The sequence below is a fragment of the Denticeps clupeoides genome, chromosome 4, assembly GCF_900700375.1.
Source record: "Denticeps clupeoides chromosome 4, fDenClu1.1, whole genome shotgun sequence".
Classification (NCBI taxonomy): domain Eukaryota; kingdom Metazoa; phylum Chordata; class Actinopteri; order Clupeiformes; family Denticipitidae; genus Denticeps; species Denticeps clupeoides.
The window spans coordinates 20,374,427-20,482,372 of NC_041710.1; the positions used below are offsets into that span (position 1 = coordinate 20,374,427).

At 41.0% G+C, this 107,946-nt stretch overlaps 2 protein-coding genes across 12 annotated transcripts; one reads left to right on the plus strand and one right to left on the minus strand.

Annotated features, from left to right (window-relative positions):
* Positions 1-29,996: 29,996 nt before the first annotated feature.
* Positions 29,997-83,634, minus strand: gpm6ab (glycoprotein M6Ab). 3 transcript variants are annotated; one of them, XM_028976965.1, is made up of 7 exons: positions 83,504-83,634; positions 37,131-37,323; positions 35,384-35,540; positions 35,131-35,284; positions 34,897-34,973; positions 34,323-34,388; positions 29,997-32,381 (listed from the first exon to the last, which is right to left on the minus strand). In XM_028976965.1, the coding sequence occupies exons 1-7, from the start codon at positions 83,505-83,507 to the stop codon at positions 32,229-32,231; spliced, it is 804 nt and encodes a 267-aa protein (XP_028832798.1). In that variant the 5' UTR covers positions 83,508-83,634; the 3' UTR covers positions 29,997-32,228. The 3 variants fall into 3 exon arrangements, with proteins under 3 accessions (XP_028832798.1, XP_028832797.1, XP_028832799.1); XM_028976964.1 differs by lacking the exon at positions 83,504-83,634 and adding an exon at positions 61,745-62,137; XM_028976966.1 differs by lacking the exons at positions 29,997-32,381; positions 83,504-83,634 and adding exons at positions 32,388-32,811; positions 61,745-62,146.
* A 1,279-nt stretch (positions 83,635-84,913) lies between these two features.
* wdr17 (WD repeat domain 17) lies at positions 84,914-106,335 on the plus strand. Of its 9 annotated transcripts, XM_028977928.1 has the most exons (30): positions 89,638-89,870; positions 90,629-90,757; positions 90,840-91,023; positions 91,123-91,353; positions 91,518-91,769; positions 92,270-92,392; positions 92,474-92,664; positions 93,600-93,768; positions 93,850-93,941; positions 94,029-94,111; positions 94,224-94,310; positions 94,509-94,673; positions 94,880-95,082; positions 95,684-95,833; positions 95,936-96,066; positions 96,161-96,286; positions 96,399-96,554; positions 96,712-96,776; positions 96,867-96,999; positions 97,088-97,179; positions 97,253-97,352; positions 97,722-97,861; positions 98,206-98,226; positions 98,399-98,510; positions 99,717-99,858; positions 100,000-100,102; positions 103,240-103,341; positions 103,441-103,539; positions 103,962-104,145; positions 104,290-106,335. In XM_028977928.1, the coding sequence occupies exons 1-30, from the start codon at positions 89,826-89,828 to the stop codon at positions 104,407-104,409; spliced, it is 3,930 nt and encodes a 1,309-aa protein (XP_028833761.1). In that variant the 5' UTR covers positions 89,638-89,825; the 3' UTR covers positions 104,410-106,335. The 9 variants fall into 9 exon arrangements, 7 of the variants coding, with proteins under 7 accessions (XP_028833760.1, XP_028833761.1, XP_028833757.1 ...); XM_028977927.1 differs by lacking the exon at positions 89,638-89,870 and adding an exon at positions 84,914-85,010 and having other exon boundaries at positions 93,850-94,111; XM_028977924.1 differs by having other exon boundaries at positions 93,850-94,111.
* The last annotated feature ends 1,611 nt before the right edge of the window (positions 106,336-107,946 follow it).

Consider the following 107,946-nt stretch of genomic DNA (forward strand, 5'->3'; position numbering starts at 1 on the left):
ACTTCCGGCATTTATGGGGCGTCAGGATTAAAGTCAGGTGTGGAGGCCAGCTGCAGGCAATCCTGACACAGTGATTTGAAGAACAATTTTTATGCATTCCCTTTGGGCCAAGATACTTTCTTTACTTATATTGTTAATATTTGCAGTAAGTAAGTAAAGTTTATTTATAAAGCACCTTTCACAGACAATAAGTAACAAGGCATTGTACCACATCAAAACAAAACTAAATACAAACAGATTCAATATTTTATTTATCACATGCATAGTTATATCTGTAAAACAGATGAACACTTATAATTAAATTAAGTTAAGAAAGAGAAAGGTTTATAACCAATATAACCAATAAGAACTCTTAAGGCCTGTGGACTTAAGGCATGTATGTGGAATGTCTAAGAGACCCTGCTGCCCAGATTTAAGTGTCCAACGTGTGCCAAATTATGTTTTAAGAATTCAGCAAGGTAATCTGTGGCTTGTCCATGCAAGGTCCTCTAAATCAGCACCAAGATCTGGTGATCCACAGTTTCAAAATATGTGCTGAAATTAAGTAATGTGAGCACTCCTCTGGATGTGCAACCACCAGAAGGTCATTGAAGACTTTGAGAGAAGGTGTTTTATTTGAAAGGTGTTTTCTGAATCCTAAAAATCCAAAAGTTTCTGCTTTGCAATTGATGCAACTTTTTTTTTACAGTTTTGACATTGGCCTGTAATGGCTTAATATATAATCAACTTTGAATTCTTCAACAGTGGTTGACTTGCAACATATTGGGATCATTGACACCATTTAAAACCTATTGTTTCTTCTTAACTAAGAATACATTACAATATCTAAACAACTGTGATGTTATGATTGGTTATTAATTGGTCTTTGGAAGAAACAGGAAGCATGAGGCCTAGCTGGCATGGAATGGGGATTATTTGTATTTTTTTTTTCCATTTCTTGCATTCTGCCACTGACAGTGACGTGCCTTTTCATGGTATCTTTTACTTTACTTCACTTTATTTTGCAGACGCTTTTATCCCAAGCGACTTACAAGAGGAAAACACCAGCAATTCTTGTTCGATTTCTATAGATTTTGAGTTTACAAAACTAAGAGCCCTGATATGGCCTAACTTGTCAGAAAAAGAACATGCTCGGAAATTGTTAAGAAGTAAAAATTTTGTGCAGTGTGTACGCATGTGCGTGTGTAAGTGTTAGATTTACTTTTTGAATAAGTGGGTATTCAACTGATTCTTAAAGGTGGTGATAGTCTCGGCTAGTCGAATGGAGCAGAGCAAGTTGTTCCACCAGCCAGAGACAACAAAGGAGAACAGAGATGATCGGAATCGGAGACCCCGTGAATTTTCAGTCTCATTTCATTTGCTGATCTGAGAGAGCGTGCAGGAGTGTAGCTAGGTAGTATTGTATTGATGTAGGAGGGTGCAGTTCGATTTACAGCCCTGTAGGCAGCATCAAGGATTTGAACTCAATGCGAGCAGCTACCGGGAGCCAGTGGAGAGAGGTGAGAAGAGGTGTAACATGGGTGTATTTTGGCTGATTGAAGATGAGACGGGCTGCCATATTTTGGTGACTGCAGAGGCTCCAGACAGGAGAGAGTTACAGTAGTCGAGTTTCGAGATGACCATTGCCTGGACGAGGAGTTGCGTAGCCTGTTGTGAAAGAAAAGGCCAAATTTTTTAAACATTCAGTTCTTGAACAATATGTGCCAACCTAGAGCTTGTGTCTTTAGCATTAAAAAAAAAATACCTCATAGTTTTTTACCCACCAAACTCTTCTTTCCTCTTTCCCTTTCTTGCCACTGTTCTCCTGTGCCAAATAATTTTCCAGATCCTTCCAAAGAGATACCCGTTTTTCCATGGAATTTCAGATGAGCACTTCCCCCATGATGACCCACATCTCGCTCCTGGAAATAATTCAATCAAATAATATTGTGTGATTGATGCATCAAGATTCATTGACTGTATACATCATATATGTATACATTTAACCTAATGCTTGACTGTAACAAACAAAAGAATCGGTTTGGTTTGGTACTGCGAAAGTAAATACAAGGTCAGCTGACATCAGCTGTGAGATTTCTTACCTAGTTTTATTCAGCTCTCATGTGACATTTGTTCCAGCTCATTAGGATAGGATGCACCAGAATCATAAATCTATTCTTCAGAAATCAGAAACCTTTCTTGTACCAAAAAAAATTTTGTTTGCTGTTGTGATTATGATCAGGTTGCAATTACTGGACAATTACTGGAAAGAGAAGAAAGGCCAAGAAGTGAAGACCATGTGTGAATTCCACTGTGCAATTATTAAGGCAATTATGCCTCTTGAATTTGAAGCTGAGGGAGAAAGATCAAGAGCGTGGTGCAGTGAGTGAAGATGACATACCATGAATAAATTAGCTCAAGAGGGAGGAACCATTAAAGAGTGCCTGCTTTCTTGTCTGAAGTGCTTGTCTGAGAAATGTAGGGGAACAGTGAAAGCGCTGCCCGTCCCACGTGTGCACGCAGATATGGAAATGCGGGCCAGTGCATCGAGCTAATCTCAGTCTCACTGGGGAAAAAAGGCTTTTGAGTATCAGTGAGCACACCTGACCTAGGAAACATGAGTCAACAAAGGCAGAAACACATTCACTCACGCCGCACTGGAATCCAGAGGGTGAATGAGTGCCCATATACCCTGACATGGTGCCAGACTAGACGACTCATGACACAGATGGGTGATGTTTTTAAGGGAAATTCAGATAGTATTTGAACCCTGGTAGTAACTGAACCTGTAAATTCTGGTTAACCCACCAATTCAATTTTCAGCAGGCAACACCTCAATGAAAATATTTGGCCTCCTTAAAGTATTCCTGCTGTTTAGGAAGCAGACACCGTAAGCTGTTTAGTGGCACGTTGCGTGAGAGCCGCTTTGCCAAGCCCTTTAACAGCCTGACATATTGGTGGCATCTCTTTCCCCAAGCAGACTGCGCCAATCAGCGGCGTGTGAAAAGGAAAAATATCGGGGTTTGTGTGAGAGACAAGGGCTTTTGTCTGCCAGCAGGAATAGGATTAGCAGTCAACTGTGCCCTCGCTACCAACAATGCGCAAGCTTACTCGCAGGGAGGAAGAACTGATGGAAATAGGTGTGAGAGATTTTCCTTGCCTTGAGTGTGTTTTTGTGTGTATACTATAAATGGCTGCAGAGGCAGGAGGTTTAATAGTGAGACGTCTGAAACACTCAGAGCACTGCCCTGGGGCCAGTATGCTCTAAACAAAGAGGACAGACAGGTCAAGAAACAAAATGACAGAAGTGGAGCTTTAGTTCAACAACAGCATTGGTGGGGACCTGTGTCTGTTGTGTTCTGAGGTAGCAGGGGTCAGTGCAGAAATCACGTCCTGCCAGGACAATTTGCAGCATCTCTGATTACCAGCATCAGCGCCACACTCATCCCAGCACTGACAATCAGAGGTTACCAGAGGCGCGCCCTTCACCTGAATCCCAATCAGCTTCTGTCCAGGAAAGGCAGCGAGAGCAAGGGAGGCCGGCCCATGTGCGGTGCAGGCAGCAGTGGGGAGGTGGAGGAGCTTGAGCAGAAGTCGTCATTTCAGAGCAAGCTTTTTAAATCAGACTTCACAGTCTGTACCTCACAGGTCTTGACGTGGCACATAACCTACTGGAAAAGCACACGAGTTGCGCACTCCAGCTGACTACCAATAATAGCAGGAATTCATGCTGAAGACACTTTCCTCCTCCTTTTTCCATCAAATGATACTTTGTTTAAATGGAGCTCATGTCTGCAGGGAAGAAAGGGATGCAGTTTGATCTGTGTGAGTGTGTGTTTACAGCCACCTGCTGCAGACACAGTAACATCGGTGCAATGCTTCACTGAATCAGACTAACAAACAGGCATCTGTGTTTTGGTGGCAGGCAACAGGAGAATTAATCTCACTCAGCCAGAACAAGGAGGTTGGGTTTAGTATCAATCATCAGGAACCTTGCTCCAGTGTGTCCCCTGAATAAGTCATCATGCTGACTGTAAGCACATGAAGATAAATGAGCATGTCCCTGTTTTATTATTATTATTTTTTTTTATTAAATTGAACCATTTATAAATCCATTAGCATATTCTGTGTCTGTGTTCTTTACATTTACAGCAGTAAACCCTTATCCAGAGCGACTTACAATCAGTAGTTACAGGGACAGTCCCCCCTGGAGCAACTTAGGGTTAAGTGTCTTGCTCAGGGACACAATGGTAGTAAGTGAGATTTGAACCTGGGTCTTCTGGTTCATAGGCGAGTGTGTTACCCACAAGGCTACTACCCCTCCTTTTATGGTTAATTACAGCTCAAATAAATCTAGCATACACATAGATCTGGTATAGATCAGTACCAGCATGGCTAAGTGTAAAGTACTGAAGGAAGGGCTGTTTGTATTACGTTTTCAGTATGCAGAGTAGGGTCTTGACCTCAGCTTATCCTGCCTGAGTAAATGCACTGGCCGCCTATGAGTAAACTACTGGCTGAGAACAGGATCAGCCTCATGATAGATAAGAAGTGCTGACAGGAACTAATGTGCTGACATCATGTACAACAGCTCCCCTAACATCATCCACACACCCAGAGCATTACTCTACCACATCTGTTCCATGCGTGGGGTACACAAGGTATATGTGTACTATTTGGAGGTGAGGTATTCAAGTTTTTGTATTAACATTTCAAACGGTAGCATAGATGAAGTGAGGTATTTCGTTATGTTAAAAAAAAAACAATTAAAGTAAAGTTATTGTCTGAACAGCACACGGTGCACACAGTGAAATGTGTCCTCTGCATTTAACCCATCAGCCTTGGTGAGCAGTGGGCAGCCATGACAGGCGCCCGGGGAGCAGCTTTGCTCAGTGGCACCCCAGTTGCACCTTGGCGAGTTGGGATTTGAACCGGCGACCTTCGGATTAAAGGACCACTTCCTTAACCGCTAGGCCACCACTGCCCCTGCTAGGCCTTGTGGTCATCACTTGTTCTAGGGTTATTAGTTCTACAGTGGCCAGATGGACTTGCACTTAATAAAAATGTATAATAATGTGTTTATCAAAAGTTTTCACGATAGCAGCGCATATAACAAAAAAATGAAGGCATGTGACTCCACGGGGCCATCATAGCAGGTGCAGATATACCTGATTATGGGGTCCATCCCATTTGACACCAATTAGGCTGAATGGATCAGGACTCCATAAAACTTAAGAAGCAACACTCAAACATTGCTGCCACATTGAAGTGGACTCTAGCACTTGCCTTAGCGTTTATGTTAGTTCCTGTCGCCTCAGGCACAGAATTGTTTTTTTTCTCCCTTGTTTCCACAGTTTTTTGCCCTTGTGCCATGTTCTGTTGTGTGTTCATTAAAAATCCTTTCTTAATCCTTCAGCCCTCAGGTGTGACAAGGCAAAATTTTACTGTGGAACAAGTCAGAATTTCTGTATGTGATACTCTCAGTGGATTATGTATAGCAGACCAGAATTAAACTAAGACTCTCTCATCTGTAAATTTGATTGCTTATGCATTATTTTCTGCATGCAAGTTTAAATTTGCACTTGGTTTTGTGCTGTAGCATTTTTTCCAGGAGGTACATATGCCAGGGGACAATCTGGAATTACTGATAATCAGATAATGGAAAGTTGGCATGCAAATCTATACATCCAGATTTATCAGATCAGGCGACATGCTTTTTCACATAAATGCAACAACTTTTATTATATGAGGGACCCCTTATTCTGTAGAATGGATCTAAATGCAAACCTAAGCCACAGAATCATCTCTCAGGTGTGTATTTATTGCTCAGGATGTCTGTTTATTGCTCAAGTGCTAATGTGCTTACGGCAAAATTTGATAAGGCAACAAGAAAAATGCTCTGGAGCAATCAGCAGGAGATGGCTGACCCCCAGCTAGTGTTCCACCAGTCAATGGAGCTTGCTAGAGAGAGAACTCAAAATTAACCTCACTTCCTCAAAAAGGTCCTTTCCATGAATCTGTTTGTCTGACGTATCTACAATTATCGTTCATTTCCAGGAAGTGATGAACCGACAGGGCCGGACTTTTAGTCTTTGATGGTAAGATGTTAGTAAAAATGTGATTTCCTTCAAATGAGTCTCCAGCAGAGTTCAGAGTCTGAGTAAATGGAGCAATGCATAGATCAGAACGGAGCACTGACCGTGAGAGACAGTGGCTGTCTCTTTAGGCTCTAAATGTGACCTCGGTGAAACCAGAGTAAAAGCTCACGAAAGCACCATGGCTGTTCGCCTTGGCTAAAACTCTGCCTTTCTGAGAAGTGGCTCTGTTTATGAACATACTTCTGTTATTTCTGTTGATGCTAGTGCATCATAGACATCCACTGATCTGATTCCTGACCCAAATTTTCAACCTTTCACCTTCAATTCCTTTTCTCTGACTGCCCACACACATTTTGGTGTTTTTGTGAGAGTCTAGGGTAATAAATATGTGATTAATGTATGAACTCTAATTTAGATCTATCGTGCTCCAGAATGTAATCTTTGTAATAAAAGGTAATTATTTCAATACATGTCTGTATTAATTCTGTAATTTCTAACATCCTTTGAAATGCACATACAGTATTTACATTTATGGCACTTATCCAGAGCAACTTATCAGTAGTAAGTACAGTACTCCTGGAGTAATTTAGGCTTAAGTGTCTTGCTGGGGGATACAATGGTAGTAAGTGGGGTTTGAACCTGGGTTTTCTGGTTCAGAGGTGAGTGTGCCTACTACCACCCAGTCTACCACAAAAAAGGTTGGTTCAGCAAATTGGAGCCTAACTGGTCCTAGAAGGTTGAAATGGTTTACAGGTATAGCCTTTGTCTTCCAGTGTGTATCAGACAGAGGATAAGTTGTCATGAAATGTGGTAACATTAAAGGGTCAAGAATGACCATAGCTTGATGGTGGAATCGTTAGCAGTCTCTTCACTCTTTCTAATGCCATGTCCATGTGATATTTAACTCTGCAACTCCTTATTTGTGAGCCAGATGCATTAAGGATTTCATGCCTTGATTTGATGAGGTCATATATTCAGACCCTTGGTATTCTCTCTGTTCTCATCATATTATGAGACAGGCCTTTTTCATCATTTGCTCATGCTGAAAATAGTCCAGCACCTTATGAAACCTTTGTCATGCAGACATAAACTTATTTCAGGTGAGCCTTTTTAATCCAGGCTTGTTGGTTGCAAATGTGGGAAGCCTGGTGCAAAGAGAAACTATTACTGACATTTAATGACTTTTCAGTGTATATGCTGGGCATGCACAAACAAGCACCAAGAGAAAGCAAGCACAAAAATATTGCAACAAACCTTTCATCAAGAATAATAAGACATAAGACATCATAAGACAAGAGGAATAGCAAAACTGAGCAAATATGAAAAAACTGGGTTTTTATAATTCTAATGATCTCAGCTGTCGTGTGTGGTGAAACATGAGGTACTGAAGCAGAACATCTTGCAATAAGGAGTCTTTTAATAAACTAAAAGAAACAATGGCCAAACGCACATACAACTGAAACAGAAATACTGTACACGGCAATAATGCAGTAGACAGGGGTGTTGGGGAAATTAACACTTACAGGGTCCTAATTACCCCTTATAGATATAAAGACTAGATTCAGCCTCTCACAATACATCAGTACCGCTGCCATATTTGGATGGGGTTCCAAACTCATTCAACCACACTTGTCTGATTCTACAAACGAAGATACTGGACTTTTGCGCTGCATACAGATGTAATAATGAGCATACAAAGAAGACAAAGGATCAATGAAGAACATTTCATAGGTAAGCTTTGATTTTGTTTTCATGTATGTTACAAAGTTTTGTGTTTGACAAATAACATTGTTCATGTTAAAGACCACAGGAAAGACATCGCTTCTGTTCTTAGAGCTGTATATATTTTACTTCTTGACAACTATACAAGATGCCTCTGTGTATGGCTAGCCCAATGTCACCTAGGCATCACATCAGCCTGACTGCTTCTTGCACATCGAGGAGATCTCTGGAGCCTTACAAATGTATGTTGTAGAGGAAGGATGGAATCCATTGATTTACTCCTGAGCAGAGGTCAATAAAGCTTTCAAGTAATTGCCTTCTGAATTTCATAAAGGTGGGAAGGAAAATGTGATTGAGATGAAGCGACATTTGCCTCACTTCCATATATTTCTCTAAATAAGATAAATCATCTGTCAGTGTAGGACTTTCCACAAAGGATGTAAACATTGCTGATAGATATTTTTCCTCAATTTACTGTGTTGTTGTTCTGCATGGGCTAGTTTTTATGAACTTCTCCAACACATAACTTCTCAAGCAGAACTTGTCATTCTAACACAATCATGGACTGAATATTTTCCCTGCCACTTCAGAGTGTAGAGGAACTCCTGCGTGAGCCCCTCCCCCATAGACACCTACAGCATCTGCTTGGCCTGTTAGGAGTCACATAAGTAATTTAATGCAGCACCATAGCAGAAACACAGCTCTCGCATTTACAGGGATGTGGTTTTCCAAACACAAGACATGCTTCTTTTCTTTCAAATGCAATACGACAAGGGCATAAAACAAGAGGTACACAAAAATTCACTTAGGTGTTGTGACAAATACTTGCACATTGTCACAACCATCACAACCACTTTTTGAGGCTGGGTGAGAGCAGACAATGAACAATGGAATTTTCTGTGAGTAAATGTCAGTTAATGTTCAGTCAGTTAGATGTTTTTTCATATCGCACATTGTTTTACGTGGTGGTAAGGTGCATTGGTGTAATATATAAGCTTTCAGGCAAGTACACCATAGAAGCAGGTTAGCTTTATTATGGGTTTACCTTTAAATATACACAATCCCTGTCTTACATTGGTGCATAGATACAGAGATGCACTGGTAATATTATACTGTATATGAAGTGGTATCTACAGGTAAATTTTGTCCACATGCAAAAAGCTATGTTTTACCCTCAAGTAAAACTCAAAATGAAGCATGTCTTTGAGTCCTCAGTCCAACATGAGGGTTTAAAGAAATCTTGCAAGAAGTTATGTTAAATTCTGTGATGAGTGCTCGCAGTTCAATTTCTCATATTCATCCCTGTGTGAAGAATTTTATTATGCCCTTTCTCAGCTTTTTTATCATGGGTCACTGCAAGATTCACTGAAGTATAAAAGAGCCATTTTACAATCCTTGTGGATGGTGCTCCTCTCCTGCTGTGGTCAAGCTGGGTCAGATGCTTTCACACAGCGTTATGAAACAGGAGAGCTGGGGTGCCCTTGGAGACCAGGCAGCCTCTCTAACCTGGAACATTAAACAGCTGCCACACACACCTCAGCTCTCCAGTACTCTTGTCACACAGTGCACCTTTCATGTTTTGTCATTTACCACCCTTCTCTGGCCTTTACTACATGACAAAACATGCAATGGCACAGTGAAAAAAACAGCATGTGTACTCAGCATTCTGACTTTAATGTCAGAAAGAATAAAAACAGACAAGGCATTTGAAGCAGAGGGCTGACTAGTCACTTTACAAAAATGTGGCCCACCATAGGTAGGTGTCAAAAAGTTTCTTGTGCAAATTAATAGCATTTTTTTAGATGTTACTTGATAGAAGACAGTAGGCCTTCTCATCCAGCATCAGTGCCTGTATTTCTATTTTTTATTGTTGTACTGCTTTTTAATTTTCTATTCGTTATTTTGGAATTTTGCACTGAGGGGTGGTGGGCAGGACCACAATCTTGTTGTACTAATATGATTGTGCAAAGACAATAAAACCTTTAAACCTTAACCCTCACAAATGCTCTTCTGCAAGAAAGGACAAAACTCCCATAAACATATCCCTAAAAAGATGTCCAAGAACAGTTTGGTAAATATAGTGCATTCATATATACAGATATAAATGTATTAAAAATGCAAATACAATACATGTATATGCTAAATAATGTAGCAACTGAGATATTTATATTCAATAATTCTGTATGAGCACTTAACATGGAGATGGGGCCTTCTGAATGGCTCTAAATGCAGTTTTCTGTGTGTTTTCAATTCACAGGCATACAAATTACTTTATTTGTATTAGTAAAATAATGTTCATCTTTGCAAGAAAAAGATCAGCTCACAGTGAAAGCATCATATATTTATTCATTTTCTATTTCAAAGGATGGTAAAATGGTTAACAGAGACAAAGCTTTTAATTTAAATGATTATGTCATGTACCAAAGGTTATCAAATAGAAATGTAAAACCATGGTTTCCATCATGGTTTCAAGTTTTAAGCTTTTGGCATGTAAAAAATATTTTTTATTCACTGAAAAAAGCATGTATAGCTAAACAACTCATAAGAACCCTTGGATTGATGTACAGATGTTTGTATAAGATGCACTCTAGAGCTTTAAACAGTCTAGTTTCCCTTCTTTTCTTGAGAAATCGTTGTAAAGAAAGGTGTCCTGCCAACCAAATTTCTCCACTGCAAACTGACAAAAGGAAGCAAAAGGAAAAAGACACAAGGCAGTAACATCAAGTTTATCTAATGTCATGCATTTATTGCATATCCAATTAAACCAAATACCAGTCATGTCTTAAAAATAGATGTTTTTTTCTGCTCAATTCAAAAGGGATAACAGCTCATTGTCATAATGCATGCAATGTATTTTAGTTCTACAGTTACACTCATTAAATTTGTAAGCTGTCTGCAGAAGAAGATTGCTATGCTTGGATTCTTGAAAGCCTGCCTGTATGCTTTCAAAGTAAAAAGAAAGTGACAGCACATGTTTGTAGAATTTTTTTTTGTTTGTTTCCTCTAAGATAGCAGAGCCCTGGAGGAAAACAAATGTTGGTGTCTTCTTGCACTTGTTAAAATTAAGTTATGTACAAGAGAAAATGTTCAAAGTATGGAACAGGAAGAGAAAAGGCAAAAAAATGCTTATATATAAGCATATGCCTTGTGGTGGGCTGGCGCCCCATCCTGGGTGAGGCCACGAGCTGAGACGCTGCTTAGGAATAAACAATTACGGAAATGAGTGAGCGAGTGAGAATGAGTAAACATTCAATAGCAATCGATTGTATGTAAAAGCTATCCATTCTCTCCTTGAACAAAATAAACTTAAAATATATTACAATTGCTATTACAAAAGCTTATTCCTGAAGCAAATTACATTTTTTTGCAATGCCTGTATATCAGGAGGATTACTGCATGTCCTTATGATGAGCAGGGCATACAAGTATGAGTGCATTGCTGCAGTCAGTGAAATGGACAGAGATGGAAAGGCTGTTGCATCATAACACCCCAGGGTCAATAGATGAATTCTCTGTTAAAATGGCATGCAACATTTGGTGTGTGTGTGTGTGTGTGTGTGTGTGTGTGTGTTTGGGTGTACATGGCCTTTATACATCAAAGAGTTGGACTGCGGATGTAGGGTAACCCTGATTTCTAAACTACATAAAAACACTTATGTAGGGCCACAAAGGCTATGAAAGCAGCGATTTATAAAATACTGCAACAGTTGTGGTCAACAAACTAATTTACATTTGCTGTAAATAAGTTAATCTAATCACTGTTAACCCATCCCTACTGGCTAATTTCAATCGGGTTGAACAAGTTGGTTGGACCACACTCTCTGTCATGGTCTTCATCTGAGTGAGTTGCTCTAACCGAGACCCAGCAGGACTGATTAGCGCCTTTGTGTCATTTCTAAATAAAAGCTGATTGTATTAAGACCCAAATCCCCCCTTTACCGCCCTCCTCCATCTCACCCTGACCTGCTGCTCTCATGTATCCTCTTAGGCTTTCTCTGATCATGCCGTTCTGACAGGGACTTAAAACTGCAGTGTCATGACATCTTAAGCTCCCTTTTCAACTGCCTCTGAAGTGTGCCATTTACGGGACCCTGTAGACCCATTTGTAGATCTCCACTGCTCAGTGCTGTCCAATATTGATCCCTTTTCGGAAATTAGGGGAGACGTATGGGTTCTTTACTCTGAGCAAAAAATATGTGCCAGATTATACTGACCTGCAGACAGTTCCTGAGACAGTGTCAGTAAATGAGAAAATATAACAGAAAATATTCTTCCTGTACTAAGAGCCACAAAAAGTAGGGAGAAATGGGGGATTTGAGCTACCATCTATGCTGAAATGCTTTGACAGTAAAAATGGAAAAAAGGCTAAAAATGGCCACCATCTAAACAGATGTGATTTGCGCTGCTTCGAGAATAGTTAAGATGAGAGATGAGGCCTGATTTCACGAATAGACTTGAAGAGATGATTACAATGCTGGAGGCGATGAAAGGCGACATGGGTGAATGTGTGGCAAGAGTAGCGTGAGCTGAACAGAGAATCTCGGTTATTGAAGGTGAGATTAAAACTCTACAACGCGAAGTATGTGTGATGAAAGAGGAAAAAGGAACACTGAAGGAGAAGCTGGCAGAATGAGCCAGAAAAAGAATCTGTTCCAAGAACCAGCAAAAAAAAAAAATTCTACAATGATCTGGCCACCGGGATCTACAATCAAGAAAGGAATTAGAACAGGTCGGACAAGCGCTGAAACATGGGAATTCGAAATGGAATCGCTGCACCAGCAAATTGCTGCTCACTTACAAACTTCCACGTGCCAGCAGAAGTGGAAAGCTTCATCGAGAAGATTAAAGGAGAAGAATAGGCTGACATGAGAATAGCTGAAGTTGCTAAGTAGTGGAATCTCACTAGACTGTTTAATGTCAAACTGTTTAATGTTTGGTTTTTGGATGATTGAAGTGTATAATGGACCATATCTCGGACAGCAGATGGACAATTTTTAATAAATTAATGTTTTTTGTTTGATTAATGTTACTTTTGTACATTTCAGTGAGAGAGGGTAGGGCTGATCTTCACAAGGTGCGGAACAGTCAGTGGTGATTCTGGTACCCATCAAACCTATTCACGTATAGATTACTTCCGAGTTTCCCCGAAAATCCAGCCTTAATAATATTATATCATTACAATATCTGACCATTCACTATGCTTCTTTGTATATATGGATGTCACGGCCAACATACCACCTCCGGATCAGCCAGGGAGACAGTGACCCTTCAGAAAGGTTGAATAGATTTAACAAAAATATTTCTGTTGGTTGTTATGAGTGTATGTCGAAAGGAACCCTGTATTATTGTGCTTGGAGTGTAAAAAATGTTTTCTGCAGTCTGCAGTCTGTGATGAAGAAGATGATCTATAAACCAGTCCCATTGGATCAGGTTTTGTATATAATAAGAGAAAGCATATAATGAAAGTGAGTAGAATCTGATGGACCTCAGTCTGTTAAATGCAATAAGATGTATAGCAATGTTTTAGAAGAGGACCAGTGTGCCTAAAATCGCTCTGGACAATACAAATGTTATCAAGCATTCCAATGGAATTTTTTTTTAAAAGGGAAACAAGATGTCTTTGAAAAATACGGAAACCATTTATGGAATTCATCCAAAATATAGATATGTCTGAAGAGAATTAGAATAACTGAGTGTATGAACAGCTAGTCTGCATTTATGATGTATGGTTTTTGCTGTGTGTTTTTTCTGTTTTATTAAATTACTATATATTTCTTATGTCTTTATCCTATAATGTTGTTGTTGCATGTTACGTGTTTTTATCTTAACTTGTAAAAACATTAAAGATATTTTTTAAATGGAAGAGAGACAGCTAAGTGAGAAGAGGATAATACCTAAACATGAGGAGGTCATTACATTTCTCTGATCTTCCCCATGTTCCAGTGGCATGATGAACCTGTAGCCTGAATGTCAATTGATTAATGTATTGCAATTATATAATCAGATGAATCATTGATGGATGATATGAGATTTGCTGTGGTATATATATTCAAGATCTTATTGGCTCTCTATTAGTTTACTCAAGTCAAAGCAGCTCAAGCTGTCTCTCTCTCTGTCTATCACTATGAAGGCCTGTTTGATTAAAACCCTGTATCCTGTTACGGTCAGATATACAGCCCACCAAAAGGTTTTTGGACAATTAATTAGAGATATCTAGTCTCCAGGTTTATTCCCTGGTATTTACAGCTACATATGTTAAACTATATAATACATAACACATTTTAAAAAACGTGTTTTTCAGGTGAGCAAAACAATTGGAACAGAACAAATGAAATTCAAAATACTTACTATTTAGTTGCATATAGCCTTCCCTCAAAAAACCTGCAACCTATAGACTCTACCAGATTCCTCATTTCTTCTTCTGTTATGCTTTGAACATCATTCAGTTTTCTCTTCATGCATGCTCAGCTGGGTTAAGAACTGATGTTTGACACAAAGTAAATTAACTGGCTATATGCTATTTACTGTCCACAAATCCTAAAACAGATGTTTGAGTGCTGAACTGAAGTGGCATAGGTATTATAGTGAATCTTTGGCTAAATATGCAATATTTACAACTTCTAATAGACCCATAGCACATGAAATGATTGTTGCTTACTCATGAGAATTCACATTTTAATATGATGATTAACTGGGATGTGGGGGCAGATAATATCTGTCTCCACATTAGAAGGAAAACAGTTTGTTGCTGCTCAATTTCAGAGATACCTTGACCCCTAGCTAAAAGTGCTAATCCTACTGCCTGCACATCTGCTGAGCATTCAGTGTTGATGTGGTTCCACTGTACGACAGCAGGGAGCATTGCCTGTGGACTTTGTGATTCATCCCTTGTCATTTGTCATTAAAGGGCGTTATATTTGTTCTCAAGATCACGGCTGAAGGGAAGTTTTGGGGGTGTGTGTTGTTTTTAAAGCCAAACAGTGCAACACAACCCCCTCTACGAATTCAATATTTTACCTTTGCATTTTTTGCTTTTGAACATTTTAGTATTTTGAGGATAATATGCATATTATACAAGTGTTACTATCTCTATTTAACATGTAGGGCATTTGCTTACATTTGGTAATGAATTTATTGTGATTCTTAAGACTAACAGAAAGTGTGGAGATTTGTGCTTTGACAGTCATGTGGGTCAATTTGAAAATAACATAAATGCTCACACATATGATGAATCATCTGAATTGGCTCTAAATCTCCTTCACTCTTTCCTTCTGCCCAGTTATTGCCAGCAATCATTCTTCTGTTACTATAGTTCAAAGGCATACAAATGTGCGTGTTGGGCGGGCTAAAACCTTTGTGTCACATAGTTATATTTGGGTTTTAACCCAGTCTTACACAAATTCCATTTCAGTAGCAGGGAGTGTGAAGCCAAGCGAGTGTACATTTCTTTTAAAGAGTCTTCGATGATGCAGGCTTGAGCCATACTGCAACACTGCCTGCAGACACAACACAAATGAGGCCGACGCCAGCACCGCACATGTTAGCCACAGTGGAGTACATTAGCCTTGTGTTGTCTCCGAGACACGACATGAAACAAAAACCTCTTCCAATTCATTACAGATCCTAAAGGCTTAAATCATTATATATTCATTTAATTGCATCCATTTTAAAATGTCCTTGTGCCAAGAATGATTGTGTATCTGTTTGAAAACAAGTCGCTCTTGTGCCAACAGACTTTTTATTTTTTGAAAACCCTACTAGAAATTGTCCTTCCATTTAACATCTCATGTCAATGGAACCAGTGCAATAACTGTATTTACTAATGATATTTCATAGGTTAAACATATTAAAAGAGTGGTACTACGAATAGAGCACTTGTGTTATCATTTTTAGACATTTCTTGTTTTTTCAATCCAAAACAAACTTAAATGAACAGTTTTTCTTATTTATGTCTATAAAACTCCCCCACCAAAAATCTGAATATTTTGCATAAGATGTAGATTTTTGAAACACAAATAAATTTCTTTAATCTGGTGGAAGATTAATGGCCTTACAGGTCTACTGCAGACCTTCGCTCGATACCCATCATCTAGGCCCAATGTGATGGAGGGCAGTTCACAAACAACCTGCCACTAAATTACCGGATGCTTACCGTTGTCCCTGGTAAATCAATGTTTTTTTTTCACCTTTTGAAATGGACAGGCAGTTACTTGTTTGTTTTTATCAGTACACACTCAGGCATTTTATTTTATTTACTCGTCTTATATATTTAACTGTGCCCAATCAAAAGGTTTTTCCTTCAAGAGCAAAAGTGTAGTCTGCCTTTGAACAGACAGACTACACAGTTGCCTTGAACAGATGATTCTTATTAATCTTAAAATGATTGATCGGGTTCGTTGGTGTCACTTTATTTAAACATGGATTTAATATGTCCATTCTTTACTCATGTTCCTGAAATGTATGTAATTATCAACAGTCAGTTTAAATGTTTTTTTGTTTTTTTTTTATGTTTTTTTTATGGCTGAACCTCATGAGAAGAAGGATGATGCAGGTTGTGCTAATTGGCTGTTGGAGCTTCATCAGTATGCCGATTATGAAGACTGGGTACACATTAGCTTCAGCTGCACACCCTGCCAGTGGCATTCTGTCACCCACTACACTCATAAAACACGCTGGCTTCATTACGACCAGACAACACCTTCATTATATAAATTGTGCTCATCGTCAGTGAAATGCTAATTGCATTGTGTCTGCCCATGAATTCATTTAGCTGTGGGCTTAGTTTGCCACATTTCACACATCCAGAAACAAAATTGAGTTATCGTGGACTTGAGCACAAACTCAATCTGCTAAATCCGATGTGCCCTGGCAGTACTTAGGGGGCTGTTATTTATAGACTGTGGCATTACCTGAGAATTTTTCCGAATGCCAGCATGAGGCCTGCTCATTCAACCTACTGTTGAGCATAAGGGCCAAACACAGCTGAAGAAATCTCTCCCTGTGACTCGGACAGGTTCATGACCCATGCAGAATATTGTCAGTGCCAAAAATTAAGATGACATTTTTGAAAGGGTCCATTTCTTACGCTTCACACGTTGTCTTAGTTGCTTTGGGATGTTTTGATCCATCATTAGCATATTTTAACATTTACCCTTGATCTTTCATGATAGCTATTTCAGTTTTCATTTTACTCTCTAAATCACCCATGGTATGATGAAATGAATCTGATGATTTTATTATATCTATCACTCCTACCATGTACATATGTTAACAGGAGTGTGGATGAGGAATCCAGCTCAAGTGGTCGGGTCAAAAAATGGTTTCAAATAAATCTTCAAATATGGACTTACACTAAAGTATCAAGAATTACCAGCAATTGACAATCCGTCCAGTGATTTAGTCTCTTTAGGAAATTTTTATAAAAAAAGCAATATGCACATAATGAGGCCGTCTCCAGATTTATTCGTTATTTGCCACAGTTCCAGTTCCTGTGCAGGGTGCAGATGGATGCCCGTGAGGCTGACCACCCAGAAACACATAATGAAGAGGTCGGCTTCCTCTATAAATACTCGGCGGCCATCTTGTCTCCTTGCCTGCTCATCATGGTGAATTTGTTCCTATTGTTGCCTTTCTTCTGACTGACACATTGTCATTGCCTGCCCGTTGTCTACTTCCTGATGGTTCTGACCCTTTGCCTCCCCCTAACCTGCCCTCCTGCTCTCCCTCGCCTGCAGCCCTCCCATGTCAGCTCCAGGGCTCACACATCTTCTGGCATGTCTGCTAATGCCCCCATGGCCCATCCCCTGTCAACATCTTAATTAAGAGCAGGAAAAAGACCTTACTTAAATGCACTCATAAGAAATGCCTTTTTGCTGTTTCATTCGCACTCTCCCCAATTACGTACCTCCCCAATTTATTAACATCTCTCAGTCACATCTTCCCCTCCCCTGGAACTAAGTGAAAGACCATGCGCCGTAATTCAAAGATTGCCTGAGAGTAGGAACACTCACACGCACACACAAGCCACTGGCACGTGGGGTGGCCACTCGGTCTACGTACATCGTGCAAAGTTATCTGTAACACCATTCTGCTCATACATGTTTTAACCTGATATCTAGTACCCTCTTATCATTATTCTGATATCATGATTAGGTGTGAATGTGGGGAATAAAACCTTTTCATATATGTTTCTATGTTTTATGTGGTTTGTGGTAGCAATAGATCTGTCTAGATCACACCAGCTCTATATTAAGATCTTCTGTAACTGAATAATACTGGGGACGCCCTCTTTATTCACACATTACTGAGATCAGTATATTATTAAAATTAACCATAAAACAAGTGGAATTATTAATAAATTACTGAAATTTGCGTAATTAATTCATATCCGTGCGTTTGGGCTTAATTTACCCTACAATAAGTAGTATAGTGGTATGATGATCTTTACCCTTAACTAAATATCAGGTTCAAACTTCAAGCAGGATGGTGTCACTGGAAACTTTGAGCACCCTGATGCAAACTCTGGGTTAAGGCTGACAGAGGAGATGCAGCAAATTAGAGAGCAGTTATCAGCATATCTCTGGATATCAAGGGACTTAATATCCATGCTGCATGGAGGGCTCTTTTTGTGAGGCGGTCATCAGTGTCGCCTTGTTGTTTAGCAGCAGGTTGTGGCTGTCGGCACGGTTCAGCTGGCTTCGCATGTTTCCGTTTATGCTTGGGTCTTTCGTTGTGGTGCTGCTCTGCACCTCGCCCCGTGGCAGATGATTGGCTATAAACTCATGCTGTGCGTGACGAGTTGAGTTGAAGTTGAGCCACAGATATCTGAGCTGCAATATCCGATCGGAGGCAGGTCAAGCGCTGAATCAGGAGCGACTGATCGGGAATCAGGAGGATGGAAGAATTATGACTGAAGATACGTAAGACAAAGGACTTGGGTGTGTCAGTTCCTTTTATCTTTAGCATTGGTCACTGCATTTGGGCATGTGCTGGACCAATGGTGACATGTTTTGGAAGTTTGAATCATTTTGGCTACAGTCCATTTGCTGCGGAGTACCTCATTTTATTTTGCTGAGTGATCCTGGAGTTATCCTGCATCAACCATCTAGCTCAAAGGCTAGTATGTGTGTATGTGAAAGAGAATAATGATGTAGTTCTCAAGACCAATTATTTGTGGTCTTAGTCTTGTCTCGATCTCTCCTTCTACAACTGCATGCAGCCTTGGAGTAACTATAGACAACCATCTTCTCCTTCTCAACTCAACTTCCAAGACACCCATCTAGACTCTTCTCTGTCTTGGCCCCTAGGTGGTGGAATGAACTTTCCCTCAAGATCAGATCAGCACAGTCACTGATCCTCTTTCGAGTATACTCTGAATTGTCTGACTTGAGCAAGGAAAATAGAGTAAACAAAATGATTTGTATTCATGGTTTGAGTCTCGGTCTCAGTGGGATGAGAGAAAAAAAAGAGAAAACAGCACATCCTCACAGAACAGTATCATTATTTTATTTAAATGCATCTATTTTTAAAACTTTGCATTGTAACATTTTCTCAACAGACACTGCCAGTGCGTCACGGTCCAAACACATCGCATCATAGCGAATCAGCAAAGAAATGCCGGGAAATGTCTGCAAAGTCGTTTTTTGTTTTGGGCAGCATGATGGACATTAGCAAAATAATTAATTTTTATTTTATCTCTTTTTGCATGCATGCATGCATGCGATTTTCTATGATCCGTTTGCGCTTGGCTGTCGTTTTTGTGGAACCACCTTGACAGAGACAGCTGGGACAACGTCTGCATTCCCCAGGCATTTAGAGAGAAAGCACCATGAAAAGTAAGATAACTAGTTACAAGGTTGTTGACCAGCTCTGTGATTCTTGTCATCAAACTATGAAGAAAATCTCCAAAATCTGACAAAGAATGTGGTGCATGCATAATACAGTCATTTGTTCAGGGGGAGATTTTTTGCAAGCAACTAGATGACTACTACAGATGACTTTTAAGTACCATGAAATGCAAATAAATGATCCTGTGTTACTGAAAGTGATGTAATTGTCATTGTGATACATTGCAATGCAGCACATGGTGCCCACAAAGAAATTTGACCTCTGCTTTTAACCCATCACCCTTAGTGAGCAGTGGGCAGCCATGACAGGAGCCAGTGGAGCAGTGTATACTTTGCTCAGTGTGTGTTAGGCCACCTTTGCCAACTTTCTCAACCTCCAGGTGGGTTCTCAACCACCAGATTTCTTGCAGCTCCATGTTGAGCAAACATTATGTGAACATCCATCTATAACCATTGTTCCTAGATGAAGTCAATAACACAATGAATAAGTTGATTAGCTGAGTCCTCTCCATCATGAGTTTTAGAGATGTCATGAATTTAGAGTAAATTAGTTTAAATAGCTTTTTAAATAGCAGTTCATGGTATCTTATGGGCTCTGTACACTACCCTTCGTTAGGTCAGTGATGTACTGATGTACTGTAGGAGACTTAATATGAACATCTTTCTGGTACATCCCATCTCTGTCCCTTGACGAGGTCTGATAAAATGGTTATAGGAGAGGATTGCTGAGAATTTAGTTTTCCATCAGGCCTTGTAACAATAACAAATAAATGAGATACAAATGGACAATATAATTGAAAAGATAACATTTTAAAATGTTTAAAATTACAAAATATTTGATTTAAATAATGATATTTTACAGCAATACTTTTTTCTCTAAATATGATCTGAGTAATGTGATGTCCATTCTAGTCCTAGTCTTGGTCTTGCTACAGTCTAGTCTCGGCACTGTCTAGTCTACGCATCACGTTCGATCTTGCATCCACTGCCTCGCATCATGATTTCTCACTGACTGCCTGTCTCCTTCTGATTTTTTATTACTTTTCTCCCTCCAGCATTCTGAAGGTTATGTGGCATGTGATTTCCTTTGGCGCTTTCTTATCCAATGCTGTCAAAATTATTGAACAGAAATTTAAAATACTTTCATCGGTTTGCACAAGTGGAAGTAATGTGCCCCTGTCTGTTTTCTAACATCTAAATGCAGATTTGGCAATTTTTACAAATTTGACCTTTAAAAACACAGTCATTGACATTTACATGGTTGTGCAGTCACCCTGATGCAGAACGGTGTCTCTTGTGAAATAATGATTAAAAATGTCTTAGAGTGCTTGTATAACATGCGCCCTCTTTACACACATTGTTACATTTTGTTCAATTAAATTTAGGAAAAAAATTTAGGGATCACTAGCTGGTCAAACAAAAGAATTCTGCTGTCTGTCTCTCTGTATTTTCCTGTGTTACTTGCATCTTTTCATCAATAATTTTTGAACATTAGTTGATACTGATCAACAATTTGTAATGAATTTCCTAAATCCTAAAATGTGATATTAGAAAGACAAGCACGATTTATCCAGTTTGTTAAAAAATGAAAGAATACATCATTGTGCACGTCATCTCATTAGTATGTATACAGATCAAGAAGGTTAAGAATGCTGAATCCAAAAGAGCCTACAAAACTATAGAATTCCCATCATGAGGCATTATGAGTACTATGAATGACAAAGGAATCAAGAGTCTTATGTTAAATATGTAGTTATAACACGTTCGATAGAACTGACTCACCCTGAAAAATCCACTGTGCAAAACAAAGTATGACAAATTCAGACTTAAAGGGTCTGGAATACTGTCGAAGAAACATGCAAAAAAAGATGGTCTGAAACACACAGGCTGGTGCATTCTAATTAGGGCTGAAATCTAATCCATATGGTAAGTTAATTAAGTTTGCCTTCGGGGCTGCAGTATGTGCAGTGAACTCAAATAAATATGACAATAGAAAAGAAAGATTGTTTAATGTGTTTTGACACATTGTACACTGTCAAAGAACTCACGTGTGTCTACAGTCAAGTCAAAATTCACAACAGGCCATGTAGGAGTTCAGATAGCCCACAATTCTGCTGATGTAGCTAATTACTGATTCATTACACATTCAAAACATTTAGAAAGAGCGCGCGTATGCTCTTCAGATATGCTCTGTGTAATGGGGAAAAAAATCCCAATAAAACTTCAAAGGGAATATTTTATGGGACAGCACGGAGCTCTAACAGATATTCTAGATATACCACAACCTGCAGCATATACACTGCCCATAAGCAATTTTGTGTGTGTGTGTGCATGTGCTTGCATGTGCATGCCTGTGAACGCTTTCTTAAGGATGCAAAAATAAGCTGAAATTAGCCAGATATGTTATTTTTTGTTTTTTTATTCTTTAAGTGAAGTCTTTTTTTACATGTTATATATGCTACAATACAGTGATCCTTTCTTTATAATATACTTTTATTCATCATTATGATCCAGACAAGATTTAGTTTTGTTGCATTTCTTTGATGTCTAATTTTAGATGCTCTAAGCAGGTCACCTTGTTTTTTTTTTATAGAAATATTAAGCCCCACTTGTTTACTTTGGTGGTGACATATTGATTTTACATGCTGGTTACAGCTCGTCACCAGACCACGCCTTTCCCTTGGTCTCATTCATTCTTGCAGTGTGTGCTTTTGAAATGTATTCTGTTTAAGTGTAGCTTCAGTTGACAGATGATTGCTGTGCCAAGGTGCACGCACGTAGAGCCTGTCAGCTTGTGTAATATTCAGACACATTGGCCTAGATCCTCTATTAGCATCTCTGTCACGTCACCACAAGTGCTCTTCACCTTGTGCAAACTCCATCTCCGGTGAGTTCCCTCACTGGGGGATTCTTGCTGCTACTTACTGCTAAATTTCTGTTACTATTGGCCAATGATGCTTTCCAGTTTAGACCACATCTGGACACCCAGCTGTCTTGCATCCTCAGGGCAGCTCCCAAGTCAAGTCATGCACAACATTAACATTTTTTCATTGGTATTGCATGTCATTTTAATCCTTTAGTTCTTCTCAAATATCATGACAGAATATGTTTGGATGTTCTGTAGAGGTGACATTTTGGAATGTTTATTGAAAATAAGGAAACCTGGTCAACCTGTTTGAGTTGAACAAGATGTAGTTGGCGAGGTTTCCCTGGAAAGGTTAATGCATCATATATCTGGGGCATGTTGTCTTTTTCAATTACGACACACTTGTTTGCTTGCTTTGTGTGATGTAGCACTTGCATAAGTAGCCCAGGGATAAAGCAGGTTTTTATGTAGCCCAGAAGTCAAATTCTTTCAACCATATCTAGCCACCCTCTCCAGGAACATAATAGGTCTGATGCTTGGGAAGTACTATAGGATTGAAGTGATGTTGATAACAAGTTGCAAAAAAGCCAAAAAAACAACAACCTATATGCCTACCGTTCATGTGATTTTGTGGCACGAGTTGAGAACCATAGCTAACAGTATTGACTTTACTGTTGTTTCTGTTCCACTGATCACATATAGTGTTCTGTGTTTTTTCATTCGGATCCACCTCTATCACACACACTCATGCACTCTTACTACATATCTGTGTATGTGTGTGTTTAAAAGCAGTGGCTGGTGGTAAATCCCCATAATGAGACAGCACAGCCAAGTCAATTCTTCTTAATGTCACTTCAGGGGATGTGCGGCTCTCTCCCCAGAAGTGTGCAAAAACTCCTGTCACATGTAATAAACGGTCTCGTCTCAACAGCAGCTGCAACCGGTGCGGAAACACAGGATCAGCAGAGCTTCTGCATGTCTCTTGTCCTCTCTTCATGCAGTCCTTTATTGTGGAACCAAAAAAAACAAGCCATTATATCTCTAATTTGACTATCTTAACATCTACTGAATCCGTCAACTCCAATATTACAGAATATATTCCAGCTAGTGAAATGTATTTTATTTTTATTTAACATTTAGCATTTAAAATGTTTTATATATATATATATATATATATGTGTGTGTGTGTGTGTGTGTGTGTGTGTGTGTGTATATATATATATGTATGTATGTATGTGTGTATAGCACATGAAGACTGTTTCTTTCAGAATGTGAGATGGGTGTAGCCTATCCACGATATGAAGCCTAATTTGGCTGTTTTACTAATAAAGCCTGCACATTTTTTAAGCATTGGTAAACAATACAACTGAACCCAACAGATTAGTGGAGTTTTCCAATCTCCACTAATGGAGATCCATGTTGATGGATGTTAACATAATTTATTTGTGTTATCTGAGCTATTGTTCATGTGCACTAAACAGCCCAACTCTTGCTTTCTTCCTTAGGATGAGAGTTCAGTTTCTGTTCAGTTTCTCAGTTCAGGAGTTGTAACCCAGTTCATAGTTGCAACCAAGGATGAAAGGACACAGGACCATCAAACAGCCTAAATCTCATGTGACTCATAAAACTGACAGTGATGTCATTTTTGTTCATACTAAGAAGGAAGTTAAAAAGAAAATATAAGGCACAATGGTCCATAATTTGCTCTTCCGTGGGTCTGGCAGGACGACCCTAGCAACACAAGGAATCCAGCCTGGAAACCACATTCCTCCAAGATGCACAGTGAAAATATCTTAGGGTTTTGAAAATAACATAACCCCACCCCACCCCCTCCATAGCATACCAGCATAATCCTTATACTGTCAAAGTGAGAAGGATTTGGACTTTAAAATGTGCTGGTTCTGAGAGGGGGAGCTCTCTGGTGAAGGATAAGTGTACTTGAAGCAGGAGAGAGGCCAGAAATTCAGCTGGAAATCAGCTTCAGCTCTCTCTCTTTCTCTCTCCCTTGCTCTCTCTGTATATTCCACTAGGCCCTTGGGTCTGGGCAGAGAGGACTTTTCCCACCGAAAGACAATTATCTTGGAAAATGAAAAACTGGATTCATATTCTCTTATGTTTTATGCATGATAAACCTGAGGCCACTGAAGCAAAAAATATTACAGCCACTGGAATTTTACATTGGATGCCTGACAGCAGTTTTGTTAGTTATATATACATATTTATGAAGGCATAAGCAGGCGTGCTCCACTGATAAACACTGACTGCTGTTTTTAGTTTTTCTAAATATGGGTATGATGTCTTGAATAATTCAAGTATGAATGGATAAAATCAGTTCTTTGCTTGTAATGATTTGTCAACAGCATATAAGACATATATATTATATTTATTGGACATTTTTTTCCTGTAGGATCTGCACAATTTAGCAGGTGAGTGCAATATCAGCCAAAAATACAGAGGCCAAAGTTTTTCACAAAGACACATTCTTGACGTCTCTGTGACAAAATTATGTAACATTCCAGAAGGTTGTTGTGTGTTGCACAGACAGATTCTGAGAATACTTCAAATGGGACATCACTGAATGTCAAGCAGCCCAAACCCTATAGCACTGTGGGATGTAAACCAGGAGGAAAGCCCTATCCAATTAGTTATGCACTTTACACATTTACATTTACATTTATGGCATTTATCAGATGCCCTTATCCAGAGTGACTTACAATCAGTAGTTACAGAGACAGTCTCCCTGGAGCAACTTAGGGTTAAGTGTCTTGCTCAGGGACACGATGGTAGTAAGTGGGATTCGAACCCGGGTCTTCTGGTTCATAGGCATGTGTGTTACCCACTAGGCTACTACCACACCACTAGGCTACTATCCCATCCTCCCCAATCCATCTGTGTCCTCCATATGTCACAGGGATGAGGGCAAAGTGTGCTTTTCAGTTATTGACAATACCTCATGGTCAATCTGACAGCCTGTAAGCAGTGGAAATGCCCTATATTCACTATAGAGCAGATTGCTGGGATGGACCGCCGGGCCTTGATGTCTGAAAGCTCTTCATTTCTGCTTGATGCATACATAGAGCGACTCACCTTTCACTGCACCAGGAATGCCCCAGAGGCCAAATTAATTCTGTGTGGGTGGAATTCTGAAATCATTCATCTTAGCAAGGTACACTGAGCATCTTAATAAGGACATCAACACTTCATCCATGCTAATAAAAGTCTCCTTAGCCAGCCTATTCAAATGCAAGGTATTACATTCTCCTTTTGAAAATGTTCTGCTCTCCAAGGAAAGGAAGCTGAGTGAGTGACCAGTGGCACTACTAAAGACACTCTCAGACAGCCATCATTGCAGTCTTCTGGTCTTGCTGGTCTCTCGATAGCTTGTGACAGTGCACCCCTCATCCACCAAAAATGACACAATGAGAATTAAAACAAATGTGTCATTCATGTCTCCATCTTCACTTCAGACTCAAGCTGTTGATTGGTGACGGCAGAGAAAAACATATATACTCAAGATACTCTCAACTTTACTGAAACGGATGGTTAACGCAGTTAATGCTCTGTCGCTATGAATGCTAATTAGCATTGAGCTGAGAGGTTTGGCTGAGTGCAACGGAAATTTGGAATTTAGATGACAAACACTTGATGTGAGTGGCTGAGTGGCCCGAGGTGGCTGTTTTTATCGGTTTTCTGTGTATGACTCGCCAGTATTCATTTCAGTCAATGAAGTGTAGAGTTTATGTAGCTGTCTGGCTGTACAGCTGAATATGCTAGCGGCCACACAGTGCCCTCCCTCTCTCTGTATCTCTTGCTCTCTCTCGCTCTTATCAAGGTCATATTTTACCTTTTTATTTCTGTGCTTACTGCTCTAGGGAGGTTATTACCTAAACACATTGACTGCCTCAAATCGCCTCTATATTGGGTGGAGTGAAGTATCATTTTCCCTGGAATGGCCTTTCTGTCGCAATGCCAGTCGGATGACGAGCTCTGTGGGAGGTAAAGGAATCAGGGGTCTCAAAACGCCAATGGTTATTTGCACTGGCGAGATCAATGGACCCATTTAGAGACGTTGATGTTCCTCATTGTCAGCAGGAGGGGAAAAGCACCATGCTCTGTACTCATAAGGCCAGATCACGACAAAACAGAAATGAACATTCCAGTGGCAGCAGGACCTTTTTGAGTTTTATGTCACAAATACAGCAGAAAAAAATATATTATTACAACCATGTGATCACTTAGAATTAGGTACGAACTGAGACATCTTCTGCAGCTAGATGATGGCACCATTTTGGCCTTGTGCTTGCAAATGTTGCACATACATTTGTCATGGTACCAGCACGGGACCAGAACGTGAGCGCGTGTTTGAAGAAACGAGAAACCCAGGAGGCAGTTAAGTTTCCTCTGGTTTAATATGCGAATGTGAGCCACAACACCACACGGATGTTGTCGTTTGCGGTTTAGGTTGAATTGGGGAAGAAACAGGCTGAGAAAGAAGAGTTGATAGGTGAGAAGACAAGTAGGATAATTCTTTCGGTTAAGGTGGAGAAAGAACCGAGTCAAATTGACGAATGCCAATCAATGACTGAACAGCTGACAGTGGCCATCTTGCCAATTTATAGGAGTCACGTTACCTCATCTCTGTGTTGCTCCTGGTCACATGGATGGAAAATAAATGATGATGTAAAATTTATCAGTAGTCTTTCAGCCAAGACAAAGCAAGACATTACTCCATAATTCTCACCTTTTCTCCCAACAAATTAAGAGCTCCAAACTTTCTATAACAATGCCATTCACAGTATCAACAAAGCAAAAAACCGGGCTGGTAAGCCAAAGGCAAAATAATTATTACAATCACTCAACAGGTAACCCAGACTATGCATTCATCTTCTGAACCCAGACTATGCATTCTGTTGCCCCTTACTAATAGAACACTTTAATATAACACATATGCAAATTATGTTTTTCAATGCTAACATTCACATTGTTTTCAGTTACTGAACTGTACTGTTTTGTTTCTGCAATTTGCATCGCTGGAGTGATTATGAAGAAACCAGGGTTTTCTGATGCTGCTGCAGAAACAATATTATTGATATTTTACATAAAAGGGAGCATAATACATATCCTGAAAGGTCAGAGAGATTTATCCTCTGCTCAGTGCTCAATGGAAATTATGTGAATGTCATCACTCCAATGGATTCCCATTCCAGAACCTCAACACCCCCACACCGTGGAGTCTGGCCATTTATTAAAGTTTATTGAGTTCCGTCGAAGCCTCTCTCAGCTGGGCCAGCAGGCAGGGAACCTCATCTATGGATTGCCTGTGCCAAAGGTAGTCTCTGAGAATCAATGCTAAATTGAGAGTGAGAGTGGATGAATTCTTTAATTTTGTAAAATTGTGTGGAGGGGTCCATTTACCCCCAGGGGCTTTAAAGATGGGTTTCTATATTTCCGCTGAAGTTCAGCTAAGCTGTCCTGTGCAATAAACAAAGCACAAATTATGATAAAACCAGTATTATGACTGTAGTTAAACCATCACCGAGCATGTACCTGAGTCTGAGACCATGGGTAGAGTTTCTAATGTCCAAATGAAGAGTGAGAACATCCCTATTCAGTCCACTCTGAGTTCTAATGAACTGGTGAGAACAAACTGGTAGACTGGAGAGGCCACAGTCCAAAAATAGGGAAAGGGAAAGCAGCATTGGTTGCAGTTTCACAGTAATTTGGAACGCTGTACATTGCATTGCATTGTGAGTAAAACCCCTTAGATTGATATTTGATTAATTTAATAAATAGGTACACATACACAAATCCAAAATATTACACATATTGGAGGGCACTTGTCTGCAACATTTTGATATATAAGAGCCATGAAGCTGATTTTGTCCTCCATTCTGTCGACTGCATGGGTCTGGCATTGCATGAGGTACATGCTCAAGCACGTAAGTGGGGACATGGGCAAAGTAGACAGAGGGACGATGCAACACAGAGCTTTGTATTTAGACTGACTTATGGGGCAGCTGATTTGGCAGAGACATTTATGACAGCATCTATTATTTCCTGGCCATGTGCTTTATCTACACACCACCAGAAATAGATCGGCTTGTCATGTCAAGGCCTGATCAGAGCAAGAGAGAGAATGTTGTAAAATTTATTGGTATTCCATTAGAAATGGAGATGCATACCCTCTCATTCATGTTGGTGTTGGTATATTTTACCCTTAACCTCTTTGACAAGGTCACAAAGAAAAAACAGTGTCTGAAAGGTCAGCAGTGCTATAGGGGAAAATTTGTTTATTTATAAATTAATTAGGAGGAGTCGAGTATATTGTCTGATTTCTATTGGCTGGTACATTTCACAAAACACAACAAATCCATCTTCTACCCCTCTCTCATCAAGCGCAATTCTGGAAAAACCAAACCAATCTCACGAGGTCAACTACTCTGAGATTGAAAATATTACCACCAAAGGTATGAAACACAGCCATATCACAAATAAATAAAAAAAATCCCTACCCATATATGGTAATGAAAAGAAGGACCGTTTAAGATAGTAAATCGTGATGTTGTGACTATCCACACAGTCTAGGCGTCTGTACAATATGCAACAATATGCATATGACCAAGGCAGGTCTGGCTCTCAGGTGTCAGGTAGCATGTATTTGTCATGCCTCACATTAGTGCATGTTGCGTCTCCTTTGTAAGTGAAAACATGTTCCTGATTGCTGACTGTTTGCTGCCACACCCTGGCAGACAGGTGAACAGCATGTTTGCATTTGAAAGGGTGATTAATGGTCTGGTCACATTATGCTGTATAGCTGATGTAACATGCAGTATAGTGACAACATGAGCAATTTTTAAATATCTATCTGTCTGTCTGTCTGTCTATAAATAGAGAACCTATACATCACTAAGCCAGTTGCTCCTTTTTAATGCCCCCAGTAAAGTGTACACAATATCTAATGTCAAATATCATATGAAATAATCTATTTACCACGGTTTTCCGATTAGTGGGCTTGTTTGTTTTGAATAGTTTTTTTGTGGCTTTGAACAATAAGACAGGCTGTTTTCTCTTATGTCAAAACCGAATCAACAGACTCTACATTGCCACATCTACATTGAAACATGAGCATGCTTTATTTGGACTGAGATGAAGAGCTGGCCTAAATAGATGATATCAGGTTAATTTGAATATTCTAAATTCCTTCCAGTGCAACTATTCTTGGTTAAAATGACGTCATCTATTACCGTTGGACAATGTTGCAGGCAACATTTGCTTGTTGCAGTAACATGTTCTTTTCCAGCTTCTCAGGAATGCCACAATGCTGAAATATGCCTGTGCTTGTTCTGCATGAGTAGTACTACAGTGTTTTACACCAGTATTTAAAAAAATTTGTTTGCTTGGGTGGTCGATGTATGAATCAAGAGCTGAATAAATTTGGTACACAATGTGGTACAGAAAGTAAATGAGGCAAACACACAAATACTTATTAACAAGTACACAAGTGTATTTATTTACGCAAGCTATTTTGTTCCTACATTTGAAAAAAAGGAAAAAAAGAAAGCAAAAAGCCATTATCTAGATGTTGGCACATTTATGTACAAAACAGATTCATATAATAATTTTACAGCCTTCTACAAAGCATTCATAGTGAAAATACAAAAAGACTAGAACATAAAGAAAGCCAAAAGCATTGTTATTAATACTGAATATGCAACATCATAACAAGTATCAGTTTAAGACATGTTTTGAAAATCATGTAGCAACTATAGTAGGACACAAATCAATCACTACAACCTAATATATTTAGCTTTCAATACCGTTAGCGCAGGAACTGTTATACTGCACATATAAGAAAACAGTTGACCCAGCAAGACAGTCATTGTGTAAAAAAATCTGCAACAAAAGAAAGGAGCAGAATACTTATTGAATCAGTTAAACTATTACCATTAAATGCATAACCATGCCACAAAGAACAACTAGATTCACGGTCTGGTACCTAATACAAGGTAATTTTTTTTAATAAACAATGCTGAATGAGTTTGACAAGGATTTAGTTCTGAATCAAAATGCACTTACAATGATGAAGAGCTTGCAATGGTCAATAAGTGCCAAAAATAGCTTTTGCTTTATTCTATTTGTTTTTCTTTGTTTTCTACTTCATTTTTTTAAAAACACTGGGGTTAATTAATAATTTTTTCATGCAAAATGGCAATTTCCTAGGAAATTACTCAACTGAACTGAGTCCACTGACAAAACTGGTCTTGTCAAGTGATAGAACCAAGAGACGCTGCACTGCAGACTTAAGAGCAGTGGCCTAGAATAGGTAAGACAGGTCCAAAATCATTATATTGTTTTTAATTGTTTTATTAATCATTCATTTCTCTGTTTTGTTTTTGTTGACATTTAATGCCTTTCAATAGCTTTAGCTTAGCAAAAGTAAAGTCAGCAAGCAAATAGATAACTGAAATTTAATCACATTTGCAAGGGCCAAACTTGGTTTTGTTACTATAAGAATTATTGGAAGTTTCTGAACTGGACATGGTCAAAACATTGACCAGTGAAATCTGCCTTCAAGAGATGAACTGAAGCTGCAGTGTGTGGTATAATATATTTATGTAGAGATATATACAGTGCTGAATGGTAACATAATCAGTCTCTAGCCTGTCAGGCTAAAAGCATTTGAAAGCTTCACTGAAGTGAAAATACTGTAATAAAAAAATGTTATTTGCATGTGATATTATGGCTTGCAATGGATGGATGAGAAAAAAAAGATCTACGGAGTCTCTCCAAGGCAAATCCTAAAAGGCCAGTCTATCTGGAAGCGTTGCGGCTCCCCCGTCACCTTCACCATCTTCTTCGTCCACCCGATGTTTTACCACAGTTTAGCAAACACTGTTACTGACAAAGTACCAAGGCCAAAAGTTAGCATAGCTAATGTACATTTCTGATAGGTAGGCCAAGCTACAATATAGCAGGAAGTAAAAAGTCACTTTATGGTCCTTTTTTAAAATCCCTGGCACTCCAAAACAATAAAGAATTTGTTGGAAAAGAATCTGTACAATACTTTTTTCATGATTATTGAAGCTCACTGCACCTTTTTTTTATTTTTACTGTAAATCATACAAGTTTGGTCACATTTTGGTCTATTAAGTAAAAAAAAGGAGCTTAGAAATCATTTGAGAAAAAAATAAGGAGAAATTGTGCTGTAAACCCTTCGGCTTTGCTGAAGCCCTCCTTCACATGAACGTAATAATCATTAATACTGAATGAAGCTATGACACTGTTGGTATGAAGCAATGACCTAATGACACTGGGTGAGTCACTTTTTGTGCTATTAGAAAAGATGTGCCACCTCTGGAAACATCAAAAGATGGAACTTGGGACAGAGGTAGAGAAAGAAAGAGAAAGAGAAAAGATTGCACAGCATAAGACAACACACAAGTAGAAAAAGGAAATCTTAATCCCAAGAAAGTGTTGGGTAGTCAGATTGGTCATCGAGGAGCTTGTCCTGGACTAACATTCTCTGTCACACCCGCAATCTTAATTAAGTGACCTAAATTTGCCCAACCCACCCCGACCAGCCCTGACTCCCCACCAAACAATAACAACTGGTACAATAGCACTCTCTGTGTGTGAATATGTGTGCATGTTTTCATATGTTGGTGTGTGTGTTCTCTATAGCTTTCTGTGAGTGGCATGAGCATGTGTTTTGTGCACTTTATGTGTAGGCGTTCAGTCGTTCTTTCGAGCGGGTGGAGTGGATGTCATGCAGCTCCTGCTCCTCTTTGGACTTGATGTCTTCATACTTCTGCATCCGACACGCATCCTTCACGTACGCCCAATTAGCAGACAGAACCATTAGGTAGTGGACCTGGGAGAGGACGGCAGTTAAGAGGGGAGTGTTAGTGTTTGAAAATGGGAGGAAGCACGTTGCAGACCATTTATTAAAGCAGTGAGAAATTAAAACCGACAACAGGGAATGCAAACAAACACTCCACACCATTAGATGCATTAGTCATTTAGAAATATTACAGTCATCTCTGGTAAGGGTGAATGTGGAAATTTGGAGTAAAGGAAAAAAAAAAAGATTAAGCCATTTTTAAGGTAATTTAGTTAATTTCACTGATATTGGGTATATTTTAATGGTAGTGGGCTGCATCACTTTTATTTAGCGCATTGGGTTGGGTTCATAGTGAAACAATCTCCCACTGAAGGTCCTCTCAGAATCTTGTGCAGTACTTCCCCAAACTTTGGGAGGTCAGAGTCACATAGTTTCGGACAAGGGCTGAAATTCCTGCCGCCTGTCAATTACACATACACAATGCAAATGTAAGCAGATTTTGCATCAAACTATCACAGCAAGCCATAAACTAAGAAAGCTCACTCAGCATGTGTAATGGCAAGGATAGGCCACCAAGTGACGCTACTGTGCAAAGTCAAGCCCTGCATGTTCTGTGGGGCTAAAGAAACATCTATGGAACAGAATGATGTAATTAAATAAATATTTTTGGAAGAGTCTTTGTCCAAGTTTTTGACACTAATTACGTTTTAATGCCTGAACTTGATAAAATATAAATAGAAAATAGAAATAATTTCATATTCATTAACGTTTAGCTCCTTATGTTGTTAAAAATGTTTCTAGCTGGTCATTGACAAAAATAAATACATAAAGACCGTCGAAAAATAATGATCACTGCAAATATTTTTGTCTTTTTTCCATTACGTAAACCAATATCGCACTGTGGAAACCAGCCAGCTAATTCACGCCCATCTCCACTTTCCAAATGTGACAAACAGGTGGCGCTAGATTCACAACAGCAATAGAAATCTCTGCAGTCATTTCTCAGCAATTTCTTTTTGAATGCTATCATTGTGCTGTTGTGTAATCAGGTTTGATTTGTAGAGAAAAACAGGCAATGGCAGCTACTGACCACAAACGCTAAAATTTTAATTAGGACAAACACCATGAAGATTATTATATTCTTTTGAACACTGCTCTTAATTTAATGCTCTTTAAATGCTAGTCATCACACTGCCACATTTTCATAAGGCACAAAATTCAAATTGCAATAGAGTTAATAGTTGAGGCCATTTAGCCATCACTTCGTTTAGCATAATTATTTGTCATTTTTAAATAATTTAACATATTTTTACATATTTAACAACTTCATTCTCAGGGAGTTTCTGTTTATTTGTGCTAATTATCCTCTCGACATGTCTGCCTAAGTACTCCATAAATCTTGAAGTTGCTGCGTTTGACAACAAGCTGCCTCAGACCACTCTGGTTCATCAGCATTGGCGAGCTCAGCTCTCAACAAAGTCCTTTCTTCATTCCCAGTTTCTATGGCAACAGCTCCCTGTGCATTTTGAATGCTGAGCCTCACCCCCTCCATCCATGTCTACCCTCTCTTCTTTCCCTTTCTCTTTTCATCAACTGCTGCATTTATATGGTCATCTTTATGTATTTATGACAAAATCTAATGTGCAAATATTAAAGTGCTAAATAGACTACTTCAAGGAAACATTTTAGCACTTCCTGTTAACATTGTATTCTTTTTCATGAATTACCATACTTAATGTTTATGTGGTGAATAAATGTGTTTACGGGTGTATTAAACATTATGCTGCGCTGCTCAGATCTAATCTTGCACTCTGACTCTCTGCTCTGCCTGAGATGTCTCTCAGTTCTTTCTGAGGCCACGAAATGTGGTGGCAGTAGGGTGTGTCGATGTTATCGGAGGTGCTGATGGGCAAGAGTTGGGCTCAACAGTATTCTGCCATCAAGAAAGTGAGATAAAAAAGCAGTCCTCACCATGGCGATAACAGCTGCTCCAGCCCCGGCGAGAGCACAGATGAAAAGGTGGAATGTCATGTCCAGCTATGTGGGAAAGCCAACATATAAATTATAAGCTACAATATAACAATAAAACGACTGTAAAACAGAGAAATGATCATTTATTTTATGAAAGGGATTAAAAATAGAGTTCGCTGGGATGATATGAATGGTAACCACAGCTGTACTTTTAACAAATAATTGGAAATCCACTACAGTCTCTAATTTCTAGCATTATGATTTGTACAATTGAGTGTAATTTCTAATGAATATAGTAATTTCTTTTCAAAAATATGGTTTTGTCAAACTAATTTTTAGCCATTTCTCTATTTTCCCTTTTCCTCTCTCTTCTTTGGTTTATCTGATATTTTCACTCTTTTTGTGATGCAACATGTTATTTAGGCTCCTCTACTCTGGAGATGAGAATTAACAGCTGAGCCAAGGCCTTCAGCACATGAATAATGCTCTTCCCCCCGATCTGTGGCACTCAGGAGTCTGCCTGAAGTCAGATGAAGGCTGATCTGTCACAGGGCACAGTGCTGCACTCACTCACCTCGTTAGACTCACACATCTTCATGAACTTATCAGAGCCTGTGCACACCTTCCGCTCCTCACTTATGGTTACAAGGCCTGCAAAAGAAGAAGGATTGAGAAGCCGGTGAGGAAATTTCATCAGAGACAGTGGCAGACATGTGCTCATGTGTTGCATCAACATAAAATGACAAATGACAAAAGACGATCTGAGATAATTACAGTTGCAATCAGCTCTTTTTGCCAAACCACATACCAAACTGGCGGAGGTCCAGGCACAAGTTAGCTCCGTCAGTGATGGTGGTGTTCTGACACATGTTCCAGATGTTGAAGTACATGAAGACAGGTAAAGAGGTAAAGGCTGTCACCCCCAGCCAAGCCAGCATGAAGATGTAGGTCAACATGATGAACTTAAAAGGAGAAAGAGAGAGACAGTTAAGCAAAGACTAAAAAAAAAGACTCCGAATGGTCCAGAATGGTCTAACCAACCTAACTAGAGAAAGTCTTACCCAGGCACTAACGCAGCGGCCGCAGGTGGTGATTTTGAAGTCTCCGTACAGGTCCCGAATGGCACCGGTTGTGAAGAAGCCCTCAACCATCAGCAGAATTCCATAGACAAAGAAGGCAGATGCCACTCCGTAGATCACATACTTTAAGATGTCAATCCTGTAGACATAGAAGGCCTTCTTTTGTGGGATACTGGTACAAGCCTCATGTTTCATTTGTTCAAAATTATGCATCCAATTTACCCTCCACTTGCTCTGCAAAAAAACCTTCACCACAGTTCAATGGACCAAGATCAGTCACATAACAGATGTGCCCAGCACCATTTGTCCCCTCCTTCCGCAACACCCTCTCTAGGATTTTGTTGCGTCATGATTTTTTTTGCCTTATATTTTTATCATCTCCTGCTAACAAGTCATCATCATCCTCACACGTACCAAGAACCACAAACCAGCTTACAGTCAAGAATTACAGGTATCCATCGAATTCATGGATTACATGAGTCTTTTATTGAGTTTCTTGTGCACTGAACAGTGTATGTCATTGCATGCTATGCCTGTCAAGAGACAGAGACGTCTGCACTGGCCCAGTTACCTTCTCTTGTGCCAGTCTTCTACCAATGCCAGTTCCTGTCCGGCAGGCAGAGTTCCGGTGAGCAGGTGTGCCATGGACAACCCAGAGCGATTTCAGAGCTTTTAATTCCCTAAACAGGACTTTTGCCAGTGTGTCACATAAAAAATATTTGTGTGTGTGTGTATGTGTGTCTGTGCAGCTGCACCAGGTAAATTTATCATAACCCACATGCACAGCCAGCAGCTGTTACGTGACACCTAGTACAGTCAGACCTCTGTTTCAAGAATTTGTTACTATTCTTACATTCTAGATTCCTTCAGCCATCTCTGCAAAATTCTACCAAATATTTTACAGAAAATATGCTAACATATCAATTTATATTTTGCAACATGCACACTCCCTAACAAAGCTTTGCAGCAGACTGTTTCAGAATGCATGAATTCAATCTGGACTCACACAATCTGGTTCAGCAAACACTGGTGGAGATGTAATTACTGCTGCAGAGACTAATTCCTAAAAACACAAGATCAGGCATTCATGGGCATTCAGAATGTCTGCCTATGGATATAATGGTTCTTTGTCAAATTAACCATAAAAGGGGAAATGTGTACTCATTGCTCTGCTTATGCATTATTCCTGTTGTTTTTTTTAGCTGAGAGGACTGATGATTATGGTCATGTCTCACTTTATACACTATTCAACTTTTTTTACGCTATAATCATGATTTTTGGATCAGATAGAACTATTAAACAATTGTTCGGAAGGTGTATCTTGTGGTATAATCACAATAATAGTGTTTTTTTGTGCTAGTCCATGTTATATGTGAATTAAGACATACCACATATTGTCCCTCTCCTGGATTAAACATGTCGTCTGTCTTAGATCTTACTTCATCTGAGAGATATTAACACGGAATTAACATCACCATGGTAGCATCGATAATCATCGACAATCTGTAAAACAGGCAAATGGCCTGTGATTGGAAACAAGCAGCTGAGTTACAAGCAGTGTGTGCGAAGTGTCTTCTATGTTTAAAATACAGCATATCCAAAGTCATAATCCATGTGATAGATTTTGCAATAGATTTTTTTTTGCTTGCTTGAGTTAATTGACATTAAAATGTAAGAATATGGAAATGCTATCCATTTCAACAGAACTATGCCTTTTAGGAATACTTACATGGTGAAGACATCAAGGGTGTCGATCGGCCCTCTGACTACTTCAAAATAGTTCTGGAGGATGGTAACGGTTCCCGAGAGAGCCTCGTGCCCACAGCCGCAAAACAGTGCCACCCCAGCATACAGCAAAATTGTAGCAATGAGGGATGCATATGGAATCCCGCCCAGGCATTTAATGCAGCACTCAAAGCATCCTGAAAATAAACAAAAAATTAAGGACAATCAGTATGATTATATCATTTTATAGGGTTTCTAAGGCAAACCACACTTTATCCATGTATATTCATCTGAATGGGCATTTGACTGCTACTTAATCACCAAAGGTTGTGTGTGATATTTGCTTGTGTCATTATTGTCACTGTGACCATTCTGCCCAGCGGCCCATAAAATGTAGGGAAATATCCTGCACCCCACACACAACATATTCATACCAATGAAAAAAAAAGAAAACAATTAGCTACCACAATCTATTAATCTTGCCCAATCAGAAGTTAAGTAACAAATAAACAGAGGAAATTAATACAATTTGTAGAACATGTAGAGTCGCATGTTAAAAATAAATAAATAAATAAAAAGGGGGCAGTGGTGGCCTAGCGGTTAAGGAAGCAGCCCTGTAATCAGAAGGTTGCAGGTTCTAATTCCGATCTGCCAATCCGATATTATATCACACAAACTGCAAGATGTGAAAGTATTGAATACATAGAATTAGTAATTCATAAGCTACAAGGGACCATTGGACATGACCACAGAGACTGATGGTCAGTAAAAGCCTCTTTCCCATGACCCCATAGGAATCACCTCAGTGTGACCTGCTGGTCCTCAGGTTTATGGTCTCAGGTAGCCTAATAAGAAAACTTTTTGCTAACATTAAACAAATGGAGACCTAATTCACTCACAGAAATTTAAAAGTTTCCACCATTGCTAATATTAACCTTGGCTGCTATCAGTCCACTGGAAATTAATGTGCCACATTTGACTGAATGGCTCATCTGTTGTGAGCAGTTTGCCTACCCAGTTGCACTTATCTATATAGATAATACTAAATAGATAATACCGCAGATAAGCGGAAAAAATAGCTAAAAGTAATTTTTTGATAAACTGCTTGTCTCAAATGGCTGAAGAACCCATGGGTCCATTCATCCACAAAACTGGCAGATGAAAGGAAGTTTAATATCACTCTGGCCAATCACAATAGTACAGGCAAAAGATTTATGACCGTGATGTGCGACAGGCAAACAGTATTGATCTGAAATTGCAGGCTGCAAATTAAAGTGGCAACGGCACAGCACAGAATGGATTTATAGTCAATCGTAAGCAGGCGGTGGAATCACATTACAAAGCACAAAGCATCTGGCCAATTGGATCGGGGTGTATTTGGATGAATGGGTTGCATTTTTATTATCAGTAAACAACAAAATTATTACTGATAATTTATTTCTGTAATGTATACATGCATGAAAATGTGCTGAGCACACAAAATGTGATTTTACTTCCACTGAGAACCCCCTCAGGGTGGACGTTGTACGTGTAGTTCTCAATCATTTTGGCTTATGGCCATACCAGCCGATGAACGCCCAGTCTCGTCTGATCTTGGAAGCTAAGGAAGGTTGGGACTGGTTAGTTCCCAGCACCTGCCTGGGAATACCAGGTGCTGTAAGTTTTTCTTGGGGCAGTGGCGGCCTAGCGGTTAAGGAAGTGGCCCCGTAATCAGAAGCTTGCCGGTTCGAATCCTGTCCAGGAAGGTGCCACTGAGATAAAGCACCGTCCCCACACACTGCTTCCCATGTCATGGCTCCCCACTGCTCACTAAGGATGATGGCTTAAAAGCAGAGGACACATTTCATTGTGCACACCGTGTGCTATGCTGTTGTGTTTCATAATCACTTCACTTCTACTTTTTTCCCCTGAAGGTTGCCCTGTCTGATTCCAAGACAAGTCAGGACCCCCCAGCCCCAATTTCTTACTGCATATTAAAATAATAAATATCCTACAAGATTTTGTTTATCCTATTGGGTGTGTTATTGGGATTTTATAAATGTGTAATGTTGGTCTTATTTAACTTCATAATTATATTGGACTCTGGTATGGTATCTCCTTCCACCATGGCTACATCTTTCTGCATAGGATTATGTTGTATTTGTCTGCTTTGAAATGCTGTTTGCCTACAGCGCTACCACTTTTTGCAATTTTCTGCACAACTCCAGCTGTTTCAGAATAAATAACCCTAACACCTACGCTTCACCTTGAGATTGTGCCTGGAACTCTATCCATGCTTCCCTTCCCAAAGCTCAAGAGAACGTCTGTGCAGTTGAATCAGCAGCAGCAAAAAAAAAACCTCAAACTTCCGAACAGCAGCAAGACAAAGAGAAAGGTAGTGCAAACTAACACTGGAAATCGATCTGGGTTCTGCTAGGTCTGCTGTCATATGTGTAGTTAAGACAATCCGTCTCTGCAATGTTGGTCCTGCCACTGAGATCTTGGTCTGGTGCCATGTGTCTGTGTGAGCAGCTTTCTGATCCCAATGGTTTAGGTTGCATTGACTGGCTGGAGCAGGACCTGGCAGCATCCCTATAGCCTTTTTAAGAGGTATAGAGAGAAAAGAGCTGTGGAAGATTAATGAAGGGCTTGGCATCTGCACACTTTGATCCCAACGGTCCGTGATTTTGTGATCAATGATGCACTGGGGCATGCTGTTGGTGGACACATAATCTCCTGTACTTCTTCATTCAACGGAGGAGGGTTCATCTGCAATGGTTCATCGACCGACCAGCAAGAGCTAGATCTTATATTCCAGAAAAGCCTCGTTCATGTACAACAAACATCCAGCTGTGCCTTTCTTCACCATAGCAATGGTGCACCACTGTCTGAGGTGAATACCAAGACCCCTCACTCTCATTTGGGGATAATCAAAAGAGCCATCGTCCCCAAGAACAGAAGACACAATGGACACTGTTAAGTGAAGAAAGTGAAGTGATTGTCATTGTGATACACAGCAGGTGCACACAGTGAAATGTGTCCTCTGCATTTTACCCATCACCCTCAGTGAGCTGTGTGTAGCCATGACAGGCGCCCGGGGAGCAGTGTGTGGGGACGGTGCTTTGCTCAGTGGCACCTCAGTGGCACCTTGGCGGATCAGAATTCAAACCTGCAACCTTCTGATTAGGGGGCCGCTTCCTTAACCGCTAGGCCACCACTGCCCCTTTTTTTTTTTTTTTTTTTTTTTTAAACATGCGACTCTGCATGTTCTACAAATTGTATTAATTTCCTCAGTTTATTTGTTAATTAACTTCTGATTGGGCAAGATTAATTAATAGGTTGTGGTTGGTAAATGTTTTCTTATTTTTTTCATTGGTATGAATATGTTGTGTGTGGGGTGCAGGATATTTCCCTACATTTTATGGGCCACTGGGTAGAATGGTCACAGTGACAATAATGACACAAGCAAACGTTACTTTTCCCACCCCCTCTTCTTCCTCATCTCCTTGCTTTCCACCCACAAACCTGCCTTCCACTTCATACAGGTCTGGCACAGTTCTCAGTTCTTGGTAGCCTGGAGACACCCACACTACCGAGCTTAGGCTAAGCAGCCACAGGGCATTTGTCTCGAATGGCGTATTTTCAGACATACATTTTTCACACTGAATTTAAAAACTTGGTTATGGAGACGGAGGCCATTTTGAAGAATCCAGTGCAAGAAACTTGTTTTTTTTCTGTAGCAAGAGAAAGCAAAGTATGTTTGATGAATCTGTTTGTTCAGTGGCCTCTTTACCTTCATAGCTGCTTTGTTCACTATTGTCATCATCAAAAGCCCCTTCAAGAGACCTAACTTAAGGTGGTCGAGAGAAGCCAAAAGAGTGAAATGCTGCCATCACAGCAAAATCTCCCTGATTTGAAGAGACTCAAATAGAAGTAATTGTCATTGCAACTCAGTGGCACCTTGGCAGTTCGTAACCTTCCAATTACAGGTCCACTTCCTTACCCATGAGGCATTGTGTTAACTGTTTTTTGGTTAAGTACATTACCATGGTTTTGTGTCTTCAGTTTTGTTCCATAATGTATAATGGTACTGGTGGTGTATTTCCATTAATAATGATTCTTAAAGTTATTCATGCGTAGGATTACTCTCAGGTCCTGACAGCAAGTGGCAGCATGAGATGGACAGGAGGCAGATATGGCTGTGCTAATTAAGTGGTAGTTTGTGTCTCAGAGAGACAGGATTTGTCCGCAGCTCAATACGTCTTTATCAGGACCGTGTCCGCAAATCCAGTTTTCACTTGAGCAAGAATGGTTTTGCAGAAGAAAACTTGTCCTGCTCAGGAAATTTAAGATTGTGTATGTTCTTTTTAATGCACAAATTTTCCAAAAAAAAATGAAAACTAAAAACTAAAGAATCGTATTTAAAATGCAGGAATTAGCATCTGTCATAACCTCATTTAATTACAGGTAAATTTCTTCAAACTGCACAGTACAAACATAATACAGAAAGCTACCCTTTTGCCAGCTCTGTGCCCTCTAAGTCTTTAATGACAGTCATTTAAAATCCATCTCTTGAAATGTTATAAAATAAGAGACCCTCTCACAGGGATCAACACCATAAACAGCTGCTCACTGTTAAAAAACATTGTTAATGCATAAATTACATTAAATGAATCAATAATTCACATGAACTAGGGTTAGAAACTGCAGAAGTTCACTTCAAGATGGCACTATGACCTTCCGTCTTGCACTATGAAGAAACAATTTGTAGTACAGATTTACTATTGCCGGGCCCTCATGCTGGCAGAATACTGTCAGTCTCCCACCTCAAAGGGCCCCTAGCCAGCTATTATTAAATTAGGGTCAAATTAGGCTTTGTTCAAACCCCAAAACTGCATGGACTGATATATATTATCATCCTCTGACCGCTCATTCTGTAAATGAACTGTTATATCCAGTCCTGTCTGGCAAGGCCCTTTTCTGCAGTTCATCCATCTATGAAATGAGTCTGGTCAAACTGTCAATGACTTAACTATGTGCTGTAAAGCGAGTGACTGGAAAAACTAAATGTGGAAATAATGACAATAAACATTCATATTAAACCGTGTGATGTTTGTGTGGTGAGCAATGTTTGGAACAACTCAATTTCTCTGTGCAAATGGAATTGTGCATTAGACAAAAATCTAATTTATAAACCTGTTTACATCTACAAAATGTTGATTTTGCATTTATGATGTCATGTTTATCTACCATCATGGCCTTATCTTACAATGAAATAATGTAAACACCCAGACTCAACTCTACAAGACTCGTCTGAGGCCTGGTTCAAGCCCTTCTTGTGCCATAGGCAGCTAATATCGTTTCCTGAGCTCCTGACTTGCCTCACATCTATGTCTACAATGAGTTGTATGCCTGATGTCTAAACAATGATATCTCCACCCACAGCAGACAACTGAGCAGGAATTCTTTGTACCCTGACACACAACATCAAAGTGTCATACAATAGCTGCTCTGAGCGTGTGATTAATTCGCCTTGCGTTCGCCCTTTTTGTTGCCGTTGGCTATGTGACAGAGTGTGGGAGAGCGATAGCATGGAATGTTTGTCGATCTCGTCACAGGCATGAAGGCACTGACATGGGAACTGCTGCAAACAGTTTACTGCATTGAAAACTGTGTAGATTAGCACATGACAAGTCACCCAAGGAGCTCCAGGGCAGTGGTGGCCTAGTGGTTAAGGAAGCAGACCTGTAATCAGAAGGTTGCCAGTTTGGCTCCTGAACCGCTAAGGTGTCACTGAGGTGCCACTGAGCAAAGTAGCATCCCCACACACTGCTCCCCAGGCACCTTTCATGGCTGCCCAGTGCTGACAAAGACTGCACACAACAAAATGTGTGCTGTGCTGCAGAGTTTCGCAATGACAATCACTTTACTTTTGAATTTCAGCAATATAAGAGATCCCAGTGAGTGATGAAGCCTGTCACACCTGCAAGCCACCATTTACAAAAGTGAATTTTACAACACACAGCTTCTTAAACTAGTATTATCTGGGCTACCAATCCGTCAACCATCTGGAAAGACAAGAGTCACCCGGGAAACAGTGTTTAACACAGAGACACTTGCCCATCCGAGTTCCACTAACCTCCACAAAAAGCTGTCTAGAGCCTGCAAGATCAGTAACAGATGTTAGAAAGGTGTTTTGCCTCATTCTGTATTCTTCACAATCCATTACCATCCACGATTCCCATGGTACTCTACAGGGATTTCACACTGATAGAATTATTAGTTATTTCCCCTGACATGTTAATATTTCTGCACTACCTGTCGAAACTGAGCAGAGGTTGTGTACAAGAATTTCAGACTCTGTCAAAAGATATATCTCTTGTTCAGGCACAAGCATCAAAGAAGGCTGATTAGTTAAAAATAACATTAGGGCACATCTGATGAATGTCAGATTATCATGAGCCCTCAGAGTAGAATTATCAGTTAATTTATTTAATTGTGAAATATCAGTTCATTTAGATAAGATGTCGGTGCATTGTTAAGCCAGTATGATAGAATATAAACCTGGGTTTTAGTCTGTGCATAGTCTGAAGGTCCTCTTTTGTGTTATGGGTTTTGACATCAGGGACATTTATCTTCCTTTTTTATTTTGCTGATATATGATGATGATTCACACCTTGAAGACAATTATATTGTATATTTCAGCATGCATTTAGTACTTTGGGACTTTTTGGGTCTGACATATTGAGGAACTTGTGTAAATGAAAATAAATGCATTTAATAAAATGATCCTCAGCCCATGGCTTATCACTTGATATCATTCATCTCATATTAGTACTGTAGGTAGACTTTTTTCATGACTTACCATGCAATTAACATTATCTAGACACTACAATTATTATTATTATTGTTGTTGTTATTAATAGTATTATTTATTTTGTTGCCCTAGTGTTGCTTTGTTAGCATCCATGTGAGAACTACTGTTTTCACCTAAAGTGACCTGCAAGGTTTAACTTGCTTGGATTCCTGTAACAGGCTTAAGATAAGCTCCCGCAGTTTACTGCATCTGTCCCTGGCACATGCCAGTCTGTTAATGTCACATGACACAGTCTATCGCTCGCCTTGTGTGCTGCGTGAAACCTAGGTCTAGGTTTGTAGGACGCTTGGCTCAGTAGAAGGCTCTGAAATGCATCACCGTTTTCCACTGCCTGTGAGGCAGGCACAGAGCTGAGAAGAACAGTAAACTAAGAAAGCACATGGACTTGGAAAGATCTTTACCCAGAGTTGAAAATAGCCTTGTTCTCACAGGGTGCTGTGGATGTGTTAGACTGCTCCTTAATACACACTGACTAATCCTGCGGAAAAAAAGTCAGGAAGTAAAGGAGGTATGAAGAGCAAACTGTATTATGGAATAATTCTGGGTTTTTTTTTCACCCACCCATCTCCAGACACTAAGCCATTGTTGGACTCCATGTATACTCTCCTGTGTGCCTACCCACAAATCCAAAAGGGTGAGTGACAACCTCTGCAACCAACATGGCAGGCACTCATTATAACGTGTGAAGGAGTGAAACATGCTTTGTGTTGACTGCTTTGTGCTCATATCAAAGTGACACAACGCTGAGCCCAGAGGAGCAGATCTGTTGGTCTTCCACGGACAGCTAGTTGATATATGTGTATTTCAAGCAGTTTGCAGAATAAATACATACAGTTTACACTGGGGCATTATGTTTATGGAACTGGTAACCAATGTTGCTCAGTTGTAGAGACGGAACCCTGCTCTCACTGTAACGCGAGTATGAAATTGCTCTGGATTAGCAGTGCAGCTAGGGGAGGGAATGTAATAGCTGCAGGTAATCTATCATAAACCTCCCAATTAACCAATGTGGTATTATATGTTTGAGTTTATATTTGGTGAGCAAGTCATTTAGATGATGCACTGTCTTTTTAATGAGTTACAAGGAGCTGTGGGATGGAAGGTAGTAGGGTGGTAGTAGCCTAGTGGGTAACACACTCGCCTATGAACCAGAAGACCCAGGTTCAAATCCCACTTGCTACCATTGTGTCCCTGAGCAAGACACTTAACCCTAAGTTGCTCCAGGGGGGGACTGTCCCTGTAACTACTGATTGTAAGTCGCTCTGGATAAGGACGTCTGATAAAATGCTGTAAATGTAAATGGAAGGAGCGGTGTGATGCTGAACTCACACAGCTGAGGAGCCCTCGGTCAATACCCTCTTTAGTCCTCCCTCCCTCAATGAGCAGAGCAGCAGACGTATGTCCCCTGGGACAGGACAGCCCAGCCAGCTGTCAGGCATCACAAACATCACTTGAGCACCGTGATGCTGGGTCACCGGGGATGTCGGCATCACCCTTGCAAATATCGTATGTGAGAGATATAATAATAACAGTGTTTGTCGTGGAGCTTTGGACTTTTTATATTGGAATGGAAGAAGCCTAGCAAACACAAGATGTCACAGGTTCAAATTCCACTTTCTACCATTGAATCCCTCAGAAAGACATTTAACCCTGAACTGTTCCAAGGTTCCTTTCTCTGTAGTTAGTGACTACAACTCACTCTGGATAAGACTGCCTCCTCAATAAAATTAAATGAAAATAATCTCTGTACATCTAGGTACAGAGTATTATATAAAATAAGATGAATAAGTTTGAATTGGTGCTTTATATATGAACACATTTTAAAAGGCAAATGTGATCATTTATACTGACACACATACAGAAAATGGAAAAACACCGCCACCTTCTCCAAGTTCCAAAATACCAGCCAGCCGTTAATTACAAGTCATAAGCAGCACTCTCCACTATCTTATTCCAGGATAAATTCAGTGTCACCCCGGATCTGAATGTCGTATTGTTAGACTCTGTCAGCATTACTCAGGGTTGTCTCCATCTTCCCATAAGCTCTTTCTTCACCCCTGGGTCGGTTTTTCGGCAGAGTGTGTCAGCTAAGCATTCACTAAGACTGTCCTTGTCAGGATTGCCTGCAGCTGGGCTCCACACCGGAACCCAATCCTGACGCCCCATAAATGCCGGAAGTTTCCGCCCGTTCGGGGTCGCTGGCATTTTCGTGGACTCTGCACGAACTTGACCTGGTTTTGTTATGAGTGTTTTGAGTTCTGGCAATCGCCACACGCCTACGGGTTAGTTTCAGTTCGTTATTTAAGTTAAATCGTTTTCGGCCACCGCGCCGCTGTTTATTTGTATTTCTTTATTGTTTGTATTAATAAAACCCCGTTCCCAGCATGTCAGACCTCTGCGCTTCCTTCCCCCGTAAGTCCGTAGTCGTGACAGTCCTAACGGGCTGCAGTGCAGCACCCGTTGTAAAAGAGGGACACACGGGCAAGGGGACGTGAACAGACACAGGAGGCTACATCCATTATTTAGGAGAAGAGCCACACGTCTCTTAGAGGTGCCTGCCATTTCCATCAATTATTCATCTCCCCCCACTGTGGACGCCTCTCTCTTTCTCACTCTCACTCAATGACATTCTCTCTTGCCCATCTCTCGCTCTCTCTGTTTCTATTACCCTCCAGGAATTTTGTTTTTCTCTTGGCTGTGTCTGACAGTGACTCCTTCTGTCAGTATTTCTTGGCCATTTTCTGAAGTCTGATAGAAGGTGTGAATTTTGCTTGGTAGGTGCACTGAATAGCGGCCACATCAGTGAAATTGTGTTTGTTCCGCAGTATGCTTCCAGTCTGTGATACTCTATCATTTCTGCTGATTCTGTAAAGCATGGACAGCTCTTTGGATATATCATAATTTAACACACAAGAATGATGTTGTAATGATTTTTTACAATAAATTATTCTAACAAATTATAAGAAATAATAAACAGTACAGCACTGCTGCTGTTATTGATAATTTAGAAATTATATAATAAACACTGATAAATGGCTAAAGGAGTAGATGGATTAACTGGATGTGCTTACATCTGTATTAACATGAATCATTTGACGTGACCCAGTTTCATTGGCTACAGATGATGGAGCGTTCCCAGGCCTGCTGTTGATGAAGTAACATAAGGCACCTTCACAAAGAGAGTCCCCACCCCATGCCATGTCCCCTCCCTCTTTTTCTCCTTCCCTCCATCTGCCTGCACGTTTTAAAAGAGCCACTGGGGGATAAACACACACACACACACACACACACACACTTCTTATTCTGAGGTCAGGGGGTCATAATTATCTAATGGTTACCTCTCAAGTGGAGCAGGTGACTAATTGAAAGACAAGACGGGCTCTTTATTGCGTTTTTCCTTATTGCTTTTTTTTTTTTTTTACATCAAATGCACCATGTGAATGGTAGAGCCAGGACACCACAGACAATGAGACAAACGGTGCCCCTTCAAATCAGGATGAGCTCAAAGAACAAAGGGCTGCTCCGTAACAGGGGGCTGATAGCGGGCAGCGTTTGAAATGAATTGGTCCTTTACTTCTCCCTCCATTAAACACGTCACCTACAGTTACACTCAGCGTGAATGATTTCTGTTGATGGGAAGTACTTGGATATCATCGGAAAATGCTCAGCTCATCATGTTCCATGTTGGTGACCTATTCCCCGTGGAAACTGGCGGGTTTTCTGAACTCCTCTTCTGACTCATCTGTGCATGTTTAATGGACCAGCGCCGTTGCCATGCCAACAGAATGGTGCAAATTCCTCCTGCCTGATTGTGCTGACCCAGTTACTGTATGTTGTCTAATTCAGTGGGACAATGAAGAAAGAGACCCATTACAAGGACTGATCTGAGGAAAGTCTATAGGCGGGGCTACTGAGGACCTTGGATATCAGCAAAAAAGATTTGTACAGTGTATTTACAGCATATTTGAGAACAACCATTTGCTTTGTTTTCTGTATTCTACATTTACTCTGTAGTGATATTTATCACAGGCTGATAATTATTAAGTGCAAATTCTATTTCCATCTCCTTTCCTTGAAGGGGCAGTGATGGCCTAGAGGTTATAGAAGTGGACTCGTAACCGGATTCAAATCCCCAAACTGACAAGGTGCAACCGAGGTCCATTGAACAAGGTACCTTCCACACACACTGCTCCCAGGGCGCCTTTCATGGATGTCCACTGCTCACTAAGGATGATGGGTTGAATGTGGAGGACACATTTCACATTTTCATGCTGTTTTAGAAGAATTGAGCATGTGATAGCACATAGTGGTGGTATCAGGGTGGTACGGAAATGTTCCAGCTGTAAAATGTATACTGTTTACAAAAAAAGGATTCAGAAAGAACATAAAACCCTCAAGGTTGGGTTCATTCGTGTGATTATGACCTCATGTTCACTGGAGTCCTTGTATTGATAAAGCATGACAGAAAGCTATTATGAAAAATGTGTAAAGTGTGTACAAGCCAAACCTAAAACAGCAGGATGCCTTCGTCTATGTAAACAGATAAATGGCAATGGTAGGTTAGAATGAACTTAGTCAGATGAGAATAAATCTTTTGGTGTAGCCCAGGCATTGTGTGGTTAAAGTTTATAGGCAGGAATGGAGATTATGTTTATTCACTGTTGCTTATGGGGCAGTAGGTGGCCTAGCGTATACAGAAACAGATGTGTAATCGGAAGGTTGCCAGTTCCACTCATGACCCGCCAAGGTGCCACTGAGATGCCACTCAGCAAAGTACCATCCCCACACACTGCTCCCAGGGTGCCTTTCATGGCTGCCCACTGCTCCACTTTCTTTCTTTCATTTCATTTCATTAATCACTTTCTTTTGAATGCTGTAGTAAATAATATTTTCAGAGTGAGGCTTGACAATTTGACTATCCCCATCCTATGTGTATTTTTATAATAAATATAAAAGCTATATAATAAAAACTAATAAAGATTCCAAGAGTGTTAAGAGCAGAGTACCATCCCCACACATGCACTTTCATGGCTGCCCATTGCTCCCTCAGGGGATGGGTTAAATGCAAAAACCACATCTCACTGTGTGCACCTTGTGCTGTGGTTAAGAGGTTAAATAAGACTTTATGGAGGAAAAATTAAGAACTTTTTGTAAGGAGTAAAGACAATTACACAATGAAAATAAGCCTCAAGCTGTGCTTATGTAAGCACCACCAATCTCTGGTCTTCTCGTCTGGCCTTTGCACCCACATGGCCTAGCTGTTGGCACCAGGACTGTTGTTCTGAGCTCCACTGACCAAGCAGAATAACAACACTGTGGTCTCATTCATGGAGCGGTTTTTGGCAGGCCATTGTGATCCAGACACTTATGCTTTACTTTGTACTGGTGGGCTGATTGTACCAAAACCCTCTTATGTAAAGAGCGTGTGTCTGATCCAGTGGTCTGCAGACTGGACAGGATGAATGAGAGACCCTGTTCAGTTGGCCTGCTCTTGTCTATGATGAGGATGGGCATGTAGGACTGCATCAGACCATCACTCAGCAGAAAGTATGTGGGTCACTGAGGAGGGATCCTATACAGATAATGGAATAATAATTTGTTATTAAAAAGCCACAATGATAAAATTCGACTAAACTTTGTAGACATTAAAAAGTAACTGATCTGGTCAGAAGGACATATCATTAAAATAAATATTAATCAACAACAATCATGAAAAACAATTAACTTTGGTTTTGTGAATTGATTAAAAATGTCCTTCAACATTCAAGCCTGACAACTTTAGATTTATTTACATTTATCACATTTGGCAGACGCCCTTATCCAGAGCAACTTACAATGTGCTTTTATGCTACTTTCAATGAAGTAATCAGTTCTGGTTCACTAGGACCCCAAATATGAATACAAATCATTTTGTTTGCTCAGTTAAAGTTTTTCCTACATTAGTCAGACTATAAGAAGGTTATAAGTCCAAGTCAACTTTATTGTCATCTCCCCATTTACAAGAACACAGAGAAGACGAGATTGCAAAGCTTTGGAGAGGCAAAGTGTTAAAAAAGACAAATGGAATAACACACAACAAAAAAACATAAAAAAGGCAGCGGTTAGGGAAGCGGCCCCATAATCAGAAGGCTTGCCAGTTCGAATCCCAATCCGCCAAGGTGCCTCTGAGGCGCCACTGAGCAAAGCATCGTCCCCCCACACTGCTCCCCGGGCGCCTGTCATGGCTGCCCACTGCTCACCAAGTGTGATGGGTTAAATGCAGAGGACAAATTTCACAATGTGCACCGTGTGCTGTGCTGCTGTGTATCACAATGACAATCACTTCACTTCATTATTATCATTAAATAGTGCAGGTCAAGACAAACTAGACAAACCAGACAGACAAGTAGCAGCAATCTGACAATACATCAGTGTACGGATGTACTTAGTATATGATATACTATGATAATAATGGTAGCAATAGTGATATGACATGACATCATCACAATGGCACAGCAGCACAGTATGATGTAGTGAGATATTAAAGTGCAGGGTGCAGTAATGATGTCCAGTTTATAATGTGCAGCTGATTTAAGGCTTCAGATGTGGTTGAGGTGATGTGGATGTTCCCAGGAGCAACATATTGAGGACCTGGACAGTCTGTCCCTCAACCTGGCAGATCTGGCTCTGATGCTGTAGTGATGGAAGAGGCATCCCAATGATGTTCTCATCTGTCTTCACTAGCTTCGGTAGGCTTTTCGGTAGCCTCAGTAGGTTTTTGTTGCAGTTGCCATGCCAGAAAGTAATGCAGCTGGTCAGGATGCTCTCGATGGCTTCTCTGTAGAATGTGGTGAGGAAGGTTGGGGCTCGCCCATTTTAGCCTCCGCAGGAAATGTAGTCTCTGTTGAGCTTTTTTGATTAATGAGGTGGTGTTGACTGTCCACGTAAGTTCTTCAGTGAACTAGGAACTAGGTGCTCTTTACAATTTCAACTGCTGAACCATTTATGATGAGTTGACTGTGTGCAGGATGTGATTTTCTAAAGTCCACAATGATCTCCTTTGTCTTATTGACATTCAGAGACAGATTGTTGTTGTGGCACCACGCAAGATTCAAGATTCAGTTGTCCTGTTGAGACGGTATGTAAATTTAAGTGGATCCAGGGAGCTGGGGAGTTCTTGATGTGGCACCTTTCAATGCAATTCATGATGATTGGTGTGAGTGCAACGGGTCTGTAGTCATTGTGGCACATCACTGCAGACTTCTTCAGCACTGCTATGATAGTGGTGGTCTAGAAACAGACCACCTTAGCGGGTCTTACCGGACAAAGTGGCATCCTTGTCCACTCGGAAAGTGATCAATCCGTCCAACTGGATGGCCGAGTCCGCAATGTTTTCCTGCAACCATGTCTCAGTGAAAATGAAGACACAACAGTCTCTTATCTCCCACTGGTTGACACACAGTAGCTTGAGGTAATCCAATCGACTTTTTCTGATTTTTGGTCTCGGGTGCTCTGTAGGCCGCAGCCTGCACAGGCGCTGCCATCTTGAAACAAACAAAATTTAGTCCAAGTATTCTCTAAAGAGGAAGGTCATAAGCTGCCATTTGAAAATACTTAACAAATGTGCTCTTCTGACCTTGAGGGGAAGTTCATTCCATCACCTAGGGGCCAAGACAGAGATGAGTCTAGAGGAGTGCCTTCCTTGTAGCTTCAGTGGTGGAGGGACCAGGTGAGCATTATTGGAGGATTGGAGAATGAGAGGTGCAGTGTATGGTGTAATACAGGCTGTGAGATAAGATGGTGTTACCCCATGTTTGGCTTTGTAGACCAGAACCAGAATTTTGAATCTGATGTGGGCAGCTACTTGGAGCTAGTGGAGGGAACGTAGCAGTGGGGTGGTGTGGGAGAATTCGGGAATGCTGAAAACCAGTCGTGCTGCTGCATTCTGTATTAGTTGTAGAGGCCAGATGGCATTCAGAGGTAGACCTGCAAGGAGGGAGTTACAGTAATCCATTACTAGGGACTGAGCATTAGATTGGATTTTCAATATATGAAAGTGAAAGTAAAGTGACTGTCATTGTGAAACACTGCAGCACAGCACACATGCATCCAACTAAATGTGTCCTCTGCTTTTAACCCATCAGGCAAGGTGAGCAGACTTTGCACTTTATATACAGGGAGTGCAGAATTATTAGGCAAATTAGTATTTTGTCCACATCATCCTCTTCATGCATGTTGACTTACTCCAAGCTGTATAAGCTCGAAGGCCTACTACCAATTAAGCATATTAGGTGATGTGCATCTCTGTAATGAGAAGGGGTGTGGTCTAATGACATCAACACCCTATATCAGGTGTGCATAATTATTAGGCAACTTCCTTTCCTTTGGCAAAATGGGTCAAAAGAAGGACTTGACAGGCTCAGAAAAGTCAAAAATAGTGAGATATCTTGCAGAGGGATGCAGTTCTCTAAAAAAATGCAAAGCTTCTGAAGCGTGATCATCGAACAATCAAGTGTTTCATTCAAAATAGTCAATAGGGTCGCAAGAAGCGTGTGGAAAAACCAAGGGGCAAAATAACTGCCCATGAACTGAGAAAAGTCAAGCGTGCAGCTGCCAAGATGCCACTTGCCACCAATTTGGCCATATTTCAGAGCTGCAACATCACTGGAGTGCCCAAAAGCACAAGGTGTGCAATACTCAGAGACATGGCCAAGGTAAGAAAGGCTGAAAGACGACCACCACTGAACAAGACACACAAGCTGAAACGTCAAGACTGGGCCAAGAAATATCTCAAGACTGATTTTTCTAAGGTTTTATGGACTGATGAAATGAGACTGAGTCTTGATGGGCCAGATGGATGGGCCCGTGGCTGGTAAAGGGCAGAGAGCTCCAGTCCGACTCAGACGCCAGCAAGGTGGAGGTGGAGTAATGGTTTGGGCTGGTATCATCAAAGATGAGCTTGTGGGGCCTTTTCGGGTTGAGGATGGAGTCAAGCTCAACAACCAGTCCTACTGCCAGTTTCTGGAAGACACCTTCTTCAAGCAGTGGTACAGGAAGAAGTCTGCATCCTTCAAGAAAAACATGATTTTCATGCAGGACAATGCTCCATCACACGCGTCCAAGTACTCCACAGCGTGGCTGGCAAGAAAGGGTATAAAAGAAGAAAAACTAATGACATGGCCTCCTTGTTCACCTAATCTGAACCCCATTGAGAACCTGTGGTCCATCATCAAATGTGAGATTTACAAGGAGGGAAAACAGTACACCTCTCTGAACAGTGTCTGGGAGGCTGTGGTTGCTGCTGCATGCAATGTTGAAGGTGAACAGATCAAAACACTGACAGAATCCATGGATGGTAGGCTTTTGAGTGTCCTTGCAAAGAAAGGTGGCTATATTGGTCGCTGTTTTGTTTTTGAATGTCAGAAATGTATATTTGTGAATGTGGAGATGTTATATTGGTTTCCCTGGTAAAAATAAATAATTGAAATGGGTATATATTTGTTTTTATGTTAAGTTGCCTAATAATTATTTTACATTTACATTTACATTTACAGCATTTATCAGACGCCCTTATCCAGAGCGACTTACAATCAGTATTACAGGGACAGTCCCCCCTGGAGCAACTTAGGGTTAAGTGTCTTGCTCAGGGACACAATGGTAGTAAGTGGGGTTTGAACCTGGGTCTTCTAGTTTATAGGCGAGTGTGTTACCCATTAGGCTACTACCATCCCATATCATAATTATGCACAGTAATAGTCACCTGCACACACAGATATCCCCCTAAAATAGCTAAACAAACTAAAAACTACTTCCAAAAACATTCAGCTTTGATATTAATGAGTTTTTTGGGTTCATTGAGAACATGGTTGTTGTTCAATAATAAAATTATTCCTCAAAAATACAACTTGCCTAATAATTCTGCACTCCCTGTATATGAGGAACAGTTCTAAAAGTTCAGTTCTTAGACCCCCTGACAATAATTTTGTTTTTGCTTTTATATAGGTCTTAGTGGTCCCCTATTACTGTATGAAGCAGAGTGGCCAAAGCACTCTTTATACATATCACCATTTCTAGCCACTGCAGGACCATAGACAGGCCAGGGGAACTCACATCAATGTTAAATTATCTAACAAAGTGAATTGTTCATGATAGGGGACCTTTAATGGAGATAACAAAACCCTGTCATCAGGAAAATATGTAAAGTTTTCTAATATGCTCTTGGGAGGGCAGGTTGCCAATTCCGGATATCTTATGGAGTGCAAATTTTAAATGCTACTGGATCAGATGAGTTGATCCCTTTCTGTTCTAAAATATGTTTTTTTTTTTTTTTCTCTGATTGCCTAAGATAACTTCATATTTAGCACAGCAAGAGTGTATGCACTTTTCTTTGTGAGTCTGTGCAGCCATGTAAATCCTTGTCCTAACTACACAGCTCCCCAGACAGGCCTGTACATGTATTGTTTGGGGGAGGGGCAGTCACAACCCAGAAAAAAAGCAACCCAGTTTGCCTCCTCCCAAACCTATTAACATACAAAAGGGCAAGAAAAATACAGGCAACTGAGAGAACTATATCTGTGGATATATCTGAATTCCATTCATTCATTTGCACATCTGTGTGCCGTGTTCTATTATTATTTAACAAGGATGATGTTTAGCCAGTAAAGACTGAACTGAATACACCATATCCTGTTACCTCATGCATCACACCTGCCTGAGTGTGTATCGTAAAGGTCTGGGATAGGTTGTGCTTTGTAGCACTTTCAAACTCATTTACAATGGTTATATGGGAAATCTCTAGTGTTTATTGATTTTAAATGCTTCACAAATGTACTCCACCAGTCAAAAGTTTGAAATTCATTAACTCATTTCTGGTCCTTGCATTTTATTCTCTCGAAAAAACTAAGTTAGACAATGGAAATGGTCTGCCAACTGTCCTGAAGGTTTATACCGAAGACTTTCTTATCATTCACTGTTGTTAATGAGTGCTACAAAAATACCTCCTGTTACAAAAATACAAAGTATGTTTCTTGAATTCGATTCTTCAAAATGGCCTCCATCTGTACAAAAGCATTGTAATTTTGAGAGAGATTTTAAATATTTTAGCTACACAATAAGGTGAAGAAGATTGACATTTTGATTTTAGATTTTATTAACACAAAATAAACAAGGCTCAATGGCCAAATGGAAAAAGAAAAGGAAACAAACAGAAACTGACCAGAAGACATGTGACAATTCGTCAGGAACAATAAACACAAAGGTAAGTTACCATGTTAACCACAAGACACTCTCTTGTCTATCCTGAAGAGGCTTGGAATTTGGGGCTCAGCATGGCAGTGGTTTGCTTCCTACATTGATGAACGATCTTACCAAGTGACTTGGAAAGGATCCACCTCTACCTCACACAGACTCTCCACTGGTGTCCCTCAAGGCTCAGTACTCTGTCTTCTCCCTTTCTCCCTCTACACAAGATCACTTGGTGATATCATTTCCTCACATGGGTGATCAGATTCAAAATACTGATGCTGGCCTACAAAGCCAAACATGGAGTAGCACCATCCTACCTCACAGCCCTCAGTCACTGAGCACCTTCAAACGGCAGCTCAAGATCTTACTATTTAGAGCATATTTAGATTAACTTGAACCTTCTTATTGTCTGACTTATGTATAGAAACTACAACAGAGTGAATAAAAAGATTGTATTCATAGTTGGGGGTCCTAGTGAACCATTATTGATCACTTCATCGTTGATAATATGAAAGCATGTTGTAAGTCGTTGTGGATAAGGGCTTCTGCCAAATGCCTTAAATGTAATGTAATGTCTGCATCCACATTAATGCTCTTTTTTAAGGAGTCCTGATCACTCACACTTAATTGGCTTCAGCTTGGAGTGATCAGGACTCCTTTATCATGTGCATGTTGTGTGAGCCCAGTTGGCCCCTGGGCATCACAGTAACACCCCCTCAGGGCAAAAATTGGCGTCACCCAAGCAAAGACCAGGGAGGCAAAAGGGTGGGGGCCGGAAAACACATAGCCCCTGTGTTTCCTGCAGTTTCCTCGCTTTCGGCAGGGAGGCCAACCCAAAACCTCAGGCTACTATTCACCACTCGCCAGGACAGACTGTTCTGGTAACATGCAGGCCTTGATGCTGCACATTCCCAATCCGCAACCTAGACTGTGACCCAGTACTATCTGCTGCCAGTCCTGATGGGGAAGGCAGTGCAGAAACTTGCCATTTTTGTATAAATGATATGTAATTAACAAGCTATTGGGTGCTGCATGCTCTCTTTTGAGGAGTCCTGATCACTCGTACATAATTGGGTTCAGCTTGGAGTGATCAGGACTCCTTAATCAGTTGCAGCAGTACCTGTTGTGGGATCCAATTGGCCCCTGGGATAGACTTGGTTGGATGTCCGGACATGCCAAAGAGTCATCTCGAAATGACAAGGCATGACACTTATCCTTATTCTGCACAACAGCAGATGTGCCAACTGCAGATTCATCATCATGTACTTTGAAGAACACCAAAAAGAATTACCAACAGTTTCAAACTACAGTAAATAATCTTGGTGTATATGACAGACATTTTTTATAACAAGCACTTTGGACTAAATATGCTCATATTAATGGTTTAGCTAATTATGCAGGGTCTCGCCAATGTTTGTTTGGCATTATGATGTATTATTCTCAAATCTCTTTTTTCTGAAATGTTAATTATGGGCCGTGTGAAATTTATTTGCACCCAGGGCATAAAAATGACTTGCCCTCTAATTTCTACTAGTTGTGGCACAAACACGGTGTTTGTTTCAGAGCTCCATTTTGCAGAAGATGGATCACTGAAAATCCTTCAGCTCTATGAAATACTAGGTCAGCCTAATCTACTATTCATTACCTAAAGCTCAGATGAAATGAAAGGTAATTTATCATCAAGGAATTGCTGCACAAACCACCATGCAGATGGAAAAAATGTGACTACCTGTCACTGCGATGAGCAAACAAGATTGAAATTCCATAACAGAGTTGTGTGTGTTTAATACAGTGTATTCTACAGTGATTTCCTAATCAGTGGAGACATGGCAACAATAAATTAACACCCAGTCCTCACCCCACCCCTTATTCAGCAGCAACGCACGGCCATTTTGATGAATCACAGTGTGAGTCATAGAGCGGATCAGTTGGTGCTTAGTGAGAAGTGATGTAATAATCACCTGTGAGGCTAATTTTATCAGCGAGTGACAGCATGAAAATTTGCTGTCGAATTTGCCAAGCAAAGCATTCAGATGCAAACTCCAAATTGCAAAATTGAAAATGGGATATGGCCAGTACATGAGGGCCAGGAAGGGGGACTGCGACTTGGCTTTTGTTAAAGTAAAAAATTAAGAGCAGCCCCCGCTTTTGTTCTGCCTTATTTATGAGTTAAGCTACTGGTTCAGTGCAACAACCCTTTTCCAGAGGCATTTAATGACTGCACAATGTGGGATCATATAAGCACTTAGAGGTCAAGCACTTCCCTAAAGAGTGTAGTAGTGACACCAGCACTATTGTATTTCTTTTTTTTGTTGTTGCTTTTAGTGGTCCCCAAATACTATTTCTGAAGTCTCATTCTGAAATTCAGCTGTGGTAAGGAAATTACAGCCACTTTTAGCAAGTCCAACAATGAGATTTGCTCAGGCTGCACCGTTTCAGTGTGTGTTGCTTTAAATGCTAATGAAGAAAAGAGAGGAGTGAAGAGGAGGAGAGCGGCCTATTAGTGAGCGGGTATTTGCCCGCTTATGACAACATAACGGGAGAAATTCCAGAACCAAGCGTCTGAGCTGCCACTCTCGTAACAGTGACGCAGAATGGCCAAAGCACTCTTTATACATATCACTAGTTCTATAGACAGTCCAGGGGAACTTGTATTAATGTTAAATAATCTCACAGATTGAAATAGGGAACCTTTAGAAAAACTTTTTTCAAACTCAATCTTTCCAAATTCAGAGATGAAGTGCAGACTCCATGGCCCACTGTCCCTGTCTTACACTGACCTGCATCAATGACCACCGTGACATTCAAAAATCCATGATTGAAGACTCCTCTATTGACAGACCTGATTGGTTCAGACAGGTTTTCCTCTAAAAATCTGAGCTGCTCTGCATCCCGTCCAGTCTTTCCAGAAAGAAGTGCCATGAAAAGTTTGTCCCCGTCCCTGGAATCTGTGCATGCTTTTGATTGTGTGTCGGAGAATAGACTAATTAATGAACAATCATTACACTGCAGCTCATGATTTAATAGCGTTTCACACACAGTAAAACAAATTAGATTAGATTACACAGAAATTAGATTAAATTAACAGACTCCTTCTGAAGCGGAAGGACAACTAGCCTGAACAAACAAGCAGATGTGAGTTTCATGCATTATTCCTGAAGTTTCAGTTTTTTTTAAGGGGGTGGTTGCTGGTAAAAGATTTGTATCCCACTCTGTTTCACCCACTGCTGCAGCGGTTTATCTGTCTAGATAATGCTGATAATGTCTATGTTTGCTAAATTGACCCAAGACAACATAAATACTGTGAGATCAGTCAGACTATTAAATCACACATCACACATATAGTGACACTTAGACCTATCTATACCATTAAAGATCCTTTAATATAGTAAAAGTGAAGTGATTTGTCATTGTGAAACACTGCAGCACAGCACAGGGTGCACACAACAAAATGTGTCCTCTGCTTTTAACTACCACCCTTTGTGAGCAGTGGGCAGCCAAGACAGGTACCTCGGATTCAAACCTGTAACCTTCTGTGTACAGGTTCACATCGGGATATGGTGGGATCGTGAGGGTGGTGCAGAGTGAAGATACAACAACAACAACATTTACTTCTTATATAGCCCAAAATCACATACAGTATGTCTCAATGGGCTTTGACAGGCAAAGCCCAGATGTTAACCATGCCTATTTTTTGGCACTTTTACTGGTATGAAAGCAGAAGCGGTAACTCCACGGCTTGCAAAGCGCATGCTGTATTCAGTCTGAAATCGGCTTCATGTGAGAGCACATGTGTATTCAGCAGTAGTATTACAGTTTATTACTTTGTAAGTATTAATAAGTGTGGCTTTCTGACAAGACAATACGATAACAGCTAATATTCTGTAGTCTATCGGAAATGGGCAGAAGCCAAATCGTTGTCCTTTTTCATTGTCACAGCACCTCCAACTACATTCTCATCAGTTTTTATTTAAAGTTGCATGCTTAAATGCTGCCTATTAGACATAATATATTCAGGAAATACACCATAAAATGACATAATGTCCAAGACGGATTCTGGCTAGCTAGAAACTAGATGCTTTACCCCAAAGTTATCCTGACATAGCAACATAACTGATTTTATCATCCGTCTGGCCTTCATCAGATTGAACTGACACTTAGACCATGGTTAACAGTGGACTCACAAGTCGTGTTATTATCTTGTAACAAGAGCAAAAAGAGACAATTGTTACTTTTACCAAACACCTGAGGTTTGTCAGGGGTCCTGAGGGCTCTTTCTTAGGTTTCACACTTTTGATTCTGTGCTCCCTGCCATTGACAAGTCGGACTTGACATCTGCGTGACATTTATTGGAGGCAGCTTGCCACCTAATCAGCAAGTTGCTCAAAGTAAATGTGAGAGCTGATAAAAAAATTATGGACAAAATATTATATTACTTGCCATTTAGCGAATAGCAGTCTATGACTAAATAAGTATTTAATTTTCACTACAAGCTGTATCCTAGCCAGACAACCAATCAATATGTTCTTCATTTTAGAAATGGTTGATAGAGGAGACAGAGGCTCACTTACTGCCTGACAGGAATATGATTAGAGTTTCTAGACTTTTCAGCCATCAAATGCTGTCAGTGCTCAAGAGAAGACCGCAGCACAGCTAGATGGGTTAACATGATGGGGAAAGAGTGGCACAATTTTTTTTTAATTCCCATCTGCATGTACCACCTGTCCTTCCATTGACAAAGAAAAAGACAGATAAACACACTGACTTAAATCTTCTCTTTGTGTACAGTGTTGGGGGGGAAGCGACCGCAGTATGACAACAGCTCATCTGTCTGCTGATCCACTTAAGAGCACTAAAGACAGGCCTGTAATCCTGCACACCCAGCCATCTGCTGAAGAGGAATGATTTATTTATGCCTAAATCCACAGCCACTCTTGATGTGACAGTGACCTCGGAAATTGCCAAATTACACGTTTTATGTGGGTGTGTATTCATGCATGCTGAAGGGGATGCTGCATTGCCAGTCTTAATGACCACAAAAACTCAAAAGAGTAAATCTTCCCAACCCCTGCCATACTGAAGCTGTCCAAACGACTGGACCGTGGTCATTTCTTTTTTTTGCTGGTCACATTTACATCAGTGCTTTTATTTTTGCCAAGTTTGCCTCCATTTGTGGTCAGCCAAGCATGCATCAATAGTGGTTTCTAGTCCCCCAGCTGCAGAAAGAGAGGGAGCAAGAGAGGGAGGGGGGAGAGCCACCTCGGCGGCTAACCCCCCCTAGGCATTTGTTATCTCAAAAAAGCAACCGCCTGGGTAAACCCATGTTGCACTTATCTCTGTGTTTTTTTGCCCCAAGCATCCTTTAGCACCACTAAACCTTTTTGTCATTCTGGTCAACCCCCCCATTAGAAACAGAAGAAAATACAATTATTTGAACTGTGTCATGTTGCAAGTTGTCCGTGTGTACAGGCACCCTAGTTGGTAATGACACAAGTGGCCAATCCCAATTGAAGCCCGCCAGCTTATCCCCTCTCCGTAACACTGCATTTAATGCCACATTATCCACCAATGATGACAGGCGCACCACCTCCAGTATTTTTTTTTTGCAACATGAACTCCTGTGGCATATGGTGCATGCATGGACAGATGTGTATATGGAGAACAATGATGATCCTGGATGGAAAACAATCTGTATTTAATGTTGGCCTGTTTTATTTCTTATCGTGAATATGTTACAAATAAATATTTACAATAATGGATCAGGTCTCATATTTAACGTGTAGACCTTTGGGACCATCATAAATAAGAATCTTCATCGCAGCCATCGCTACAAGCGGAGCTAATAAAATGTAATTGATTTCACATTCCTTGTTTTTGCCACAGTGCATCGTGTGCAACATGCAGTCTCACAAGCGTTTTTTCACAATTTTTCTTCCAATTCATGATTTCATTCCATTACTCTTCAAAATCACAATGCCCCTCCCCTCATAGCCCTCCCAATATGTTTGCACAGAAACATACACACACCGCTGCACCTCTTTTAATGACATGAATATAAAACACACAACTCCATAAAACACACAACTGTCACAGGGACAATAACAAAAGCGACAACCATGGTGATCTGATATGAGCTGAAATTGCTTTTTAATGGCTGCACTGCAGCGATAACCAAGCGGCATGAGAGATACCAAGAGAAAAAAAAAAAGAGAGAGAGCTGCACAGAGAGAAAGAAAGAGAGGGGTGGCAAATTTGCCCCTCTTCAAGTCTCCCGCGACCCATCAAACAAGTGAATAAAACACAGCACAAACGGATGACTAAAAAAGACAGGTCCCCAGGCTGTCTATTTCGCTCCTGCCGCGGTCCGATTCATCCTCTCCAGTCTGCACTGGGACTGCTAATTTTTTTACGCAGCACCCCACCACTCCAAAGCGCCCCACCACTTAAATGATGATAACCAAAGCAACACCAAACCACAGTTTTACAAACACACAGTTTTCTGACATAAATCTAAGCACATATGCATATGCATACAGTACCTTTCTGTGTTTGTCCCTCTTCCATGTTCTCCTCCATTGTGGCTCAGCTCTAGATTGTGGTGCTTCTGCCCTCGTAGTTAAATCAAAGCCTTCAGGAAGATTAAACCCCACGTCTGAGCTGTTTGTTAGAGAGAGAGAGATTGAGTCTGTGTATGTGCGCACTGGTTTTCCTTTGTTTTAGTCCCTCTCTGCTGTATGTGGAACGATAACTTGGAAAAATCTTCTCTCTCTCCCTCTCTCTCTGTCTCTGCACTGCTCTTTCTCAATGCGCTTGTGCGTGAAGACGATCAAGTCCTCCCCTCAGTCACTGGCCATCGTGGAAGACAGCCTAGTGTACTGCCGGAGTGTATGTGTGTATGAAACAGGAGATAAACACACACACACACACACACACACACACACGCTAACAGTCTCCTCCTCCTTCAGCCCCTTTTCCCTAAGGGAGGGGCGACAATTAGTGCTCTAATCAATGTTATGTTTTTTTTTTTTTTAAAAAAAACACGATGGTGACGACACGAGGCAGGGCAGGTGTTTTGAAACAGAGGGGGTTCAGGGTTGGGGTGTTGTTAAAAAGATAGACCTCTACATTAGGAACAGATGGAAGGGGTGTTTCCAAGAGACAAGCAGCCCACCAGCCCCTCTCCACCTAATGCACCCCCCCCATCCCACACCCCCGGCACCAGAAATGGGCAAGCCCAAGGAACACCGGGGGAACATGTACTGCATTGACTGTTGGTCGTGGTGCACCAATTTTTTTTCCATTCTTCACAGGATGAAATGAAGGTTGGACTGACAGTAATGAGTGGAAGGGTGTGGTGGAGGATGGATTGTTTTCACAGGGGTCTCAACAATGAACCTCGCAAGTCTATGTCTGTGTTTCACCCTCCTTTTTCTGTCTATGTATATGAGCTATGAACACATTAACATATGTATTGCCACGCCCTGCTCACAGATGGATGCAGTCATCTGTTACCTCAACGGGCAATCATATTGGGGTTGATTGTGCCCAATCAGCACTTTAATACCCCTTTATCATCCGCAGCAGTATCCTGTTCACACGTACAGCAACACAAGCTGTGGTTTGAGGGATATGCATTTCAACTGTTAATCAGCTGTTAGTGGCAATCATGATAACCTTAATCATTAGGCACTGAATAAACCCATGGCAGCAATTCAGTAGCATTTTCATTGCGAAAGAGTGAGAGCACTGACACCGAGGTGCTGCTGATATGAGGCAGTTACCACGGCACTGTCTCCATGCACACAGCAGCACTTAGCAACAGAAGAGGTGCTGTTCACAGGCAGACAGAGATGGCATGAGTCTATGGAGCACCTAGACACATTTCCTCAAGCTAACAAGGCACTGATTCTTTCCTGCTTTTGACACGGTGTACCAGAGAATAAAAGATCATTGCATGTAATTGCAATTTGGAGTCTTTTTTTCATGGTGAGATGTTGGATAAACACAGCTCAACAACACTATAAGTACATTACAAAACAAGATTTGGTAGCAAATTAATCAATTTATGTATACCAGATATTACATGAAATTATTTTATTACATAGAAAACAAATTATATTTGCATTTATGCATGTCACATGATTAGCATGACCTGGAGAAACACGGAAATGAGGTGACGCAACTCCGATAAAAAAGCAAAATGGCTGCCGCTAATCGCTCAGTCATTACTTTGCATTGACCTGCAAAGACTCAGCTCACCTGTTTTCAAGTAAGACTGTTCCTGTTCTTGTTGTTTTCTCTGCCTGCTTGTTTTGCCCATCCGTTCTCTCATCCGTGCAGATTAACATGGTGGAAGTTTGCCTACCTCCTTATGTCTCTCCACACGGGCATTTTTAAATTCCTCCTATGCATGCTCGTTCGCCCGTCCAGCCTAATTATAATAACAGAATGACTAAAATTAACCCTGTGGAGTTCGCCACTTTGTGTAACCAGGTGTCCCACCAGGCCACTATCATTGAGCATCTGTTGCATGAGGATAACTACTTGCGGCAGAGCTTACATGAAGTGGCTGTCGGGTGCATGGAGCGATGGCTGTGGCACAAAGTTCTCCTCCACCTCCCTCGGTTGGAGCTGACAATTCTGTCTTTGATTTCTGAGTTTCAGCCTATCCGCTGGTCAGATCGACCGCCACCGACTGATGGAGGACCTCCAACCCAAACACCGTCACCACCCCGACAGGCCCCAGAAAACCTGGGGGAACCCATGCAGCATGGACGGACTGTCCTCACTGCCACAGAGAGGGAGAGGTGGTACATTGTGGTACTGTGTGCCTATTGCTCTTCCCCAGCACACCACCGTGCCATTTGACTGGGAAACGCAGCCCCCAGTTGATTGTGTGGCACAATCGGCTGGGCACCCCACCGACAACCACTCCATCTTGTCTCACCCTATCTGCCATCCTGGAGTAGAACCACTGAACCATCAACACCACCAACTTCCTGGTCACGGCCATCATCAATTCTCTGCTCCTCCTGGGATTCCCCTGTCTGGCCATCCACGAACCTCATCTCTCCTGTCATCAGGCTTGGTGTTGGAATAGGGAGCACACTGTCACTATCACTGTGTTCAACCAAAACCATACACCTGCACTTGCTCCTCCACATCCAGCCCTCAACACTGTCCCTGCCTGTTATCAAACCTGGCCACCATCTTCAGTCTGTTCAAAGCTGCTTAACACCACATCGACCATGTGACATGGCCATTGATCTACTTTCGGATTGTGTAAAGAGCTCCTGGACATGGAGCAGTTTGTGGCAGAGGCCCCTTGTGGCAAAACGGCACCATCAGAACTTCCACTTCACCGGCTGCAGAACGGTTATTCATTGTCTCCAAGAAGGATGGTGGGTTAAGGTCCTACATTCACTGTAAAAAAACGAATGCTTCTGCCCCTCACCAACACTGCCCTCAATGCCCTCTCGGGTGCCACCTATTTCACCAAGCTGGACCTCTGCTCTGCATACAACCTCATCTGCATCCAAGAGTGTGACGAGTGGATGACCGCCTTCATCACTCCCACCGGCCACTTTGAGAGTCTTGCCATCCCTTTTGGTCTGTGCAATGCACCCATCGTCTTCCAGCAATTCATAAATAACACCTTACATGATCTGCTGGGATGGTGGATGTATGCCTACCAGGATGCTCATCTATTCACCAACCCTCATAGCACACTTGTGAGAGCAGTCCTCAAGAGATTACAGAGAGTACAGAGAGGCTGTACTGTAAGCTGGAAAAATGCAATTTCCACCAGCGCGCCACCACATTCTAGGTTTCATACTCACCCCAGAGTGTGGCCATGGAGGCCAAGAAACTCGAAGAAGTGGCATCGTGGTTAGGGACAGCTAAAACAGCTGCAACTGTTTCTTGGGTTTGCATGTAGGACATGCAGGCCTACGTTGACGCCAGCGAAGTGGGCCAAGTGCGCCTGGGCCAAGAACCCAACCACTCCAGCCACTGGTCCTCTGCATCCTCTCCCAATTCCTCATCGCTCCTAGACCTATCTCGCCTTGGATTTTGTAACCGGACTCTCTGAAGCGGACAGCCTTACCACCATCCTGACCATGGTGGATCATTACTCAAAAGCGATCTGAATGAGCGCGATGACGTTAAAACACTCTTTGACTCCTGCTGAGCGATAATGTAATAACGTAATGCTTTTCTGTTAACCAAACTTGGAACCAACTGATTAACACACAATTTCACACATCACATGCAAAGCCTCCACAGAAAATGAAGCCATAACAGAAACACCAACACCAAAACCTTTAAACACCCCCAGTGGTATCCACCACCCAATCAAGTCCAAATCAAAACACCTGGACATGACACCCAAACAGTAACAATCAGCCAAAATTTAATCATGCTGGCAGAAGGCCACTCCCTCCATGACAACGGCTCCCTCCATGACAATGTGCCTCACATTTGTGGAGGTGCTCTGAACTTTTGCCACCAGAACAGGGAAGTGGAGGTGTCATCCAAATAATATGCACCAGGGTCTCTGCTCAGTCAGCCACAAACCACTGACTTGTGGATCTCCACAGTGCAGAACACTTTGGGGTCAGAAGTACTTCAGAACCTCTATTACAATGGGCTGGCACTTCACATCCAGGAAGAGATGGTCAGCAGAGAGCTTCCTGCCACCTGTAAGGGCACGGGGATACCAAGCAAGTGATGGGAATGCTTGTCTGGTGCCCTAGCCACAGCCATCATGCTGACCAATTACTGTCTCACCCTGCATACCCACCTTCAGCTGCGGTACAGATGGCTTGCAATCACTGCTTTGTTAACTCCGGAGCAGTGGGGAACTTTATGGACCAAATTTTCTTGGCCTGGTTGGGGGTTTCAACAGAGCCCTTGTCCCAGTCCATCTCCTTTGTGGATTGTCATCTCATCACTGCTGGTCACCTCCAGGAGATCCAATTCTTTATTCAGTTCTATATTCAATTCTTTGCCAAGCTCCCACTCGCATGTGTGATATGGCCATCAACCTCCAGACGGGTGCAGCACCCACTATCCCCAGCAGAGAAAAGCACCAGGGAGGCCTTTGTGGTTGATGCCCTACAGAACGGCACTATTTGAGCCCTCCACATCACACACAGCAGCCAGATTCTTTTTTGTCCTCAAGAAGGATAGGGGCCTACACATCTGCATTGAACACCATGGCCTCAAAAAGATGACCATAATTTAACGCCACTCACACCTTCTCACCAACACCACTCTGAATGCCCTCTCTGGTGCACTGATCTATGCCAAGCTGGATCTTCACTCGGCCTATAACCGTATCCGCATCAGATGGGGTGACAAATGGAAGACTGCTTTCTTCACCCCCACTGGGTACTATGAGAGTCTGGTCATCCCATCTGGGTTGTGCTATGCTCCTTTCATCTAAACACAATTCATGAACAATGTTCTTTGGGACATACTGGGGCGGTGAGTGCACTTGCGCTTTTCAAGTTCAAGTTGGGCTTTAGTGGCATTTCAGCTACATACATGTTAGACAGAACATTCATACATGTGTATGTGTCATTATTATCCAGGTGGGTAAGGGTCAGATGCAGGGTTGTGGCGTCCAAATTGCAGTGGGTCCAGGGTGGATGGAAGCTGGGTCTTCATGTCTTTCATGACCAGCCTCTTACAGCACTTCATGATGGTTGACGGTGAGACACAACACTAAAGACTTCTTTGACACGGGCATGATGGTGGTGGCATTGAGACACATTGAAACAACATCGGTGCTCAGTGAGATGTTAAAGATGTCGGTGAGAACATCTGCCAGCTGTCTGTACATTCTCTAAGCACTCTCCTGAGGATGTTGTCTGGTCCAGCAGCCTTTCGCAAGTCAACCAGCAACTAGGCCGCTTCCTTCATTGTTTGTTTCTTTCAACAAGTGTCTCGCAACCTCATCTGGGCAGATCTCTAGAACAACCTTCACACCTCTGCCACCTCTGATGGTAAGCATTCCGTCAGCTATACAGGAGGTTCAGGGGTCTTGGTTGTGGAGCAAGTGGCATTGCCACTGCCGACCAGCGATCCGCCACCCCGGGCTGGCTGTTCCTAGTCAGGGACCTGGTCATGTGACTACCAAGGGAACACGGACGTATGTGGTTCCTGGAACATAAAAAGGAGGTCTACTCAGAGCTAGTGTTGTTTTTTGCTTGGGCAGTGGTGGCCTAGCAGGTGAGGAAACAAACCTGTAATCAAAAGGTTGCCAGTTCAAATCCCAAAATGATTTGCATAACCAAAGAATTTCTCATCTGCCTGCTCATCATCCTCATCAGGGTCTGAACCTGACTGCAGTTCAACTTTAGTAACCGACTTTAGTGGGCATATGGTCACATTCGATGGCATCTGGCACGTGGGAGAGGTGTTTTGTTCAAGGATGAGACCGGGTTTTTGACTGTTCAGGCTAGATGGCAGACAGCGTTTAAACAAGTGGATTTTCAAATGTTTCTTAAAGGTGGTGGTAGTCTCGGCTAGTCAAATGGAGCCGGGCAAATTGTTCCACCAGCCAGGGACAACAAAGGAGAATAAAGTCAATTAGGAATGGAGACCCCGTGAAGAGGGAATTTTTAGTCCACCTAATTTTTAAATGGTGTGACTAAAAAATATCGGAGGTAAAAAAAAAAATATATCGACCGTTCGGGGGAAATTTCCGTAAACACAATGTGGTTCATACAACAAACACGTATTAGGTCTCTGTTGTGTTCTAAACTAATCAGACATCGTGAAAGGCGGGACCTGCCTCTGATTGCCCGTGGTCCAGATATTCCTGACCCTGACAAGTTCAGCTTTTTAAAATCTTATTATGGCAGCAGACAAACGCATTACAAGTAATTTATGCATTTTTAACATAATTTTTCATGGTCAAAATTTTTTCCACACCTCATACCTCAGCTTCCATTTTAGTGCTAATCAAAACGCATCACCTGATGCTTTTTATGCATTTACCACCCAAGCCCGAACCAGCGTAAATTAATAGAAATTAAAAACTGAAAAAGCATAGTGTATCTATTAAACACATTATATGCAGTGATACACATACTGGCCAAATTTCACCTCTCCTTTCAACAACAGGCAGCAGTTAACAGATCATCAGGCTGAGATGATAATCAAGTTCAAGCCATTAAAACACTTGCACTTTGAATTTAGATTTTATTTTTAGTTAATTTATCTTGTTTTAATTTCAGCTCAGTGAAGAGCTTTAAGCACACACATATTTTTAGTAAGTTACATTTCTTGTAGAAATGTGCTTCAAATAAAGAACTTTATGTTAACCGGATTGATATTTAATAATTTACAAGGCAATATTGCCTATATGCAAAGCAATTTTAAAAAGAAAAAAATGGAACCCGTAAAGCTGCATTATTAAATGCGATTCCATTGAAAATTTGGTCTTCCTAACTGCTGTGTGGTGCTTCAAACGTGAACATGTGAATGCGGGTTTTACGCTTGTTTGTATTAAAGGTTTGTATATTAAAAGGCAAGATGGAACTTTGTGAATTGATTCATCCATCGTTTAACATGTTCAACTCGCCACAATGACAGCATCAAATTTAATATTTATTTCATTTAAATCACATTTAAAGACATCTCAAATTTTTGAGAACTGATTGTAGTGGGACTGAAAATACATAAAAATGTAATATTTAATTCTAACACTTAGCATGAAATACATCAAATTTAAACAGTGCTCAATTTTATTCAATGAAAGTCTGAATACAATATATATTATAAACTAAAACTAACTAAATATAGACTACATGAACTATTATGTTAAATTAATTATTAAACAAATATCAACTTATAATTATATATCTGTTATTGAAGCCAAGCTAAACAATAAACACATCTACTGTGGTCAGATAGCTGACACTACATTAGAGCAGGGTCATGTTACTGTCAATATATTTTTAAATCTCAGATGCAACATGCCTACCGATAAGACCAATCGACCCTAACAGATTTACAAGAAAGGATACACTTACTTCATCTGTAATTTGAGCTGTGACAGGCTTGCATCCACTGCATCCAGTGGGCAAGGTTCTTATATCTTGGCTAGCATAAGGCCACTTTGTCCATTATCGATTTTCACACAGTGCCTGGGCAGGCATATCGCCATAATAACCCAGACCTTATGAATCAAACTCAAATATTAAATGTCTTCACAGAATCTCTGAGAAGCCACAGCCAGTCAAAGATCTATTCAGCTGTCCAATTAGATTTTTTTGCTGGTCATTGGGGAAATGAATCAGATGTCATATATGCAATACCAACTTGCTATAAAGAGCCTCATGACAATGTGCCAAATGACTATTGATTGTCTGATGAGTTAAGGAGAGTGAATGATGGATATAACCAGTGACGAGCAAGAGTCTCCAGGGTTCAGACTGTCCGTGTTTGAACAGGAAGGTGCATTTATTTTAAACACAAAAGAAAAACAACAGTAAAAGTACTCACACACTCTGTGTTCTGATAAATGGCATACTAATTAATTTTACATAAATAAACATAAATCCAAGAAAATTAGCCTGCTGGCATTAAATACATTTTTTGAATGAGGGCACTAGGCAGCATATATGTATGCAATATTAACACCCAGGTCACTCGGGACACTGAGCAAGAACAGTGATAATTAATATGGAATGCTTTATTCAAGACTGGGTTGATCATAAGGAGATTAGCAATTTTGAGATAAAACAGATGGCATTTGTGCAAATGTTTACATGTATGCCTAATATCGTGAGCCTTGTATTTTCCTGCATGCAAAATTGTGTTTCACATGACTTTATGAAATCTCTGGTGATGCTGCTGACAGCTCCCATGCCTGGATAAGTTAGACACTGTGAATCCCGATCAGTGTAATCATCTACAAGGCTACTTGAGTGACGGTGTGACCCTTTTTCTTATATATTGTTGTAGCCCTTCATTTGACAGGACAGTGTATCACCTTAGCCCACTGCATGTCATAAAGCTGCTACATTAGAGGTTCAAAGCTGCTACATTAGACAAACATTAAAGCTGCTACATTAGACAAACAATATTCTCGTAGAACTGTGTGTGTGTGTGTGTCTCTCTCTCTCTCTCTCTCTCTCTCTCTCTCTCTCTCTCTCTCTCTCTCTCTCTCTCTCTCTCTCTCTCTCTCTCTCTATATATATATATATATATATATATATATATATATATATATATATATATATATATATATATATAGCCAAAAATCACATACAAAATGGGTATGTTTAAGATACATTTCTCTCACAGCACCCTGCTACTGCATCCTTTGAAAGGTTGATACAGTCAGAAGAAGTGTAATCCTGACAGTTCAGTACTGTGACTTTATACACAATTCACATTGCATCTTCATTCAAACACAGTATATGAACAGGAATGTCCTCCAAGAGCCAGGAGCCAATCAGAGAGCTGGAACCAGAAGAGCCATGAAGTGACAGAACTGGGCCTGAACATGCATTATACAAAGGCCATGGTGATGCACCGCCCCCTGCCAGAAACTACTGTAACCATGGAAGACCCTTTTTTCACATCCAGAGATAAGTGATGTGTTCAGACAGTACAACACTGAATTATAACTGACAGTACAAAAGGATTCATGTGTCTATTTGCACATAAATGCCATGACTGTGCCGAAACAATATATGTTTAAAATACTTTTAAAATGTATTATGTTCGTCGTTCTATAATAAAACTTAAAGTAGTCAAACACATTCAGCCTCAAAATGTCATATATACCAGTAAGGAGCAAAGCTTTGAAATGTTACATTAAGCAGAATTATGCTGGAATCACCTTCAAAGGATGCTTGATTTCAAAAGACAGAGATGAAAGAATGCACCAGTGCTGAAATGCAGTTTTCAGCCGAGACTTTCACATAATGAGTCAGACTCTCACTTTCAGAGCACAAAACGAAAGGCTTAACTCCATTATTAAATGGTTGTTGGGATCTTGCTAAAATAATAACTAAATAATACTAAGGACTGAATGTTTTCGTGCTGATGGGACCAGACTGAATTCCGTAATTAATGACAACTGTGAAAAAAAAAAAACTTTTATTGCACTCTACCCATGAATGAGGGTTCCTTTCTCACTCACGCCTTAAAGGTGAATTCCCATTTTTCTACATGGGCATTTTATATTGTGTTCAGAAAAGGTCTAGGTTTTGGGGGATGTCATATATGATGGCCTGTCAAAATCCAATGAGAAATATTGCATGTGATTTTGTGCTAAAAATCAAATCAATGTTGCTGTTTTGCATTTGGAGTTTCTCTATACAGCGCAGTTTCAGCCGCAGCTGACATCAGACATGGCTTCCCCACCCCCACCACCTTCAGCATGCTCCCCTGCTGTGCAGCAGAATAATGATTAACATAAATCACGCTGTAACTGATGGAAACTTCCACACGCTGTGCTTGAGATTAGTTGGGTGCTGATGCTGCAGTGGATGACTGATACTGTGCTCATGTTTTTCAAAGACCACCTCGACTGTGCATGAACATAGTAGCTGTTATTGTTATATTGATGATGTATGAAGCTGCCAGTTTTTCACTGCCAGAACATTTTTTTGGAACTGCAGTACTAAATATTACTACTGTCATATTATAAATAGCACACTCAATAATTTTCAAAATATGATACTCTATTGATGTAATGCTCATTATTGGTTGCTAAAATTTCTCCTCGCTGGAGAAAGAGGCCTAGACGCTTGACATCTGGGCAAAACTTTACAAGAAACTTTTTAGGTGTTCATAACACTTCAATGTGACAGTGACAGGTTGCTTCTCCACAAGTATGGAACCAGCAGATTTACACCTTGGTGGGGCAGGATGGACAACAGATGGACAGAGGTGGATGGGGAGAAGCAGGAGCAATTTAGTCTAACCAAAACAAATTGGAAAATCAATCAAAAATTACTGAATAAGTAATAGGGCCATTATTATGCAATAAATTCAGTATTTTTTTTTTTTTATAATAAGAAATATTATCTTCTTCATTTTCCTCCGCTTATCTGAGCATCCCAAGTAGGGAATCCCAGACAGCCCTCTCTCCAGCAACCTCCACCAGCTCCTCCGCCAGGATCCCAAGGCGTTCCCAGACCAGATTGGACATATAATTTCTCCAGCATTTCCTGGGTCGACCCGGGGGCCTCCTGCCGGCAGGAAATGCCCAAAACCCCTCCCCAGGGAGGTGTCCAGGAGGCATCCTGACCAGATGCCCGAACCACCTCAACGTGCTCCTTTCGACGTGGAGGGGCAGCGATTCTACTTTGAGTCCCTCCAAAATGTCCGAGCTCCTCACCCTATCTCTAAGGCTGCACCTGACCACCCTAAAGAGGAAACTCATTTCGCCGATTGTGTCCGTGATCTCCTTCTTTTGATCATTGCCCAAAGCTCATGACCATAAGTGAGAACTGGGCCGTAGATCAAACGGTAAATCGGGAGCCTTGCTTTCTGGTTCAGCTCCCTCTTCACCATGACAGATTAGTTCCGTGTCCGCATCACTGCAGACACTGGCCCCATTTCCCGGTTGATCTCCTGCTCCCTTCGTCCCTCACTTGTGAACAAGACCCGAGATACTTAATCTCCTCCACTTGAGGCAGGACCTCTCTCCCGACCCAGAGTAGGCAAACCACCCTTTTCCAGTTGAAAACCATGGTCTAAGATTTGGAGGTGATGATCCTCAACCTACCCAGCAAGAGCTGAAGGTCAGAGCCTGATGAAGCTAGATGGACCACATAATCCACAAAAAGCAGAGACGAGATTCTCCTGCCACCAAACTCAACACCCTCCACACCATGGCTGTGCCTAGAAATTATGTCCATATAGGTTAGGAACAGAACCGGTTACAAAGGGGAGCCCTGGGGAGCCCTGGCGGAGTCCAACCCTCACCAGGACTTACAGCTGGCTACAGCTGAATGGCTCTTAACAAAAGGCCATCCACCCCATACTCCTGGAGCACCTCCCATAGGGTGCCCCTGGAGACAAGGTCATAAGTAAAATACATGTGGATTGGTTGGCAAACTCCCATGCCCTCAGCAAGGGAATAGAACTGGTCCACTGTTCCGCAGCAAGGAAAAAAACACATTTCTACTCCTCAATCTGAGATTTATTTACATTTACAGCATTCATCAAACGCCCTTATCCAGAGCGACTTACAGTAGTTACAGGGACAGTCCCCCAATGAGCAATTTAGGGTTAAGTGTGTTGCTCAGGGACAGTTTGGTAGTAAGTGGGATTTGAACCTCGGTCTTCTGGTTCATTGGCGAGTGTGTTACCCCTGGATTACTACCACCCATTGGTGGGTCAACTATCGACTGGACCCTCCTCTCCAGTACCTTGGAGTAGACCTTTCCAGGGAGGCTCAGCAACTTCTGCCCCTGAGATTGGACAGTCCATACCTAGGCATCCCAGCCCTGGTTCCTCCTTGGAATGCACGTCATAGGATTGAGGAGATCCTCAAAGTATTCCTTCCACCAACCGACTTATAGCCCCACTGTAAACAGTGTGAGTGAGTTGCTGCCTTCCTCTCCTGAGGCATGGAATGGTTTGCTAGAACCTCTTTGGAGTCGATAGGTAGTCTTTCCCCATGGCCTCACCGAACTCCTCCCACACCCGAGTTTTTTCCTCGACGACTGCCACTGCTGCACCCCGTTTGGCCATCCGGTACCTGTCTTCTGCTTCTGGAGACCAACAGACCAGCCGTGCCCTGTAGGCCTCCTTCATCAGCCTGACAGGTCCCCTAACCTCTGATGTCTATCAGTGGGTATGGGGATTACCGCCATAACTGGCAACAGCCGCCTCAACAATCGCAGAGCAGAACAAGGTCCATTCAGACTCAATGTCCCCCACTGCTCTCGGCCGACTTCAATGATAATATGACTACAAAGTCAATCATAGACCTGCAACTTAGGCTGCCCTGGTACCAAGTGTACCGATGGGCATCTTTATGTTCGAACATGGTGTTTGTTATAGCCAAACTGCGGCTTGCACAGGTGTCCAATAAGGAAACACCACTCGAGTTCAGATCCGGCGGGCCGTTCCTCCCAATCACACCCCTCCAGGTCATGCTGTCATTGTCCATGTGAGCGTTGAAGTTCCCGCAGTAGGACAATAGAGTCCCCAGGCGGAGCACTATCTAGCACTCATCCCGGGTACTAGATAGTACTTTTTTTTTCCTTCCATGAAAGATGTTCTGAACCATTCTTTGTCTCACCCTTTACCTAAGACCAGTTTTTCATGGGAGCACCAAGTGCCCCAGACAACATAGCTCCTAGGATCATTAGGAGGAGATAAAATATTACATAAAAAATATTTATTCTAATAACATTTTATTATAATTTTATTTCTTATATCACTGTGTATCTTCTAATAATTTCTGACCTACTGACCTACCTAAGGAGCATCTTCACACACTGACCAAATTAGGAGGTGATGAATGGTAGGGCAGCAGAGTCATATATTTTGTACACTTTCTATGTCCACTTTTGTTGTTATACAAAAAACAGATGCTATGATTTTATGAAATGCAGTATTTATTCAAAGTATCAGAAGTTGTCTGATCCCTCTGATCCTGTGAAAAACATGCCCCCTGCCAAGCTGTCAATTGTCTTAAGACAATTGTGATCTCTAGTGAACAAGTCTTTAGGCAAATGCAAGACAGCGTGCATGTTGTGCTAAATCCCTTTTGAAGGGTCCTGATCAGCCTGGCCTAATTGAAAGTGAGGTGATTCTCATTGTGAAACACTACAGCACAGCACACAGTGACACATTGAAATGTGTCCTCTGCTCTTAACCATCACCCTTGGTGAGCAGTGGGCAGCCATGACAGCCGCCCAGAGAGCAGTGTGTATGGACAGTGCTTTGATCAGTGGCACCTTGGTGGCTCGGGATTTAAACCGGCAACCTTCTGATTTATGGGGCAGTTTCCTTAATCGCAAAGCCACCACTGTTTAGAGATAATAATCAGATAATAATAACAATAATCAGATAATCATTCATCAGAATGAGCTGGCAGCACCCCTTGTGTGATCATTTGAAATGAGGGCCACCCATGCACTCAGAATTAACCTGTGATGCAACATTTCCACTGTTTCTAATATGTCTCATGGTCAATATCATTATCAGAATTAATATTATATCATGCATATATATAATGTGTTTCCCATATATGATGAGGACATCAATCAAATGTTAGTACAATGATACTTGTCTGGCCTGCTTCATTTCTATTAAAACTATTATATTATGAAATATATATATTATATTATGACCTTATAGTGAAATTATCAAATAGGCTGTGGGATTAAGAGCATCTTGATTATCCTTCACCCAAGGTTAAATAGTTTGATTAAAAAACATGAGGAGAGGAGTGTTTCAATAGAAGCTGTGGGTAAGAGTTCTTTCTTGTTGTCCAGATACTGTACATGTAGGACTGTGAATGACATGCATTGTGAAAGTTTGTGTTTTGTTTGTTCTTATTTAATTTTTTTTTTTTATAAATGTCTCAAACCTCAATAGTTGTCTGGAGTGTGGTTTCTACAGGAGATGGGCACTGTTCATTTTCATTTCCTGTGATGACACTGGGAGCCCTTTATCTGGGATGGCCTCCACAATGCACCAACTGTTGGCTGTGTTTCGTGGCAGAAATAAGAATATGCTGACGTATTGACACACATTTCTGGATTGCGATGGACTTTGTCCTGTCCACATCATGGAAAAACAAATAGAGTCTATTATACATAAGTGCTTTCTATTGGGTTAGTATGGATCTTGTGAAAACAGGCAATGCTTTATAACATAATTTACCGCTTCTGGGCTTTCTGCTCAGGAATACGCTTAACCAAACTGAATCAAGATCTCATGCCACTGGCCTCTGACACAGTAAAATGACTGTGGGAAAACAAAAGAAATTTAGACAGTGTAGTCTGTTTTCCAACCTTTGTTTGTGAATCGTGATCGTTTGATCCAGTGTCACTCTCTGTCCCACATCCTCATGTTGAGGCTGGCATAGGACCCTGATGGATGGCTGACACAGAATCAGATCCTCCGGTCTCGTCTCCACTGTGCTATTTTTCCCAGCCAGTCAGTGAGCATTGTGAAGCCCAAGGATTCCCTTGATGTTTAAAATAGCTCTCAGAAAAACAGGATTAAAAATTCATTCACTCTTTTTCATTTCTTTTTTTTTAAGCCTCAGTTCCTCATCCACCCATGCATACTCTCATCCTTCCTCCACCCGTTTGAAGCCTGGCCGTAAATGATTGGGGAAAATGTGGTGGAAACCGCTTAATCATGGAAAGGCTATTTGGTAGGCAGTATTACAGCTGGGCCTTGGCCAAAGGGTTCGGCTTCATGTATATGGGCATTGCAACTACAGCCATTACATCTTAATAATCAGAGTTGTGGCTGCCAGACTCTGACACATACATGCCATTAAATGGTGGGAGGAAATTCCACCATAATGGTGAGGACATGCAAACTCCGCGCACACATGACACGATTAGATTTTCACATCTGGGCATCTATGGCAAGTAGGAAGATATAATGGGAAACCAAGAATATGGAAAAATTTGTTTTCGTCAGATCAACCCTTTAACGGGGATAATTAGTTTGAAAATAAGTTTCATCTGTTTCTATTGAAACTATCTTGTCTTAGTACTAAAAATAAGCTGCAATGTTTTCTTCCTTCCTCTGTGTAACGGAAGAATAAAAAAGAGGGGGGTGTCATGATACATCTTTAATGCGAAGTTATGTTTTGCCTCAGCAACAGAGATCTCTGACGTCATGCTAAGAGGCACATATGTGCCGTTCTTGAGAGTGAACATAAAGTAACAAGCCCTCGTCTCACGCTGAGACACAAACACAGGTGTCCCTCTCCGTCTCTTACTCTGGCATGTGAGAGCTCCATCTCCTCAAGCTCTCATTGCTATTAAATGAGCACCTGCAGGTCACAGCAGACAACTACAGAGTGAGGGGCTTTGTTTTTACTGATGTGTAAACTTTAATCTGATATTATGTTATGTTAATCTGATATTATATTGATTACTAACAGCTCAGGTTCTGTGTATGTCATCCATGAACATAATAAAAAGTGGCTTCTGACTCGGTTTTATAGTTGTGGATGTGAATCACAACCGGAGTGCCAAAGTCATCAGTCTAGTGCTGTACTTCGGGTAGATCTGTGGGAGAAAGTGGGTCTGTTTTTCTAAATGTCTTATTTATAGCTGCCTGCCTGCTGGGTTTATTTGAGGCTTCAAATCTAAGAGTGGTGTCTCATTGGCCTGTGAAGACGCAGATATGATGGTCAATGAGTGACTTGCTATTCTGGCCATGAACTTGAGTGTGACCACAAAATTACTCTGAAATATTTACTTTTTTCTGACAATGAAGTTTCCATGTGACTTTTTGCTAAAATGGGATTATGTGGTTCTTTTCTTCTTAATCTCCCTCACATGATAGGTCCTTTCTGATGGCTCCAGCTTTAGCCAAGCATTTTGTGGTTTGTGACTATGAGCAAGGTAGTCCCCAAATACACTCAGGCCACTGTGCTATCCATTACTTGCCAAACACATACCCATAAGTGGCACAGAAATTGGCCTCAGTATTAGCATTTTACAGGAATAAGTCACAGTGCAGGTGGTCACATAAGTCACATAAGTCAGGGTGGAGAATATCTAAAATGCCATCACTTACCATCTACTTTATTAGATTCAAATGTTCAATAGCTTGTTAATACATGTCAATCACGTGGCATCAACTCAATGCATTTTGGTATCTAGATATGGTGAAGATGAAACATAGTTCAAACCAAGGATCATAATAGGAAATTAAATGTATTTAAGTGATTTTAAGTGAATTTCCACACACAACCATATGAAGTGTGTAGAGATATTGGTCTGAAAGAGGGTGGGCTAACTGTGTGAAGTGTCTTCTACCCTTGACATGTCTGATTTGATTAGATCAGATTCTGCAGGGGAGGGTGTAAATGGGTGTAAATGAGAGCCTCCATGCTATTTGTTAAACACTCTTTCTCTATTTCAGGCAATAAAACCCCTACAGGCAAAACATTATTCCCAATGTGAAATGGCATAACAACACATAGAGTAAATATGTAGTCTGACCTCTGACCAGTCTTGTTATTTTGTATTCTGTGGTGGATATCCTCACTGTCAAATGCTGACAGACTGAGAGCCATATGATATATGCTTTTCCCTGGTAGTCTATTAAAAATTGGTGGTTGTTGAATGAATAATTTGAATTTATGTTTCTGTGCATAGGTTTCTGTGCTCAGTCTCCAAATTAGCAGATGGGGCTTCAGTAAAATGTTGGAATACACTCCATATAATCTCTGATTCTATATAGTCTTTCTAGACACCAAAGCATACATTTGCATAAGAAAGCAGTTTTTTTGCATTTTTGCATGTATGTGCTACATTAAGAAACCTGCCTTGACTTGTCTTATTAACAAGACATAGTACAAATAGGTACAAATGTGAGCGAGCAAAAGGGGAGACAAGAGGCAGCCCTCTTTATCAACATTAGACTCCACGGTGTTTTTACTGAGGTTGACTGCCTCTCTACCCCTCTCAAAAAGCTGATCAGAGTTCGGCCTTCATAGCCGCTTGACCTGGAAGGAATACATGTTGAACAATCAATCTGATCATGTGTACAGACCAGTGACTACATCTAGTGCCAGCATTTTAAAAAGAAGAACAGGTCAGGTTATTGTTCAGCATTTACAGACATCCCTCTCTCTGTCTGAAATACTAAGACACACATAAATATGTGATTGTAAATAGAACTATGCTGTAGAAACGGTATGCAATATAAATTTGGTCAACAGGAGAGATTTTGATTATACTTGCCTACTGCAGAAATATCAGTATCACATGCACAAAACCATGCCTACTTGCTGCATGATACATTCTGGTGGTGGCCTAGCGGTAAAGGAAGCGGCCCCGTAATCAGAAGGTTGCCGGTTCGAATCCCGATCCGCCAAGGTGCCACTGAGGTGCCACTGAGCAAATCACCGTCCCCACACACTGCTCCCCGGGCGCCTGTCATGGCCGCCCACTGCTCACTCAGGGTGATGGGTTAAATGCAGAGGACAAATTTCACTGTGTGCACTGTGTGCTGTGCTGCTGTGTATCACATGTGACAAATCACTTCACTTTCTTCTTTCTTTTTGGAAAATAGACAAAAGCCTTTGACAGACATTCAGAGATCTTTCCTATATTTTCTCTTACTTATTAAACAATAAACTAGAAATGTCCACTTTATTACAACCACTCCGAGGTGCTCACTGCGTTTTTGATGGTATGCAACGTTTCATAATAAAAGTGCAAAATGGAAAGACAGGGAATGGTTTAATATACATTAATATAGTTCCTTTCAGCTTGGGGTCAAACAACATGTGTGAATCCATGTACATCATGCACTTTCACACTTGTGAAAATTGTAGATAATAGGGTTAGGGTTAGGTTTATATTTGGGGTTAAACTTTATTTGATTTATTTTGAAATGTTGCATACAGTCAAAAACTCAGCGAGTGGAGGAGCAGCTGATTATTTCGCATTTTCACAATTTATCGGCTGCAGCAATTGAAAAATCAACATGTGTGTGTAACTGCACAGACATGCATGACATATATATTGCAATATATCCTGTCTGCCGTCTATGGGACAGTTTGTATTGCACAGTCCTAATTGTAAAGACCGAGATAGATACAAATAGCTAGATCCCAAAAGGAAATTCTGGAAGTTTTGTATTCCTAAACCTATTCCATCAAACTAGATCTCAGGAGTGTTTTTTTTCTTTTTATGAAATAGTAAAAGTGCCTTCTGCAAACAAGCAAAATGTCATACACACAACCACACACAACTCACACAGACCCTGTTGTTTTCACTGTACAGAGGTCTGTCTTCAAAAAAAGAATTGAATGCAGGCCAGGCGTGTTCACACAGTCTGCCCAAATCCTGCGTGTCTACAGTAGCCACTGCACTGTAGAGACTACAGGTCACAGGTCACTTCTCAGTCAGCAAAAGGATTCCAGAAAGGATTTAGGGCCTCACACAGAGACTACAGCACACTTGGCCAAATCGCACTGGCCCTTTTATTTCACCCACCTACCAACAATCAGCAGCCTTGGCTTAGGGAATCAGGAGTGTGAAAGGGATCCACTTTGGGATTTTTACTTTGTTAAAATCCAGCAAGGTCATGAAAATAATCACTGTTATTTGGGGAATTGAAAATTATTTAGAATCAGTTTATTGTTCCATAAGCAAAGACAATGCTACACTGACATTTGACATCTGACTCCAATATAAATAACACACACACAAACATACTGAGGAAAACACAACCACAGTATAACAAAGAAACCTTTCAAAGATCTCCAAGGTCAGCATTTCCCAGTGTCTCATGCACAAAAGCTTATAGTAAAGTCTGCAGAAAGAGTACACCACACTTCCTCCATAAAGGTGATAAACCGTTTTTCTTTGACAAGGAAGCCACCACAGTCAGAACTTAGTCCATCCTGTCCTAAGAGTGGATGTGTGTGTCTGAGTGTGTGTTTCCAATCTGGAGAGCCCAGTTTCACACATCAGAGCAAATGTTTTTGGATAAGCACCTTCCCAGCCACTCAGAACAAGGATCTGAGTAGTCACAATGATATGGCTGATCATCGTACAAGTAGCAATGACGTGCAGTTGCTAAACTCTGATCAGTTGTTAGAAGGAACGATGCACTGAGATTAGAGCAATAGCTGTATTTAACACAAAAATGGACTGAAATGTTTTTTTGTTTTTTTTTGGGTTCATAAGAGAAAATCCCTCATGGCTTGCAGCCTGGACCATCCCACCCCCTTGATTTGCATTTAGAAAGGATAAAGATAAAGATCCAATAAATTAACCCAATTAATTAAAACCAAGTTCAACATAATATATTAGTACTATTATTAGATTTCTACAATTGTATATGTTTGTGAAAATAAATATTTAATGGGAATATATTTGAATAAGCTTTAATCAACTCTTCTTAGGCAATTTCATTCAGCTTGTGAATGGTATGAACTGTCAATAGTTGTTTCACATATTTAACTCATTGGAGCTCAAGGATAGAAGAACCACAGTAGGGCTTGCTCCATTTTTGCCTCTGCTTTTGGATCCATTGTTTAATGTTAATTCTCATTCTGTTCGGGAAACACAACAATGACAACATTACATTGTGTTCCGAGCCCCCATAATGGGATGTTTCCATAATGGAAACAATGGCCTTTCCTGGCCTCGGGTCTCACATGGACCGGCAGCTGGTATTTTTCTGCTAAGAGCCAGCAGGAAGCATGACAGTTACAGGTAGAAGTCACACAATCATCTGTCTGTTCACCAATTCAGCGTACATCTGCACCAAAAATTGATGTGAGAAAGGTAATTATTTCTCACCTCTTGTTTCCTGTGCTTTTTTTTTTGCATTTGTGGCAAATGAGGATCTCCTTTCTTTTTCTTACCAGTTCTGAGCATAACTTTTTATAGTTTCTTAAAAGGATTTGAGAAGAAGAAGAAGAAGAGCTAGTGCCTTCCAAAGCTGCATATTTTTTCAGTCACTGCATCTGTGCAACTATACCAGCTTGTAACTGTGACTAGTTTTTAATCCAACAGACATGCTTCATACTACATATGCTTCCTAGATATATATATATATATATATATAAGTTCCTAGTCTAGTAACAAGTCCTTGTTGAGCCTTGTATTGAGTCTTGTACCTACCGTCGCTGCCCTGTCAGTGAGCAAGACTGCTTAGTCGTACATCTGTCCCTCTAAATCATGCATTTCTAAATTGAGATACTTGGTCTCTAATACATGCAACATATCACCCGGGCATCTGTGCCATCTAAGCGTTAAATACTCGCCACCACATACATACTGAACAACAACTTAGTAACCAGATGGTGCAATACAGAATGACACTGCATGGACATCTGCCTCTTTTTGTGGTACAGCTGAGCATGGCCAACAGAATTTCTCACCTAGCAGTGGACCACACATCACCTCGGGCACTCTCTGGATCAAGTCACACACAGCAACAAATCTCCAGATGTCTGTTACGTGAGGAGGGAGTAAAGAACATGGCGAAATTCTCCCACAAACACTGCAACACTTGTTGCCATTGTCAAAGGCCCAACAGATCTGGGGAATGTTCGGGGGAGGCACAAAAAAGTGGCAAATAATGTGCCCATTTAGCCCTCATGTGACTATTCGCATATATTACAGAGCTTGGAGAACAGAATGAAAATGGCGGTGGGGGGGTCGGTTCATGAATGAATGGCCACTATCTGTTGGTTAACTTATCCAAAGAAAATAAGTGAATGTCTTTCAGAATTTGCAGCTAATAACTATGCATGGAACCACCTGTAAATAATACATGCATTGCGGTACAGTTTTCGTCCCCATTTCTGCTCCTTTTTCAGCAAAAGTCTTGGCATGGATGCTGTTTTAGATATTCGTGGGAGGAATCTGTCTTGGCACACGGACACTCTGCACTGAACCAGTCTGCACTGTGACTCAGTCTGTGTATAATAGACCAGCTCAGATTTGCACATACAAAATACAGTTTTGCAAGTTTATTATATCAGACGCTGGTTAGACCACATCTACTTTGAACCAAAAAGAAAATGCAGATCTCACCATACCTCATAGAAAAGCACCATCAGTAAACATTAACACAAGAGTTGTAAATATCTGCATGAGCCATATTACTAAATGCATATATGCAATTTCCTTTGCAGTTGCACATGATGCATAATTTATAGGTTAGCTGACCTGGTCTGGCATTAAAAGACATCAACCACTTTTATCTACACAATCGTATTAGTTGCTTAGCTGCTTACTAAAAGCTGAATGAAATGTATGAAAGGCAGCCTGTTCCAAACAAGAGCAAGACCACGCTCACCTCGGGTGGAAATGCATGTACAGTATGTGTATCTACCTGATCTGTCAATCAATCAACCAATCAATCTGCCTGTCTCTCTTGATAATGTTTCTCTTAAAGTTAAATACAAAATAGCCATCACCATGCAGAAACATTCGCACATGTTGGCGTTAAAAACTGTTCCAAACTATTTCTGAGTTGTACCTACTTAGTTATTTATTTTACTTTAAAAAGTGTCGCAAAACTAACTTTGAAGTTACACAAACTGAACTGGGACCGGTGTTTCCTGCAGAGTCGGCAGGCTCACTTACCCATTGTAGATGTTGGATTTTGCCTTAATTCCGCACTTCAGACGTCCAATGGAACGCAATGTTGGCCGAGTCGCAAAAGGCAGCAGGAGCAGGCGATGTCACGGTGTGTGTGTGTGTGTGTGTGTGTGTGTGTGTGTGTGTGGGCGGGAGGTATGTCTGAAATCTGCGCTACAATCAACCGACGTTCGAGACACGAGAGAGAGAGAAAGACTCGCAAAACCGTCATCTGCATCATTCGGCATTAATGCTCACGACCCGAAGTCACACTAACGTGTTCTAAAAAAAAGAGCTTTAAAAAAAAAGAGTTCCGCTGTTCTCAAACTTTTCACCATGAGCATCATCTCGGAAATTCCGTTTGAACATATGCATGTTATGCAAGTGCTCATAATATTCCGAATTTGACTGGGATTTCGTGCTGACTGTTTCCACGGCCACAATTGTACCAGGCAGGCGAATATCAATGAAAGCTCGTGTATTTAAAAATCTACGTGCCAATAATAACAATAAACTGTACTGCTTTAAACAGCATTAAACTGTTGGCAGAGGCGGGTTATTAACTGCACTACACTGATGATACTGCAGTGCTACACGCAGTTTTATTCCCCTTCATCTTTATAGGTTACAGGCTTGCACACTATGATTTGCTCCACATCTGCATTTTTAAAACTGGCCGCAATTCGCAGGGCGGCCATTCACGTTTCAGCGACTGCAATGTAAATATCATAAACGCCCGATGGACTATGGAAGAAAGCGATAAAAATAGAGTTTTCCGGTTCAGTGCTTAAAGTGCAGTGTGTTCCATTTGACTTCAGCATTTATATATCATTCCTCAGCGCCGCCGAACACACCCTCTGTGGTGTTAAAATACCTTTCACCCCAATATTGGTAAGGTTAACAGCGTCATCTAATGGCCGATCCACTGAATGTTTAAACTTTCATCAAATCAATGAAATTGGAAAGATTTCATTCGTTGGCTCCCTAGTTAATTTGAAAGTTTTTTTTTTATCTCCTTTCATATTTCATAGTCGGGGAAGGCATTCGGTTTTTTAATAACTGAATTAACCAGTTGTAATGGAAATACATATTCTTTTTGGATAAGAGACCAATCCGACAATCGAAAACCAGAGTATTGTTAATATTGTACCTCATGACTTTATGTTATATTTAGTAGCGTGATTTATTTGTGACTCATTCTTTCGTTGTACGAACAATGCACCGCAACGCATTCAAAAGGACTACAAATACGTGGAGTTGCGGAGCAGAAGCCCCGCCTTCACCTTCATATTTCGCACCAGGCCTTGAAAGGAGCGGGCGCCGCGCCTGAGTGACGTGCCTTCCGACCAATGAGAATGAAAGCCGAGAGCTCGGCGGCGTGGCTAGCGTCTCTCCTCAGCCAATCAGCGTCGTCGCACGGAAGCAGCGCTAACTAGCCGCACGTAGGGAGCGTTTCCGACCAGCGAGCCACCTTATTTCAGCACCACTCCGCTGTCCGCCTGCAGAATACACGGTAAGGCTGTACGGGATTATTTCTTTGCATTTCCCAGCAGTCGTCTTTGTAAATCGCTGTGGATGCGACGAAACCGACGTTTAAAAGTCCGCTGCCGTGTATAAACGTTCGAGGAAAGGCTACGATTTGATGCCCTGCCTTGTCAATTCGCGAGGCAGCGACTGTCAGCATTCGCCAGCCATTGCTGGCGAGAGTAAAGTAATGTAAACTCACCGTGTGTACCTGAGCACGGCGGGCAATGAACGCGCCAAGCGGAGTAGCAGCAGACAGGCTGCAGTTGAACGAGCAGTGCACAGCAGGCAAAACACAACCATCAACTCCGAAAGACCAGATATAGGTGTCTAGCGGTCGTTGCAGAAGTTTACTAAATGACAGACAGCATATACTTGTGGTTTAAGGCATTAGAGTATTGCTTTCGTGTCCTCACGATTTATTTGGTCTCATGGGGTGCTGGTGTAGGTGGAATACCCAAGAGGCACTATTAATTCTGACACACACCACTGTCAGCGGCTAATCAAAGTCATTAAGCATTTTCCATTGTATCAGGGTGTACAGCACGCAAACAGATGAAGTCCATTGAGAGTTGTGAATGAAAATATTGAACCACAGCATACACCAACATGTCTGTTTAATGGTTCTTGCATGAATGAAACATCCTTAATTGAAACACCACCTAGTTATAGGAGGGCAATATCTGTCCTCTGTGGTTACACTCAGGAACTTACAACATTCTAAAACATGGCATGAAATTATCAAAAACAAAACAGTATCTATCAGCGGCAAAATCCTATGGTGTAAGAAGTTCTCTGTGTGTTTGACATGGATGCATGGACCAATATAATTAGGAGGAATTCACCTATGTGTTACAATAAGACAATGTGGATCTAGAGAGTCACAGACAGATTAACCATAAAGTTCCGACGGCACCTATACCAAGTGTTAAGTCTGTGCCCTTAGTGCAGCAATAAAATGCAGCTGCTGAATGATGAAAAGGAGCTGGCTGAGGGTCCTGGTTCCTGGAATTGTTAAAGCATGTTACAAGTCCATAATGACCTGGGCAGCCACCTGTAGCCAGAGGCTGACACTCCTGAAGAGAAGCAGTAAATATATGATGGAAATGCTGTGCATTGATGGGAATTGCCAGCATTATTGATGGGCTGTCAGGTTCTGCCTAGCATGGCTTTGGTTGCACATTAACCTCTTTGACAAATGTTGTGTGTGCAAATCAGTCACATGGAAGTTAGAGTAAATGAAGGGGTAGCACAGAGTAGTTATTGCTGGGGAGATGTTTGACATGAGCATCACAGTTGCTGAGCAGTTCATCACACAGTCCAAGTATGATTAGGTTCTTCTGTATTGCCTCCAGTTGAGTGCGTGACACGACAAAGTTGTAGCCACTAATCTCTGCTTGTCAATGGCAATTCAGCGTTGCCCAAGAGCTTGGTTCTGGCTTCTGTCCTGATTGCAGAGGGGGGGTCCAGTGAATGTGGGGGCTGTTGTAAGCCTCAGTGTGAGCTCTTGCCCAATGAGGAAGTAGATTTAATGAATCCCTCCAAAGTCCCCTTCACTTTCAATCATGCTGATCCCTTTCAGGCACAGCAGAGAAATCTGTAACAGATGCAGATACGCTACAAGTAGTGGACCATTCCAAGCCACTGACTCTCCATTGCCATTACCCTCCAAATAAAACACAAATAATATGTAATAAAATGTAGTTACTCATTAGAATCAGAATCAGAATCGCAGCATGTGATTGAACATTTCGGCCAATAGTGTCTCTGAAGCACAATGGTATAAAACAATGACAATATGCAATATAAACAAATTAATACAGTAATAAGAGTTTATGTCCTGAGATTTTAATGTTAGTGAAGCTGTGATACAGCAGGGTTCTGATGATGAAGGAACAGTGCAAGTATTTGAATACTTGTACTGCATAATTGTAGTCTGAGTGAAAAACAGGTTTTGGTCAGTGACTGTGCATCTCAGTGGTTTGCAGTGGTTAATGCTTAACTACAGCACACCTATATGCATGCCAGGATTGTTCTGTCCTCATCTGTGTGCCATAACAAGGATACTTTAGTAAACTGGAATAGTGCGACAATCCAGTTAAATATTTGATCATTAGTCCACTTGATTACCCATTACCATAAAGCAGTTGAAGTGTTAAAGACTGAGTTGTAAACCTCACACTGAAATTTTAGCACTGCATGTAATTGAGTGAACATAATTTGCCATAAGGAAAAATATGGTACAAACAATGAGTGAGCTGTATTTGTTTTTCATTAATGACTTCCTTGGGCATGTTAACAAAATCAAAAGTGTGACGGTGAAGACCAGGGCTGCGTTTAAAAAATACCCTCATGGCCAATTAAAATGTTCCATTCACTTCGTCTGGCCACGAGTGTTTTGTGACAGTGGTGATAGCAACAAGAGCTTTTTTTCCTAAGGAACTGCCCTGCCAGTCTATTTTTTAAAAATATTTCTTTATCTTTATTGTGTTTTTTTATTCATTATTTGTAATTCTGTTCTGCTGAATCTGTTTGCCACCAATCTACCTTTAAAAGATTGTGTCATTATGTGCTTTGTGCTTCTTTTGTGTAATTAATCTGTATGTCATGTTATTCCTAGTCAGTAGTACCTTATCTTTTCAATAAACCTTATCTTTGCATTAGCCAGATGTTCATTCAATGCTAAATTTAGCCTGCAACAGGAGAAATTCTTTCTCAGTAGTTTTACTTTTGAGTTGAATAGGGCATCATCATCGCCAATGCAATATTTGCAGTTGCAGAGATTAAAAATCAAACTGAACTCAATGCACTACTACTCAATGCACTGTTAACCCAAGTGAGTTTAGTGTATCCTGTCTTCTTTAGGAAAATTCTTTTTTACATTATGCATCCATTCTTCAATCACAGCGCGATGTAGTTAAAATTGGTAGCAATTACCATTTCAGCAATTAAATATTCTCAACCAGAGGCATGTGTACATACAAGCACAGGTGAACCCAACAAGAGATTCTGTGTCATGGTGCGGTGTGAGTGAGAGGCAAGAGAGAGAGAGGCAAAAAATCAGATTTTTTGTCAGCTTTTGTCAAATGTAAATTTATAAGTAGTTAGCAGTCGTTTGCACCAACTAGACCTTCGTGGAAGATGTTGTCCATTCATGGTAAAAGTTTCATGGGGTGGAAGTGCCGTCATGCCCTTTTCTGCTGATGGAGAAAAGTTATTAGCTTTATGAACTTTTACACGAAAAGATTCATTTGGTGAATAGTTATTTACTTAATAAAATTGAAATTTCAACATTATGTCAATGCTGGAAGCAGTGTAAGTTAAATAAATGCATGATTCATGAATCAGTCAAATAAGTCAGTTGTCAGTTTTATTGACTGATTGACAGTTGTTAAATGAAAAATCTCTTTTGGGTGTCTTTTCATAGAAGGAAATTTGCAGCAAATGTTTTCATCCACGCCCTCCTCCTGTTCCTCCATTCTGCCTTCTGTTAGGACTCCTCTTCCTCTGCCTCATCACAGTCGTGCCACTTCACTTTAACCACTTCTTCCTCTCTCTCGCTCTCTCTCACCCTCTGCCTCTCAGTTTCTGTTTTCATTGCCTTGGAAACAGCTCTCAGGAGTAGCCTCTCAGCCGGTCAGACCTCACACACTCTCCCCCGCAGCTGCGCCACAGAGGCCAGGCAGGGTCCCTAAATCTGATCACAGCTCACCTACCTCAGGAGCTCAGGAGTTCTCAGTCACGTCTTTGCTCCGGCAGGCCCCCACACTCTTGCAATGGAGCATCTTTGTCACAGTGTGTGGCAAGAAGCACACAATGGGGGGAAAAATCTTGTCATCTTCAAATGTTTTTGTCATTCTAAGCAGCCAGTCTGAAAGGACTGGTGAAGATAGGCTTTGGGCCATATAACGGATGTGTTCGTATTTGCCCTTATCACTGGTGTCAGTGCAACAGCATTTTTATTGCTAACTGTGAGCAGAACAGAACAAATGGCAGCGTGGGCCGTATTGACGTTTCAGGACAGTGGGAGCAGTGGGTTTGTGTGTGTGTGTGTGTGTGTGTGTGTGTCTGTGTGTCTCATGACCAAATGGCATGTTCAGACTTTGTTCCATTAATGTCTGTGTTCCATGTAGTGGTAATGGTAGACATCTGGGTCTATGGTACAAGCACCACTAACTCACTCTTAAGTGTAAAAAGCTAGAATAATTTTAACAACTCATGACAAATGTGATGAACAATTGAAAATACTGAGCTATATATATGTGTGTGTGTGTGTGTGTGTGTGTGTGTGTGTGTGTAGAGATAGATAGATAGATAGATAGATAGATAGATGGATAGATAGATAGATAGATAGATAGATAGATAGATAGATAGATAGATAGATAGATAGATAGATAGATAGATACTGTGTTAGTGTGCACGCGTGTGTATGCATTAGTCATGCGAGACGTATCACAGTGCATGCATGTATTTGTATGTGCCGGGTGGGTGGTGAGGGGGTGTTTAAGGCACAGGATTTAAATGAAGGGATCTGCAGTTGCCTGGCTACAGGCGGGGGCTGTGCTCTCGCCTCTGTCTACTGCCTCTCCCCTCATGGTCAGGCTGCACCAGTCAATGAACACATGCACACCCACATGCACATTCGGCAGACGAACACACGCTCTCCATCGCTGCGCCGTCGCTTCTTCAGATTGGCTTTAGTGGAAGCAGCCTGGCACTGCTCTCCTCTCTCCTTCTATGCCCTGTATTTCTGTGCATCAAGAGCTTGGGCTCAGCAAGAGACGAGACAAGGCGCGACATAAACATGGAGTCTCTGAAGTGGCTCAGTAAAGATGATGCCAGTGTGCAGGTAGGAAGAACAGTCTGATATTTCCTCTTCGTGTGTCCCTCATGTATGTTGTTAAGGAAGCACAGTGTGACTTTGAAGCTTGTTGCCATCCATAGTGAGAAAGGATGCCGTTTGTGGCATCTCTGACTTTTCTGCATTTGTATTCTTACCCTAAATGCTCAGTCTTTGAAACGTGAACAACCACAGTCTGAACTGACAAAATGGTGGTGATGGGTTTAGCAAAGTGGTTTTATTGGAACAGTAGTTGTAGAGTCTCAATGATCCATAGTTCCCACACACTTGCAAGCTGTTCAGAATCTACACTCCTTCAGACAAAATGAAGAACATATTGTTAATCCATTTAATACTCCAGAGACTACTCCATGTTATTATGCAGAAACTATGTGTTACTAATGCTGCAACTGGCTGGAATAAAAAAAAAAATATATGGGTGTTGATTGAATGTTTTGGCAAACCAGTGTAAATTATAAAGTATGCTGAATAACGTGCGCATGGTTTAAGGTGTTTGTATTTGCTGTGTTTTTTTCTCTGGCGATGGTACTCTTTTAAACCGCTCACCCACTATTCATTACCGCTGAATCTCGATCTAGAACATAGAAACCATCCCAGGACATTGGGCAGGGCCGGGAATTCAGAGTCCTCAACCCACCTGTTATACAGACTATTGAGCTGGAGGGAACCCATGCCAAAATGAGGAGAACCACAGCCAACATTCAGGATATGAGGGTCTGAAAAAGGTCTCTTTTTTCTATGAACAGGTAAAAATGTCTCAGGTGAAACAAGTTGGCCTGCTGGCTGCCGGCTGTCAGCCCTGGAACAAAGATGTTTGTGCTGCCAGTGGGGACAGGTTTGCTTACTGTGCGACACTTGCAATATATGTCTATCAGGTCAGTGCAACAGATAATGTTCCAAAGTGGTTTTGTCTTATGTCTGTTCAAATATACACATTTTTATCACTTTTATCACCAGCTTGACCATAGGTACAATGAGTTTAAGCTGCAGGCAATTATGTCTGAGCACAAGAAGACCATCACAGCCATCTCCTGGTGCCCTCACAACCCTGAGGTGTTTGCCAGTGCGAGTGCAGATAACCTGCTGATCATTTGGAATGTGGCAGAGCAGAAGACTGTGGCCAGATTAGATAACACCAAAGGTACTGCACTAAGACACTGCACCTAACATGTCACCTGCAAGTATGGGTGGGTAAATGATGGTGTATGTGTGTGTGCGTGTCTGTGGGGGGGGTTATCAGGAATCCCTGCCTCTCTAAGCTGGTGCTGGAATGCAAGTGATGGGGTGGCATTTGTGTCTCACCGTGGACCTCTGTACATTTGGACCATTTCTGGACCAGACTCTGGTGTCACTGTCCATAAAGAGGCTCATAGCTTCCTGTCTGACATCTGCTTGTTCCGCTGGCACCCTGTGAAGAAAGGGAAGGTGGTATTTGGACACACAGATGGCAGCCTCTCCATATTTCAACCAGGTATGTTCAAATATAGTATAAAACACTGGTCACCAATCATATTGTAATACTTCCAGTAATCATCACAAAATCCTAAATATACCAAATATGGCCTTAGCGTTTGGAAAGTGTCTATTTGTTGTAAGTTGTGTATTCCAATAATAGGATGTCATCTCTGCTCATAGGTTCCAAGAACCAAAAGCACGTGCTACGGCCTGAATCCTTAGAAGGTACAGATGAGGAGGACCCAATCACAGCGCTGGAATGGGACCCCCTGTCCACAGATTACCTCTTGGTTGCAAACCTGCACAATGGCATTCGGCTGGTGGACTCTGAGAGTTTGTCCTGCATCACTACCTTCAGTTTCCCCAGCGCTGCTGCCTCTGTACAGTGCCTGGCCTGGGTGCCAAGTGCCCCAGGCATGTTCATCACAGGAGGTAGGATTGGCTGCTAATGTGTTTACATAGTCACAGGTTGAAATTTCAAACATGTTAATGGAGTCATTTCTGAGCCTTTGGTTCTCAAACTTCTGGCACTCAGGTTCCCTCTAGTGGTACATTGGCAGTCTCTGAGATTATTGATAAAACTTGCAGTGTATTTATAATCCCTAATGTCCTCAATGTAGTATACTCTCACTTGCTATGAGTTTGACTACAGTTATGGCACCATATGGTACAGTGGATGGCAGTCAAAAATAAATATGATTCATATTAGGAATAACATTGCATAGATAGTGGATCTATTTTTAATTATTATTTAATTATTATTTCAATTGGTTCTGAATAATCTACCCTCTATGGTGGCAGGAGACTATCCTCATTTAGATCTGCTTTATTCTGTCGTTATGGTATCAATGTTGGTACTCATATTATTTGGAAAATTAATGCAATACAGAAATAAAGAATGTTATCTCTGTTATCCTGACCTGATTTGATAGACTCACAGGTTGGTGTATTAAGAATATGGAATGTTTCAAGATCAACACCTCTGGATAACTTCAAGTTAAAGAAAACTGGCTTCCATGCATTGCATGTGCTGAACTCACCACTGGCCAAGAAATGTGAGCAACGTTATGGCTTTTAGATGTGAATTAGGCATGACCGCTTTTTCATTCACACTCTCATTCCATTTATCTTTCCAGCCCTTTCCAACACCATTTCCCCAACCAAGAACCACTATACGTCCTCCACCAGCGAGGCAGTTCCTCCTCCAATGCTATCACAGAACCGGGCATTTTCTCTGCCCCCGGGTCATGCTGTCTGCTGTTTCATGGATGGAGGAGTTGGGCTCTATGACATGGGTGTAAAAAAATGGGACTTCTTACGGGATCTGGTAAGCCTAGCTGATGGTCAGAACTGTATTTGCCATGTTTATGAATGCCTAAAAATACAAGATCTTTGAAAACACAATATCTTAATTAAAGTACCCATAACCCTTTAAACCTAAACAAACTTAAATGTATTTTGTGGATTTTATGTGATAAACCATGATGCATTTTATTTTTTACAAATTTTAAAAGTGTACCATGAATTTGAATTCAGCAACTCTTAGTCAATACTTTGTCAAAACATATTTTAATGCAGTTACAGCTGCAAGTATTGTACCTACTAACTTTGCACATCTAGAGCCCATCCGTCCTTGCAAAGTAGCTCCAGTTTTTGTTGGTCAATATCAAAAGTCATGTCCACACCAGAAAATGTGTCTCCTCAACCTTCCAAACACTCTGTATTTCTTCTCTTTACCTGATTGCAAGCATTCTAAAAACTTTTTAACCTTAAAAGACATCCTATCAGTGCATCGCTTAAAGGTCCCCTATTAGGTTTTTTTGCTTTTATATCGGTCTTTTTGGTCCCCTAATACTGTATCTTAAGCTGTATACTGTATCCAGTCGCACAATGAGATTTCCCCATGATGCATCCTTTTGGTGTGTGTCACTTTAAATGCAAATGAGGAGGAGAGAGGCAGGACAAGGAGGAGAGCGGCCTATAGAAGTGAGTGGACATTCGCAGAAATGACGTCATCAACACCATTCACCAATCACAATGTTTGGCACAAACAGGAGGTCGTGTTGGTGTTTTTCCAAAAAAAAATGTATTAACCCACTGGTTCTTCAGTGTCTTGCATGACAGAACATAAACTAAGAACTAAAATTCTCTGAGTGGAAAAAACACCCAAAGTTAAATTTTCATGATAGGGGACCTTTAAAAGTGTTGTTGATCTAATTAGTGAGCCATGTATGCTTATAATACAATGTAAGTTTTTTACAGGGTCACGTGGAGACAATATTTGACTGCAAATTCAAGCCAGATGATCCAAATATTTTAGCCACAGCATCATTTGACGGGACAATTAAAGTCTGGGACATTAACACAATGACAGCTGTGTATACTTCTCCAGGCAATGAGGGGGTGGTCTACTCTCTTTCATGGGCACCTGGTAATTTTTTTTTTTTAATGCTTCAAATTCTCTTGCTGAGGTGATCCTTTTTCACATTTCTCTCTATCATTCCGATTAAAGGAGACCTGAACTGCATTGCTGGGGCCACATCCCGCAATGGGGCTTTCATATGGGATGTGAAGAAAGGCAAAATGATTACAAGATTTAATGAGGCAAGTAAACATTTAGGGTTTAAAGTAATTTTGGTGACTTATACATTTGTGAGACAACTGATAAACTCACTTTTATGTAATTTAAAGCATGGAAAGAATGGTATCTTTTGCATAGCGTGGAGCCATAAGGACTCAAAGAGAATAGCTACATGTAGTGGAGATGGATTCTGGTGAGAATTAAAAAAAATTTTTTTAAACATTTGCTTACTGTATGCTTACAGGTAAGCAAAGGTCCACTCTAAGTGTTTTGTTGGTTTGTTTTTATCATTCTTTGTGCTGCAGCATAATCCGAACCATTGATGGGAAAGTCCTGCACAAATACAAACACCCAGCTGCAGTGTTTGGCTGTGACTGGAGTCAGAACAACAAGTATGATGCATAATCAATGCCTGTGAAAAAACTACATGCCTCATATTTTGCATAATAAATGCATCTATTTGTGATTCTTGGCTATATTTTTACTGTTACTGTTAAATGCCACTTTAACCGTATTGACCTTTGAAGCATTCAGTACTAGTGTCCAACTCATGTACCACACTTGCTGCTGCCCTTCCCTCTCATTGACAGGGATATGATAGCCACAGGATGCGAAGATAAGAACGTGCGAGTGTACTACCTGGCCACCAGCTCAGATCAGCCACTTAAAGTGTTTACAGGGCACACTGCCAAGGTGTTCCACGTGCGCTGGTCCCCGCTGAGGGAGGGCATACTGTGCAGTGGCTCCGATGACGGGTAATAAATCATTTACTGACCATTTGTGACATGATCACTGTGCTAATCACTTTTACCTCCTTAACTGAGAAGCTATTGTGATCCTGAAACACTATTTGTTTAACATGGATAGCCTTCATAACTGTAGGAAAGATCATTAATAAACACTGTGAATGTGTAGTGACTGAAGCAAATGGCCATTAAGATTTACTCTACGCATACTGCAGAACGGTACGCATCTGGGACTACACACAGGATGCCTGTATTAATGTTCTGAGCGGCCACACGGCCCCTGTGCGTGGCCTGATGTGGAACACGGAGGTGCCTTACCTGCTTACCTCGGGCAGCTGGGACTACACCATCCGAGTGTGGGACACCAGAGACGGAACTAGCTTGGACACAGTCTACGATCACGGAGCAGATGTCTATGGTACAATGTGTTTTAATACTTTCAATACTTCTTTCATATTTTGATATTTGTATTACTAATAACAAGAACAAATCTATAGATTTCAGTTGCCAGGGTTTCAAACATTAATACTAAGCAGTAACCTGGTGTCATTTAAAACAGTAGGTAATGAAGAGCATAGGAACTGAGTAAACAAAGTACCAAGAGAATTATGTCTTGCTTTTAGTAATCCTGGAATGTCTTGTCAAAAATTAACCATAATGGAATGCATTTCTCAAGAGGAAAGATGCAGCAGCATAATTAAGAAATGAAGCTGTAATCTTCTGAAGATCATTTGTATTAACCCCACTGTCACATTTGCAGCTATCATTCATACAGAGCAGCACTCAAATTTGAAATGTGATAGGCAATGCATGCATAGTAGTAATACTATGTAGTTGCCTGGTGTCTAAAATACTCACTTATGAACACAGAAGACCACAAAGAGTTGCTTCAGGGGGACTAACCTTACAATTAGCATTCACAGGGACACTGGACAGTTCAGGGACAGGGATAGTTCACCGGAGTAAATCCAGCATTGTGCTACCAGGCCTTGGGTGATATTTTGACCTTTTATCTATAGGCCTTACCTGCCACCCCAGTCGACCATTCACCATGGCCTCGTGTTCCCGTGACTCCACGGTGAGGCTCTGGTCTCTAACCCCACTCATCGCTCCTCTCCTGGTCAATATCCTCACTGAACACAGTTGGGATGACATCATTGGAAACACAGGTGAGAGTTTAGTGTATTAATAGTTTGCCGTTCACTGTATGTGGAATGTATGGAGCATTATGGGAACTGGCTTCCCTGTGACTCTTGCTTATGCATATTCAGATCGTGCCATGGTGCCTGGAGCTCCCCCTCTGCTCTGTGGAAAGGTCTCCAGAGATATTAAGCAGGAACTGGATAAACTGTCTAGCGATGTTCGGGTGAAGAAGCTGAGATTATTCTCGGAATGCTTTTCTGTGAGTATAACAGTTATTTGCTTTAAAGGGTCTTTTTAACATGCCAATTATGTACATAAAGTGCTTAATGAAGGTTTGCTTTATGTCCATGAAGCCCCCAGGAGGGAGTCATAACCTGTGGGACCTGGTGGCTGTGATGAATGGGCAGGATGACAGCTTGTTGCCCCAGAACTATGGCCAGGGCATCATGCATATGAGACACCTGGTCCGCTTCAAAACCGTGAGTCCCACAGGGTTTTGCATAACAGTAAACCAATACATGTTCATCTTGAACACAGAAATGTGGAATATTAAAATTCACCACAAGAACCTCTGCCCTCTGTTCTTTCCAGTCAGAAGCCCAAGAGCTGACCATAGTAAAAATGAGTAAATTTGGAGGGGGCATCGGTGCTCCCAGTAAAGAGGAACGACTCAAAGACGCCGCTGAGATCCATTTGCGGTTGGGCCAGATCCAGAGATACTGTGAGCTCATGGTTGAGCTGGGAGAGGTACAGTTACACCAAAAAACACACATTTCTTTTTACAAAACCTTTACATTTTATTTTGGATGGAATTTTATTTTTTTTATTATTATTAAAGTTCATGCAAATTCAATGTAAAGATATGGATTACAGTTAACCGAAAGCCTCTTTTTGTGCTTTTAAGTGGGACAAAGCATTGTCAGTGGCTCCTGGTGTGTCCATGAAGTACTGGAAGAAGTTGATGCAAAGGTATGAAGATTGACAAATCCACAAGAGTTCACACACAAATAAAAAAAAAAACAACAACTCCTCACCAGTACCTTCATATCTGCCTCACAGGCGGGCAGACCAGCTCATGCAAGAAGGGAATGATGATGTCATCCCATACTGCATTGCCACAGGCGACGTGAAGAAGCTGGTGACTTTCTTCATGTCTAGAGGGCAGCTAAAGGAAGCTCTGCTGGTAGCGCAGGTACCTCAGAGGGAACAGAGTGAAACACTTGTACTTGTACACTTGTACACTGTACAAAATGACATTCAGATGTTCTTTACCCCAACAGGGTGCCTGCGAAGGAAATATCCATGTGCCCCAGACCTTCGCCGTAAATCATACTGCTAACACAGACAGTGATGATGCTGATGGGTACAGTGGGTCAGTTCAACAGCAAACACACTTTTTTATTTTAGGGGCTATTTATTCAACGCTTCATTTTGTCTTCTACCAGGCTCCTGCACTGTGTTTGTAAGGAGCTGGCAGAGTGGTATTTTCAGGATGGTCGTGCTGTCCTGGCTGCCTGTTGTCACCTAGCTGTGGACAACGTAGAGGTAAATGTACCTATGATACAATTTCTCCATTCTGAAATATCATCTAACTGTATCATTTGACATTTGACTGTATAGATGTTTAAAAATGAGGGCTTAGCAAAGGGAACACTGGTGCTGTTTTCAAGAAGATACACTAAGATGTACTAAGGCACTGTTTCCAGGGGACTATTGTCTGATCTTAAAGAAGGCAGTGGTCCTATGAAAACCAGTCCACCACAGTAAAAGTGGGAGTGGGTGGTTCACAGTGCATCTTGGTGATCATTTGCATTATTCACCTCAATCACTAATTACTCATGGGTGATTTTAGAACTAGCTGTGAACTTGGCAGAATAGTCTCCACTTATTGTTGTCTTTCTATTTCTATTATAGCTGGCAATGGCTACTCTGATCCGGGGTAACGAGCTAGAACTGGCTGTGTGTGCGGGGACAGTACTGGGAGAGAGAGCTTCTCGAACCACACATTATGTCCTGGAGCTTCTGGCCAGAAAGTACATGACCACTGCTACCTGGTACGTCCTGTTTCTGATTTTCTCACACACTCCTGTCAAAAGCACCAAGTTAATATCCTCGGCCTCTAGAGGTAAGAGGTGGCTTGAAGCAGTGAACTATATCTCATGAAAAAGAAATAAGTCAAAGATGGTCTGTCAAGTTTATTTTGTCTTTATTTGCTAATGTTAATGGTCTATATCAGTGTTTAGGCTTGAGGTAAATGTGTTTAATTATATAAATGAAATCAATGAAATGCTTGAATTTTGTGATATGATATCAATATTATCAATATTACTTCCTTATTTCAGTGAAATTTCACTATCCTGTTTCCCCATTTCACTTCGTCCTCTCAATTTCCTCAAAGCTTTCCATCTGTTGGATACAGGTAGTTTTTTTCTCAAATTAATTCTAACAGTGTTTGTAATTAACTGTTTCAATCTGTAATTCTATCAGATTCATCTTCACTGTGATTATCATGCTGATCATGCATTTGCTCTCAGGAACTTTGTAATATCCTCTCTGTTATAAAATCCCACTCCCATATGTTCACTTTTTAGGGACCTGGCAGCACATTTACTACAGATGATTCCAGAAAATGAAATATTGTTAGCCAAGCTGTGTGCCTTCTACCCTGGCAGTACAAGTGAAATCAATGAGCTTCATGAGAAAGTAAGACCTTTCCTTAACAGTAAAAAAACTAAAAAATTTAAGCAAATATTTAAAAGATTGTATAAATCATATGTATTTTTCATTATACACTGCTCAATCAATAAAGGGAACACAAAAATAAGACATCCTAGATCTGAACTAAAGAAATATTTATTTTTATTTTAAAAATATATTAACTATGTTCTTTACGTAGATGAATGTGCTGGCATGTGTGTGGCCTCCATATGCCTGTATGACTTCCCTACAACACCTGGCCATGCTCCTGATGAGGTGGCGGATGGTCTCCTGAGGGATCTACTCTCAGACCTGGACTAAAGCATCCACCAACTCCTAGACAGTCTGTGGTGCAGTGTGGCGTTGGTGGACGGAGTGAGACATGATGTCCCTCGATTCAGGTCTGGGGAACGGGCAGGCCAGTCCATAGCATCAATGCCTCCATCGGAATCTAATAGCAGTCAGGCTACCTCTGGCAAGCACATGGAGGGCTGTGCGGCCCCCAAAGAAATGCCACCCCACACCATTACTCACCCACTGCCAAACCAGTCATGCTGGAGGATGTTGCAGGCAGAAGAACGTTCTCCATGGTGTCTTCAGACTCTGTCACATCTGTCAAGTGTGCTCAGTGTCAACCTGTTTTCATCTGCACAGTGGCGAATTGGGTTATTGCCCCCCTACGGCCTCCTCCACGTCTTCGGATATACTGGCCTGTCTCCTGGTAGCGTCTCCATGGATTCTACGCTGATAGAGACACAGCAAACCTTCTTTCCACAGCTTGTATTGATGTGCCATTCTGGATGAGCTGCACTACCTGAGCCACTTGTGTGGGTTATAGACTCCGTCTCATTCTACCACTAGAGTGAAAGCACCACCAGCATTCAAAAATGACCAAAACATCAGCCAGAAAGCATAGGAACTGAGAAGTGGTCTGTGATCCCCACCTGCAGAACCACGCCTTTATTGGGGATGTCTTGCTAATTGACTATAATTTCCACCTGCTGTCTATTCCATTTGCACAACAGCATGTGAAATTGAATGTCAATAAGTGTTGCTTCCTAAGTGGACAGTTTTGATTTTACAGAAGTGTGATTGGCTTGGAGTTACATTGTGTTGTTTAAGTGTTCCCTTTATTTTGTGAGCAGTGTATATTCAGAGTGTACATAATATTATGTCCTTTTAAAGTATGCTTTATGTGTCATTCTTCATTAGTGCAGCCTACCCTCTTTAGAAGAATGTACGGACTTGGCTGAATCTGCTAATTCTGAAGGAGACATCATTCAGGCTGTTAAGTATTATCTGTTAAGTCCTGAGCCAGAGAAGGCTTTACCTATCGGCATTACATATGTTAAAGGTAAGCGTGTCTGCGATAGTTAGCGTGTGTGTGTGTTAACATGTACATTTGGCAATTTTAAGTGAATTTTCTCTATTTGTGTAAGATGAAATTCATACAACAATTTTTATGCCTGACCATGGTCTCCTCATCTGTTCCCAGAGCAGCTGAGTAGTCCTGTTTGGATGATGGAGTCTCTGTATCCTGTCTTGGACTTGATGAGCTACATCAGGACTGATCGCCTCATCCTCCCAAAGAGTAGTGAGTAAGTCAGTCATAAAGTGCATTATATTTTCTAATGAAACTTTGAGGACAGCCGTACTAGATTCAGAAACGATCACATGGAATAAAGCAACAGCTGGGGTTTAAAAACGTTGTGCAAAATATGTGTGGCAAGTAGTACTGCGCTGTATAAATGGTATAAACGGTATGCAATATGAATTTGGCCAACAGGAGAGATTTTTATCATACTTGCCTACTGCAGAAATATCAGCATCACATGCACAAAACCTCGCCTACTTGCAGCACAATGCATACTTTTTGGAACATAGATGAGAGCACAGAGCACACAGAGGAGCAGCTTGTTAAAAAATTCATGCAACATTGAAAATCTGATTTGAGTAAAGTTAGCAGTGGGTCCTGTATTTGACAAACATTCACAGATCTTGGCTCTATTTTCTTTTACACGTTAAACAAAAAACTAGAAATGTCCACTTGTTTTGCATTTTTTAAACGGTATGCAACATTTCAAAATAAAAAATCCAAATGGAAAGACGGGAAAATACATTAATATAGTGCCTTTCAGCTTGGGGTCAAACAGCATGTGTGAATCCATGTACAGCATGCACATTCACACTTGTGAAAGCCATAGATATAGGGTTAGGGTTAGGTTTACATTTTGGGTTAGGCTTAAAGCAGAAATATACTTGCTGTTACAAAACCTACTAAGACAAAGCGGAGTATTTTATTAACCAAAAAAACAAAAATTACAACGAATAACAAAGAACAAAAATGGGGAAAAAGCGAAAAACAAACAAACGCAGACAAGCAGGGGAAGAGCAGGGCTGTCCACAGCAGGAGCAGGTGGGCTCAATTTGCAATCACCAAGAATACAGAATCACACCAAAAACACCAGGACGTAACACTACCACCACCAAAAATCAACATTTACTGTTGATCACAAAAAAAAACATTCATTGGTAGGATCGTGACAAAGCATTCGCCAAAACATTATCAGAGCCCCTTTTGTACCTGATCTACATATTAAACCCTTGTAGATATAAGGAGCAGCGCATAAGGCGTTTTCCATTCTGGTGAGGAAGAAAAGAGGGCTATGATCTGTAAACACTACAACAGGAATGGAAGTTGACCCCATATAAACTTCAAAATGTTGCAAAGATAGCAACAAAGCCAAGGCTTCCTTCTCAATTGTACTGTAATTGAGTTGATGCTTGAAGGACGTCTTAGAAAAATAACAAATGGGGTCATTAGTATCTTCCTGTACAGCATCTGCTCCAGTGGAACTTGCATCTACCTCCAGCATGAATGGAAGGTGAAAGTTAAGAGCAGCAAGAACTGGAGAATTACAAAGCAAGACAAACAAAGGCAGAGTTTTTACAGAGCAGATTAATCAGTTTTTTACAGAAACCACCTAATTGGGAGGTGCCCGATCATCCCAAGGAATCTACGCAGCTCTCGCTGAGTGGTTGGTATGGGAAAGGGGCGAACTTGTCCCTGGCCAACTTGTTTACCCAAGTAACTCACAGTGGCTTTAACAAACTCACACTTCACCAGAGCATTACACAACCGGTCAAACACAGTGTGGAGTGACTGCACATGTTCAGACCAGGCTAATGATCGGCAAGATAGACCACCTCAGCTGCCATCACAGCCCTCTTTGTGGGATTGGGGCAGTATGCATGCTGCTTTTTTGGGGGATTGTCACCCACGTCAATGTCATTGCACAGGACAGCAATGGGCCAGAGAAGAATTGGTCTTTTGTTCATCACCAATCAATGCCTTATTTACGCTTAGCTGCAGCACCACCAGATGTGGACATCGCCTCAGGTGCATGCACAGAAAAGGCAGGTGCCGATATCGCAGGCGAAGAGTCACACAACATAAAAGTGTTAGATATCCCGACTACATCTTGATAGAGCACATGCAGGAAAAGCTGAAGCAAGACATGAGTCCACATCCGTAACCAGCATCGGTATCTCTACGACGGACTTTTCCTCCAGTGACATCAAAGGAAACCCCTTTCACTGGAAGCCAAGAACAAGTGCAACCCTGAAAACACCACAGACCAATTTGCCAAAGTGCATAGTGTGCACCGGGACTCTAGGGAACCTCATTTCAATTCCCTGCACCAGCACGCCGGAATCACAGTAACTCTCCATAGAGAAGGGGAGAACAATTGGATGAAAGATTGTGTGGCCCCAAAATTCACACAGAATTTTAATAGCCACGTCATCTTCCTCACGGCCAGTAAGCAACACCACTCCATTTAAAATAAATTGCTCATAACCAGGATCAATTTCATTTTGAATGTTCTCCGAAGTCAAATTGTGTACTGGCCCAACTTTCTTTGGGAGCGATTTTCTTTTTCTGTAAACAAGGACATGCAGAAATCAAACGACCCAGCTCATGACAATAAAAACACCTGCGAGTGACTTTGGGGGGGTGGAGATTTATGGTCCAGCTGGCAAACGCAGCGTGAGGGAGACGATGAGAACAGAACTCCCGGACAAGCCCCCAAACACTTTTGTGTGTCAGAGCATACTGATCAGCACAAACAGCAGCTTGAGCCAATATGCATACAGCCAATAACATACAGTCACGGTCCACATCCTGCGTTCTTTGCATCTGAATGTATACTGATGCAATACATGTGGAATTTTATAGGGGCAGTGTTGCGAGATCTGCACTCAACAGATGACTATTTCAAAATACAGGTATTCATTCATTTGGCTTGCAGTGTCGACACTGACACCTGGTGATAAGGAATACACACTACAGATTACGACGCACAGAACGGATGCAAGTGTATCAGCTGTGTACAGATATGTAGCTCACAGCAAGTATATTTCTGGCTTTAGGCTTTTATTTTGAAACGTTGTATACCGCCATAAGCTCAGCGAGTGGAAGAGCAGCTGCATTATTTCGCATTTTCCCAATTCATCAGCAACAGCAATTCAAAAATCAATGTGTGTGTAACTTTACAGACATACATGACTTTGTGAAAGTGGAGATTTCTAGGTTTTTGGTTCATGTGTATTCCAGCAAAATTCTATGAATGTCTATCAAATAAGATCCCACTCTCGGCTTTATATCACCAATCTTAGTCATTTATATATAGCTATGATAAACAAAGCTTTACATGTTTTGTTTGTGTGTCTTCAGAGATCGGAATGAGCTGCTAATACTTTGTGGCTACATCGGTGCCCTGTTGGCCATCTCTCGGCAGTACTACAGCATAGTTCCTGCACTTTATGAGTACACAAGGTAGACTATCAATTTTAAAAATTAATTAATTTTTATGATCTCGACAGCATTATGTATTACTTGGATTCCTGGCTCTTCATTTCCTTTTCTTTCTTACAGTCAGCTGTTGAAGAGAAGAGATGTGGCCATTCCTCTGCAGATTGAGCAGCTGTCAGTGGAGCTGGAGGCTTGGAGAGCCTGTAGTCACTCACTTAGCAAGTGGGTATCCAACACACACACACACATCACAACACATACGTTTAAGTTTATTTATGTTTTGGCTATACATTTTAAATGTAAATGAGCATTCAAATATATGTTGCTTTCAGTATTCTGTGTTATATAAGGAAGAACCATTAGATTGAGATACTTGATTCTGCTCGTGTTGTAAGGTGATCAAGGTATTTTGTGTATTTCCTCGTTTTGAACCTCAAAAAGATATAATTCCATATCATGTGTCCATTTTAAATATCACCAAATCTTTATAAACATTGGTATTTATACAATACTAATTACAATAATGAGCCAAATCCAGTATTTATCTTTATATATGCTATATTTTTATTAATCAACACAAGCTAATTAAGGTACAGCATTCAATTAGTGACTGAATAACTGATTCATTTCTGCTCCAAAAACAGGGGGTTGGAGGACACCCCATACACTCCTCCATCAGAAGCACAGAAGGAAGAGTATGCCAAGCTGCTCAATAGAATCAGAGAGGAGCCTCTCAAGGGCCTGCAGGGGACCGACTACGTCACCGGCTCTAACCTACCCAGCCACTCTGAGGTCCAGATCTCCTGCTTTACAGGTCTACGGATACAGGTCAGTCACCATCTCAGGTCAAAAATCTGTTTTCAGTAGTATACTTTGTCTGTTTCTTTTTAGTTACGAAGATGCAATTTATGGGAAGGCCTGATAAAGCATCTGTGTGTGTCCATGTGTGTTCACATGTTGTCCCCACCACAGGGTCCAGTGTTCTTCCTGGAGGATGGAAAGTCTGCCATTTCTCTGAATGATGCTTTGATGTGGGCAAAGGTGAACCCCTTCTCCCCGTTGGGAACCGGCATACGTATCAACCCCTTCTGAGGAGAGCCGAGTGTTCCAGAGCAAGTGTGCTACTGGCTCTCACCTAGAGCTGGGGGCGAGTGGACGAGGGTCTTGCTCCCCTCTCCCTCAAAGCATTGTCCAAAGGATGCAAGTGAAGCTGGAATCAGTGCCGAAAGAGTGCATCTGCCATTTCACAGCGTGGTTTTAACAAAGTTGTGTACACACAAAAAACCAATAGTATTGTAGACATTTTTAACAAACATTTTCACGATGACAGAGAAATTTGGACAGTGTACATTGTGAAACTGCAGAGACATAATGGCTTTTGTTGCTATGATGACATTTGTCTCAGAGCCTACTCTCAACATACTAATCAGAGTCTCGTTTGCAATGACAGCATAATGCCACTCAATTTCTGTTCTGTGTATCATGATGCAGTGTACAAGAAGTCACAAAGGTCACACACCCTATATTCACCATTCACTTGAAATGGAAGCAATTCTCTGATTTTATAATAGGATAATTTACTATTCATATTATTATTATTATTACTGATAATAATATTATTATATTAAAATAAAAAAGTGAATTGAGTAATTAGTGAAGTTGCAACGAACAAGGTTGGCTGTAGGTGTTCATCATGTATTTATCTGGTAATGTAATTTTGTAGGGCTGGAATAAGCTACTGATACAAACATTTGTGAAGACCTGTACATCGCTCGCTATTTTGTTGGTGACTGCTTGATTGTGCTACGTTTTCATTTCAGGGAAGACTATCAATAAGGAGGAGCTCGGTGCCTACAGACTGGGGATAATTATTGAACAGATATGATTTTTTTTTACAAATGTGGGAAATAGTTAGGCATATTGGCACAAATTACTGCTAGTGATGCAGATAATGTTCTCTGTGACATGTCTTTGTACAGATTTGAATTCTGTTACAATCAAGAGATTTTCCCATTAGCCAGTGTGGTAGAGTTTGTGCCTTATGTCAAAAATATATACAGCACTGCACAGAAGTTTAAGGCGGGTGTGAAAAAAAATTATGTCTGCTTTCAAAAAGCTGTCGACTGCTTTCATCAGTTGACAAAATGCAGTGAATGAACCAAAGAGAAATGTAAATCCAATCTATATATTTGGTCGCCCACCCTTTGCCTTTAAAACAGCATAAATTCTTCTAAGTACACTTGCACACAGGCATGCATTACTTCCAGGACTTTTTTTTCTTTATTCTGAAGAGAGTTCTTCATGACATTGATTGGTTGTCTTGTTACAAAATAAATTTGGGGCCAGTCTTACTCCTTTCTGGTGGTATTGTACGATGGATAAGTATGTGTCTGTAGGCATTGAGGACACCATTAAACCTGACCCAGTCTCCATTGCATTTGCAGTCTTCATTGTTGCCTGCTTCTTTAAGCTTCTTCGAAAGACCTTGAACAGCCCATCTTGAAACCCCAGTCTGCTGTGAAATCTACTTGAAATCTGTTGCAGTATGATTACTGTGTGTCCTGTTGTTGTTCAGTCTTGCCATGGTGTATGATCTGCATCATAAGACTGTCTTTCATATTCTCACCTTGGTAGGTTTTTCCCCATCCCCAAGCCGCCTACACTGCTGTTTCTGTTTCAGTAACCTCACGTCGCGGCAGGGTCAGGGCAGGGCACCGGCTCGCTGCAGGGTGCACAGACGCACACCTTTCACTCACACCTACAGACAATCACCAGTTCACACCTAGTGCTGCATGCACCGCCATGCAACCATGCAGCCAATTGTTGGCACATGTTTTGTGTAATTGATTGATCAGAAACCTGAATACAATCCTGCAAAAGCTCCACTTTTGTGCAAGTGTACCTATAAGAAATAGTCCTGGTTTTAATAATAATCAAATAATGATTTGATTTACATTGTCCTTTTGTTTGCTCACTTTGCATTTTGTAAATTGTTAAAAATAAACAGTCATTACGAAAGCATTTTGGATAGAATTATTGGTTTTCTTACTGCCTAAATCTTTTGCATAGTTCTTTATATGTACACACACACACATACTATGGTATGTCATCCAATGAATTTTAGATTTTAGATATCTGTCTCCGAATTTCTGAAATTCTGAGATCCTGATATTATTGTTATGTTTAGCTTAGGGATTCATAATTTTTAATTATTTTATTGGCACTGGTTTGGCACTAGTGCATGATTAAAATGAAATTATGCTCATGTACACAGTGATATGCATTTATTTGTATATTTGTTTAATTTATTATGAATTACATTCAGGAGAATTTCAAGAGGCACTGCCAACATCTCATGTTCATGTAACCACACATTCAGCTGCTAGTGAAGCTAGAGTGAAGATATGACCATAAGGATTTATGGGATACTACCATGCTACAGATATGCATTTTCTAAGTGAATTAAAAATAATCGTCTATCCACTATTATTATTTTATGTCTGTAGTTTGTGTATATTATCAAATTTATGTAGGCTATTTACTATAAACTGGATTTACTATAAAGTGGCACAAAGTAACATATTAATTCATCTATAGTCTATGGTTAATGTGTCTATATTAATGGACTGTTTAATAAAATAGCTACTTTGGACTAGGTTTGGAATACACAAAAATGATAAACAAATTTTCGCTTAATACTGTCCAGAATTACATACATAATGAACTAATGGAAATGAAAAGAGGTCACAAATTAAATCCATTTGACAAAAGTCCTAAATTTTGTTCTTGCAGTGGATTCAAGGAAGAAGCATATTCTGTGTCTTAACGTAGAACATTTAACTGTTGATTAAAGTCAGACTGGTCTGGAAGTTTTCTGTAATGTAAGGAAATGTCTATATGCTAGATATTATCAAAATAATATTTGGGTCAATCTCTTCTAACATTTGTTTCTGTTCTGTCTGTACTATTTTCAATGTGTGGCTCCAATCTCTGATAAATATGTTTTAATAAAGAAATGGAAGACTCCATTGTGTTTGAAAGGTAATTCAACTCTAAACATCCTTGAAAACATTTTACAAGCGAACATAGTTGCCTAATATCAGGAGGCAACTAAGGGACTGACAGGATTTCACCAAAACTGCAATCCTGTTATCATGCACAAGACGGTGCTGCTGCGCCACCCTGCTTTCTTCATCTGTGGTTATAAAAAAAAAAAACCTGTCACATGTCCCTGTGACATCATCACCTCCCCACTCCAGTGAATAGCACACTACTCCAATCACCAGATAATGGTACTGCGCTGCCATTGGTGGAAAGAGTCGCATTCATAAAACATGCCGTTTGCAGCTCACAAAGCGTACAGGATGAGATGCGGCCTTACGATTCTGCAGTAAAAATGGAGTCGTGTACCATATGAGCAGAAAATAGACATTTTCTTACATGCATAAAATTTTAAATGCAATTATTGCAAAATAAGGTCACACCTGCCAATTAAAGAGGCATTTTTGAGCATAGTGCTGTTTCACAGGGGTGTGGTGGTGTGAGTGATAAGGCTAAAAATCAGCCACAATGTTTAAAACATATAACCAAACATGTTATTTTATTGTCTTAAAAAGTAAGTAACACAAT

What these genes read in the sequence shown, in the direction of transcription:
- gpm6ab (XM_028976964.1), bottom strand. Translation starts at nt 61,781, where the DNA reads ATGGAGGAGAACATGGAAGAGGGACAAACACAGAAAG. An exon ending in CCTGGACCTCCGCCAGTTTG is followed by an intron (nt 34,974 to 35,130) that starts GTATGTGGTTTG and finishes CTTCTTTTGCAG; the next exon opens with GCCTTGTAACCATAAGTGAG. An exon ending in GAGCAGCTGTTATCGCCATG is followed by an intron (nt 32,382 to 34,322) that starts GTGAGGACTGCT and finishes GTCCTCTCCCAG; the next exon opens with GTCCACTACCTAATGGTTCT.
- wdr17 (XM_028977924.1), top strand. Translation starts at nt 89,826, where the DNA reads ATGGAGTCTCTGAAGTGGCTCAGTAAAGATGATGCCAGTGTGCAG. An exon ending in TACATGACCACTGCTACCTG is followed by an intron (nt 97,862 to 98,205) that starts GTACGTCCTGTT and finishes ATTTCCTCAAAG; the next exon opens with CTTTCCATCTGTTGGATACA. An exon ending in GCACTTTATGAGTACACAAG is followed by an intron (nt 103,342 to 103,440) that starts GTAGACTATCAA and finishes TCTTTCTTACAG; the next exon opens with TCAGCTGTTGAAGAGAAGAG.